Source organism: Bufo bufo, chromosome 2 (assembly GCF_905171765.1).
Source record: "Bufo bufo chromosome 2, aBufBuf1.1, whole genome shotgun sequence".
NCBI classification, from domain to species: Eukaryota; Metazoa; Chordata; class Amphibia; order Anura; family Bufonidae; genus Bufo; species Bufo bufo.
The window spans coordinates 143,764,116-143,908,294 of NC_053390.1; the positions used below are offsets into that span (position 1 = coordinate 143,764,116).

At 44.3% G+C, this 144,179-nt stretch overlaps 2 protein-coding genes across 3 annotated transcripts; one reads left to right on the forward strand and one right to left on the reverse strand.

The window, feature by feature from the left end:
• The first annotated feature begins 2,483 nt into the window (after positions 1 to 2,483).
• Positions 2,484 to 112,630, forward strand: RHOBTB3 (Rho related BTB domain containing 3). The gene is made up of 12 exons (XM_040421554.1): positions 2,484 to 2,663; positions 18,298 to 18,505; positions 38,858 to 39,044; positions 42,942 to 43,102; positions 47,878 to 47,983; positions 51,758 to 52,096; positions 60,680 to 60,786; positions 63,356 to 63,449; positions 88,657 to 88,830; positions 95,243 to 95,409; positions 108,703 to 108,799; positions 112,219 to 112,630. Coding segments are annotated over exons 1-12 (1,758 nt in total). The 5' UTR covers positions 2,484 to 2,661; the 3' UTR covers positions 112,335 to 112,630.
• Positions 112,631 to 136,012: 23,382 nt separating this feature from the next.
• GLRX (glutaredoxin) lies at positions 136,013 to 141,607 on the reverse strand. Of its 2 annotated transcripts, none has more exons than XM_040421557.1 (4): positions 140,834 to 140,867; positions 139,659 to 139,867; positions 136,528 to 136,648; positions 136,013 to 136,238 (listed from the first exon to the last, which is right to left on the reverse strand). In XM_040421557.1, exons 1-3 carry the CDS (start codon positions 140,850 to 140,852, stop codon positions 136,535 to 136,537), a joined length of 342 nt encoding a protein of 113 aa, XP_040277491.1. In that variant the 5' UTR covers positions 140,853 to 140,867; the 3' UTR covers positions 136,013 to 136,238; positions 136,528 to 136,534. The 2 variants fall into 2 exon arrangements, with proteins under 2 accessions (XP_040277491.1, XP_040277493.1); XM_040421559.1 differs by lacking the exon at positions 140,834 to 140,867 and adding an exon at positions 141,479 to 141,607 and having other exon boundaries at positions 136,015 to 136,238.
• Between the last annotated feature and the right edge of the window lie 2,572 nt (positions 141,608 to 144,179).

A 144,179-nucleotide genomic window follows, 5' to 3' on the forward strand; every position in this document is an offset into this window, starting at 1 on the left:
GAAAACGTAGAATGGTCTCAAATCGTGTCCTGGACATAGCAGCAGAGAACATGGGCATGTGATGAATTGGGTGCGTTGACCAATATGACCGCAATTCAGGCTTTTTTGTCAGGCCCATGTTGAGGAGAAGGCCCAAAAAAATTTTAAGTTCGGAAACTTGGACTGGTTTCCACCGGAAAGGCTGGGCATAATAGCTTCCCGGGTTAGCGGTTATAAATTGTGTGGCATACTGGTTGGTCTCTGCCACGACTAAGTCCAAGAGCTCCGCAGTCAAGAACAGCTCAAAAAATCCCAGGGCCGAACCGATTTGAGCCGTCTCAACCCGAACTCCAGACTGGGCGGTGAAAGGGGGAACTACTGGTGCGGCTGAAGTTGGTGACTGCCAATCAGGATTTGCCAGCACCTCAGGGACTCTAGGGGCTCTACGGGCCCGTCTTTGCGGTGGCTGCGACGGGGTAACTATTGCACGTGCCACCGTACCAGCTTCAACTGCCCTTCTGGTGCTCGCTACTTCACCATGTTGTACGGCAGTGCTGGTACTAGGTCCAGGAAGGGCTGCGCTGCTGGTGTATGCCTCACCACGTGATCCGGCAGCGACAGCCCCACTCTGCTGCTCTTGAAGCGGATCCTGCGTAACCTGTGGTCTAGCGACATGGGGCCGGGTACGCCTGGTGCTGCCAGGGACCTCAACCTCCTCGTCCGAACTTTGGGTCAGAGAGCCACTGCTTTCTACAGGTTCATATTCTGACCCGCTAGATTCGTCAGATGAGGGTTCCCACTCCTCATCCGACTGGGTCAGAATCCTGTAGGCCTCTTCAGAAGAATACCCCCTGTTTGACATTTTGGACTACTAAATTTAGGGGTATTCCCTGAGACTACCCAAGAAAAAAAGCAAACCTGTCTTACAAAGGGGAGGCTAGCGAAGTACCGGAGGCTGCTGCGGTTGATAAAAAATATCAAAACTGATTTTTTTATCGCCGCAGTGCGTGTAAAATGAATGTGCAGTGATCAAAAAATATATATTTTTTGTCACTGCGGTGGGGCGGGCGTGGGTGAACGCACGTGTGGGCGACCGATCAGGCCTGATCGGGCAAACACTGCGTTTTGGGTGGAGGGCGAGTTAAGGTGACACTAATACTATTATAGATCTGACCGTGATCAGTTTTGATCACTTACAGATACTATAAAAGTACAAATGCTGATTAGCGATACGCTAAACAGCGAATAAAAGTGACTGCGGTGCGGTGGGGTGGGCGCTAACTGACGCTAACTACCTAACCAAGGGGCCTAAACTATCCCTAAAACCTAACAGCCAATACCAGTGAAAAAAAAAAAGTGACAGTTTACACTGATCACTTTTTTTCCTTTCACTAGTGATTGACAGGGGCGATCAAAGGGGTGATCAAAGGGTTAATTGGGGTGCAGGTGGGTGATCTGGGGCTAAGGTGTAGTGTTGGTGTACTCACAGTTCAGTCTGCTCCTGTGCTGGATCCAACCGACGAAAAGGACCAGCACAGGAGCAGAGAAGCCATATAACAGATCATATTTACTAATATGATCTGTTATATGGCCAGTGATTGGATTTTTTAAAAATCGCCAGCCTGCCAGCCAATGATCGTTGCTGGCAGGCTGGTGACGAAATACTTCTTTTAATTTTGCTGGCCCGCGATGCGCATGCGCGGGCCGGCTTTGAGCGAAATCTCGCGTCTCGCGAGATGACGCGTATATGCGTGACTCTGCGCAGCGCTGCCACCTCCGGAACGCAATCCTGCGTTAGGCGGTCCGGAGGTGGTTAAACTGATGATCTATCCTCTGTATAGATCATCAGCATCTGATCGGCGGGGGTCCGACACCTGGGACCCCCGCCGATCAGCTGTTTGAGAAGGCAGCGGCGCTATAGCAGCGCCGCGGCCTTCTCACTGTTTACCGCTGGCCCGGTGACGTCACCACCAGTGATGGCCAATTCGCAGTGTTCGCCAGCGAACACATGCGGGCTGCCATCTTGACTCACAAGTCCGGCGATGCACAGGTAAGCCCTTTCCAGAGGATATCCAGAGGATAGATCATCAGTTTAAACAAACTGCAGAACCCCTTTAAGTGCAGGGAAAACGTTTTACTTTGCTGTAAAAAAAAAAAAGGAGCTACTGTCCCTCCAAAAAAATGACACTAGGGAGGTAGGGTTATGTAGGTCTTTCTAAATGCACTGAAAAAGAAGTTCTGCAACTGTGTCAAAGGCTTGTAACATATAAGCAAGCAGCGTATATATACCACAGTGGCACCATGGAAATATTCCTACTGATCAGGGGGCAATCTCTATGGCTGCAAAAACCGGGATCTGCATCTAAAAAGGGAATGTTTGGCTGCTTTTTCCTTGAGTGAACAGAATATCAGCTGACTGTGTGGGGCTTGGCGTTGCTCCCGCCTACAGCTCTACATGCTGCTTGTAGTGTATTGTTTACAGGCATTCATGCCCTGGACTCCAGTGCATCCTGGAAATGAGTCAGTGCTGAGCTCATAGGCACTGCATGGCTGCATCCTGGGCTGGTGCACACAGCAAGCTGAACATTAACCCACTCCTGACCTCTGCCCGCCTCTCCATACATGACAGCCTGCTGGTTGTTCCCACTGAGTGATGTGACAAGCTGCAGCTGATCTACAGCAATGTAGGTGATCACTGACACATCTGCATTTGGGGGTTACTTCTGCTGTTTGGCATTCGCTCCAATACAAAGGGGATTGTGCTGGGAGAAATGCTGGCTCTGTGCTATGTATTGTAATAATATGGTCTGGGGAGGGGCTGTTGTCTCTTAGAGGGACCTCTCAATTTGCAAAGGGTTTAATGTGATGAATCTCAGTCGGAGTTTTGTAATTCTGCGCTTCGGTTATCTTTTATGGCTATACCCTTTAGATAGTTTGTATATACTGTAATTGTGCTACATTTAGTCAGGTAGACGGCTATTAAAACTTTTTAGTGTGCGATTACTCATTGTGATTATAGCCAACGTGACCGGTTGTAGCCAAATGTCATAACTGGCAAATGTACTTGAAAAAAAAAAAAAGCAATCACTTCTATCTTCTGATTGAGTGGTTTATGGAAAGATCGAGATCACAGTGATTACTGTACGTACATGATGATCCCAGGAAGAAGATCCCATTATAAGGAATAGCAGCGTCCTATTTTGCAACAAAGACACACATTATAGTGAAAGGATTGTCGCATAATTGTTTAATATGTCTGCACGTAAAATAAGTACGGGTGTGGTTCACATCTTTTATGACTTCCGTTGCAGATTCGGACAAAATTTCTGGGCAAAGTAGAGCAGTATGACATAACCTCATGATGGCAATCTGATTGATGCATTGTGGTTAATAGGGTCCATCAGGTGCCACTATGGTCCGCTATGTGACAGATCCGACACTGCCATAAATATCAATGGAAATGAATAGTACGCATTTAAAAAAAAGATCTTAAAAGGGATATTCTGATTTTGTGATATTGATGACTAATTCTCAAGCTAGGGCATCAATTTCAGATTAGTGGACTCTCGGCACTCCCGCTGATCAGCCGTTTAAAGGGGCTGCAGCGCTAGTGCAAGAACTGCGGTATCTTCGATGTTTACGTCCACGCTGTCTACATTGTAGTGTTGGTGCAGTGTAATCACAGCATTCTCTTGAATGGGACGAGCAGTTGTAGTGACACTGCACCACCACTACAATATAGACAACGTGCAGGTAAGCATTGAAAAGGACAAAGCTTTCTCACTAGCGCCGCAGCCACTTCAAACAACTGATCAGAGCGATGCCAAGAGTCGGATCTGAAATTGACAATCTATCCTGTTTTAGTAAATAATTGCATCCCTTTAACATGCCAGTTCTAGAGCATATTTTCTAAGAAATCCTCTGATATTCCTACTAGAAATGTATTAAGACAGCGTCAGATCCAACTAGTAATACCATTATTTACTAAAATAGGCATGTCAGGGTTGCTGAAAGGTCTTTTTTTCAATACAGGTCTAACAATAAATGAAACAGACCTTGTTTAGTCTTACAGGAGACATTTCGGCACAGTTCAGCTGTCTCAACAGATACATTTTTTTCTCGGATTCCATTCGTTTAGGCTACTTTTACACCTATGTTTTTGCCTGATCTGCTTCTGATAATACAACCATCTGCATCCGTTATGAACGGATCCGGTTGTATTATCTTTAAAATAGCAATGACGGATCCGGCATGAACTGAAAGTCAATGGGTGCCAGATCCGTTTTCTATTGTGCGTCATGCCGGATCCGTTTTTCTCCACATCCCATGCCGGACAGAAAGCCGCAGCTTGCAGCGTTTTTCTGTCCAGTATGGGAACGCAACCAAACGGGACGGATGCATTTTGGAGCATTCCATTCTGTTCAGTTACGTTTTGACCCCATTGACAATGATGGGTACAAAATGGAAGTGTTTTTCTTCGGTGTTGAGATTCCTTGACGAATCTCAATACCGGAAAAGTTAAACGCAAGTGTGAAAGTAGACTTAAAGGGTTTTGTTCAAGATAATTAAATATCTTGGACAACCCCTACAATTGCTTAAAGGGATTCTGTCACCTCATTTTAGCCTATAGAGCTGCGGACATACATGGCTAGATCGCCGCTAGCATATCCGCAATATACCTGTCCCATAGCACTGTGTGCTTTTATTGTGTTTAAAAAATGATTTTATAGATATGTAAAGGAGCCTGGTAAGGAGCCCAAGGAGCTGTACTAACCTTCTTGGAGCCCAGCCACGCCCCTTGTTAAGGAGCCCAGCACCGCCTGCGTCCTCCGAATCTCCTCCTTGCTCACGAAGTTAGATAGCCGTAATCTCGCGATGCGCGAACTCGCGCATGCGCAGTTCCTTCCCTCAGGCTGATGCCAGCTCAGGGAAGGAACACTATGCCGTCACTGCGCATGCGCGAGTTTGCGCATCGCGAGATTACGGCAATCTAACTGTGAGCAAGGAGGAGATTCAGAGGACTCAGGCGGTGCTGGGATCCTTCACAGGGGGCGTGGTTGGGCACCAGGAAGGTTAGTACAGCCCCTTGGGCTCCTTACCAGGCTCATTTACCTATCTATAAAATCATTTTTTTAACACAATAAAAGCACACAGCCCTATAGGACAGGTATATTGCGGACATGCTAACAGCGATCTAGCCGTACATGTCCGCAGCTATATAGGCTAAAACGAGGTGACAGAATCCCTTTAAAATAAAAAACACTATATACTCACTTTGCCAATCACTGTCCTCAGCAGTCATGTGCTATATCTAGGCATGTCACTGGCATTGGAGAAACAGGTGATTATGTCATGTTTTTTTTTATTTTTATTTTAAAGGGATTATGTCACAAAATACACTGCTCAAAAAAATAAAGGGAACACTTAAACAACACAATGTAACTCCAAGTCAATCACACTTCTGTGAAAGCAAACTGTCCACTTAGGAAGCAACACTGAGTGACAATCAATTTCACATGCTGTTGTGCAAATGGGATAGACAACAGGTGGAAATTATAGGCAATTAGCAAGACACCCCCAATAAAGGAGTGGTTCTGCAGGTGGTGATCACAGACCACTTCTCAGTTCCTATGCTTCCTGGCTGATGTTTTGGTCACTTTTGAATGCTGGCGGTGCTTTCACTCTAGTGGTAGCATGAGATGAAGTCTACAACCCATACAAGTGGCTCAGGTAGTGCAGCTTATCCAGGATGGCACATCAATGCAAGCTGTGGCAAGAAGGTTTGCTGTGTCTGTCAGCGTAGTGTCCAGAGCATGGAGGCGCTACCAGGAGACAGGCCAGTACATCAGGAGACATGGAGGAGGCCGTAGGAGGGCAACAACCCAGCAGCAGGACCGCTACCTCCGCCTTTGTGCAAGGAGGAACAGGAGGAGCACTGCCAGAGCCCTGCAAAATGACCTCCAGCAGGCCACAAATGTGCATGTGTCTGCTCAAACGGTCAGAAACAGACTCCATGAGGGTGATATGAGGGCCCGACGTCCACAGGTGGGGGTTGTGCTTACAGCCCAACACCGTGCAGGACGTTTGGCATTTGCCAGAGAACACCAAGATTGGCTAATTCGCCACTGGCGCCCTGTGCTCTTCACAGATGAAAGCAGGTTCACACTGAGCACATGTAACAGACGTGACAGAGTCTGGAGACGCCGTGGAGAACGTTCTGCTGCCTGCAACATCCTCCAGCATGACCGGTTTGGCATTGGGTCAATAATGGTGTGGGGTGGCATTTCTTTGGAGGGCCGCACAGCCCTCCATGTGCTCGCCAGAGATAGCCTGACTGCCATTAGGTACCGAGATGAGATCCTCAGACCCCTTGTGAGACCATATGCTGGTGCGGTTGGCCCTGGGTTCCTCCTAATGCAAGACAATGCTAGACCTCATGTGGCTGGAGTGTGTCAGCAGTTCCTGCAAGACGAAGGCATTGATGCTATGGACTGGCCCGCCCGTTCCCCAGACCTGAATCCAATTGAGCACATCTGGGACATCATGTCTCGCTCTATCCACCAACTTCACGTTGCACCACAGACTGTCCAGGAGTTGGCAGATGCTTTAGTCCAGGTCTGGGAGGTGATCCCTCAGGAGACCGTCCGCCACCTCATCAGGAGCATGCACAGGTGTTGTAGGGAGGTCATACAGGCACGTGGAGGCCACACACACTACTGAGCCTCATTTTGACTTGTTTTAAGGACATTACATCAAAGTTGGATCAGCCTGTAGTGTGTTTTTCCACTTTAATTTTGAGTGTGACTCCAAATCCAGACCTCCATGGGTTGAAAAATTTTATTTCCATTTTTTTATTTTTGTGTGATTTTGTTGTCAGCACATTTAACTATGTAAAGAACAAAGTATTTCAGAAGAATATTTAATTAATTCAGATCTAGGATGTGTTATTTTTGTGTTCCCTTTATTTTTTTGAGCAGTGTATATTCTACAGTTTTCAAACCAGCACCTGGATCTGAATACTTTTTGTAATTACATGTGCAACGGTCACCTTCCCCCAGGGCCCTCTATGTGACGACCCAGGTGTAGGAAATGCCAAGTGGTATGTTGCGGCCTAAAATGTCTCTTTATGTGTGTCACGGTGCTCCTACCTGGATACAGCTGGTCCCCAGGCTTTGGCTCCGAAGCAACAAATAGGGGAATAATTGAGGGATTTGAAGCAATAACTTGAGTCCAGACCTTAAAATGAAGTTCAATGGCAGATTTGCTTTGAATAAACGTTTCTCCAAACAGTTTCAGGCTTTGTCTTGGTTCCAGCAGGCTTTAGCATTAAACTGGCAGGCAAACTCAACTCTTCTATGTCTCTGTTTCTCTCTGACTCTGCTGTACTGACAGGCTGGCTGTATAACTCAGCTTCTTCTGTATGCTGCACTTCTTCTCTGTAGTCTGACTCTAGATTATGCCAGGGAACTTTCCTCCTGGCTCCTGAGGCTTTAAGCTTTGGCCTCTATGGCCAGCAGAGCTTAGGGTGCTCTGGCTGGCGTGGGCACGTCCAGCAGAGACGTGCCCCTGTACACCCTTCCCCTGTCTAGGGAAGACATAATCTGGAACTAACTGGTCCCCACCCTTCCTGCAGGAAGTAGGACAAGCCCACTTCTCTCCAGAGGGGGGTTAGAATGGAATGGAAAGTTCCATTCTCTCTAACTATAGCTCTGCTGTGATTTCTGCCACCTGCTGGTGAACCAGGCACATTACATACACATAACAGTTGCAAACAGATTAGGAATGCACAGTGTATAGGACCTGAACAAAAATACATAAGATGACATGAGGTTAGACCAATAAAGAGAGTAGTAGGGTGCAGGAGTGGTAACGCCACTCTGGAGTGTTACATTTGTAATTAAAAATTTAGTATAGCCAGTGAGCTATTCAATAAAATGTATCTGTATAGAGGGGGATACAAGATTTTAAATTATCTCTGACAACCCAACATAACTGTTCCTGTAATAAATTATTAGAATGTCAGGCAAATGCACCAAACAACTTGCAGTAGGTATACCAGATTTATTTTGGTGCTTCTGATATTGGTGTATTTGTAAAACCAGAATTTGTAAGAGTTAATAATTCTGGCCAATCTTTAGGAGTTCTGTGTGCCAGAAAATGAAATCTACGCCAGCTCTCACCAAAATAAGCGCCACTTTTCTGGCTGCCTCTTCCCCTCACTTTATGTAAAAGTACCAAGGGTGATGGAGACAGGGAAAAAGCTAGCATACGCAAATGATACTTTCCCAGAATTGAGTTATGCCAAAGTAATGAATCTTTATGACAATACTTACCTTAAAAAGATGAAACTTGTCAGGTGGACGTGAGGACGCGACGTCACGCTCTCCTCCTCCTCGGTCTGATCTGTCCCCCGTCCCCCCGACGTGGTGCTGCCTACACTATGCCTCTCTCCTGCGAGCTTGCATGCCTAGACGCCGGGACGCCGAGTTTCTGAAGCGGACCCTGCGCCATCTGTCTCCACTTGTCTCCTCTGCCTCTCACTTTATTATCGCTGGGACCCCAGTGGCGGATCCAGATCCTGGTCTCCGAAGGGGCACTTCCCCGGGCAATAGGAGATTATGGGGCCCCTGTGTCCCCGCCTACCCTCAAGCCACACCCACACACATCCCCACCCATATATATCGCGCCCATACCTCTTACATCCAGTGACGTCTCCTTTGATGTAGATGTTCTCTTTCTTCATCTTCTCCATTCAGACCAGACCACCATGATGATTTCTTTCAGCCATCTCTCATCTCTGCAGAGTTTGACAGACAGACATTTTAGTTTCCTACTTTTCCTCACACCTTCTCAACATCCCATCATGCACCCCCAATACTGAGACGCTGTGCCCCCAAAACTATACTGTAGAAACAGATAAACCCCCTAAAAATACTAGTTACACACAGATAGCGCCCCCTTCAATAATTATTGGAACACAATGCTCTAAAAAAATAACTGCACCCAGCAAATAGTGCCCCTGACACTAATAGTGTAACCATAATGTCCCCTAAAAATAACTGTGCTAGGCTGATACTGTGCCAGGGCGCCCCCACAGTAATAGCACTCCCCAAAATCCCAACAATAGTGATAATTCTGTGCCAGAGTGCACTTAGTAGTAATAGTGCTCCTACAGTGCCCCCAACAGTAATTGTGTCCCAGAAGTAATAATGCTCCCAAAGTCCCCCAGTTGTAATAAAGCCCCCTTATAATGGGCGCCAGTACAAAAAATGCTCCGTTGTGTGGCAGTAAAAAAAAAAACCTCCTCTTAGTGCCCCCAGTAGAGTCAATGTCCCCAGAGTGCCCTCATGTGATCCAATGACCCATACTGTGTGCCACTACAAAAAAACACTTAGTGCCCCCAGTTGAGCTAAGGTGCCTATAGTGCCCCTATAATTTGTGCCAGTATAAAATACTCCTATATAGTGCCCCCAGAAGATGCCCCATAGTGCTCCTCCCCATCCTATATAGTGCCCCCAGAAGATGCCCCATAGTGCTCCTCCCCCGGCCCCATAGTGCCCTTCATAATGTGGCAGTATAAAATGCCCCTATAGACTGCCCCACATAGATGCCCCCATAATGCTTCTCTCCCCCCCCCCAAAATGGGTGCCAGTATTAAATGCCCCTATATAATGCCCCCATAGTGCTCTTTTCCCTGCCCTTCTCCATAGTGCTCCCCCCCATAATGTGCCAGTATATAGGGCCCTCATTAGATGCCCCCATAGTGCTCCTTCCCCCCCTTCTCTATAGTGCTCCCCCCCATAATGTGCCAGTATATAGGTCCCCACCCCCCTTCTTGCCATACTGTACTAAAAATAATTAAAACAATAAACACTTATACTTACCTCCATGACACTGCCATGCTCCGCCTGCACCGGCCTCTGATAGGCTGCAGGCCTAGTGCCTGTATCCTATCAGAGGAGCGGGCAAGGGAGACGCCTTTCCCCTGCCCTGCACCGTTCATCAGATGAATGTAGAAATGAGCGCTTCCACAATTGCCTCGTTGCCCCCTCCCTGGATCCGTCAATGTGGGACCCTGCTGTATTTACCGCTGCTGGTCAAGTTTGTGTAATCCCCTGTGGTCCTCCTTGAATCCCCGTTGTGCTGGAGATGTACCTTGCCCCGACCGGGGTGGGGGCTTTCTGAATCGCCTGCCTCGTCCTCCTGCCCGTGACTGTGTGGCGCTTCTGCGCTGCTGCTGCTGCTGCTGTTGCTGCCGCCGACGTGTGGTTTCCCAAGTTGGCATTGCCGCTCCTGTTCCTCGTGCGTGTCACTCCTCACCTTTGCATCCTAGAGGTCTAAAGTTGTTGAAAGCCTCCTCCTGGTCCCTCTCAGGATTTCTGCAGATAGGGTGAGATCAGTCTTACTGTCTCGTTTTGTTTGTTTGTCCCTGCTTTGTCTCCCCTTCCCCTGTGTCTTTGTCGGGAGACTGACCTGGAAACTGACGCAGAGATAGGGTAGGAGGGAGTGGAGAAAGTGAAGACAGAGAAGATCGTCAGGGGACAGAACTTCACAATTTCTGCAAAGTAAAATAATAAAAAAAAAAAAGAGGAAAGAGGGGATAAAAGAAAGAAAAGAAAAAAAATAAACGGGGAAGAAAAAGATTAAAAGAAAAAAATATATATATAATAAGAGGGGCGGAAGGAGGGGAGAGGAAGCGGAAAAAGGGAAGGAAAAAAAAAAAGGACGAAAAGAAAGGGGGAATAATTAAGAATAAAAAATAAAAATGGGCCCTAAATAACACAGGCGGTCAACAGATTTGGCAACGGATAAAACTGGACAGAAATCCCTAGAACCTGTAAAAATGGATCAATTTCTGAAATCCCCGAATGTACACACAAGAACAGGACAAAAAGGGAAGCCGGATGTAAATTAGAAAAAAAATATTGCTGGATTTAGTTCAGAAGAAACAGTAGATGATTATCTCCAGGAGGGGGGCGGAGAGGGGGTGGGTGAAGTGGATATTCCCATGGCAGTCCTCCCCTTTATAAGAAATTTTAGTTACCGTCAAAAACAATGGAAAGGTGATACAAAATAATGCTTCTCAGCTTGGGACTGTTCAGTCGGATGTGTCATTAATAAGGGATAATGTGGAGTAAGTCATGTAGGTATAAGAACATGGTGGCGGGGATCAATAAATGGCTAGAAAAGTGTAGTATCTTTCAATTAATAGAAGCAGATATATTGTCAAATCAACAAGTTAACAAAATACCCCTATTCGATTTATGGAATAAATCTTGGAATATGGTAAAAGATTTATGGCCTCAAAGGGGCCTTTGCTATGGGACAATACCCATCTAAAACACTCAGACGCTTTGCTATGGGACAATACCCATCTAAAAGAACTAAAACTAATTGAACAAAAAATCTGGTGGAAGTATGGAATATTCATGGGCGTGATGGATAAAATGGTTACGTCCAAAGATCAAGAAGTAGCATCTAAATTGTTATTTTATGCTAGAAAATGTATTGTGACACACTGGGGAGACGGGAAGGTACCTACAGTTAAGGAATGGGAGAATTTGACCAGATTCTCGCTTGTTGGAGAAGAATTTCATTTGGTGTCAATTAGGAAGAAAGATATGTTTGCAAAAAAGTGGCAGAGATGGCTGGTCTAGTAAAGTGGGGCTAGTGGATTCGGAGTTGGGATGGGGGATTGGGGTGGCAGTGTGGGGACGGTCTGGAGAGTTGGGAGCACCGTGCTTTTTTTTTTTTTTTCCCCTCCTATTCCCCCACAGGAGTGAACTAAGTAGCAGAAGGGATGACGATAAGGTATTACTGTTTATGCTGTCAAGAAAAATTGTAAAGTTAAATAGAATCGTTGAATTTTTGTAAATTATAAACAGCTAATAAAGATTATTTATAAAAAATAAATAAATAAGGGACGAGGTTACTAAAATACGAGACAGAGTTTCTGTTATAGAAAAGTCCACTGGTTCCCTACAAAATGAAGTGAAAGTATTAAAATCGGAAATTTCCACCTTTACTACAAACTATAACTATCTACAAAAATACTAGTCGATCTAGAAGATAGGTTGAGACACTCCAATGTGAGATTTCTGGGGCTCCCGGAGAGTGCGAAGGGAAAAGACCCTGCTGGAATGCTATAATCGCTTATTTTTGAGAATTTTGGAAAGGAATATTTTTCCTCTATGTTTTTAGTGGGGGAAAACCAACTCCTGGAATGTATCCTTGGGCTCTTTTGGCAAAAATACTTGCCTTCGGCTACAGAGACATGATCCTGAGTAGAGCCAGGGAGTGCCCTCCCATTGTGTATGATGGTGGTAAACTGTCTTTTTTCCCAGATTTCTCCAAAGAGACACAAAAAAGAGGCGTAGTTTCCTGGCGGTTAAAAAATGGCTACAGGCCAAAGACATTAAGTATTCCTTTACGTATCCAGCCAAACTTAGGATAATCTTCAATGGAGCAACTCACTTCTTTGACACTCTTGCGTCAGTCACTGACTGGCATGATAGGAATGGTGCTCATAGGCATTTCATTCAACTTTCACCAGCCACTCCAGAGGGGTGGCGGTGTTTATTCATAAAAAGATTGATTTTGTCTGTGAGGCCTCCAATATTAATAAACAAGGGAGATATGTTTTCCTTTATGGGAAACTTTTTGGAAGATCCTTTATTTTGGCATTTATTTATATTCTTCCCCCTTTTTCTTTTTCTGTACTAAACTCGTTAATAACATGTCTTACCTTAATAAGTGGGGATTTTAACTATGTTATGAATTCTAAAATGGACCAGATTTCTATGGTTAGAGAAGCCCCTGCTCCTTTATTTAATCAGGGACCCCCCTTGGCTTGATTCTGTCAGGAGTCGGGTTTTATAGATGTTTGGGGTGTTCTGGGACGAGGGAGGAGAGCCTATTCCTGCTTCTCAAGGTCTGGGAACTGTATTTCCAGGATTGACCTGGCTTTAATAAATGAAAAATATCTGAGATACATTAGACATATGCGATATGAAGCCAGGTCACTCTCTGATCATGTTCCAGTATCCCTTGAACTTTGTATGACTGATGTCGGGGAGGGGGCAGCTCCTCCCTTTAGATTAAATCCTTATTGGTTGTCAGTAATAGACAATCACGATTGGATGATACAGGAGATGGTATACTTTTGGGCTGTTAATTATAAAACAGCTAACATTCAACTGGTTTGGGATACATTTAAGGCCTTTTTGAGGGGGGTATTTGTTAGCAACATCTCAAATTCGAGAAGGGGTTATCGATTAAAAGAGAGGGCCTTGAAAGCAGCTGCGCTTCGTGGGTCACAGAAGTTTGTTATGAGCAGGACAGAAGAGAATAGAAATCTTATGCAAAGTGCAAGTCAGGAATATTCAGATTTTCTTCTAGAAAATGCTCAACAGAGGCTCTTTTTTAAGGGTCAAAAACAATTCTGTGAGTCTGGGCGTCCAGGGAAACTTTTCACTAGAGTGATACCTAATCAGGATAAAAAAAAGGAAATACTTAGTATTCGTTAGTGATGAGCTGGAGGTGCCATATTCGATTTCGACGGAATTCGCGAATATTCGCTAGAATATTAGTCTCATATTCGTCGAAATCGAATATTTGTCATTATTCTAGTTATCGCGATTAATATGTGATTTAAATAATCGCGTATTGCGTATTGGTTTGATATCTAGAATTAGCGAAGATGACAAATATGACGAATGTATTCGTCATATTCCTCAAAACGAAGATAACGAAATATTCTCCATCTTCGTTTTAGCTCCATATTCGTCAACTGCGCTAATTCTAGCAATCAGATAGGAAAGTTGACTAGAGACAGCTAAGTTTTAAATTAATATACTATAATATAATAATATACGATAATATTACTTTGCTTTTTAAAAAAAAAAAAAATTGAATAATTATAATACTTGATAATTATTATAATTATTCTATTTATTAAAAAAAAAAGCAAAGTAATATAATCGCATAGCGAATTAAACACAGCTGTCTCCATAGTCAACTTTCCTATTTGATTGCTAGAATTAGCGAAGTTGACGAATATGGAGCTAAAACGAAGATGGAGAATATTTTGTTATCTTCGTTTTGAGGAATATGATGAATACATTCGTCATATTCGTCATCTTCGTTAATTCTACCAAGCCAACCATAGTAAACCAGGTCTATTTCAATGCGATTAATATAACTTGAAGTAATCGCATTGAGATTTCAACTTAGCACTGCTATATTCCATATTTGTTAATTTCGTTAATTCTAGCAAGCTGACCCATTAGAAACCCAGCTCTAAGTTGAAATCGCAATGCGATTACTTCAAGTTATATTAATCACATTGCGATTTCAACTTAATTCTCACATCCGACAGTACATTCTAGTATAGAGGCGTTCCCATGGTGATGGGGACGCTCCATGAGCACGGAAGTCGGCAGAAGTGGCAACGGGCACTGACTGGAGCAGCCAGGAAGCCAGGAATCCTCAGAACAGGTAAGAACTACTTTTGGGAAATGGGAAAGAAAAAAATAAAACAATAAAAAATAAAAAATAAACAAATATTCGAAATAACGAATTTATAGCGCTATATTCGAAATATTCGTGAATTAGCGAAGCGACGATATTCGCTTAAAAAAATCGCTATTCGAATATTCGCGCTCAACACTAGTATTCGTTTATCAGATGATACAATTACTGGAAGTCAGGAGACAATAAAAATAGCTTTTGTAGAATATTTTTCAGAAATATATTAAACTAGTGAGGTAAAACAAAACATGCAATGCAACAGCTCTCTGCAAACCAAATAAAGTAAAAAAAAATGCATAATAATTGCTAGTGCTATACTTATAAATTAGAGAGGCTTGGCAAATTATTTTGTACAAAATTATTTGAGCCCGTCTGCCGCAAGTCAAGGCAATCTCTGTAACACTAAATTCTACCTGTTATGTGCCATGACGGCTACCATACAATTCAGGGAGTGTAGGTTCCACATGCATGCTTCAATTTATGTCATCTTTGGTGCCAAAATGGCCTCCATTATATCCAAGGAATGCCAAATGGCCACCAAAGAATGCAATGAGAGTCCACAACTATATCTCTCCTGGTGCCAAATGGCGTTTGATAGGGTGGAGTGGAAATTCCTATGGAACGTTTTGGAAAGGATGGGTTTTGGTACAAGGTTCATTAGCATGGTTAGGCTTTTATATAGATCCACCATTGCTAGATTGAATATAAATGTTAGTTTGACATCTAGGATTGAGGATAGGTTTTTCAAGCTTATTGAAAGGATGATTAATGATTTAAGCCTCATGCAGACGTCCGTTAAACACGGTCCGTGAGATACCGGACTGGACTGGCATTGCAGGAGCCCACGGCGTCATTGGTTGCTATGACGCCGTGCGCTCCTGCAATGCCAATCTTTCAGAAAAGCTTCTCCTGGGATTCGAACTCACAACCTTTCAGATCAGAGGCAAGGCATTTACCCACACAGCTATGTAAGCTGTATAGCCAGTTGCTTAAAAAAAACACATGACATACACATGACAGCTACCCCAACACACCCAGCTCTGCTACATCCATACACAGTGTACTGGGGCAGCTGTCATGTGTATGGATGTACACTATCAAAGTTATCTACAGTAGAAGTCTCATATTATTATTTTTTAAGCAACTGGCTATACAGCTGTCATAGCTGTGTGGGTAAATGCCTTGCCTCTGATGTGAAAGGTTGTGAGTTCCAATCCCAGGAGAAACTTTTCTGAAAGTGTTTTTTTTATTTTTAAATACCGGACTGTTACTTTACTGCCACGGGGAGGGGGGCTATTGGCACATGGAGGGGGGAGGAGAGAGGCACTTGATACTGGCACATTAGGGGACAGTAGGAGGAGAGGATGGCACTATGATATTAGCACATGGGGGGGCAAGAAATGGACATGAATCATGAGGGGCAGAAATGTGAAATGATGGGGGGGGGGCAATAAATGGACATGAATCAAAAGGGGCAGAAATGTGAAATGATGGGGGGGCGCCAAAATGTAGATTCGCTTGTGTTGACAAAAATCCTTGCACCGGCCCTGATTTCGGGCGCGCAATCCCGCGAGACCAGTGACCTCCAGAGGTGGGTCTCGCAGGATCACGCGCCGAAGACACATGATCTTGGCAAGAGCCAAGGCAATGTGGACCTGGAGCACAGCGAGGAGCAGAACCTGATGAGCACCCCTGGCAACCGCACTCTGACAACCTGCACTAGGGTGTCAGAGGCTGCAGGACAGTGACTGGCAGCAGGGTGGCACACACTTGTGTACAGGGGTCAGGGCACACCTGCTGCTTGACTAGGGGCCATAGATTCTGACTGGCACAGGGTGCCCAGCAGTGGCACATGGAGCATAATAGGTGGCACAGACTTAAAGGGCTATGAATGGTACAGGGTGCAGGACAGTGCCAGAGGGCACAAGGCAGCATACTGTTTTATGTTGCCCTGGTGGCACAGGATTTCAGACAGTGGATGAATGGCGCCTGGCAGTGAATAGGTGGCACTGCTTGTGTTTGGTGTGCCAACCTGCTGAACAGCGTAAAGTGATTGGCATCACTGGGATGGTACTAGGTGGCCGACAATGGCTGGATATTATATATACATGACCATAGTCAGACTGGCACAGGGTACGCGACCATAGTCAGACTGGCACAGGGTACATGACCATAGACTGGCACAGGGTACACGACCATAGTTAAATGTTGCATGCAATAGGTGGCTGAAAAAGGGGCGGGTAAAAGGGTGTGTTCAATGGGCGGAGTCAAGGGGCGGCAAAATTAGCTTTTGCCTAGAGTGGCAAAAATCCTTGCACCAGCCCTGCTTCAAGGGATATTTTATTGCTAAGCAGTTGTGGCTATACTGTGACTGGGAGAAAAGTGCCCTTTGTAGGACGCTGGTAGATCGATCCCCATTTGAGAATATATTCACCTTGCTGAATTCCGGGTGTTTAATAAACGTTGAACAAGAATATAGAGTCACGGGGAAGTTATTTTCTAGATCCTGGACCACCATTAGAAGGTGGCTGGGGATAAAGGGTTCCCTTGTATGTACCCCTCTTTGGCATAACTTTTTTTTAAAGGGTTTGGATAAACTAGCTGGGGATAAGTTTTGGCAAACAAGCAATATTATTTATGTTTCACAGGTGGTAAGGAATGGGGAGGTTCTCTCCATTTCCTCCTTAACACAAAGGAGCAACTTTACTTGGTTTAGGTACTTTCGGATATACTCAGCTCTTTCTAGTTTAAAAAAATCTTCACTTTTGGAAATTGACACTTCTTCACCCTTAAACACTGTAATAGGGACTTCTGGTCACAAGGCTAAGATTTCTCAATTATATAAACTATTACTTAAAGCACTATTTAATAAGGTGGTCTCTCCGGGTCAAAGCGCTTGGGGAATTGATTGTCCAATGGTTACGCGGGAAGATTGAGGTAATATACTTGGCTCACTAAGAACAGTTTCACAAAATTTTTATCATATATTGGTTCAGTTTAATATTTTTCATAGAATTTATATTATGCCGATTTAGCTTAAAAATTGGGGTCTGTGACAGTCTTCTAACTGTCCACATTGTGATTCACAACTGGGGGACTTTTTGCATATGATTTGGTTGTGTCCAGAGTTAAAAACCTACTGGGGTTTGATTTATAATTTCATTACCCATAAGATGAAGGTAACGATCCCGTTCACATCTCAATGTTGGATAATGAGCGACCTTTCTAGGGTTAATTGTAACAAATATAAAAGATTCTTTTGGTAAGAATTATGTTTTAAGCTAAACTGCTCATTACTCGAGTTTGGATCTCACATAATATTCCAAAGTTTAATGAATGGCTATCCTTGGTGAAGAAGGTGAAGAGATATGAGAATGTTTTATACTACCAAAGAAATGCTGGGTAAAAATGGTATGGAGAGGTTGGAATTGGTAGGTTTCCCTTTTTTTTGGGACGCATCGCACGGATTCGGAGGGTATGGGGGGTTGATTCGGGAGGTATTGTAAAAGAAAGAGGGACAAGAATGTAATGATGGTATTGATTATTTATGTATTTGCTTTTAAGCTCTTTGTTCCTTAATAAAAAATAAAAGAAAGAAAAATAAATAAACTATGGTACTTGGCGGTTGCGGGTTCTGGGGCAGTAGTCTGTGAACATGCCTATGACATTTAGTTTTAAAAAAGTTGCCTTTTATTTACCAAGTTTTCCAAAGTACATTGTGATTGTTTAATCAACCTTATAAAGTGTTTAATATTTAGACTGAATGAGTAACTAGTGTATTTGTTTAAGGTCAATTCAGATTGTGTCAATCGGGAAAGACTACAATGGATTATATGAGGATGGAACGGATTTTAGTGTGCTCTCTTTATATCTTAAACATCCATATTTTTATGGGGACTTGCACATAGAAGAAAGCCACTCAGTGTTCAAGGTCTATAAAACCACAGCTCGGTCAAGGGACAATGTGGAAATTGTGGTGCATGAGTGTCCGGACTGGGTAAGTTCTGAATATGAAATAAATAAAATCAAATAATAAATAATTCCTAATTGCCCACAGTTTCTACGGCAGTCATTCAATGCATTCGGAGTCTTAAGACCTTTTTACTCTTTTGCATTTTGTTATGTTGAGGACACGTTTTCCCCATCTATCTGCACTGAATAATGACAAGGTGAAAACAGAATTTTGGAAATGTTAGAAATTTTTGCAAATATATTAAAAAGGAAAAACTAAAATTTTGCGTGGACATTCAGACCATTTGCTATGACACTTCAAATTTAGCTCTGGGGGTTTCCCATTTCTCTTGATCATCTTTGTTTCTACACCTTGATAGGAGTCTAGCTGTAGTAAAATCAGTTAGGCTACTTTCACACCTCCAGTGTGAAACTCCTGAATGGCTGTTTCGGCAGATAAGCAGAGAATCGTCCGGACACAAAACGCAGCAGCGTTATACTTAACCCTTAGGATACCGGAGGTTTTTTCGTTTTTTCGTTTTCATTTTTCTTCCCCATTTTTCTTGAGCCATAACTTTTTTATATTTCTGGTCACATAGCTGTATGAGGGCTTTTTTTTGTGGGACGGGTTATACTTTCTGATGCCACCATTAATTATGGCATAAAATGTAGTGGGAAGCGTTAAAAAAAATCAAAATGGGGTGGGATTGGAAAAAAACAACGCAATTCCTCCACCGTTTTACGGGTTTTGTTCCCACGGAGTTTCGTTTACAGCAAAAATGACCAATGCTCTTCATTCTTTGGATCAGTACGATTACAACAATGGCCCATATGTATAGGTTCTTTATGTCTAAATAGTGTAAAAATAAATTTAAACTTTGATATATATATTTTTTTACATCACCATATTCTGACCCCCCCATTACTTTTTTATACTTATGTCTACTGAGCTGTTTAGGGGCTCATTTTTTATGGAACAATCTGTAGTTTTTATTGATGCCATTTTGGAGTGTGTGTGACTTTTTGATCACATTTTATTATATTTTTTTAAGCAAGAGAAGCAATGAAAAAATGGCAAATCCGACATTTTGACCATTTTTTCCGTTACACCATTTTTTTCTATTTTAATAGCATGGGCGTTTTCAGTCGTGGTGATACCCATGATGTTTATATTTATTGTTATTTAGGCATTTATTTTTTAAATATACGGAAAGGGGGGTGATTTAAACTTTTATTTTTTTTTAGTTTTTATATATATATATATATATTTTTTTTTTTTTCTACTTTTTTTTGTGATGATTTTGTAGCTCATATATGTGCCTTTAAATTATGTTTTTAAATTTTTTTCATTTTGGTCTATCTGGGATTTTTAAAATGCCATTGAAACTCAATTTTGCTCATTTCTTATCCTGGCCTGCCATCTGGTGGCCAAAATTAGAATTGCAGCATGAACACTTTCAGCATCATCAGCGAGGCTGAAAGTGTTCAGCGCAAGTACCTTACCGATGCCCCAATTGGCCACACAGGGCATTAGTAGGATGCGCATTTAGATTCCATGACCTCACTTGGTCACGGCATCTAAAGCATTTAATTACCGCAATTAGCATTATTGCCAGTCACGGTAATTAGTCGCAGGTCTCTGCTGTTTGAAACAGAGATCTGCCGGCCATGGCGCCCGCTGCACGTGCGAGTGGGCGCCATATTTACACATCGGTCCAGAGCGGTACATGTACGGCGCTGGTATCGAACGGGTTAGTAGGGCAGGCTGAGGTTCTGTCTGCATCCGGCAGTGCTGGATCTGGTGAATTCCGGCAAGCCGTTCTCTGTTGGAATTCACACCGGAGATGTGAAAGTAGCCTTAACTGGACATGATTTAGAAAGACACAGCCCTGTTTATATAAGGTCCACAACTGACAATGCAAATCGGACCAAAAACAAAAATATGAGGCGAATAGAACTGCCTGTAGAGATCGGAGACAGGAATGTGTGGAGGCACAGATCTGGAGACGGGTATTTCTGCTGCACTGAAATTTATCAAGAGAATGGTGGCCTCCATAATTCTTAAATGGAAGAAGTTTGGAACAAGCAGAACTTTCCCTAGAGGTGGGCACGCCACCAAACTAAGTAATTGGGGGACAAGGACCTTGGTAGCAGAGCACAAACAAGGTAGTAGAGCAGCACAACCGGACCCCTTGACCAAACCGGAATGCAACAGCCACGATGGGACCGCAGATCCACAGCAGTCCAGAAACAGCAATGAAAGGTAGAGATCACAGCAGCATATCCAGTGCGTCTTTTATTGGAAGCCTTGAGTGCACACACAAACAGAGTACGACATTTCGGCTACGCAGTAGCCTTTGTAGCAGAGGTGACCAAGAACCCAATGGTCACTCTGGCTGAGCTCCAAAGATCCTGTGTGCAGATGGGAGAAACTTCCAGAAGGTTGACCATCACTGCAGCACCCCACCAATCTGGGCTTTTTGGCACAGTGGCCCGAAATAGGCCGTTCCTCACTAAAATACACATGAAAGCCCATCTGGAATTAGCAAAAAAAAAGCTACTAACAGACTTTGACTGTGAGAAACAAAATTCTCTGGTCTGATGAAACTAAGGTTAAAGCATGTCAGCCTTCATGGTGTGGGGGTGTTTTTCAGTAGCTGGGACAAGTAGACTGTTCAGGGTTGAGGGAAAGCTGAATGGAACAACGTACAGAGATATATTCTTTTTAAAAACCTGATTCACAGTACTTTGGACCTCAGACTGGGCCAAAGGTTCACCTTCCAACAAGGCAATGACCCTAAGCACACAGCTAAGACAACACAGGAGTGGCTTAGGGACAACTCTGTGAAGGTCCTTGAGTGGTCTAGCCAGAGCCTTGACTTGAAACTAATCGAACATCTCTAGAGAGACCTGAAAATGGCTGTCCACTGACGGCCCCCATCCAACCTGACAGAGAAGAATGGCAGAAAATCTCCAAATCCAGGTGTGTAAACCTTGTGGCATCATACTCAAGAATGAATGAGGTAACTGCTGCCAAAGGTGCTTCAAGTACTGAGAAAAAGGTCTGAGTACTTGTGTCAATGCAATATTTTAGTTTTTCCTTTTTCAATAAATTATCGAAAATTTTGAACACTCTGTATTGACTTTCACATTATAAGGTATTGAGAGCAGAATAATGAGGAAAAACTGCCAGTGCTATATTTATTTTATATTTTTTCCAACTTAGAAGATTGTGGGTGAGGTGGAGGGTGACTTTTTATTACAATTTTTTTATTAATAATTCTTTTACTTAAAGGCATCAACAGTATTACCCAGTACCCCCGACGGTCAGCTGTAGCAGCCCTCACAGTAACACCGTTGTCATTTCCAACTGTGCCTAGGCCATGTGACATCAAATTCATTGGTCACATGGGCTAGGCGTAGCTCTGCCCAAATTAAGTGAATGTGGCTGAGCTGCGATGCCAAGCACAACCACTGTACAATGTAGGGTGCTGTGCTTGGTGAGCTGATAGAAGGCTGTAGGGCTACTGCACACATCAGTGCCTTGTCAAACAACTGATCAGCAGGGGTCCCATGTGTCAGACTCCCACGATCAGATACTGATGACCTATCCAGAGGATAGTTCATCAGTAAAAACTCTTGGAAAACTCATTTAATAAAAAAAAATGGTAAATTCTTCAGAAATCTGAGGAGTCACACTTTGCAATCTGTGTTGTCTAGAAGTGTTTGACGGTGTTTTGGTATGGGACTCTATGAGGTCTGTGTACACAACACAAACCATATCTGATCTTGGGCTTTGTTAGATAATTATTGTCAGTGTATTGGATAAGCAGTCTGGTTGTCTGGAGTTTCCCATGAGTCGCCCCTAACACTTTAGGGCTCTTTCACACCTGCGTTATTGTCTTCCGGCATAGAGTTCCGTCGTCGGGGCTCTATGCCGGAAGAATCCTGATCAGGATTATCCTAATGCATTCTGAATGGAGAGAAATCCGTTCAGGATGCATCAGGATGTCTTCAGTTCCGGAACGGAACGTTTTTTGGCCGGAGAAAATACCGCAGCATGCTGCGCTTTTTGCTCCGGCCAAAAATCCGGAACACTTGCCGCAAGGCCGGATCCGGAATTAATGCCCATTGGAAGGCATTGATCCGGATCCGGCCTTAAGCTAAACGTCGTTTCGGCGCATTGCCGGAGCCGACATTTAGCTTTTTCTGAATGGTTACCATGGCTGCCGGGACGCTAAAGTCCTGGCAGCCATGGTAAAGTGCAGTGGGGAGCGGGGGAGCAGTATACTTACCGTCCGTGCGGCTCCCCGGGCGCTCCAGAGTGACGTCAGGGCGCCCCAAGCGCATGGATCACATGATCACATGGATCACGTCATCCATGCGCATGGGGCGCTCTGACGTCATTCTGGAGCGCCCCGGGAGCTGCACGGACTGTAAGTATACCGCTCCCCCGCTCCCCACTACTACTATGGCAACCAGGACTTTAATAGCGTCCTGGGTGCCATAGTAACACTGAAAGCATTTGGAAGACGGTTCCGTCTTCAAATGCTTTCAGTACACTTGCGTTTTTCCGGATCCGGCGGGCACCTCCGGCAACGGAAGTGCATGCCGGATCCCAACAACGCAAGTGTGAAAAAGCCCTTAGCCTGGCAGGGGGGAGAATTCACTATCTTTATATCTAAGTTTCTTGTTGCCTTTTCATATATGTCTGTAATGTTGTCCGTGACCTGATAATAAAAGTGTATGGGCACATTGTCCTTGTCCTTCACAGAAATGTCCTGTAGCATACTTGATAATTGTAATACACAGCTAAACCCATGCCTACTTCTTTAACCACATTTTCATATAAAGGTTTCATTGTACACTTTCTAAGTACATAGCCAACTCTTCATTTCAACAGTCAGCCTGTAATGACAGCAGAAAAAAGCTAGGCACTGAGTACATATTTGCAGAAAATGTTTTCTACAGAGTGGAGCAGTGAGAAGAATGCTGCAATTCACGTCAGGGGGAGGGTGAACTTCAAGTAGCCTACACTTGCCTCCTAACAAAGTTGCTCTGCAAAATTTTGCCATATAAATCACTGTTACCATGTTAATGTGTCTGTTATATGAAATTGTGATAATGTGTAATACTGTATTGTATGGGTTTTTTTTGCAATGGTTGTCTCATTGGTGTCACCACTTTCTGGATTACAGTAGTTGATGATACCAGAAAAGTTCAATATTGGTTTTATCAGACCATTGAATCTTGTTTCTCACAGTCCTAGAGCCCCTTAGGTGATTTTTTTGCAAGCCACAGGTGGGCTTTCATGTGTCTTTTACTGAGGAGAGGCTTCTTTCTGACCACTCTGTCATAAAGCCCGGATTGATGGAGTACTGCAGTAATGGTTGACCTGGAATATTCTCCCGTTTGCACACAGGATATTTGGAGCTCAGGCACAACGATCATTGGGTTCTTGGACACCTCTGTTACCAAGGCCATTCTCCCCAGGTTACTTAGTTTGGTGGGGGCAGCCAGCTCCAGGAAAAGTCCTGGATGTTCCAAACTTTTTCCATTTAAGAATTGTGGAGGTCACCATTCTCTTGGGAACTTACAGTGCGGCAGAATTTTTTTTTCTACCCTTCTCCAGATCTGCTCCTTCACATAATCCTGTCTCTTAGCTCTACAGGCAGTTCTTTCCTCCTAATGGCTTAGTCAGGGGTGGACACAAACAGCAGAGGTCCCCTGTGCAAGGAATGTACCTGGGCCCCCCAAACCACACATACAAATATAAACATATATGTGCAAATAAAAAACATCTTGTTAATATGGGTCAATATGTTTACAGTATGTATGTATATTTTTTTCATACTAGATCACGCCTCTAAGGCTACTTTCACACTTGCGTTCAGAGCGGGTCCGTCTGATGTCTGCACAGACGGATCCGCTCCTATAATGCAGATGTTTGGATCCGTTCAGAACGGATCCGTCTGCATTATAGTTTAAAAAAAATTCTAAGTGTGAAAGTAGTTCAGACGGATCCGTCCAGACTTTACATTGAAAGTCAATGGGGGACGGATCCGTTTGACAATTGAGCCTTACTGTGTCAACTTCAAACGGATCCGTCCCCATTGACTTACATTGTAAGTCTGGACGGATCCGTTTGCCTCCGCACGGACAGGCGGACACCCGAACGCTGCAAGCAGCGTTCAGGTGTCCGCTTGCTGAGCGGAGCGGAGGCTGAACGCTGCCAGACTGATGCATTCTGAGCGGATCCGCATCCACTCAGAATGCATTAGGGCAGTACGGATGCGTTCGGGGCCGCTTGTGAGACCCTTCAAACGGAGCTCACAAGGGGAGCCCCGAACGCTAGTGTGAAAGTAGTAACTCTGCCCAAAGAATAACTATACACAACCAGTCCCCTTAATGCCCCCACATAGTAATTATTCCTCCTTTGTACCTGCACATAGTAGTAATGCCCACACTGTGTCCCCTTCACAGTAGCTATGCACAGATGTGCCCCCTTCACAGCACTTATGCCCAGATATGTGCCCCCTTCACAACACTTATGCCCAGATATGTGCCCCCTTCACATCACGTATGCCCAGATATGTGCCACTTCATAGCAGTTATGCCCAGATCTGTGCCCATTTCAAAGTAGTTATGCCCAGAGATGCCCCCTTCACAGCAGTTCTGCCCAGATATGTGCCCCTTTCACAGTAGCTTAGCTCAGATATGTGCCCCCTTCACAGTAGCTATGCCCAAATATGTGCCCTCATCACAGTAGTTATGCCCAGATATGTGCCCCCTTCACAGTAGCTATGTCCGAATATGTGCCCCATTCACAGTAGTTATGTCAAGATTTGTGCCTCTTACAGTAGTTATGTCCAGATATGTGCCCCCTTCACAGTAGCTATGCCCAGATATTGCCCCCCCCCCCCCCCCCCCCCCCCCCTCCTTTACAGTAGCAGTGTGATGTCTGACACTACATTTTTCTGCTGCTGTGGAGCCAGGGCCATATTTAGATTTTATGCTGTCCTATGCACTTTAGTGCCGGCTTCCTCCCTCCACTGAAGTCCATAATTTTTAGATATCTGACAGTAAAATGCTCCCTAGGCCTTCAGCTATCCCTCAGGACTCCCTCATACGCTTGCACAATTAAAGGGCTGGCCTGTTCAATGTGTGCTTGGCAGCTGAATGCATCTGTGTTGGTCCCATGTTCATATATGCCCGCATTGCTGAGAAAAATTATGTTTTATTATATGCAAACGGGGCGTTTTAAATACTCCTAGAGGCTCTGCTCTCTTTGTACCGTGCCCTCTGCACTTTGACCCATGGCCAGTTGTGATGACATGTTCACTGCTAGACCCTGTCAAAGTAGACAGGGAGCGGAAGTTGCAAAGAAACCGGACCCTCTAGGTGTTGCTCCTAGAGGCTCATTTGCATAAATTAAAACATCATTTTTCTCAGCAATGCAGACACATATGGACATGGGACCAACACAGATGTTTTCAGCTGCCAAGTGCACATGTAACAGGTCAGCCAGTTTCATAGGTTCAAAACTGCTGACAGATGCCCTTTAACCTCTTAAGGACACAGGGCGTACAGGTACGCCCTGATGTCCTGGTACTTAAGGCGGCAGTGATCGGAGGTGCCATCGGGTCCCCGTGCGGCTGTAATGGGGACCCGATGGCATGGAAGGAAGCACGATGCCTTCCTTAGGCATCGGCGCTGCCTTCAGGTGACCAGCCTGTGAGATCCAGCCACCTGGATCTCACAGGCAGGAAGCTGTATGAGTAATACACACTGTATTACTCATACAGCCAATGCATTCCAATACAGAAGTATTGGAATGCATTGTAAAGGGGATCAGACCCCCAAAAGTTGAAGTCCCAAAGTGGGACAAAAAATAAAGCGAAAAAAAAGTTGAAAAAATAATGTTTTCCCCCCAAAAAATTAAAAGTTTCAAGTAAAAACAAAACAGAAACGTCATTTCCCCCAAATAAAGTAAAAAAAAAAATTGGTAGGAAATAGGGAAAAAAAAAGTTGACAAATTAAGTATCGCCGCGTCCGTATCGACCGGCTTTATAAACATATCACATGACCTAACCCCTCAGATGAACACCGTAAAAAATAAAAACTGTGCTAAATAAACCATGATCACCTTACATCACTAAAAGTACAACAGCAAGCGATCAAAAAGGTGTATGCCCACCAAAATAGTACCAATCTAACCGTCACCTCATCCCACAAAAAATGAGCCCCTACCTGAGACAATCACCCAAAAAATAAAAATAAATATGGCTCAGAATATGGAGAACCTAAAACATAATTTTTTTTGCTTTGAAAAAGCTGTTATTGTGTAAAACTTGAGTAAATTAAAAAAAAGTATACATATTAGGTATCGGCGCATCCGTAATAACATGCTCTATAAAAATATAACATGACCTAACCCCTCAGGTGAACACCGTAAAAAAAAAATAATGTAAAAAATGCAATTTTTTGTCACCATACATCACAAAAAAAGTGCAATGGCAAGCGATCAAAAAGTCATATGCACCCTTAAATATTGCCAATCAAACCGTCATCTCATCCCGCAAAAAATGAGGCCCTACCTAAGATAATCGCCCAAAAACTGAAAAAAAATATGGCTCTCGGACTATGGAGACATTAAAACATGATTTTTTTTGTTTCAAAAATGAAATCATTGTGTAAAACTTACATAAATAAATAAAAAGTTGACATATTAGGTATCGCCGTGTCCGTAATAACTTGATCTATAAAAATACCACATGATCTAACCTGTCAGATGAATGTTGTAAATAACAAAAAATAAAAATGGTGCCAAAACAGCTATTTCTTGTTACCTTGCCTCACAAAAAGTGTAATATAGAGCAACCAAAAATCATATGTACCCTAAAATAGTACCAACAAAACTGCCACCCTATCCCGTAGTTTCTAAAATGGGGTCACTTTTTGGGAGTTTCTACTCTAGTGGTGCATCAGGGGGGCTTCAAATGGGACATGGTGTCAAGAAAACAGTTCAGCAAAATCTGCCTTCCGAAAACCATATGGCATTCGTTTCCTTCTGCACCCTGTCGTGTGCCTGTACAGCATTTTACGACCACATATGGGGTGTTTCTGTAAACTACAGAATCAGAGCCATAAATATTGAGTTTTGATTGGCTGTTAACCCTTGCTTTGTAACTGGAAAAAAAATTATAAAATGGAAAATCTGCCAAAAAAGTAAATTTTTTAAAAATGTTATCTCTATTTTCCATCAATTCTTGTGGAACACCTAAGGGGTTAACACAGTTTGTAAAATCAGTTTTGAATACCTTGAGGGGTGTAGTTTCTAAAATGGGGTCACGTTTTGGAGTTTCTACTCTAGGGGTGCATCAGGGGGGCTTCAAATGGGACATAGTTATCTCTATTTTCCATTAATTCTTGTGGAACACCTAAAGGGTAAACAAAGTTTGTAAAGTCAGTTTTGAATACCTTGAGGGGTGTAGTTTCTAGAATGGGGTCATTTTTGGGTGGTTTCTATTATGTAAGCCTCACAAAGTGACTTCAGACCTGAACTAGTCCTTAAAAAGTGGTTTTTTGAATTTCTGGAAAATTTCAAGATTTGCTTCTAAACTTCTAAGCCATGTAATTCCCCAAATGATCCAAACATGAAGTAGACATATGGGGAATGTAAAGTAATAACTATTTTTGTAGGTATTACTATGTATTATAGAAGTAGAGAAATTGAAACTTGGAAATTTGCAAATTTTTCAAAAGTTTTGGTAAATTTGGTATTTATAAATAAAAATGAAATTTTTTGACTCCATTTTATCAGTGTCATGAAGTACAATATGTGACGAAAAAACAATCTCAGAATGGCCTGGATAAGTCAAAGCGTTTTAAAGTTATTACCACATAAAGTGACACTGGTCAGATTTGCAAAAAATGGCCTGGTCCTTAAGGTGAAATATGGCCATCCCCTTAAGGGGTTAAAGCAGTTGTCCGGGTTCAGAACTGAACCCATAAATATCCCCTTCTTCCCCCAATCAGCCCCTTTGACATTTCATACTCCGATGCACTTCCTTGGCTTGCGCTGTAAAACATAGGGCAAAAGCTGTTTTGTTTACAGCCCTAGCAGTGTTTCCGGTGACGTCACTGGCACTGATGGGTGGCTTTACAGGCTAAGGCAGCGCTAAAACCCGTCCATTAGTGCTGGTGATGTCACCGGGCTCACTGCTAAGTGGAAGCCCCCACCACCACCACCATAGTATCACTACAGTACCCTCAGTACTAAGGCACCCCTAATAGAAATAAGGCGAACCTATAAGGCATTACTATGGAGCCCTCAGTAGTAATGCCCGCCACCACTGCCCACAGTATGTATAATGTTCCCTGCAGTGCCCCCTATAATTATAACGCCTCCTGCCATACCCCCTGGAGTTATAATCTTCTCTGTAGTGCCCCTATAAATTATAATGCCTGTCCTCTCCCTACAGTCTTCTATATAATACAGTCCCATTTAAATAACATCACTCCTCTCCCTACAGTCTTCTATACCATGCAGTCCCATGTAAATAACACCAGTCCTCTCCCACCAGTCTTCTATTTGATACAGTCCCATGTGAATAACATCTCTTCCTTACAGTCTTCTGTAACATACAGTCCCATGTAAATAGCTTAAATCCTCTCCTTCAGCCCCTCCAACACATAGCCCCATGTAAATAACATTACTCCTTAACACCTCAGCTGGCACTGGAAAGGGCCCCCTCCCTCTTTGGGCCCCTGTGCAGCTGAATCACCCCTGGGCTTAGTTTTTGCTCTGTCTTGCACCGTCAACTGTGAGGCCTTATATACCATAGACAGAGGTGTATCTTTCCAAATCATGTACAATCAACTGAATTTACTACAGTTGAACTCTAATCAAGGTGTTGAAACATCTTAAAAATGAGCAAGAGAAATGGGAGGCCCCAGAGTCTAAATACTGCACAAATACTGCACAAATTTCAAAAGCTCTGTTTTCCCTTTATTATGGGGTATTGAATGCAGAATGGGGGGGGGGGGGGGGGGGGTGATTTTTTTTTTGTTACTTTTAGTACAAGGCAGCAACATACCAAAATGTGAAAAAAGTGAAATGGTCTGAAAAGTTTCCGAATGCATTTTAAAGGGGTTTTCCAGGCTTTTAATAATGATGACCTATCCTCAGGATAGGTCATCAATATCATATTGGTGGGGGTCCGACACCCGGCAGCCCCGCCGGTCAGCTGTATGAAGAGAAGGCACAAATCATACGCGTGTGCCGTCACCTTTCTCTCTTCCTACTCGCTGCTGCACGTGTGCATGGAGCGTGCCTTCTCTTCATGCAGCTGGTATGGCACCCCTGCCGATCAGATATTGATGACCTATCATGAGGATAGATCATCAATATTAAAAGCCTGGAAAAACCCTTTAAGTGGGGAGAGTTGCCCTTCCGTAACAAAAGGAGCATGTGCAAGTATGAATATCTGATTTTATGCTAAGCTTTCCTCAATTGACATGATATTAGTAGAGGAACTTAAGAAACCTTTTAGAAGGAGTGTTTTGATGGGCAGCAACCTAATGGATTTATTTATTATTTAAAGTGCCTCTCTAGTTCATCTCTAAAGAAATTTAGTGTGTTTTATTAAGACCTGTGACTGCTGGTCCATTAACAGAATCCTACTGATGCTATGTACATTATTATAGAAAAAATTATGAAAATTAAATGGAAATACCCATCTGGTCATTTATGGCATATCTCTACAGGATATATCCCACCTCTGGTACCCCCTGCTATCTCAAGAACTGGACTCTATTGCAGGTTGCAGTGAATGGAGATCAGGTGGTGCATGTGGAGCTCTCTCCATTCACTGCTATGGTACTTCCAAAAATAGCTGAGCACACTTGCTTGGCTACTTTCAGAAGCCGGTCGATACTTAGGTGTGTAATAGGTTTAGCATCAGCATTATATTTTCAAAAAAGTGAAATAAAGGATGTAGGGAAGTGTATAGAGATATCGATGTGTAGGATAAAAATATATATATCGATGTGTAGGATAAAAAAATATATATACACATATATAAAATCTGCATAAAAGATCAAAAAGATTGTACACATACATAAAATCTGCAAAAAACATTAAAAGATTGTACACATGGATAGGATCACTGCATATCATCTCGAGTGCCTGAGAGACCGTGTTCTGCAGTGTCGTACATGATATAGTGTGGTACAGTTGGGCAAATCAATAAGTAAAATCTGTATAAAAGGATACCAATACATATATTTAAATAAAGTGGTATCGTGGGTTCATTTACTCACTTCACGAGGGGGGCGGTTTACCAGGATAAGCATAATACACCTGTAAACCGAACACCCCCCCAGCCTGGATCGCTTCTAGAGTTTTAACGGATGAAGGCAGCCAATCACACGGGTGCTTCTCTTCAAAGGTCTTTATTGCATGTACATATAAATCCGGCTCAACGCGTTTCGGGACAGGCACGTCCCTTCATCAGGAGCATTTGCTTATTGATTTGCCCAACTGTACCCCACTATATCGTGTACGACACTGCAGAACACAGTCTCTCAGGCACTCGAGACGATATGCAGTGATCCTATCCATGTGTACAATCTTTTAATCTTTTTTGCAGATTTTATATTTTATATACCGTACAGACCAAAAGTTTGGACACACTTTCTCATTCAAAGAGTTTTCTTTATTTTCATCACTATGAAGGCATCAAAACTATGAATTAACACATGTGGAATTATATACATAACAAACAAGTGTGAAACAACTGAAAATATGTCATATTCTAGGTTCTTCAAAGTAGCCACCTTTTGCTTTGATTACTGCTTTGCACACTCTTGGCATTCTCTTGATGAGCTTCAAGAGGTAGTCCCCTGAAATGGTCTTCCAACAGTCTTGAAGGAGTTCCCAGAGATGCTTAGCACTTGTTGGCCCTTTTGCCTTCACTCTGCGGTCCAGCTCACCCCAAACCATCTCGATTGGGTTCAGGTCCGGTGACTGTGGAGGCCAGGTCATCTGGCGCAGCACCCCATCACTCCCCTTCATGGTCAAATAGTCCTTACTTTCAAAGTTTTCCCAATTTTTCGGCTGACTGACTGACCTTCATTTCTTAAAGTAATGATGGCCACTCGTTTTTCTTTACTTAGCTGCTTTTTTCTTGCCATAATACAAATTCTAACAGTCTATTTAGTAGGACTATCAGCTGTGTATCCACCTGACTTCTCCTCAACGCAACTAATGGTCTCAACCCCATTTTAAGGCAAGAAATCCCACTTATTAAACCTGACAGGGCACAACTGTGAAGTGAAAACCATTTCAGGTGACTACCTCTTGAAGCTCATCAAGAGAATGCCAAGAGTGTGCAAAGCAGTAATCAAAGCAAAAGGTGGCTACTTTGAAGAACCTAGAATATGATATATTTTCAGTTGTTTCACACTTGTTTGTTATGTATATAATTCCACATGTGTTAATTCATAGTTTTGATGCCTTCAGTGTGAATCTACAATTTTCATAGTCATGAAAATAAAGAAAACTCTTTGAATGAGAAGGTGTGTCCAAACTTTTGGTCTGTACTGTATGTGTACAATCTTTTTGATCTTTTATGCAGATTTTATATATGTGTATATATATATATATATATATATATATTTACCCTAGAAGCATCGACCGACTACTATTGGCGCCCAAAAGGGTTTATTCAAGAATAGGTGAGACCTGGAGGGTATTATCACCCACCAGTCCCCCTATTTTGGCACACTACCATATCCTTTACAGGCAGACACCCTTGTCGACCTGACTAAACCCAGAGCAGCCTCTAGTATCTAGCACCCTACCTCCTTTCCACCCCACTCCTACAAACCCGAGGCGCCTCAAGTCTTTCAGACCTAGTGGAATCCTTTCCAATAGATCCGTCTGACCCTCATACTTTCTCTCTCTCTCTCTCTTATACCTACTTTCAGAAGCCCCATAGCAGTGAGTGGAGAGAGCTGCTTATGTGCATCCTGGTTCCATTCAGTACAGCACACAACGTGGTCCTGTTCTTGAGTTATGAGCATGCCCTATCCTCAGGGGACAATCCCTTTAACTAATCAGAAGCATAACTAGGATTTTTCCACCTAGGCCAAAAGATTCAGTACCCTACACTAATCCTGTATTTAAAGACCTTGGCTAAGGTGTGTGTGTGTGTGGGGGGGGGGGGGGGCTTGTTTATGCTTCCTCTGCTCCAACATATGCCTACCCTGCACCAAACTATACACCTGACTATAATGTTTCACCAGTGTTGCTTTTGAGCAAAACTAGTGGGAGGCAAAGGTGGATGATGGACCTCAAATCATACCCCCATATCAGACCTCAAATTAGACCCATATCAGATCTTCAGATCACAACCCTATATAAAATCAGACTATCATATCAGGCTTCAAATCAGACCCCCATATCAGATCAAACCTCAGATGAGACCCCCATGAGACCTTCATATTAGACCCCCCATATCAGACCTCAGATCAGACCCCCATTAGACCTCCATGTCAGACCTCAATATCAGACCTCAGGTCAGAGCCCAGTATCAGACCTCAGATCAGACCCCCATTAAATCTCCATGTCAGACCCCCCATATCAGACCCCCTTTAGACCTCCATGTCAGACGCCCACATCAGACCTCAGATTTGGCCTCCATGTGAGACCCCCTTCCATATCAGACTTCAAATCAGACCCCCATATCAGATCAAACCTCAGATGAGACACCCATGAGACCTTCATATTAGACCCCCCATATCAGACCTCAGATCAGACCCCATTAGACCTCCATGTCAGACCTCAATATCAGACCTCAGATCAGAGCCCAGTATCAGACCTCAGATCTGACCCCCATTAGATCTCCATGTCAGACCCCCCATATCAGACCCCCTTTAGACCTACATGTCAGACCCCTCACATATCAAACCTCAGATCACACGCTCTTTAGACCTCCATGTCAGATCCCTGCCTCAGACCTCAGATCAGGACTCCATGTCAGACCCCCCCTCCATATCAGATCTCAGACCAGACCTCCATGTCAGACCCCCATCACACCTCCACATCGGACCCCCATCAGACCTCAGATTAGACCTTAATTTAAATAAATTAACTTATCTCTTCTGCTCCGCCGCCATTCTCCAGGTCTGGCGTCCTTTCCTGCAGTCCTGCTCCCTGATCTTCTCTGGGCCCCCGCTATGCTGTCACCTGTCGCTGTATGCTTCAGGACAGTGCAACGCTGGACCAGGGAAGATAGGTGAGTACAGCACTTCACTCACCATCCCCTGCCTTTTGCAGACTAGTGGCAGTGCACTACTGGCCCCCTGTGGGCCCCCTTGGATTAGGGGCACAGTTGCAATTGCGACCGCTGCAACCACTATAGATACGGAACTGGATACTGATAACCTATTCTCAGGATAGTTCATCAATATCAGATTGAGACGGAGGAGCTGTAGTTACACTTGTTTGCCGCTGCAATGCCGACAGCAATTAGGTTATCAGTATCAGAAACCGGACAACCTCTTTAAAGACCAAGCATTGGTTATTTTCTGGTTTTATTTTTCTATCAGTGGAGCTGTTTGAGGGCATGTTTTTAGCAGGATGGGTTAAAGAGGACCTTTCATCACTCTTGACATACCTGTTTTAATAGCTTCATGCATTCCCCATGTAATAACAATTCTGGAACATTTAGTCTTATGGGTCTATGTTGTACCATTGCTTTATTATTTGTACTCAAAGTTATGACTGAAGTGCTAGCAGTCTGAAGTAAGGGTACAGAGGCTTTTGATACTGTCCCTCATAGACGCTTAATAAGTGAAGTAAGGTTATTGGCTTGGAAAGTATAGTTTTCAATTGGATTGAAAACTGGCTGAAGGACCGTGTCCAGAGAGTTGTGGTCAATGATTCCTAATCAGAATGGTCCCAGGTTATAAGTGGTGTACCCCAAGGTTCAGGGCTGGGCCCTTTATTATTTAGTTTATTTATTAATGATTTTGAGGATGGGATTAGTAGCACCATATCTATTTTTGCAGATGACACTAAGCTATGTAGAACTGTACAGTCTATGGAAGATGTCCACACACTACAAGCTGACTTGAACACTCTGAGTGATTGGGCATCAACTTGGCAAATGAGGTTCAATGTGGACAAATGTAAAGTTATGCATCTTGGCAATAATAATCTCCGTGCTTCATATGTCCTAGGCGATGTAGCACTGGGAGAGTCACTTATGAAGAAGGATTTCGGTGTCCTTGTGGATGGTAGATTAAATTACAGCATACAATGTCAATCAGCTTCTTCTAGGACCACCAGGATATTGTCATTCATTAAACGAGGCATGGACTCGCCGTGCAGGGATGTAATACTACCACTTTACAAAGCGCTGGTGCGGCCTCATCTGGAATATGCAGTTCAGTTCTGGGCGCCATTACATAGAAAGGACGCACTGCAGCTGGAAAAAGTACAGAGGAGAGCGACTAAAATGATAAGGGACATGGAGGGTCTTAGTTATGAAGAAAGATTAAAAGAATTGAATTTATTTAGTCTTGAGAAGAGACGTCTAAGGGGGGACATGATTAACCTATACAAGTGTATAAATGGGCCATACAAAAAATATGGTGAAAAGCTGTTCCATGTAAAATGTGCTCAAAAGACAAGGGGGCACTGCCTCAGACTGAGGAAGAAAAAGTTCAGTCTCCAGATGAGTCAAAGCTTCTTTACAGTGAGAACTGTGAATCTGTGGAATAGACTTCCTCAGGACGTGGTAACAGCAGGAACAGTGGACAGTTTCAAAAAGGGTTTAGACAAATTCTTAAAAGTAAAAAACATTAATGCTTATGAAAACGTGTAGAAATCTGAGTCTCACTTCCTTCTGGGATTCGCGTCCCCACCTATCCCTTGGTTGAACTTGATGGACGTATGTCTTTTTTCAACCGTATTAACTATGTAACTATGTAACCAGTTGGGGGTGTGTACCTGCACAGTCTGAAAATGGCAGCACTGATTGGATAGCGTGAGTCTGTGACGGTACACACCCTCAACTGGTTACCTCCCCTCTGTACCCTTACTGCAGACTGCTAGCAATTCATTCATAACTTTTAGTAGAAATAATACAGGGAGTGCAGAATTATTAGGCAAGTTGTATTTTTGAGGATTAATTTTATTATTGAACAACAACCATGTTCTCAATGAACCCAAAAAACTCATTAATATCAAAGCTGAATATTTTTGGAAGTAGTTTTTAGTTTGTTTTTAGTTTTAGCTATTTTAGGGGGATATCTGTGTGTGCAGGTGACTATTACTGTGCATAATTATTAGGCAACTTAACAAAAAACAAATATATACCCATTTCAATTATTTATTTTTACCAGTGAAACCAATATAACATCTCAACATTCACAAATATACTTTTCTGACATTCAAAAACAAAACAAAAACAAATCAGTGACCAATATAGCCACCTTTCTTTGCAAGGACACTCAAAAGCCTGCCATCCATGGATTCTGTCAGTGTTTTGATCTGTTCACCATCAACATTGCGTGCAGCAGCAACCACAGCCTCCCAGACACTGTTCAGAGAGGTGTACTGTTTTCCCTCCTTGTGAATCTCACATTTGATGATGGACCACAGGTTCTCAATGGGGTTCAGATCAGGTGAACAAGGAGGCCATGTCATTAGATTTTCTTCTTTTATACCCTTTCTTGCCAGCCACGCTGTGGAGTACTTGGACGCGTGTGATGGAGCATTGTCCTGCATGAAAATCATGTTTTTCTTGAAGGATGCAGACTTCTTCCTGTACCACTGCTTGAAGAAGGTGTCTTCCAGAAACTGGCAGTAGGACTGGGAGTTGAGCTTGACTCCATCCTCAACCCGAAAAGGCCCCACAAGCTCATCTTTGATGATACCAGCCCAAACCAGTACTCCACCTCCACCTTGCTGGCGTCTGAGTCGGACTGGAGCTCTCTGCCCTTTACCAATCCAGCCACGGGCCCATCCATCTGGCCCATCAAGACTCACTCTCATTTCATCAGTCCATAAAACCTTAGAAAAATCAGTCTTGAGATATTTCTTGGCCCAGTCTTGACGTTTCAGCTTGTGTGTCTTGTTCAGTGGTGGTCGTCTTTCAGCCTTTCTTACCTTGGCCATGTCTCTGAGTATTGCACACCTTGTGCTTTTGGGCACTCTAGTGATGTTGCAGCTCTGAAATATGGCCAAACTGGTGGCAAGTGGCATCTTGGCAGCTGCACGCTTGACTTTTCTCAGTTCATGGGCAGTTATTTTGCTCCTTGGTTTTTCCACACGCTTCTTGCGACCCTGTTGACTATTTGGAATGAAACGCTTGATTGCTCGATGATCACGCTTCAGAAGCTTTGCAATTTTAAGAGTGCTGCATCCCTCTGCAAGATATCTCACTATTTTTGACTTTTCTGAGCCTGTCAAGTCCTTCTTTTGACCCATTTAGCCAAAGGAAAGGAAGTTGCCTAATAATTATGCACACCTGATATAGGGTGTTGATGTCATTAGACCACACCCCTTCTCATTACAGAGATGCACATCACCTAATATGCTTAATTGGTAGTAGGCTTTCGAGCCTATACAGCTTGGAGTAAGACAACATGCATAAAGAGGATGATGTGGTCAAAATACTCATTTGCCTAATAATTCTGCACGCAGTGTACAGGAAATGCACAACATAGAGCCATAAGAATAGATATTCCAGAGTTGTTATTACATGGGGAATACATGAAGCTATTAAAACAGGCATGTCAGGAGTGTTGAAAGGTCCTCTTTAAGTACAATTTTTTACAACCATTTGATTGCTTTTTATCAACTTTTTGGATGCTAGATGAACATAAAAGAGCAATTCTTGTTATATATCTGTTGTTTTTTAGCTAAATCCACCACTCGGGATAAATAATGTGATAATTTTATAGTTCAGGACAACGGATGTGGTGATACCAGTTGTCACAAAATCGGCTCATAACCGATGAAGATAGACACTGAGCAATAGACACCCATGAGCAGTTTATTGGAGTTCACACATGAAGTTGCAGGTAAAGTTACAGATATTCCAAGTTCCCATATTCAGGCAAATCCAGGAGGAGAGAACGTCTCAGTTTGTTGTCACATCTCCCAACAACCAACTACTACCCCCAGTCTCAGAGGTATCCAGAAACACATTCCCCCTCCCCTGTCTGTATTTTCACTAGCAGGGGCCGGTGTTCACTACCCCTGCAGAGAGGAATGCTTTGAAGCACGGTCAGACCCCTGAGACCCCTTTAAAAGTGTTGACATCCCAAACCTAACATTTCCCGAGGGTCACAGAGGTCATCAGCACACCTAATCTCTGGTAACAGGGAAATGTGAAGACCATCACTACAACCTCCAATATCTAAGACAGCACACACTGCCTAATAGAAGCACATTGACCAGATATATACAGGGTCACAGGAACATGACACAGTTCACTGTGACACCAGTTATGTGCACTTTTTTCTATTTTTCTTTTTTTCACATAAATCATTTTATGGGGAAAAGATTGGTATGTTTTCTTTTCAGGGCGGCTCAGTGGTTAGCACTGGTGCTTTGCAGCACTGGGGTGCTGGGACTGAATCTGACCAGGGACAACAACGTTCTGCACATGTTTGCATGGGTTTCCTCCGGGTACTCCGGTTTCCAAACACACAAAAAAAATATACTAATAGGTAAAACTGGCTTTCTAAAAAATTGTATAATGATTTGGGAGTTGGGATCGAGCGCTTTTATGGCAGCCACTGAATTCCCAGAGAATTGCCCTAGCCACACAACAATCCCTGCCCTTTTTTATTGCAAACTTTCTATTTTAGTCTCACTTGGGGACTTAAACATCTATGAGCTTGATTGCTTATAAAATACACTGCCATACACACAATGTGTAACCACATAGTTGCCTTGGTATCTATTCACCCCAAGGCTGAGACATGTTCCCCCTGCCAGCCCCCTCTTTGCCTCTAACAGTATTTTTTGCTCCTGATCTGTCTATACAGGACTTACAGGACTTAGCCGTCAGCCAGAAGCAAAACATGAAATGTCTGGATCTCAATGCAAAACCTGTAACAGGACCACCACCTACCATGAGCCATTAATAAAACTGATATCTTCTAATGTGGCAAATTGGCATTAAGTTCTGCAACTGGGCCTTGTGCAATTGCTACCTCTGCACCCCTGTACAAAAGTTCATTGTGTTATCTGTAATAATTATAGGTTTTCTGAATGTACTACATTATAGAGTAAACTTTTTACCATGTAAGGACACAAGAATTATACATATAGGAAGCATTTTAATAATTTTATAAACTATATGCTCTTTTCTAGGATACGTTTGCCAGTGATTTGCAGAGCTCTCTGGCCACGGTTGCAGGAGGAGATATCATATTATTAAAGTTTGCAATCGAGAACAAACCTTTATTTCTGGATATTAAGAACAATTTTCCTCCTTTGTTGAAACAGATATTCAGTCCCCGATGTGTACCAGTAATCGTATTAGCATTTGGTTTCAGAGGTGAGTATAAGTATTACTATTGCTGTACTTTAATGAGGGGACATCCTCTGCGTCTGGAGGAAAGAATGTTTGTACACAAACATAGAAGAGGATTCTTTACGGTAATAGCAGTGAGACTATGGAACTCTCTGCCTGAGGAGGTGGTGATGGTGAGTTCACTAAAAGAGTTCAAGAGGGGCCTGGATGTATTTCTGGAGCGTAATAATATTACAGGATATAGCTACTAGAGAGGGGTCGTTGATCCAGGGAGTTATTCTGATTGCCTGATTGGAGTCGGGAAGGAATTTTTCCCCCCTTAAGTGGGGAAAATTGGCTTCTACCTCACAGTTGTTTTTTTTTGCCTTCCTCTGGATCAACTTGCAGGATAACAGGCCGAACTGGATGGACAGATGTCTTTTTTTTCAGCCTTATAAACTATATTACTATGTTACTTACTGAAATTGTTTGAGCTGGCAGATCAATACAAAGCCCATAACCACTTCTGGCATAAGGGACAGCCTATAATGCTACAACCTGAAGCTGCTGTATGTAAGTAATGGAATAACACAACAGGGGAGAATTTCTTATGTGTAGAGCACCACAATTGTGCCAAAAATCACCAATTTCAGGGTCGTGCTGCAGTGTTCCTCACAGTTGTTCCATTTTGTCATACTTAATCAATAGGCACTTCAGTGTACCATTGTGAGGTCACGTTCACGTAGCTGAAACATGTCAGAAAAATCCAAGGTGTATTTTTGCTGTGGAACCTGCGACAGAAATCCTTGGATTTCTGCTGCAGGAATTGATTTCTGCTCATGATAAAAAAAATGACCACAATCTGGGTAAAAAAAAATAAACTGTGTGAACGTGTCCTTAATGATCCTGTAAATTGTCTGATCAACAGTGGCAACAGTATCTTGTGCTTCCAAAATGTCTCATAAAGTGTGTATTAGGAAATTTTTCTATAAGGGCTTCTTATATTTCATTATCGTCTTTCACACAGAGACATTCCTATGTGTCTAGCTCCATCCAACAAAGAATGTCTCTTAATAAACACCTTCCAGGATATCCCTGTCAAAAACAGTGTTAGTAAAGTTATATGTATTGTCTTTCATAATCTCTTATCACATATTTAGAAGGCAGCATAAATACCTGAAGGTCTTTGGGCCAAAGTGTATGTGAAGTTAATCTTTACCAAGCCTCATAGCTAACTTGCAGTTTTCTCAGCTGTAAATCATAACATCGAACATGAGTATAGACTTTGTATATATGCTTCTTTTTGGTTGAGAATCTAAGTTTTTTAAAATCTATCTGTCTATCTATCTATCTGCAACGGGCGCCTTTCCCTAGGGCCCTCTATATAACACGTCCCAGGTGTAGGAATGCCGAGGGGTGTAGTGCGACTTAAAATGTCTCTTTATGTGTCATGGTGCTCCCCCTGGATACTGCTGGACCACAGGCTTTAGCTCTGAAGCAATAAATAGGGGGAATAATTGAGGGATTCGAAAGAAAGATTGAGTCCAGACCTTGTATGTAGTTAAACAGCAGCTTTACTTTGCATAAACTTTCTCCAAATCTGTTTACAGACTTTGTCTTGGTCCCAGCAGGCTTTATCATTAAAACTGGCAGGCAAACTCCACTCTGCTACATCTGTCTCTCTCTGGCTCTGCTGTAGTGACAGGCTGACTGTATGACTTTGCTTCTTCTTGTATGGTGCACTTCTCTTTGTATGGTCTGTCTCTAAATTAGGCCAGGGAACTTTCCTCCTGGCTCCTGAGGCTCTAAGCTTCGGTCTCCATGGCCAGCAGAGCTTAGGGTGCTCTGGCTGGCTTGGGCACGTCCAGCAGAGACGTGCCCCTGCACACCTGTCCCCTAGAGACTAACTGGACTTCTGCCCCACCCTTCCTGCAGGAAGTAGGACTCGCCCACTTCTCTCCAGAGGGGGGTTAGACTGGAATGGAAGGTTCCAGTCTATCTAAGATAGCTCTGCCATATTTGCTGCCACCTGCTGGTGAAAAAGGCACATTAGACGTGAACATAACAGTTGCAAACAATATTATAGATGCACATTGTGGAGGACCTGGAATAAATGCCTAAAATGACATGAGGTTAGACCAATAGAGATAGTCGCAAGGTGCAGAAGTGGTAACACCAATCTGGGGTGTTACATATCTATTTAACTATCTAATATCTATCTATCTATCTAAGGCTTGACAAAGACCTCATTGTGCTGGGCTGAAACGTTGCGACTAATAAACAGGTCTAACACCCTTCACAGACACTGGAGTGCTGCCTCATAATTTACTATTGGATATTGTCTATGGATTTTTGCCTGAAGTTCAGGAGGGATTGCACCCACTCTCACTATTGACTGTGCTGCTGCCATTCTTTGTTTGTTCTATCTATCTATCTATCTATCTATCTATCTATTATTCATGTTCTATCTATCTATCTATCTATCTGTCTATCTATCTAATATCTATGTCCTATCTATCTATCTATCTATCTATCTATCTATCTATCTATCTATCTTTATATCTTCTATCTATATATCTAATTATTCTCACCTTCTCAAACCCCCTCCGTTTTGGCACCACTGCTCCTATCCTCCCCTCCATTGTTGCCATTACATAATGTTTTGGTTTTAGTGATGACATGCCCATCACCATACCCGTCTAATTCTATGTGGAAAAACTGTGTGTAGTGATTGTACAAATATGAAAAAACAGGTGGGCTTGTCGATTGTGTAACTTGAGGTTGTGGTCACCTCTCCTCACGTCAATTTATTAACTACTTGTATTCCTCATGCAAAACCAATTCTAGAGCCTCTATTATGGCTCTATGCTGTGCCTTTCCTGTATAATTCCTGCTAGAAGTTTTCTAATAAATTGCCAGCAGTCAGCAGTAAAGGTACTGCTGGGCGTTACCAGTGGCGGGCGTGTCTGACTCTGTGTCTTTCCAATCAGTGGTGCTGGTGACAGATTGTGCAGGGACACCCCTCCAACTGGTAACACCCATCAGTACCTTTACGACAATCTGCTAGCAATTCATAACGTCTACTACAAATAATAGAGGAATGTCACAACATAGAGTCATAAGAATAGATGCTCCAAAATGGTTATTTCATGGGGTATGTAAGTAGTTACTAAAACTGACATAGAAGAGGTGATAGGTCCTCTTTAGAGGGAATACATCAGGTCCTAATGCTGCCCTCACTGCGCAGTTCATGGCTAGCACTACAGCAAGGAGTCTGCAGCCACTGTGGGCAGCATTAGGAACCTGACAGGTTCCCTTTGAAGGGAACCTGTCTTATAAATTTAGGCCCCACACCCCAACGACCTGTTATCCAAGGAGGTGGCAGGATCATAATGATGTCTTGAAGAAATCAAACTTTAAACCCTGGTTTTCCAAGTCTGTATAATGTCACTGGGTGGAGCAGCTCTTTGAAAAGTCGGTGATACAGCTACTCCTCCTGGCTTGATGGATGTCCTACAGGCAAAGTACAGTACATCATCACAAGCATCAATGTCCTTCACTTCATCTGAACATTTCACAGATCCCACATGCCTTTGGAGGTATCATGTGATGACATACCCGGGGTGCTGAATGTCAATCAAGGCTGGAGTGGGACCAGCCTGTATGACTTTTCGAACAGCAGCTCCACCCTCATGACTTTATACAGACACCGGAATCCAGGGCTTGAATTTTATTTTCCTCAAAACTGCCAAAAAGTAGAAAGACATAATTAGGAACTTTTCACCCCAGTGGAAAGCGGGCTGCTGGAGGTTTGAGGAGCTAATTTCTCATGTCAGGTTCAGTTTAAGAAAACAGGAAGGTAATTAGCTGTCTGCACTTCAATGATATGATAGAAAATGTGAGACAGTCATCATTCATGGATTAATGTTCTTCATTCTTTAGATCGACCATCCTGCATCTGCCCCATGTGTACCTCAGATAGAGAGGTATGTGTTTCTCCCTTAGAAGGTCTTCAACTTGCCAAAGACATAGGACTCGGCGCGACATACTTAGAACTGCCTAACCTGTATCCTAGAAATGTTGCTAAATACTTTGGAGGAGTGGTAAGTGGTAGAGTTTTCTAACGTATTTCCTTTTGTGACAGATGGCTGCAGTGGGAAACATCTTTGACATTTTGTATCTGGACAAAATAACCCTATTTCCAACAGTCATATTGAGAAAGGCCTAATGTAATATGGCAGAAACGTTCCATATAAACATACATAAAGTATTTGTTTTATTCCTCAAGTCAGATGTGCTGCCATTTTTTTATTTGCTAAAAAGAGTCATCCAGTTGTCAACAAGGTGGTAGGGTCCCTGCAATCGGACCCTTTGAAGAGTTTCGCCCCTGGGTCACATAGAGTCACACGTAATTGATATATACCGCTTGATAATTTGTTCTTTATAGTCCTATGTCCTATTATCTACTCCACACTGAACTGTGCTTTGGGGCTGTAACAAAAACCACAGACAAACTAGATGTGCTGTATCTTTCTAGATTGCAGATATATTATATTGGAGACTGATAGTCCACCTACTGTACAAGCCATCTTAAAACATGCAATTTCTGAACACGATTTGTGGGTACCGTAAATTGTTAGTAAAAAAATTGCATGATTTGCAAAGAGAAAATATGATTCATTCTTCAAACTCTACACTTGAATCCATTACTTATGGAGAACATAAAGTACAAGCTTGCAAGAAATCAGTACACAGAAAGGCAGCCAAGCAGTCACCACACTGGGGTGTATACAGCTATCTGTAGTGCTAGGCAGTGCACAGCATGACTTTCTATGGAACACAATGACTCTCAACAATTAATTCCAAGAAAAAAATGCCGACTGACGGTGCTGTCTAGCCTGGGACAGAACTTTTGTGATAATGAGATTGTGAAACCACAATATTCTTTTTTCAAGGCATGTTTGTGTTATTGGATCCATCCATCCATTATCCATACTGGATAAAGTTAAGGGCTCATGCACACGACCGTATGTATTTTGTAGTTAGCAAAAAATACAGATAACGTATGTGTGCATAGTGTATTTTGTGGAACAGAACAGCTGGCCCCTAATAGAACAGTCCTATCCTTGTCCACTATGCGGACAATAATAGGACATGTTTTATTTTTTTGCTGAACGGACATGCGGAAACGGAATACACACTGAGTAACTACCGTTTTTTTGCGGACTCATTGAAATGAATGGTTTCGCATACGGTCCGCAAAAGAAACGGAATGGACACGGAAAGAAAATATGTGCATGAGCCCTTACACTGATTTATTTTATTGCTTCCTAAATGCAAAATTAAGCAACTTTCCAGATAGAACATGTTTAATGAAGACTACCATTTTGCTTCAGTAGAGTGTGTGCAAAGGTCCCCATACACATTCTAGTATTGCTGGCTGACCCTTAGTTTTCTTTGGGAATTGCCAACAATCTATGTGTATGGGGAGCGCCCAACTCTCCCCTGACAGATGATCAGATTCATTAAATTTTATTTGTACTCCCAGGAGAAGGCCACTGCCAAAGAAAAGCATCCTTTCCCCTACTCAAGTCATTTAAAAAATGTAAAAAAAAAAAATAAAATAGACATATATGGTATTTTTTTCAAAAATGCTCTTATTGTGTAACACTGAAAAAAATAGACATATTTGGTATTGCTGTGTCTGTAACGACTGGCTTGCAATATCACATGATCTACCCTACCCCATCAGTCTAAAGCCGTAAAAAAAAAAAAAGAAAATGATGCCAAAACAGCAATTTTTTGGTCACTTCACCTCATATATATATAAAAGAATCAATCAAATCAAAGTTTTATGAACCATAAAATGGTCTAATGAAAACCTCTCCTCATCCCGCAAAGAAAGTGGTGACACAAAACTGAAAAAAATATATACATATTTGGTATCGCCAGGTCTTCAATGACTGGCTCTATAAAAGTATCACATGATCTACCCCATCAGGTGAACGTTCTAAAAAAAAATAATAATACGCCAAAACAGGCACCTCACCTCCCAAAAAACCCAATATCAGGTCATAAAAGAGTCTGGCAGAAAAATATAAATGTTCTGGATGTTAGTATATGGCGATAACAGATTTTTATTTTTAGATTTTATTATGCAAAAATAGCAAAACATAAAAAATATATATAAATTTGGTATTACCATTATCTCAACATTCAGAATAAAGTGATCATGTCATATATACCACATGGTGAACCTCATAAAGAATAAAAATAAAAAAACACTGACAGAATTTAAATTTTTGCCCACCTCACCTCCCATAAAATGAGATAAAAAGCAATCAGAAAGCCAAATGTACCCCAAAATGGTGCTAATAAAAACTATAGCTTGTCTTGCAAACAATAAGCCCCCACACGGCTCAGTCAACAAAAACAAAAAAGTTATGGCTCTTAAAAAAAATTCAGCAAATTCTATGTTAGAAAATCCAGATGCTGCACCTTCCCTTCTGAGCCCTGACATATGCCCAAAGAGCAGTTTATGACCACAAGTGGGGTACTTCTGTACTCAAGAGAAAATGAGTAGCAAATTGTGTGATGATATTCTCCTGTTATCCTTTGTGAAAAAGAAAGTTTGGGCCTTGTAAAAAAAATAAAAAATTTTTTTTTCATTTTCACAACCAATTTGTTATAAAGGTTATACATTCTATGAAATGCCTGTTAGGTCAAAGTGCTCACTACAGCCCTTAAAAAATAAATCCTTAGGTGGTGTTGTTTCCAAAATGTGGTCACTTTTTAGGTGTTTTCACTGTAAAGGTTCCTTAGGATCTCTTCAAATGCAACATGGCGCCCAAAGACTATTCCAGCAAAATCTGCCCTCCAAAAACATATGGTTCTCCTTGCCTTGCCCATACAGCGGTACACGATCACATGTGGGGTGTTCCTGTAAACTGCAGAATCAGGGTAATACATATTGAGGGGTTTAAATAAATAAATAATCTCAGAACGGCTTGGATAAGTAAAAGCATTCCAAAGTTATTGCCACATAAAGTGACACGTCAGATTCACAAAATGAGGCTTGGTCGGGGGGGGGGGGGGGTAAATGGTTAAAGGGGTTCTCTGGGAATTAAGAAAATAAAAATACTTAAATATTTATTTATTATACGATAAATATATTCCTAAATTCCTTTCATTTGATATAATGGATTGTTTTGCCTAGGGAGCAATCATTAGGAGAAATAAAATGGCCACCATCCTATTAGTACACACAAAACTTGACCTAATCAGACAGCAAGACAAGTTACAAAGAAAAAGGGGGTCAGTCAGCACATCCCAATGCGCAGGGGCACGTTGCTATGGCTGAAAACAACACTGTAAAACAAAACATGCAATGCAACACCTCTCTGCAAACCAAATAAAGTGCAAAAATGCATAATAATTGCTAGTGCTATACTTATAAATTAGAGATGCTTGGCAAATCATTTTGTACAAAATTATTTGAGCCCGTCTGCCGCACGTCAAGGCGATCTCTGTAAGACGGGTTCCTAACACTAAATTCTACCTGTTATGTGCCATGACGGCTACCATACAATTCAGGGAGTGTAGGTTCCACATGCATGCTGGGCCTGCTTTAATTTCTGTCATTTTTGGTGCCACAATGGCCTCCATTATATCCAAGGAATGCAGGTACCAACATGCATGCCGGGCCCACTCCACACCACTCCTGGTGCCAAAAAGCCAACAAAGAATGCAATGAGAGTCCACACTATATCTCTCCTGGTGCCAAATGGCTTCCAGTGAATGAAGGAGAGCAGGCCAGGCTATATACTCACACTAATTAAAATCAGCCTATGGGGCAGACGAGCTGGTCAGGAGTGCACGACTGAGATGTCAGCCGAACCTCCAGTACAAACTGCAAAGAAAAAGGGGGTCAGTCAGCACATCCCAATGCGCATGTGGAACCTACAATCCCTGAATTGTATGGTAGCCGACATGGCACATAACAGGTAGAATTTAGTGTTAGGAACTCATCTTACAGAGATCGCCTTGACGTGCGGCAGACGGGCTCAAATAATTTTTTACAAAATGATTTGCCAAGCATCTCTAATTTATAAGTATAGCACTAGCAATTATTATACATTTTTGTACTTTATTTGGTTTGCAGAGAGCTGTTGCATTGCATGTTTTGTTTTAAAGCAAGACAAGTTACTTCACAACACTGAGTGCTGCCTCATCCTCTTCTCTGCTTGTCAGGGATTATGCCCTACTTTTTTGCGGTGCGGAGACACGGACAGAAAACCCATGAAAGCACTCCATAGTGCTTCCATCGGCTTCTGATCCGTGCCTCTGTTTCGCACCGCACCGTATGTTCTGGATTGCGGACCCATTCCAGTGCCCGTATATTGCGGGCCTCAATACGGGCACGGACCTGCTACGGTAATGTGCATGAGGCCTTGTTCTGAGCTAAGGAGCCATGTGGGCATTCCTACTGAGTGATGAGTTTTACCTGTGTGATTGTGTATGCACAGATTGCCAGCCACTGATTAGCATCACCCACATAACTACTGAGCTCAGAAACAGGAGAGAGTTAGATGAATAAAATACTAATTATAGTAAATCTTTTCCCACAAAACTCCAGTACATATCAATCTGCTTAGCGCCTCCTGCTCCATAACCTGCTGCCTACAGATCAGACTGCATTTTCCTTTACACATAAAAGGGCAAATAATTTTCTAATTACTGCTTTCAGACTTTTACAGAAGCAAAAATTAATATGCCAATCTGAGGGATTTGAACTGGGTGGCTTGCACATGTCTAGAAGAAAGGGCATCACCAGACACAGTCCACAAATGTCACCATTGTGCTGTATTTTCATTTCTAGATGGAATACTACATACTGCAGACTATGAAACAAAAGTCAGCTGCTACTAAATCAAGAAAGAGGAGTCAAGCACTCAAGGTTAACCCTCCCAAACTGGGACAACCTGGTAAAGTATCTCTTTATTTTAGCCACATTTTCTATTAAACTGTGTATGTTATATAGGAATCATCAATGTAGTTAAATATTGTCATCGTTAAAGGGCATCTGTCAGCAGATTTGTACCTATGACACTGTCTGACCTGTTACATGTGCGCTTGGCAGCTGAAGGCATCTGTGTCAGTCCCATGGTCATATGTGCCCGCATTGCTGAGGAAAATGATGTTTTAATATATGCAAAGGAGCCTCTAGGAGCAATGGAGGCGTTGCCGTTACACCTAGAGACAAACCCTGTGCTTGGGACTTTTTAAATGCCACTGCTTCAAAATTTTGTCACGTGTCTTTTCTATGCCGCAGTCTGCACTTTCCAAAAAGGCGGCGTGACGAGGGAAGGGAGGGAGTAGGACCACTATATATACAGTGTGAGGGTGAGTTTTTCGTTACCCACTGTAAAGCCTCATTCACACGTCTGTGTTCCATGTAGGTGTTCCCCGCAGATAGCACACGTCCCCATTCATTTTAATGTGTGTATTCACACATCAGTTTTTTTACCATGGTCTGTGGGTCAGCGTTTTTAGCACGGATGCACGCTCTATTTTGTCCATGTTCACGGATCCATCACGTCTATTATAGTCTATGGGTCCATGAAAATCACGTATGCCATCCATGTTTCATGAATTATTAGGAAGAGATGCTTTGAAAATTATTATTCAGCTGTGCAGGGTCAGTGAAACACGGATGACACACGGACAGCAAAAAACGGATGCACGGACCAAACACGGATCCTTCATGGACATCTTTATGGAGGCATCACTGACCACTTTTTCACGGATTTAAGCACGGACACAGACATGTGAATGAGGCTTAAGAAAGCACTAGACCTCATAGACGTATAAGAACCAGCCTCCTCCACCTTGACTCTGAATTAGGCCTCATGCACACGACCGTTTTTTTTTTTTTTGCGGTTCGCAAAACGGATTTCCGTTGTTCCGTGACCGTTTTTTTCTTCCGTGGGTCTTCCTTGATTTTTGGAGGATCCACGGAGCCAAACGGATCCGTCCTGACTTACAATGCAAGTCAATGGGGACGGATCCGTTTGACGTTGACACAATATGGTGCAATTGCAAACGGATCCGTCCCCCATTGACTTTCAATGTAAAGTCAGGAGTCCCTTTTATACCATCGGATTGGAGTTTTCTCCAATCCGATGGTATATTTTAACTTGAAGCGTCCCCATCACCATGGGAACGCCTCTATGTTAGAATATACCATCAGATTTGAGTTAGATCGTGAAACTCAGATCCGACAGTATATTCTAACACAGAGGCGTTCCCATGGTGATGGGGACGCTTCAGGTTAGAATATACTAAAAGAACTGTGTACATGACTGCCCCCTGCTGCCTGGCAGGTGCTGCCAGGCAGCAGGGGGCAGACCCATCCCCCCCTCCCCCCCTGTATTTAACTCATTGGTGGCCAGTGCGGCCCCCCCCCTCCCTCCCCTGTATTTAACTCATTGGTGGCCAGTGCAGCCGGCCCCCCCTCCCTCCCTTGTATTTAACACATTGGTGGCCAGTGCGGCCGGCCCCCCCCTCCCTCCCTTGTATTTAACACATTGGTGGCCAGTGCGGCCGGCCCCCCCTCCCTCCCTTGTATTTAATACATTGGTGGCCAGTGCGGCTGGCCCCCCCCTCCCTCCCCCCCTAATTAAAATAACCGACCCCCCATCATTGGTGGCAGCGGAGAGTTCCGATCGGAGTCCCAGTTTAATCGATGGGACTCCGATCAGTAACCATGGCAACCAGGACGCTACTGCAGTACTGGCTGCCATGGTTACTTAGCAATTTTAGAAGCATTATACTTACCTGCGATGTCTGTGACCGGCCGGCGCTCCTCCTACTGGTAAGTGACAGGTCTGTGCTATAAGCAATGCGCCGCACAGACCTTTCACTTACCAGTAGGAGGAGCGCCCGGCCTGTCACAGACATCGCAGGTAAGTATAATGCTTCTAAAATTGCTAAGTAACCATGGCAACCAGGACTGCAGTAGCGTCTTGGCTGCCATGGTAACCGATCAGAGCCCCTGCGATTAAACTGGCACTCCGATCGGAACTCTCTGCTGCCACAAATGATGGGGGGTCGGTCATTTTAATTAGGGGGGGAGGGAGGGGGGGGCCGGCCGCACTGGCCACCAATGTGTTAAATACAAGGGAGGGAGGGGGGCCGGCCGCACTGGCCACCAATGTGTTAAATACAAGGGAGGGAGGGGGGGCCGCACTGGCCACCAATGAGTTAAATACAGGGGGGGAGGGGGGGTCTGCCCCCTGCTGCCTGGCAGCACCTGCCAGGCAGCAGGGGGCAGTCATGTACACAGTTCTTTTAGTATATTCTAACCTGAAGCGTCCCCATCACCATGGGAACGCCTCTGTGTTAGAATATACTGTCGGATCTGAGTTTTCACGAAGTGCAAAATCCGATCTAAAAAGCTTTTATGCAGACGGATCAGCGGATCCGTCTGTGTGAAAGTAGCCTACGGACAAGGATGACGGACGCGGATGGCAATCTTGTGTGCATCCGTGTTTTTTCACGGACCCATTGACTTGAATAGGTCCGTGAACCGCTGTCCGTCAAAAAAATAGGACAGGTCATATTTTTTTGACGGACAGGAAACACGGATCACGGATGCGGCTGCAAAACAGTGCATTTTCCGGTTTTTCCACGGACCCATTGAAAGTCAATGGGTCCGCGAAAAAAAACAGAAAGCGGAACAACGGCTGCGGACCGTTGTGGTCGTGTGCATGAGGCCTTACTCTGTGTTAAGCTGTTCTAGCTACTGTAGTTCTCAAGCTCACAATTTACTCAAGAGACTGAGTATGTGTGTATGTATATTTTATGTTTTTTTTCCATAGAACATGTATAAAAATCTTTTTTTCGATTGTCATTGTTGTTATATTACTGCTCATATTGCTGACTAATATAGTTATCCACACCTGGTTTGTGTTTTGTCTACCAGCACCATTTTTCTGTCACCTGAAAAATGGGTATTAAGCTGGCTGACATTATCGATGTGCTAATGTCAGCTGAACATAACTATATTAGCGCCATCTCGCTGCCTGCCGCCGTTATTGAGAAAAACAAACTTTTATAATATGCTAATTAGCCTCTAGGAGCAGGGAGGGAGTTGCCCATGCTCCTAGAGGCTCCGTTCTCCCACCTCTGGCCAGGAGGCGTTGGTCTCCTACCTCCGGCCCTGTCTGCAGTGTAAATCTTGCGCCTGTGCTGTTCTGTTCAATATACGGCGCAGGCGCAATGAATGAAGGGCGCTCGCCGGTTGCCAGCTTCCTCACTGCGCCTGCGCCGAATACTGAATAGCGCGAGATCTCCCCAGCACACAGGGCCGGCAGTTGGAGGTTACCGCTGCCTAGCTCTGTCAATCTAGTGTAGCAGGGCGTGGCCAGAGGTGGGAGAACGGAGCCTCTAGGAGCTGGGGCAACGTGGCAGGTGGCAGGCAGATGGCACTAATAGTTATGTTCAGTTGACATTAGCACATCGCTAATGTTAGTCAGCTTAATACCCATTTTTCAGGTGACAGAAACCCTTTAAAGGGACACGTTTCAGAGAAAATATGACCCTTTTTTGTAATCGTGGATAACCCTTATAATGGCCTGCATATGAGTTAATTTACACTCAAAAAAGATAGTGCCCTGTAAAAAATACATATCAAAGGAAATACTTGGTTATTGACATGATTAATGTTACTTATAAGCTCTTTGTATTATTTTACACAGAAAAGATGCCTGACTTGAGGGATGAGCCTTCACGGTATATTTCAGATTTCAAAAACTTGCTGGATCACGGCCAGTGTGTGGATGTGGTCTTCTGCACGGCTGACATGAATCCGACGTCCGCAGCTCACAGAGTGGTGCTATGTAGTGTGAGCTCTGTATTTATGCTGCTGTTTGGGGTGATATCTGCTAAAGACTCATGCACACAAAAGACAGCCAAGTCCCTCTTCTCTGTGCACCAGGAGCCTGAAGTCTCCACTAGAAATTCTCCAGTAAGAGTCATTGTTAAAGATGTCCTCTTCCATAAATGTTTACCTGACATCCTTCACTTCATATACTCAGGTATCACTCTTCTACATTTACATCTCTACCGTTCATAGACACTTCTTTCTGTGGTTTTCTTGCTACTAGTAGATAAGGATGATTTTAGACTTCTATAAAAGGATATGGGGGAAGGGTGTCCTATGAATGACCCCTAAGACTGAATAAACACACAGAAATGTAGAGGGGTATTGCCATCATAAATATTTATGGACTATGCACAGGATATGTCATAAATGCTTCATAGGTGCAGGTCCCTTCTCTGGGTCTGTCAACCACTGGGAGACCATGAACCCTGTTTGCCAAATTGGAGAATGGGTGTCATGACGCATTCATCCTTCCAATGGGTGAGGGGCCCAAATGAGGAGCTCATAATTAATAATGAGGACCTATCACCAATCCTGACATGTCTGTCTAGCAAATAATCATATACCCTATGCAATAACATTTCTGGAGCATTTATTCTTTTGACTTTATATTATGCTATTCTTCTGTTATTCTTGCTAGAAGTTTATAAATGAAGGTCTATCAGGGTATTACCTGTGTGAGGGTGCCTGAATGTTAGGTTTTAGTTTGCAATTTTCCCACAAAGTGTGCCATTTATTTGCTTGCATTTTCCGTGTACCAACTTCTGCCTGATTTCTGTATTTAACCCTTGCCTGATCTCCGTCCTTACCCTGAGCTCAGACTGTTTATACTCTGCCTGTCCCGGACTTTGTCTTTGCCTGACCATCAGTGCTCCGCACCCGTGTCTCTTGGCCCCTGTGGGTCAGCTGTCACTTGAACAGAGACTTCTCCAAGAGGAAGTGGTCTGATGGTTCTTCTGCAGCGGAGTCCCGATCCCTGTAAAGGAGTTAAAGGGAGGACACCCTTAGGAGTAGCCCCAAGTCAAAACTGCTCAAGTGACACAGCTGATCCACATCCTCCCCGTTATAACTTTGTACCATAACTTTTGTCTCTTTCATATACTGTTTGTCCCAATTAATTTGCACAGTGCTGTAGTTGTTTCCTTTTGGCCCATATGAAAATAAGACTTCCTAAACATACAATGCATTTTAGAAAGTGCCTTTCTTTTGTGTATGTTTACGAACCCAGTGGCATTTTTTCTTTTTCGCCTATGACAGCACCCCTGGAGAGACCACCTTCTCCTTTGGACAGGAAACAGGAACCAGAACGCCATTTTAAAAGAGGGATCCTCCCCTCTACCTCCAGTTCTGTTTCCTGTCCTAAGAGGCAGGAGGGAATCGGATCGCCAATACAATCCTAGAGCTGCGGGGGCCCCGGCAATGAATGCGGTGAGGAGGGTTACCCCGAGCGGCGTAAGTCTCCATGGGGAGCCACTGCTGAAGTCTGGGCTGCAGTCTCTGTCCTTCACCTTCCGTCCCCTTCCCTGGACCTGGGGAGGTTTTTACCTCTCTGAGTCTCCTGCGAACCTCTGCGGCCGTGTTCGCATGTTCGACCTCCGGCCCGCATGTGTCTACAGTCTACATGCGGGTTTAGCGGTGGGAGGAATCCTACGCTGCAGACCAGAAGGGGAGGGAGCTGGCAGCGCGCGCTGAGGAGAAAAGGCACAGCCAGCTCACTGCCAAGACGATTGAAGAGCTGGGAGTTTCCCATTCCGGCTGATTGTGCTTCTAAAGGAATGGTGCAGGTTCAGCGCACTGAGACCACCAATGATACATCGGTCCCAGTAAGGGGTAAGAGGGGTCATTCCCCAGCAGATTTTAGATTTTAGTATTGCTCATAGGGTCATGTTTGTTTATGCCTAGGTGTCTAAGGAGTCTTCCAGGAAGACATCCAGAGCTAAAGAAAGGGGGTGTACGGTCTGTAAAAAGAAGCTACCCTCAGCATGGGCAAAACCCCTTTGTCAAGGATGTGTCAGCAAGTTAATGGAGGCGGAAGCTCCATCCTTGATAAGCAGTATTAAGCAGATGATCAGGGATGAGGTCAAAGAGTCAGTTAGCGGTTTGATTAAATGCCGCCCCAGTACTTCTTCTGCTGCCGCATCTAAAGATTCCCCCTCCAGTGACAACGATTTACTTTCGGGTTTGGAGGAAGAAGGAAAGTGTTTGTCTTCTGACGATTCTTCTGAGGACGAGGCCGCAGGAAAACCGCTGTTTCATACTGAGAACACTAACTATGGGGTTGGATGATCAAAGACCTCAGCAATCAGTGCAAGACTATGTTTGAGGGCCTAGGTCCTAGAAAGAAGAAGGTTTTTGATGTACATAAAAACCTTCAGGCGGTAATTGCCAGGGAATGGAAAAGACCAGATAGGAAGTTTTTCGTTCCTTCCTCTGTTAAGCGGAAATATCCGTTTGATGAAGAAGTCTCCGCCCCCTGCGAAAGGTCCCCATAGCTGGATGCTCCGGTGGCTAAGATGTCCAGAAAAAATTCTCTCCCCTTTGACGATATGGGTTCCCTTAAGAACCCAATGGACAGAAGGGCAGAGGTTTATTTAAATAAGAAATGGGAAGCCTCTGCAGCAGCCTTTAAACCTGCTATTGCTGCTACATTTGTCGCTAGGTCCTTAAAGGTATGGATGGGGGAGTTAGAGTCCCACATAAAAGGGGGTACCCCTAGGGAGCAGTTGCTCACCTCCTTTCCCATTATAAATAATGCCCTAGATTTCTTGGCTGATGCCTCTGCGGATTCCTTAAGATTCTCCGCTAGGGCTTCGGCCTTATCTAATTCTGCCCGTAGGGCTATTTGGTTAAAGGGCTGGAACGGGGACGCTTCCTCTAAGGCAAAGCTTTGCGCTATCCCTTGTCAGGGTGAATTTTTGGTTGGCCCCGTCCTTGACGACCTTCTAGAAAAAGCTTCAGACGGGAAAAAAGACTTTCCCTCCGCTAGTCAACCCCCTAGCAGGTCTTTCCGTCCTAGATTTAATAAAGAAAGATTTAAGGGGAAGAAGAGAGCAAAGCAGTTTTCTGGTCCCACTAAGAAAAATAAGCGGTTTCTTCTTTCCAGGTCAGATGCCTCAAAAAAACTGTCCCAATGACGCCAGGCCCCCTGTCGGAGGTAGTCTGTCTCTTTTTGCACATCAGTGGCAGGAGATCTCAGACAGCACCTGGACAAACTCGGTGATAAGTGAAGGTCTAAAATTAAACTTTCAGAGCATTCCAGAGGGGAGGTTTGTGGTCACAGATTACCGGTCAGATCCCACAAAGCAGTCAGCTATCATTACAGAGGTCTTTTCCCTAATAGAGAAAAGAGTGTTGATAAAGGTCCCAGAGCAGGAAGTGACAAAAGGATTTTACTCTCCCCTATTCCTTGTCAAAAAACTAAATGGTTCATTCCGGACCATAATAAACTTAAAATGCTTAAATCAGTATCTGGTGTACGAGAGGTTTCGTATGGAGTCCATCAGGTCAGCAGTGAGCAATCTTTTTCCGGACTGCTTTATGGCCACAGTAGACCTGAGGGATGCTTATTACCATGTCCCTATCTATCCCAGCCATCAAAACTTTCTGAGGGTAGCAGTCCAATCAGGGCAGGAAGTTCTTCATCTTCAGTTTCAGGCCCTACCCTTTCGGCTTACACAGGCTCCGAGGGTGTTCACAAAGATCGTTTCAGAGATGATGGCTCACATGAGAGAGAAAAAGATAGTCATTATACCTTACCTGGATGACTTTCTTCTCGTGTCTCAATCGTATCAGGCTCTTCAGAGGCAGATTGCCTGGTTGAAGGAGGTTCTAAAAAAACTAGGTTGGGAGATAAATCTAGAAAAGTCCAGTTTACGTCCAAGCCAGAGCTGCAGCTTCCTAGGGATGATTCTAGACTCCAGAGCCCAGAAATGTCTATTGCCCCTTCAGAAGGTCTTACTAATCAAGTCCAGAGTCCATCAGATTCACTCGCGCCCATCTGTCACCCTAAGAGAAGCCATGTCTGTTTTGGGTCTCATGACGGCTGCGATTCCCGGAGTGGAATCGGCCCAATATCCTTCAAGAACTCTACAGCTTCAGATTCTGCAAGAATGGGACAGATATATACTCTCTCTAGACTCCGAGATCTCTCTATCCCCTCAGACTCCGAGCTCCTTGAGGTGGTAAAAGGATTTACAAAATCCGTGGATCAGAGAAGCGGTTCTTCCTTTGACTACAGATGCCAGTCCATCCGGTTGGGGAGCCCATGTGGAGTCCCTTCTGTTGCAAGGGAGCTGGGACAGCAGAGTTTTATCCCAGTCTCACAATTTCAGGGAGTTAAATGCGATCAGGCTAGCTCTGAAACAGAGCCTTCCCGTTATCAGGGGGAAGAAATGTAAAGATCTACTTGGACAACACGACAGCTGTAGCCTATATCAATCGGCAGGAAGGTACGAGGTCTCAGGGCCTCATGTCTCTCACCCATCAGATATTCAATCTGGCAGTAGCTTCTCTATCTTCTCATTCTGCGGTGCATCTAAAAGGCTCGGACAATGTGAAAGCAGACTTCCTCAGTCGTCATCATCTAAGCCAGGGAGAGTGGTCCCTAGATCAGAGGGTTTCAACCAGGTCACAGCATTATGGGGGATTCCGGAGAATGATCTCTTTGCCACCAGATCAAACAGAAAGGTAGAAGTTTTCTATTCCCTATCTCCAGGAGAACATCCAAAAGCAGTGGACACATTGACTTAATCTTGGAGGCAGGGCCTTCTTTATGCCTTTCTCCCCCTAAAGATGTTACCGAGGGTGCTCAAAAAGATCAGAGAGGAGGAAGCCATGGTAATAGTTTATAGCCTACTTCTGGCCGAGAAGAGTCTGGTTCTTCTGGCTCAGCTCAATGTCAATTGCAACCCCATGGGTGCTTCCGGAGTCTCAGGAGCTTCTCTCTCAGGGTCTAGTCTTTCACCCAGAAGTAAGAAATCTACACCTGACTGCTTGGCTCTTGAAAGGGAGATTTTAAAAAGAAGAGGTCTTTTTGATGAGGTAGTTAACACTCTGTTGGCCAGTCGAAAGAGGGTTACTTCTGAAATCTATCTTAGAGTCTGGAAGACCTTTTTAAGATTCGCCAATAGACCTGTGGATGTGTTAGAGGTTCCTGACATTCCGCTAGTGCTAGAATTCTTAAAGGAAGGTTGGAAGAGAAAGCTCAGGCCTAGTACTTTTAAAGGTCCAAATATCTGCTTTGAGTGCATTGTTTGAGTTTAGACTAGCAGAGCATCCCTGGATCAAGAGATTTGTTACAGCTGTGTCCAAGTTATCCCCTGTCTCTAAGGTCAGAACCCCTCCTTGGGATTTAAACTTGGTCCTTTCTACTCTCTCTTCTGAACCCTTTGAGCCGATTGATGGTATCTCCCCAAAGATGCTCTCCCTAAAGCTTGCTTTCCTGCTTGCCATTACCTCGGCTAGTAGAGTTAGTGAGATCAGTGCACTCTCTGCTGTCCCCCCCCCCTCCCATTTGGTAATCTTGATCGGGTAGTGATTTCTCCTGATCCTTCTTTTTTACCAAAGGTCTCTTCTCATTTTCTCTGCTCTCAGGATATAGTGCCTCCCCTAAGAATGAGAAAGAATCAGAATTCCATTGCCTAGACGTTAGGAGGTGTATTTTACAATATCTGAAGGTTACTGTCACGGCCTTTGGTTTGCGCTGTGACACTGTTGCCACACTTGCGGTTGCCCGCTGCAAAGTGTTGCTGTGAGAGCATGCGGTGGCAGTGTCTCGGCCCTCTGAGTGATTGCCGTGACATGGTTGCCACGCATGCTGTCGCCGGTGGTAAACGTATGGTTTTGTATGCTTGTGTATGCACTTCACCTTTAAGTTGTAGCCTCCCTCTGTCTGGTGCTGTAAGGGTTAACTCCCTGACTGGGTGTGGTCACTTGTGCTTCTTATACCTGTGGCTTTAGGCTAGGAGTCAGTGGTACTCCAGCCTTGGTGTGTGCTGGAGTTATGCTCTGTCTGGTTGTTCCATCTTCCAGTGAGAGCCACCCTTGTGGTCATCAATGGCATCCCAGTGTCTCCTTCCCTTCCTGTCCCTATTTGTATGGAGTGGGTTATGTTCCGGGTGTTGAATGTCTTGTGTTGTGTTACATGGCTGGTGATGTTTGGTGTCTAGCATGTTTGCTAGACATTCCTCTGTCTCGTGTTATTGCAGCTATGGGTGTCCTGGGTTCCTGTGTGGTTTGTGGTGTGTGCTGTATCCTTTAATGTTGGTGTGGACAGCAGCACTAGTGCACGGGTTCCAGTCAGTGTGTCTGTGGCAGGTAAGTGTGTTATTGATTTTGCTTGTTCCCCTCTCCTTGCAGCCTGGCCTCAGATAGAGACTCCTGTTCCTCCATGACTGGGATGAACAGGTCGTCTCTTCCCTGCTGCTTGATGAGGGATTACCAGGGCGACTTAGGGTCTTTAGGAATCCTGAGTATGAGTTGTCCTACCATCGGGGTCCGCTCATACGGTGAGGAGTGAGGGAGAGGATTAGGGACGCTGTAGGAGGTGACCGGCTCCCGTTTTACTCCTTTTGGCCAGGCTGATCCCCTTTTTACCCTTTGACACCGCACGGTGGGGGGTTTCCCCCACTCCCCACCGTGACAGTATGACCACAAGGGTGGCCCTCACTGGACAGATGGAACACCCTGGACTGGAGCAGAGCTCCAGCACCAACCAAGGCTGGAGTACCACTGACTCCTGGCCTAAAGCCACAGGTATAAGAAGCACAAGTGACCACACCCAGTCAGGGAGTTAACCCTTAGAGCACCAGACAGAGGGAGGCTACAACTTAAAGGTGAAGTGCATACACACGCATACAAAACCATACGTTTACCACCGGCAACAGCATGCGTGGCAACCATGTCACGGCAATCACCCAGAAGGCCGAGACACTCGCAACGCATGCTCTCACAGCAACACATTGCCGCGGGCAACCGCAAGTGTGGCAACAGTGTCACAGCGCAAACCAAAGGCCGTGACAGTTACTCAGCCTTGGATGGCCTGCTCTCGTCTGTTGCTTTTATTTCAGGGAGCTAGGAAGGGTTCCGCTGCCTCTTCTCAGTCTATTGCTAGGTGGATCAGACAGGCCATTTCCTTAGCTTACTCTTCTAAGGGAATAGTTTTGCCCTCAGTGTTTGGGGCTCACTCTACAAGATCAGTCTCCACGTCATGGGCAGAGAGAGCTTCAGCTTCAATTGAGCAGATTTGTAGAGCAGCTACCTGGAGTTCTCCTCATACTTTTTTTAGGCACTATAGGCTACAGCTACCCTCCAATGAAGGTCTTTCCTTTGGCCGTAAGGTGCTGCAGGCTGTGGTCCTGCCCTAGATAGAATTCTTGCCTATTCTCCAGGTGCTGTCATAGGCGAAAGAGAAATATTGGATTACACTTACCGATAATCGTTTTTCTTTGAGCCTATGACAGCACCCGGTTAATTCCCATTCCAAAAAAAAGAAAAAAAAGGGAGGAAGCATTTACAAAAAAAAAAAAATTATATATAAAATTATATATATATAAAAAAAAGAAGGTGTTATGTTTCTTAGTTCTTGAGAAAGGACTGGAGGTAAAGGGGAGGACCCCTCTTTTAAAAAGGCGTTCTGGTTCCTGTTTCCTATCCAGAGGAGGAGTCGGTCTCTCCAGGGGTGCTGTCATAGGCTCAAAGAAAAACGTTCACCGGTAGGTGTAATCCAATATTTCCAAAAAGCGGGAAATACTTGGTGTGAAATTAGTTTTGAGACATAAACTGCACTAAACCTGCAGCTGCCTGTGTGATTTTAAGCTGTCATTTCTTTGGGGCAGTACTTTTTTTTTTTTTTTTAAAAGGGGTTGGCTCATCTCATACATCAATGGCATAGTGTTAGGTTATGCCATTAATGTCGGCTAGGGGACCGGGGTGAGTTCCACCTCCGTGACACGCTCCTCTCCCCAAAGTAAAGGAGAGCACACCGCAGATGGAGAGCGCCCTGCGCAAGCTTGGCCAGGGCTCAGTTCACCGCTATGGGAATACTGGAAATAGCTATACTGGTGCTCGGCAATTTTCAGAACTCCCAGAGCGGTGAATGGTGATAGGTTCTGGAGAGTGAAGCAGGAGTGGAGGTTCTGGAGAAGCTGGAGGTAATCTGCAGATAGGAGTGGGCCCCAGAGGTGTGACCCACACCTTTCTGACATTGATGGCATATTCTTGCAATATGCCATGAAAATGTGAGATGAGAGAAACCCTTTAAGTATTGTATATTTTGTGTTGTTTAAAACATAGACAGTATGTAGAGAACATAAAGTCAGTAAAGCCTGTCCTGAGTCGTTTTCGAATGGCATTATGCTTTTATTTCAGAAAACAATAAATGACAAATAAGTTTTTAAATAATTTAAGTGCTTTGTAACATCAGTGCAAATTACTTCCTTATGAGTGGGTGTTGTTGCTTAACAACTGTTATAAAATGATCTATTTCTTCATATTAAGTGCAGGATCTCAGAAACACAAACATGTCTTTTAAAAAGATTTTGCCTATTTTTAACCTCTTGCTTACGTACATGTAAATTATGACAGTATGACCTTTGTCCCCACGGATATAAGCAGCTGCAAGAGGGCCCTGACAGCAATTTGTCTCCCTCCCCCAATAAAAAAAAGCGTATAGCATGCATGCTGTATATAATACTTTTTATCATATTTTATTTATCCATGTCTGTTGTGGTGGCTATAGGTGCGTCAGAGTGGCAGCTGCTGGAACGTCAGCTTAAAGAGAAAATGAACGATGCTAAAGAAGTAGCACATGTGTCCCACATAGTACAAAGTTTGTTAAACAAACCAGTAAGTGTTTATTTCGTTTTCTTCTTCGCTTCCTCATACTTTCCATGATCTCACATTTAATCCACATCTTTTTATAGCTACCCTGGAATTTAAATGACAGTGTAAAATGTCATAAAGACAGTTCATGTGTTTATGTTTTATGGGAGAAAAAATCACTATGAGAAATGGACAACCTTTCTCCTAATTTTTATGATCTGTGTATGTATTTACATCTATGTCATGTGACTCTATATATTTTCCTGCCATTCTGTAAGGTTGTCTGTATGATGCCATTCAGTCTGGACTGGTAGGAACTAATAAACACTCACCTTTGATGGGATTCAAATTAGCATCCTCCTGCTAACAAAAGTAGTGGTAACGAGGTTTCCTGGACCGGACACTGGAGCCTCATGAAATGCATACACCCAGACTGAAGAGTACCAGAAGATGAAGAAAATATCTCATGAGCAATAACTCATCTCTAGTACAACTCACATATTAATTATTGCAATAATTGCATTCCATATAATGTGGGCATCGTAGGGAGTCCAAACATTACCCCCCGTTACAGCCAGCCTTCCCGCATAATGAGAATCTCTCATATTTGGTATCAGAGCGATACGCTGATGAAATATGCGTTATTAAAACATGTTAGGCCCGAATATCCATTAGTGTGGACGGGAAGACATGTTTTATGCCTGCCAGCTGAGGGATAGAGGTGGAGCACGCACCCATAATGATGGGGGGAGACTCCTCTCAGCTCCACCCTCTGCCAAAGTGGGATAAAAATGTGGGATTTGGAACCTTTCATTGACCAATTTGGGGATCCAATCAACATTGGGTTCTGTTCCACATCCTCCTGTCCCCGGAACCAGAACGGACTCTGATCACACAATGTTTTGTGCACATTTATATATGTCTCATTTCTTTTAATTTGTAAGTACTGTACCTTTTTAGTACATTACAGCACATCTTTAATGGTTTTGCCTTCTGCCCTGAATGAGCCCAGTAACCTCAATTTTTAAGTGTATGAGTGCAGCTTGTCTTATCGTGTATTTGCTGTAAGTGTGGCCTGTGCTAATGTGTGAGCCTGCTTGTGAGTGGGGTGCTGTGGGGTTTTCTATGAGTCCCTAATTAATTGGTGTATTCATTTAAATGTCATAGATGGTGGCAGTGTGTTGGGGTGCATGAAAGGCTGTGTTGGGGTTGTGATCTAGGTTCAATCTGAGGCCTGTGTGCCAAGGGCGCCTCCCCCTAGGACCCTCTATATAAATCGTGTCCCAGGTGTAGGAAATGCCGAGTGGTATAGTGCGATCCAAAATATCCCTTTATATGTGTCACAATGCTCCTACCTGGATATGGCTGGACCCCAGGCTTTGGCTCCGAAGCAATAAATAGGGGGAATAATTGAGGAATTTGAAAGAAAGATTGAGTCCATCCAGACCTTGTATGTAGTTGAACAGCAGCTTTACTTGAATAAACGTTCATCAGAAACAGTCTTCAAGCTTTGTCTCGGTCCCAGCAGGCTTTAGCATTAAACTGGCAGGTTTGCCCAATAACTGTGCTTGCTTTCTCTTTTTCTGCTGTACTGACAGGCTTGCTTAATACTCTGCTTCTTCTGTATGCTGCACTACACTTTGTAGTCTGACTCTTACATTATGCCAGGGAACTTTCCTCCTGGCTCCTGAGGCTTTAAGCTTTGGCCTCTATGGCCAGCAGAGCTTAGGGTGCTCTGGCTGGTGTCCAGCAGAGACGTGCCCCTGCACACCTGTCCCCTAGCAGGGGGTAAGCTAGAGTAACTTGAACTGGTCCCCACCCTTCCTGCAGGAAGTAGGACTCGCCCACTTCTCCACAGAGGGGGGTTAGAATGGAAGGTTCCATTCTATCTACATACAGCTGTGCCATGTTTGCTGCACCTGCTGGTGAACCAGGCACATTACATGTAAACAGTTACATAACAAAGTAGGAATGCACATTGTGGAGGACCTGGAATAAGTACATAAGATGACATTATATTAGCCCATTAGAGATAGTAGCAAGGTGCAGAATGGTAACACCACTCTGGGGCGTTACATGTGTGTAGGGGCGTGAGAGATTGACTGCATGGAATAGATCGACCCTTGGCAGTCGCACCCGGATCACGTAAGCAGCTGGTTCCCGTATGTGACAAACACATTGTGTGATCAGTTGATTTCCAACTCTTGGGACCTCCAATGATCAACAAAACAAGTAATCACTTGAATGGGACTGAGTTGCAGACGCAGTACTTGTACAGCCACATGTATGTGCTGCTGTGCCTGGATGAGCCCCAATCAGTCACTCATCTAAGAGTAGGCCATCAATGTGATTTTGCTGTGTTATGTGTAATTGAAGGGCTATTTCCATCTCATAATCTAATGGCATACTGCCAGGATATGCCATCACTTTATGATGAGTCAGAATCTGACCTGTGGGAACATCAGCAATCCCCACACAGAGGCACTCCCATCAGGACCTAAGGTGTCTGTACAGCATATGTATGTATACTGTATATCTTACACTGTATGTGCATGTGTTCACCTCTGTAATGGAATTTCTTTGTGTTCTTTAGGATACAGGTTCCGGAAAACAACTGCCATTATGGGAATCTCTTGGATTCTTTTTTAACAACACTTCACTGTCAGATGTGATCTTCCAGGTACAAGGTACAGTGATGAGTTTGCACTTTCTGTTACGTATATTGTATCTTTAAAAGGGCTTTTTACTCACAGATGAAGCCAATGTTATATTGACTGGCTTTTTGTGTTAACACTACAAAATAAAACCACACTAATGCAACAAATCACATTGAATTGACCATCCTGGCCTGCCTGGGAGTTAAGATAACATTGATTACATCTGTTAAGACATTGATGGTAAATCACTAGGACTGTGTCTGTGTGTTCACATGAAATGCATATCCTGTAAGTATCTTCCAGCACATTCCACAGATGGCTAATGGGACTGAGATCTGGAGAATTTGAGGTCAACATCTTGAGCTCTTTGTTATTGTCCTCCACCATTCCTGAACATTTTTTCCAGTATGGCAGCATTATTAAAATAGGCCACTGCCCCTGGGAAATCCCTTTGCCATGATTTGGTACACTTAGCTTACAATAATTTTTATGTAGGTGTATGTGTCAAAGTAACATTCGCTTGAATGCCAGGACCCAAGGACCCATTCTCAGGAGAACATTGCTAGAGCATCACACATTGTGATCGTAGTGCATCCTGGTGCCATCTCTTCCACATGTAAGCGACACACACTCAGCTGTTCTTCCTTACTATTTTGGTAAGTAGTAATTAGAAACACCATACAAGACCTGCCATTTTGGAGATGCTCTGACCTGGTTGTCTACCTATCATAGTTTGGCCCTTGTCAGAGTTGCTCAGATACTTACTGTTCACACGGGCGAGAATTCCGCATGGGTGCAATGCGTGAGGTGAACGCATTGCACCTGCACTGAATCCGGACCCATTCACTTCAATGGGGCTGTTCACATGAGCGGTGACTTTCACGCATCACTTGTGCATTGCGTCAAAATCGCAGCATGTTCTATATTCTGCGTTTTTCATGCAACGCAGGCGCCATAGAAATGAATGGGTCTGCATGAAAATCGCAAGCATCCGCAAGCAAGTGCGGGTGCGGTGCGATTTTCACGCATGGTTACTAGGAGATGATAGGGATGAAAGCAACCCCGGACCCCATTAAAGTGTATTCACTGTATTATTTTCGCTTATAACATGGTTATAAGGGAAAATAATAGCATTCTTAATATAGAATGCTTACTAAAAATGTGGATTGAGGGGTTAAAAAAAAATAATAATTAACTCACCTTATCCATTTGATCGCGCAGCTGGCATTGTCTTCTTGCTTCTTCTTTCAGGACCTGCAAAAGGACCTTTGATGACGTAATCGCGCTCACCACGTGGTGAGCGTGGTGACATCAGCGCAGGTCCTGCTGAATAAAGATAGAAGATTTCTATTTTCATTCAGCAAGACCTGCGCTGACGTCACCACGCTCACCACGTGGTGAGAGCGATTACGTCATCAAAGGTCCTTTTGCAGGTCCTGAAAGAAGAAGCAAGAAGACGATGCCAGCTGCGCAATCAATTGGATAAGGTGAGTTAATTATTTTTTTTTAACCCCTCAATCCACTTTTAGTAAGCATTCTGTATTAAGAATGCTATTATTTTCTGTTATAACCCTGTTATAAGGGAAAATAATAAAATTAATAGAACACCTAACCCAAACTCGAACTTCAGTGAAGAAGTCCGGGTTCGGGTCTGGGTACCACATTCAGTTTTTTCTCACGCGCGTGCAAAACGCATTGCACTCGCGCGGAAAAAACTGAACATCGGAACGCAATCGCAGTCAAAACTGACTGCAATTGCATGCCTACTCGCACAGTATCCGGGACGCCCGTGTGAAAGAGGCCTAACTCATTAATTTCCAGACCTCCATGTTTATTTGCTGACTAGTACATCCCATCCCTTGACAGGCGGCATTGTAATGAGATAATCAATGTTATTCACTTCAGCCATCAGTGGTTTCAATTTTATGGCTGATCAGTGTAAAGCTTCATTCACACATCCGTGGAACATGGTCCGTAAGATACCGCACTGGCATCCTGCTTAGTGCAGGAGCGCACTGCGTCATTTTTTGCTATGATGCCGTGCCCTTTGTGCCGCTGCCACAGTACAGCAATACACTCGTATTTTACCACTTTTTTCCATTTATAGAGCTGACTAATATATTTATTACTAACTTTGTAACTTGTCTATGCATTGTCTGTTTTCCACCTCTTAACCTGTTACAGACACAGGGTGTAGAGGTACGCCCTGATATCCTGGCAACGGTCCTCAAGCCCGATTGTATCGTTGACTACAATCGGTATATGGGAGGAGTTGATCTCTCTGATCAAGTCCTCAAGCCATATAATGCCATGCGCAAAACCTGGGCATGGTACAAAAAAGTTGTGGTCTACTTGATACAGTTTGCTCTTTCGTGCTGTCCTGGAGTGCTGGCAACACAGGGAAATTCCTGCAGTTCTATGAGACAGTCCTCAAGGCCCTGATCTTTTCTGACCGGGAAAGAGCAGGCCGGAGTACCTCGGGAACTTGTGGCGCCGGGTCGTCCCTGGCCAACACGTTCCAGGTGTGGTCCCCTATACTGGAAAAAAGGGACGGTCCCGAAAAAAAATGCAGAGTGTGTCACAGGAGGGGGATACGGAAGGACACCACTACTCAGTGTGACACGTGCCCCGATCATCCGGGCCTCTGCATTGACGGTTGCTTCAGGGAGTACCACACTTCCATGGAGTACTAAATTTATAATACCCTTCCCCAATTTTAATTCAATTTAGCCACTAAAAATCGGAAAAAACTATGGTTCTGACACTTGAAACACTAAAACAAACAAAAAAAAATTCTAAAATATTATTTTGTAAAACTAAAATAAAATAAAAAAGTAGACATATTTGGTATCGCCACATCCGTAAGAATCTGCTCTATAAATATGCCCGATGACCTAACCCCTCAGATGAACATAAAAAAATTAAATAAAAACGGTGCCAAAACAGCTATTTTTTTGCCAATTTTCCATTTTAAACCGATTTTTCCAGTAACAAAGCAAGGGTTAACAGCCAAACAAAATGTCATATTTATTACCCTGATTCTGCAGTTTACAGAAACACCCCATATGTGGTCGTAAACTGCTGTATGACCAAACGGCAGGCCGCAGAAGGGAAGGAACGCCGTATGGTTTCCGGAAGACAGATTTTGATGGCCTTTTTTTTGGGCACCATGTCCCATTTGAAGAACCCCTGATGCACCCCTAGAGTAGAAACTCCATAATAGAAACCCCATCTAAGAAACTACACCCCTCAAGGTATTTAAAACTGATTTTACAAACTTTATTAACCCTTTAGGTGTTCCTCAACAGTTTATGGCAAATGGAGATGAAATTTCCGAATTTCTATTTTTGGTAACCTTGCCTCACAAAAATGTAATATAGAGCAACCAAAAATCATATGTACTCTAAAAATACTCCCAACAAAACTGCCACCTTATCCAATAGTTTCCAAAATGGGGTCACTTTTATGGAGTTTCTACTCTAGGGGTGCATCAGGGGGGCTTCAAATGGGACATGGTGTAAATAAACCAGTCCAGCAAAATCTGCCTTCCAAAAACCACACAGCGCACCTTTCCCTCTACGCCCTACCGTGTGCCCGTACAGTAGTTTACGGCCACATATGGGGGTGTTTCTGCAAACTACAGAATCCGGGCAATAAATATTGATTTTTGTTTGGCTGATAACCCTTGCTTTGTTACTGGAAAAAATGGATTAAAATGGAAAATTTGCCCAAAAATTGAAATTCTGAAATTTCATCTCCATTTGCCAATAAATCTTGTGGAACACCTAAAGGGTTAACGACATTTGTAAAATCAGTTTTGAATACCTTGAGGGGTTTAGTTTCTTAGATGGGATCACTTTTATGAAGTTTCTACTCTAGGGGTGCATCAGGGATTATTCAAATGGGTCATGGTGTAAATAAACCAGTCCAGCAAAATCTGCCTTCCAAAAACCACACGGAGCACCTTTCCCTCTACGCCCTACCGTGTGCCCGTACAGTAGTTTACGGCCACATATGGGGTGTTTCTGAAAACTACAGAATCAGAGCAATAAATATTGAGTTTTATTTGGCTGTTAACCCTTGCTTTGTTACTGGAAACAATGGATTAAAATGGAAAATTTGCCCAAAAATGTAAATTCATAAATTTAATCTCCATTTGCCATTAACTTTTGTGGAACACCTAAAGGGTTAACGATATTTGTAAAATCAGTTTTGAATACCTTGAGGGGTGTAGTTTATAGAATGGGGTAATTTTTTGGTGGTTTCTATTATGTAAGCCTCACAAAGTGACTTCAGACCTGAACTGGTCCTTAAAAAGTGGGTTTTTGAAAATATCTGAAAAATTTCAAGATTTGCTTCTAAACTTCTAAGCCTTCTAACGTACCCAAAAAATAAAATGTCATTCCCAAAATGATCCAAACATGAAGTAGACATATGGGGAATGTAAAGTAATAACTATTTTTGTAGGTATTACTATGTATTATAGAAGTAGAGAAATTGAAACTTGGAAATTTGCTAATTTATTAAAAATTTTGATAAATTAGGTATTTTTTTTATTTAAAAAAAATATTTTTTTTACTCCATTTTACCAGTGTCATGAAGTACAATATGTGACGAAAAAACTATCTCAGAATAGCCTGAATAAGTCAAAGCGTTTTAAAGTTATCACCACATAAAGTGAAACTGGTCAGATTTACAAAAAATGGCCTGGTCCTTAAGGTGAAAATGAGCCCGGTCCTTAAGGAGTTAAAGGGGTTTTCCCATCTTCTGGGACCCGCACCTATGTTGTAAACCTAGCCGGCAAAGTGAAGGAGGGTGAGTCATTTCTTTGGGGCCGCCGAAAATAGCCAAGCACTGGCTCAGCTTTTTCCATCGGCCCCAAATAAGTGAATAGAAGCGGTGGCCACGCAAAAGTCGTCCGCTCCCATTTATTTCTATGGGGATTCCGAAAATAGACAAGCAGGCCGCTCTGCCATTTTCGGCGGGCCAATAGGAATGATTGTTGATGGCTGGACCCTGCACTGCCGGCCACCACTTTGCTGGCTTCGTTTTAGAGATAGGTATGGGTCCCAGATATGCCCCCCTGTCTAGCGATTTGCCCCTTGTCTGAGGAAATCTGTACATGAAATGGCATCTACTTTGTGGGTTGTTGGGGTGATTTATCAAACGGGTGTAAAATAGAACAGTCTTAGTTGCCCATAGCAACCAGAATCCACTATTAATTTTTGCCAGTTCCTTTGGAAAATAAAAGGTTGAATCTGATTGGTTGCTGTGGGCAAATAAGCCAGTTCTACTTTACACCAGTTTGATAAATGACACCATTTGTGTCTTACAAGATATATGTATTTTAATATTTTATTTATTTTGGTATTGGTATTCTTAGCTTTTGATTCACACCAAGAGTTAGTTGGTTTAACATGCCCAATGTGAATAGGGGTAATAACTTTTCCTGGATGGAAGTGAGCCACAAACTATGCTATCAGGATGTCAAAGAGCAATGGGAAGAAAAGCAATGGAGTGGGGCGAGCATCGGTAGCGAAACGCGGCTTGACTTTGGTGGAAGGTAGTGGCTTATACTGTAGGTTTAATTTTAGTGTTGGTGAGGAGTAGGGCAGGAGAGGAGTAAGGGGTGGAGCGGCATTTTCGCATCTGGGATTGACTTTGGTGGAAGGTAGTGGCTTATACTGTAGGGTTAATTTTAGTGTTGGTGAGGAAGGAGTAAGGGGTGGAGCGGCATTTTTGTGCCTGGGATTTAAGGCAGGGCAGGGAGGGGCTTATTGAGTGTGAGGAACGTGGTGCAGACCGCCCACCCACCTGTGTTTTTAATTTCAGTGGTGTCGTTTTTCTTTTCTGTTGCTTCTATCGTAGCGGGCAGGTAAAAGGGGGATCCTGGGAGGAAATACTTGGAATAGGTGCATAGCTCTCTCTCTTTTGCCGTGCATCTAGGAGGTTTGTGGTGAATGGAAAACTGGGGGATCCTGTTTGGGCTAATAGCCCTGCAGGGGTATAATTGCGAGGAGTTGGTGCCCTTGGGTGGAAGAGTGCGGCCGAGAGTAAAGTTGGATTACATAACCTGGATCATATGTGGAGGTTCGCGAGTGGCGAATACAGTTTACTTGGATTGCCTTCTAGGAACCCTTTGCATCATGTAGGAGTATGCTGGGACAGGAAGTGAGGGAAAAAGTTTACATGTTGGATTAATGTTAGCAATGGTTACAAGGTATATGTACAATTCTTGGTAATAATTGCGATGTTAATAAAGCGATCATCTGAGCATGGAGCGGTCATCTGAGCATAGGGCGGTCATCTGAGCATGGGGCGGTCATCTGAGCATGGGGCGGTCATCTGAGCATGGGGCGGTCATCTGAGCATGGGGCGGTCATCTGAACATGGGGCGGTCATCTGAACATGGGGCGGTCATCTGAGCATGGGGCGGTCATCTGAGCATGGGGCGGTCATCTGAGCATAGGGCGGTCATCTGAGCATGGGGCGGTCATCTGAGCATGGGGCGGTCATCTGAGCATGGGGCGGTCATCTGAGCATGGAGCGATCATCTGAGCATGGAGCGATCATCTGAGCATAGGGCGGTCATCTGAGAAATATTAAAACACAATGTGAAAAACAAAGATTGCCAGAAGTCTCACTAAAGCTGTCTACACTACAGGTAGGAAAGGTGGTTTAAATACACTTTTAAATTATTGAAAACTCAATTGCAGTAATACTGTCGTGTGCACGCATATTTGTGTAAATGTATAGTTTGTGGCTTCTGGCAGTCATACGTTATTTTTTTTTCTGGCTCTTTGTGTTAGTAAGGTTGGCCTCCCCTGCCTTAAAGAATCATCTTATGATTGTCTGCCAAGAAATTTAAAGCCAGATGTAATCGACCCATTCAATGTTAGGGTCCAATACCCAAGGGGTTTGGTGCTGCTGTTTAGCTGATGTCCTGTTTTAAGTTACAAGATTTCCAATGTTAGGGCTTGTTCACACAACCGTGCCGTGTTTTGCGGTCCGCAAATTGCAGATCCGCAAAACACAGATGTCGCCCGTGTGCCTTCTTCAATTTGCGGAATGGACAGCCCTTTATAGAAATGCCTATTCTTATGTGCAAAATAAACAAGAATAGGACATGACTTATAATTTTTCGGAGCCACAGAACAGAGCAGCGGATGCGGACAGCACACTGAGTGCTGTCCGCATCTTTTGCGGCCACAATGAAGTGAATGGGTCTGCATCCAAGCTGAAAAAAATGCGGCTCGGATGCGGAACCAAACCTCGGTCGTGTGAATGAGCCCTTAGTCAACGGAAATTAACAAAATCTCCAAATTCAGTTTTTCTCCTTTAGCTTTTATGCCTGTTCCCTATTGAATTCAGTAGGGAAAACAGAAAAAATAGTAACACGTTTAGGAACAGCACATTTTCATGCAGTAGTTTTCTATAAAGCAGTTCTACAGACATTTCTTACAGCTGTTTGCTTAACCAGTTAAAGGGGCATCCCTCAGCAGATTTGTGAAACTGGCTGACCTGTTACATGTGTACTTGGCAGCTGAAGACATCTGTGTAGGTCCCATGTTCATATGTGCCCTTATTGCTGAGAAAAATGATGTTTTATTATATGCAAATAAGCCTCTAGGAGCAACAGGGGCGTTGTCGTTACACCTAGAGGCTCTGCTCTTTCTGCTACTGCCGCACACCCTCTGCACTTTGATTGACAGGGCCAGACAGTGTAATCACGCCTGGCCCTGACTTCTCCTAAAATCTGGCTCTCCGCCGTGTGCTTCAGTATCCAGAACAATCACTGTACAGGAAGGAAGCCCGCAGTACAGAAGAGAGGCCCCTGTTACTCCTAGAGACTCATTTGCATATACCACAAGCTCCCCTGACCCGGACTGACTGCATCATAGTGATTTATGATACATAGTTACATATTTAATACGGTTGAAAAAAGACAAAAGTCCATCAAGTTCAACCAAGGGATAGATGGGGAAGCAAATCCCAGTTCCTGTCAGATTGCAGGTTTATTGTACTGTACTCACAACATCAGAAGTTCTTTCATACATTTTTTTTTTTTTCTGGCATTTTTATTGTTCTTGGTTTTTGCACCAGTATTTTGGTAGCATTTTTGTCTGTAAAAACGCCAGCTCAAGATGTTAGCTGAAGGTCTATGGGAAATATGAAAATCAAGCCACACAAGCAATTTTTGGCTATGCCATTTTTCTTGCCTTATGGTGGCAATTTTTTTATTTATTTTTTGCTGCTACTGCAGCCTTTGGTGTTTCCCCAGGTCTTTTGACATTACCTTCTCTATAGGGGAAAAACACAATGAAGTAAATGCCAGTGGTACACTGTGTTCAAAAAGACACCAGAAAAACACCACAAAAAAACACAGGTGGCTATCCTTACTCCAAAACTCCCTGGGACCATGCAGCAGTCAGAAGGCGCACCATTTTCTTCCCTCAAAGCACACCATTGACTTTGTGGGGGCCCTTGTCTGGTCTTAGGTGGGGTGCCCTTGATGGTGGATGGTTGGTGGGGTGAGAGGCAGACGAGTAGGTGTAATGGTCTAGTATGGTGGTGGAGGAATGCACATGCAGTAAAGTCTTTGTGCCGTAAATGAGATGTACCTTACTGTCTGTCCAAAGCACCACCTTGTGATTCACAACCATCAATGGAATCTGGTCTTTTTCTCTTAGGGGTATCTTCTCTGTGTTCAGTATCTTCACTGGCGGTACAGTCTTAGGGCTCGTTCACACGAACGTGTGATACCCGTTGCCGTATTTGCGGATCCGCAATACATGGGCACCATTCCGTGGCCATTCTGCATCATGGATGCGGACCCATTCATTTCAATGGGTTCGCAAATCTGGAGATGCGGAACGGTGCAGAACTGAAGAATGGAACGGAACACTACGGAAGCACTGCGGAGTGCTTTCTGGGGTTCCGTTCCGTGCTTCCGCACCGCAAAATGATAGAACTTGATCTATCTTTTTGCCTCACGGCAGAATCGCGGACCCATTCAAATGAATGGGTCTACGATCCCCATGCGCCTGCCCCACGGATGGTGCCCGTGCATTGCGGACCACAATTTGTGCTATTTCCACCCCTTGGAATTCCACCCTCCATATGTTGGACCTACTATATGAACAGAGAAAGGCCATAAACGATTTCTTGATGATCCAAGCGGACAGGAGTACTCCCCTGTGTAACTTCGATGTCAGCCAGTGGCAGCTCATGAGTGACACCTGCCATTTGCTCAGGCACTTTGAGGAGGCCACATTATTTGTCAGTCACTAGGACTACGGGATCAACAACGTCATTCCACTGCTTCATGTCCTGGAACAGATGCTGGTAAATCTGGCTGGTCGGGAGACTGGAGACATCTAAATCTCACGTCTAGATCTCACTGGCGCCTAGATCTCACGGCCACATGAGCCCTGTCGGGGCTGAACTGGAGGAGGAGGAGGAGGACATTGGAGCACAAGCAATGTGTAGTGAAATGGGTGGTTTTTCTACACAGGTGACCGGAGAGGAGGAGCAGGATCAGCCACAGGAGCTACAGGGGGATGAAGAAGACAGGGCAGAGGACCCAGACACACCGTGGCAGTATGCAGTGGAGATGGAGGCAGGGAGTCCCTCCGAGTCACTTGCACAAATGGCCCGATGCATGCTCACTTGCTTGAGTAGTGAAAGCCAAATTGTCACCATTCGGCAGAGGGATGACTTCTGGCTCTCTACCTTGTTGGACCCTCGCTACCGGTCCAAAATGGGGGCCTTTTTTACACCAGCTGAGAGGGAGGGCAAACTGAACTACTATAGAGACATCCTATGTAGTCAGTTGGCTGCTGCCTATCTGCGCCATCATCCATCCTCTCGCAGGTCTGACTGGGGGGGCCCTCTGCACTCATGTTCCTCTGCCATGGCTGCTGTGGCTGGGTGAAAACATTACCAGCTCCATCAGAAGCAGCTTGAGTCTAGAGTCAGTGATGAGCAGCTTTCTTCACCCGCCTACTGAAGAAACTACTTGCCAGCAGCAGCAGCAGGTACACCTGGAGCAGGACCTGAACCAACAGGTGGTGGCATACTTGGACAGCACCCTGCCACCCCACATTGAAGATCTTCTGGACTACTGGGCAGTCAAACTGGATTTCTTGCTACAACTGGCAGAGTTTGCCCTGGAAAAGCTGTCCTGCCTGGCCAGTACTGTGGCATCAGAGCGAGTGTTTAGTGCGCCGGGGGCCATAGTTGCCCCAAGAAGAACTCTCCTGTCCACCCAAAATGTGAAGAGACTGACCTTTTTCAAGATGAATCAGGCATGGATCAGCCAGGATTTCCACCCACCAATTCCTGATGCATCAGACTAGATCATCCACGGTGCCACACCAACACTGACAAAAGAAGCCGGTTTCTTCTGGCTACCTGCCTCAGCTACTATTCTGATGCTGCCACCCGCCTGATGCCACACATCTGATGCCAAGTGCTCCTTCTTTCACCCACCATCTTCAGCTGGTACTGGTATTGCCACCCACCTCTCCACCGGGTCACTCTGAGGTCTCCTGATGCTACTGCCACCTCCACACTATGTCACCTTGCCACTCTCTGGTCTCCTGATGCTGCTGCCACCTCCACACTATGTCACCTTGCCACTCTGTGGTCTCCTGATGCTGCTGCCACCTCCACACTATGTCACCTTGCCACTCTGTGGTCTCCTGATGCTGCTGCCGCCACCTCCGCACTTTGTCATTGTGCCACTCTGTGGCCTCTGATGCTGCCACCACCTCCACACTGTCATTGTGCCACTCTGTGGCCTCCTCTTAATGCTGCTGCCACCTCCAAACTCTGTCATTGGGCCACTATGTGGCCTCATGCTGCTTCCACCTCACCACTATGTCATAGGGCCAGTCTGTGGACTTCTCATGCTGTTCCCACCCTCCCCACTTCATGACTGGGCCACTATCTTTCCCTTCGGCCTGGCTGACATCATAATTTATTTGACCCTTCTTTTGATCTGTCAGAAGGAAGGAAAAATGAGACGCACAACGGATCCTGTCTGTGTAGCAGCTGTAAGGCCTGTATGGTCCCATCAGAATTGGCTTATGATTTGGTAGCCAAAAGCAGGAGGGGGTACAAAACATTGCGCAAATATTCTATTCACGTGTCATCTCTGTTTTGGATCCACTCCTGTTTTTTTGGGCATTAGCAATACTGATTGATTACTGACCAAATGCTGACCAAGTGAAGGCGGATGCTCAACAGACAGGATCCTTTTTTTTGAGGGTTAATGTTCTGATGGATCAAAGGAAGGGCAAAATAATCAGTGACATCAACACAAACTTACTGCTGACACCAACTCCACTCTTTTGGGGGGGGGGGGCTCTGCTTGTATAAGCGTTTAATAGAACAGGTTCTGTAGACATCTATGTGGAATCAGCTGACAACGGTGTAAAAGAAGTGCACTTCTACTTAATGCTAACATCGACCTGTAAGGCTGAGTTCATACTTGAGTTATTTGGTCAGTTTTGGCCCCATGACTGCCCAAATAAGTGAAGTGTGCAGTGATTCTAAGAGCGACGCCTGTCATTTGCATGTCATACTGACTCACAGTATTATTTCACCACCACAGCAGACTCCCTATACGTGTTACAGCAAGGCACTATAAAGGCTTTCTGCAGTCAGGAAATAGCCATTTTTTTAACGCTATTCGCAGCAAATAAATTCGCAGCGAACCGGCCGAATTGAATTTTTGAAAAATTCACTCATCTCTAATTCTTATTATTATTTTTTACCTTTTTTTATATATATTTCTGCCACAGTTTAACACAGGACCCCCAGTTACAGTGGAAAGCAGCCTCCTTTGGGGGCTTTGTTTCAAGGCAGAGCTAATAAGGGTCAGTAGACCCTGCAGTTCTTCTCCGCTCTGCCCTCGAGACACCTGGCGATCACATGATCGCCGGGTGCAATGCCGCTTCCTCTTTTCACTGACAGCCAGTGACCCAACCTGTTCCTGCTAGAATGCGGGCTGTGGGTTGTGTACCCCTGGTCTGAAGTGTATGGTTACCTATATGTTTTTGTGCTCTTGCCCTAAATCTTGAATTAGCATTGCCTTTATGACTCATTTCATACGGTAAGTAAAATATACAGGAATGTATCTTCATATCAGAACAAGCCATCTTTAACCCCTTCACCTCTGGAGGAGTTTTTGTTTTTGCGTTTTCGTTTTTTCATTCCCTGCCTTTCCGGGACCATAACTTTTTATTTTTCCGTTCACATAGCCATATGAGGGTTTGTTTTTTGCAGGACAATTTGTACTTTCTAATGACATTATTTAATATTGCATAGAATGTAGTGGTAAGCTAGAAAAAAATCCAAGTGGGATGGAATTGGGAGTAAAAAATGCAATTCAGTCACATTCCCTATGCGGTAAAACTGACCAGTTGCGTTCATTCTCCAGGTCAGTACGATCATGGCCATACCACATTTGTATAATCTTTCTTGTGTTTTAATACAAAAAAAATAAAAACCTTGAAAAAAAATTTTTTTTTCTTTTCATTGCCATATTCTGACCTATATAGCTTTTTTGTAGTTATACAGAGTTGTGTGAGGGCTCATTTTTTGCGGGGAGATCTTAGCTTTTCATTGGTACCATTTTGATGTGTATGAATTTTTGATCAATTTTTCTAGAAAATTTTTTGAGGGAAGGGAAGCAACCATAAAACTGCGAATCATCCATTTTGATTTTTTTTTCCGCTTCGCCATATAGAATAAATATTTTTATATTTTAATAGTATGGGCATTTTTGTACACGGTGATGCTCATGATATTTATCTTTTATTGTTTATCTATTTTTATTTCAATTTTGGAGAAAAGGAGTAATTTAAATATTTCATTTTTTATTTTATTTTTTCATTTTTAAAAACTTTTTTTTTACACTTTTAAAAAGTTCCCATAGGGAACTTGAACAAGCAATCATTAGAATACTTCTCTCATAAACTCCAAGCCTTGGAGTCTATGATAAATCCACTATGTTCCTATTGAGCCTTGCCACAGAGTCTCCATAGGAACCTATCTGTGGCAGCCTTGGATCATTCAGGAGGACCGAGGCTGCCGCACAGACTATCCGGCTATCCCAATCCCCGCTAAGGGAAGCCTTTGCAGGCCCGGGAGCATGTGCTCCTGGGTTTTTTAGCTCCCAGATACACCGGTCACATTTGACCACTGCATAGAGGGGTTAACTGAGTGTGATCAAAGTTATCGTTGAATGCATACATTAGCCCCGGGTGTCTGCTCGCAAGTGGGTGCCAAAGACTGCCCAGTGCCGTACATGTATGACGCTAGGGGGGAAGGGGATAATGGGCTTTTCCAGGACGTTGTCACTTTATAATTAAAGGGGTTTTGTCACTTAAGCAAATAGTATTTATTATGTAGAGAAAGTTAACACAAGGCACTTACTAATGTATTGTGATTGTCCATATTGCCTCCTTTGTTGGCTGGATTAATTTTTCCATCACATTATACACTACTTTTTTCAATGGTTACGACCACTGTGCAATCCATCAGTGTGGCTGTGCTTGCAGACTATAAAACAAGCACCACCTCTCCACTGCACGCACATGCATACCTAAAACATAAATCACAAGAGCAATATAATAATAGATTTCATCATCTCTCTCATGAATATTTCCTATCATTATTATTATTTTTACTATATTTTTTTTACTAATATACAAAATGCACACAAAAATGGCACAGATAACGCAGCTGGTATCTATCGAAACTATTACCAAATTTGTATGCAATACATACACATATATTTATATATCTTATCATATATATATATATTTGTGGTCCTGGCTACGGCGCGGAGCCTGATGAGTGTGACTGAACCTAACCTAGCTAAAGTGGCTGGTGGTGTGCCTGTTGCCACGTGATGAGGGTAGGCCAAATAAAGGGGGCATACCCTGGGAGATGTAAGGAGAAGGGCCGGGAGGGAGGGGCGAGAGAGGACGTGCACCAGGAGAGCTGGGCGGCGGAGCTTAAGAAGCCCCCTACGCCCCTCCCACAAAAGCAGGCTGGATTCAGCCTGCTGAATTTGTGGTCCTGGCTACGGCGCGGAGCCTGATGAGTGTGACTGAACCTAACCTAGCTAAAGTGGCTGGTGGTGTGCCTGTTGCCACGTGATGAGGGTAGGCCAAATAAAGGGGGCAAAAATACAAGTAGGAAAGGTTTAGGAAACAACTCTTTATTGTAGAAGATGAGATTACAGAACTAGGTCAGAGAAAGCTGCGGCGATTTCGGCTTTTGGATGCGGGATGTATTGTGAGAAACAAGAGGACTTCCAGCGACCCATTTTGCGTATGATGTGGGCCGGTACCCCATGTTTGGATGCGGCGGAGGCGGCTCCGATCCTGAAAGAATGGCCCGTGATGGCCTGGGGGTTGAACCCTAGCCCTGACGCGAGGCTGCGGATGTGTTTTACGAACTGCGAGGACGTGAGTGGCCGTGACGGGAAAGGAAGGAGAGGGCTGGCGGGAGCCCGGTTGCCCAGGGTGATTAGTAACCTGTTGAGGACGGCCACGGGACACCAGGAGTTGGAGGTAGGGAAGTATTCTATGCGCGCTGGGGGCCCGATTTGTGAAGTTTTGGAGACTGGCAAGGTGAAAGTGAAATGCTCGTGACTACGGGTGAGTTGGTTTAGGGCGGGACCTGTGTTGTGAGGAGAGGTGCCGCTGAATTCCCCGGGCCGGAGAAAGCCGTAAAAGCTTAAGTAGAGGGCGGCTTTGAGAATGCAGCTTCTGAAAGGGCCAAAAGGACTGCCGTCTAGGGATGATGAGAGTTTCCTGAACAGGCCCCCTGAGACGGGTTGCCTGGAGGGAATGGGTTTGTGAGAGCTTTTTTGAATACCCCGCAGTGTGGCTTTGATGGAGTGGGAAGAAAAGATTGGGTTGCTGTCTGGATGACGGATCATGAGGTGATGTTGGACCCCTGACAGATACGATCTGATGGTGCTGAAAGAGAGGTGCAGATCCTTGTGGCAGTATGCCAGGAAGGCCATGATGAAAGTGGTTTCGCTTACGTTGCCCCTGGGGTGAAGGTGACGAAAAACCTGGAAAGCTTTCCAACCTGACTGGTAATTTCTGGTGGAGTTTTCGGACAGGGACTTGCGGATGAGATTATGAGCCATGGATAGGTGTCTGTCTAGTCCAGGATCAGGGAGCCGAAGTCCGGGGGGGGAATCCCGATTCTCTCGGCTTGTGGCATGACCTGGAAAAAAAGAGTAAGATTTAGGCGGGACAAGGCATCCGCTGCGACGTTCCTGATGCCCTGGATGTGGGTGCAAGAAACATGAAAATTGTGTTGTGCGTAGGAAGCGCATGACTTTGGGTGAGCTGGATCTGCCTTTAGTGATGATGTCGACGACCGTATGGTTGTCGGTGATGAAACGAACTGGCATGTTACTCCATTCTTCGCCCCAGACTTGTGCGGCTGCCACGATGGGGTACAACTCAAGGAGAGGAGAGGACTGAATGGCTTGAGGGTCTGAGTGAATTTGAGAGGGCCAGGAATCGGCGAACCACTGGTGGCCGAATAAGGCGCCGAACCCGACGGACGCGGCCGCATCGGAGTATACGGTCGGACAGGTGGGACTCCAGCGAGGGACAAACATGGAGATGCCATTCCATGCCGCCAGAAAGACCCTCCACATGTCTAGGTCGGCCAGGGCTTCACGGTCCAGTTGAATCAGTGAGTCCTGGGTTGTGGCTGTCGGTAACAATTGGAGGAGTCTTGCTGTGAAGGATCGTCCCTGTGGCATGATGCGGGTTGCGAAGTTGAGAGATCCCAGTAGTGACTGCAGGTCGCCCTTGGTCATGGTTCTGGATCCTATGTGAGCGGAAATGGATGATTGAAGTCTGACTAGTTTGTCCTCTGGGAGTCTGGCTTCCATTCTGCAGGTATCCAGCGTGATACCCAGGAAGGTGAGGGCCGTATTAGGGCCATCGACCTTTGATGGCGCCACTGGGACTTGTAAGGCGGAGAAAATGCTGAGGAGACTTTCCAGTCTGTCGGGCACGTGGTTGGGGTGCTCTATCAGCAAGAAATCGTCCAGGTAGTGTATGACTCTGGGACAATTGCCGTGGTTTACCAGGATCCAATGGAGGGCCTGGGCGAACTGATCAAAGAGCCAGGGGCTGCTCTTTGACCCGAACGTGAGGCGGGTGGCGAAGAAGTACTGGTCCCTCCATTTGATCCCGTGAAACCCCCAGAGGTGTGGTTGGATTGGCAGGAGCTTGAAAGCGTCCGAAATGTCCGCTTTTGAGAGCCAAGCGCCCACCCCAACCTGTAGGATGAGTTGGATGGCTTCATCCAGGGAAGAGTAGTGCATGGAGTATTCTTCTGATGGTATCAGGGAGTTGAGGCTCGGGACGCTGGATGCATGAGGCGCAGACAAGTCGTAGATTAAGCGTTTTTTATTGGTATTCTTCTTGCAGACCAGCCCGATAGGGCTCACCCTGTAGACCTGGAAGGGAGGGGTGGGAAAAGGGCCTATGATGAAACCCTTCTGCAGCTCGACCTGCAGAAGAGAATGCACCGAGGCCGGGTCCTCTGTGGCCGACATGAGATTGGGGGTCTCCCAGGAATCCCGGGGTAGAGTGACAAGACCGGTGTGGAAACCTGTTGAAAAACCGGAACGCAGGAAATCAACGAAGGCGGGATCGTGGTGGGTATTGAGGAGGGAGACGAGAAGGGGGACATTAATGTCGGCTAGTCAGCTTTTGGCCGAGCGCTGGGAGCAGGAGGACTGGGGGTGGGCCCGGAAGCAGGTGGAACAAATGTGGAGCGCCTTACATTTGCTGTAGTTGCAGAAACTGGAATTAAAGTTGTTGCACAACTGGTTTTTACCCAGGAACACAATTGGGCGACCTAATTTGTCCAGGAGCGGACCCGGTTTCTGGGGGGCAGAAGTGCTGGGCAACTGTTTGGGCTGGGATGAGGCGTGGGCGTTTGGGCACCAGTCGGATGCATGCAGAACTGACTGGCAGTTGGAGCAAAAAGGTGACCTGAGACCTGCAAAGTGTCTGCAGAATAGCTCCATGTCCAGAGAGGCCCAATTGGTGATATGCCGGAACTGGGCGAGGGCTGCGGCTGCCTTCGCCGAAAACGACCGGTGATAGTCGTAGAAAGCGCAACCTCCGTATTTGTGTCCGAGCTCCGTGACCCGGTATAAGTAAGCGTCCAGCTCCTCTCTCCTGGCGGGATGTGCCGAGCAGATGATGTCGCGGTAGAGGCTGAACGCGAGCACGAACTCCGGGATGGAGAGTTTTTTATTCAGGCGGGAGTCCTTGGCCTTCAGAACTACGGACACATCCCCGCATGCGATGGTCCGATTTTCCACCGTGTCGTGCGTGGAGATGAGGACCGCTGCCAGGTTCACGTCCTTGCCTGCGAGTATGTCTCTGCGCAGGTTTTCGGGGACGAAAAAGGAAGGAGCTATTTCGGGAGCCCCGGACGACCTACCTGGGGAAGACGGCTGAGAAGTGGAAGGACCAGGGGCGGGACTGGAGGGAGCAGCAGGCGAAGCGTCCCTGCTTTCGACTGCCTGGAGCCTGGTGTTGAAGTCGCCCATGGCGCTGGACATGTTATTGATCGCGGCGTGTAGTTGTGTCAGTGACAACTGTATGGTTGACATGGACACCTGCTCCGTGGACTCTGTGGATGGCTCAGGAAACAATAGTCGATATAATTCGGCCTTTCGGGCTGTGGCCGAATGGCGGATTCCTCGCTTGTTGAGCTCGGCGATCATCTTGGGAATGGTCCATATTCGATAAGAAGAGCGACTTGCTCGCTCCGATACCGCGGACTCTACGGTTGATAGAGCGTCCTCGAGATCGGAAACGTGGGACATGTTTAGAGCTGAAAAACGAAGAGGGAGAAGACTATAAAAGCTGGAGGGGAAGCGAGAGCGTCTGGAGGCGGCCGTAGGACGCGTGATCCCCTTGACGGGCGTGATTTATCAACTTACCTTAAGTCACAGGAGCCGTCTATGCCGCGAAAAAACGGGGACAGGAAAACAGGGGAAGCCGAAAATGTCACTGCTTCGCCTACAAAGAACGGTATATGATGCAACGATTGGCTATGCCGGGCGGCCAGAATAGCGAATCGTGTCCGCTACTTACCTGGAAGATCGAAATAGATTTTTAAGGGAGCACTTCGCGGAGTAGCTTAGCCACCTGAAAGAACAAAACCGGACGTGTTGATTTTTGGGAAACCATGGCTGGTGCGCGACCAGCGGTTTCCCTGGGATATGACCGGGCCGGTGCCGGGAATGCCGCGTGTGACTGCTGCAGCGGCAAGCGAAGGGGTGGGAAGCGCGCCATGGTTGGGAATGCATCCCGGCGAAACTGATGGAGAATGCAACAAGGGGTCAGAGGGTGAAATGTGTGCCAGGGCGATCCTGGGTGGACGAGGTTAAGGAGCGGTTCAGGGCGTACCTTTGGAGAAGAGGGACAAGGTAGGGCCTGGGCGTACCAGGCCCAGGGGAGGTGTGTGAAAGCGAGGTGGGCACACCACCTTGAAGACACATGGGTTGCGTGACCCGAGCGAAAAAACAAAGAGAGAGATGGACACAGACAGGTGATGCCGGATGGAAACAGGTGTGGACAAGTGACCAGAGAGAGAGGAAAGAAAAGAGAAGAGAGCAGGGCGTTCCTGCGGACAGAAAGTAGTGGGTGTGCGAACCGGGTTTTTGGCGGGGGGGGGGGGGGCCAAAAGCGGGAGGGACAGATGCCGGGCGAAGACCGTACTGTCCCTCCCCTGATGCAAGGGGTGTTTTTTTTTTTTTTGTTTTTTTTTTTCACTAAGCAAAAAAAGAGACCAGGAGGCGCACGGTCCCTGTGCTCAGAAGAAGAAGGTCAGCTGGAGATACATTCTCTGCATTGGAGTCAGTGGGGGATGCGTATGTGCCTAATCAGCTGCTTGAGTATCCCCTGATCCCTGTGAGACTAGAGACCCCATGCACATCTAAGGACATGTTGGCGACAGGAGGAAGAGGGGGGGGGGGCAGCATGGCGGGGGAAAGATAGTTTACTATGCCCGGAAGGGAGAAGTAGCGCCACGGATTTCCGGTGGAAAGTAAACTGCGATACCATAGTTGGAATGTGTGAAATAGTGAGAATACCGTGCAGTAGATATATTGTGAACAAATAGACACATGCATTGCCGGGAGCTGGGCAGGGGCAAAAGCACTGAAGGCACCTCAGCACGCACGGAGACCGACGCGATTATGGGCGTTCCCTCAGTACCGAGCCATGCATGCTGATGTGACCGGGGTGATCAGGAATGTGATCAGTCTGAGCGGCTGCGTGGGAAACCGGCAATAGATATGTCTATGGCGTTTATTGGGGAATCAAGTGCGGTTATGTGGGGGCGCTGCACAGATGCCCCTTGCATCCAACCTGTCCCCATATGCCCAATGTATACAGTGGTGGTGGGCCGCGCGGTTGACAGCGGTCAGACCGATAGCAGGAGTTAATGCTGGAGCCGGGCCCCACCCCGCCGACCCCTGACCCGCCGCGGCGCGATGCGTTCCACGCTGGGACGCACGGCGGGCGGAAGGGGCGGGAGTGGGGGACCAGACGCAGGCCGCAGCGATGGACCCGAAGGACGGAGCTGGCCGAGCGGTGCGTGGTCCTGCGGGGAGAGGTGGCACGGTGAGAGGGGGATCTGTGGGGACCCTGGGGACTGGATATGCCAATTCCGGGTGCGGGTGGCAGGATGGATCGAGCCGGCGGCCCCCGCCGACTTCCGCCCTGCGGTCACGTGATGCGCTCCACGCTGGAGCGCATGGAGGCAGGGCGGGAGCGGCAGGCGGAGGAGCGGACCGGCGGGGGATGAGGTGGTGGCTGCGGGGTGGTGCGGACGCAGGAGGGGAATGAAAGGAAGCTGGAGGTAACAACTTACCAGGGTAGCGGCGGGTTCTGTCGCGCAGAAACGCAGCACGTGCGGGCAGCTTGGCCGGAAGTAATGGACTGACGGGTGCAACTCCTCCTACCAAACGTAAAGGCGAGAGAGGACGTGCACCAGGAGAGCTGGGCGGCGGAGCTTAAGAAGCCCCCTACGCCCCTCCCACAAAAGCAGGCTGGATTCAGCCTGCTGAATATATATTCATATATTTATTGTGTGCCATAATTATATTTTTATGTTTTTATTATATTTTTTTATGTTTTATCTTTTTATTTTTATTTATTGTAATATATCTATACCTCCACTCTATATGTTTATATTCCGATATATATTTGAAATAAGAGAGTTTATACCAGGTGATTTGAATAGGAATGCTCGGTCCACAAACTAGATAAAGTCCGGTCCAGTGTTTCATTATATCCATTATGGACCAATAACTTCCAGACCCATACCTTTATATACATCCACCAAACAAGATGGCTATCAATACCCACTGAGGAAAGAGCACGTATGCTCCGAAACGCGTTTGGGGGACTACAATTGCCAGCACGCCATATGTGATGAACAGAGACTGAAAGTATGCAACACATGTATTAACTATCAGCCGAACAGCGATCTGAGATATTCAAAAAGTACTTCTCACCACCTATTGCATAATCAACTAGAGGGAAAGCCGAACTCCTATACAAGCCCGGAGCAACCTTGAACAATGCACCACATGGGACGCCACGTGGGACGCCGAGAGCAGCGGGACTCGCGATCAAGCCGGACTGCTAACAGGAGAAAGAACATCACAGAGGGGAGCAAGCATCTACAGATTAGCGAGTGGTAATGTATGAAACATAGTAAGAGACAATAAATGATGAGGGGCACTCCAAAATTCGGGAAATGACAGCCAGCGCTATATCAATCAAATATTTAATATGGTGAGTCAGTTAATACCAACAATAAAAGTATACATGAAGTAAAACAATGTGCCAGATATCTGGACCTTGAGTCCCAATAAACTTCTGATCTCAAACGATCGCAAGGGATATCGGCAATCTGTAGATGGCAGTCCTTGTCTATAGCTCAACAATGGGCTTCAATAGAACGAGATGAAAGGACAAACTCTTGCCGGCAATGTAATGTAGGCACTGCGCAATATCCCAAGTCTCCAGGATATGTCCCGCTTCTCCTGCAGGATGACCAGGTAGTGATAGTAGTGAAGGATATACCTTACCACCTTCCGTCACACGCTGGATCCTCAGCTCTGTTCTCCTGCCGTTCTTACCCAACGCAGCGTCCCACGTGGTACGGAGTCTCTAACGTGACGTCTCACGTGACTCCTCAGCTTCACAGCGGTGTGATGTCAGACGCTCCCTGCAGTCCTACCCCCTCTCACAGTTCAAGACAATTTAGATAGTCCATGAGGGAGTAATCGTCTCAAACATAGGTAAATCCTGTAGATAAATCCTGGCAAATGGACAAAGGCTCACTGTCGCAACAGAACCAGATGCGTTTCAGGGTATACACCCCTTCCTCAGTGGTGGTAGCAGTGAGCACTTGACAACCTTTTATACCTCTCCAGAGGCAGACTGTGGGTGGGACTGGGCTACTTGAAGCCCTGGAAAGTCAGATCCAGAATCTTGTTCTCATTCTGATCCACATCGGAAAAGACTAGAATTGTGCCTCACATATTTATATTAGTCCTTCAATCCTTAGGTAAGATAATCCTCCCATAAAAATCGATATCCATGGAATGAATATCATAATGAAAATAAAAACAAACTATGCAATATATAACTCTATATAAAAAAAAGCATAAGAACATCTAAAACATAAAAAACGCACACAGAAAACGCATATGCGGTATAAGTGCGACTTCACTGCGTTTCCAATGCGTTTTCCATTGTAATTCTCCAGACAGCACCTGGGAAGCATGAATATCGAGTCCAAAGTTGGCCCCCATCAAAAGTATTACGCCACATAAGAACTTTACTCAGAATGTTAGGGGAGGAGAACCGGGCAGGGAGGAAGGAACAGAGTGCTTAAAAACAGCCAGACTCTGGTCCTGCATCACAACCCGGCTCTCCCCCCACCCCTCAAAGAAATCCAAATAGCTTTAATTCGGCATTTAGGCCCCTTGGAATCAGGGACTCAAACTCAAAAATACGAGACTCCTGTCTAGACATAGAGGCTATATGATTACCACCTCTCCAAGGTCTCTTGACCCTCTCCAATGCAATAAATGTCAGGGAGGAGGGATCACAATTGTGTACCTCTTTAAAATGTTTAGAGAGAGAGTGTAGCATATAGCCCTTCCTAATGTTCGCCATATGCTCCGCCACCCTCCTTTTCAGCGTTCTCTTTTTCCTCCCTATATATTGCTTTCGACAATCACACTGTAACATATCCTTCACTACTATTACTACCTGGTCATCCTGCAGGGGAAGCGGGACATATCCTGGAGACTTGGGATATTGCGCAGTGCCTACATTACATTGCCGGCAAGAGTTTGTCCTTTCATCTGGTTCTATTGAAGCCCATTGTTGAGCTATAGACAAGGACTGACGATATCCCTTGCAATCGTTTGAGATCAGAAGTGTATTGGGACTCAAGGTCCAGATATCTGACACATTGTTTTACTGCATGTATACTTTTATTGTTGGTATTAACTGGCTCACCATATTAAATATTTGATTGATATAGCACTGGCTGTCATTTCCCGAATTTTGGAGTGCCCCTCATCATTTATTGTCACTTACTACTTTTTCCAGACAGTCTGGGTGGACCGGGAGGTGAGCACCCTGATCCATTCGGCATATAGGTGGAGTCGCTGTATTCCATTTAATGTATGAAACATAGTATCACAACATGTTTCAACATTGAATGTTACCCCATAAGCAATATGTGCCAATACTGAATGTTAGATTCTGTGACTATATGACCGTGGCTTATATACCAAAGGAGTGACTTTAACTGAGGATCGAACACAGGATAAAATCCGATAGCTCACTGAACATTATTCATTTCCAAGAACTCCTCCATAACTCAATAGGATATTTACATATATGAACTTAAATATTAATTTATCAATTTAATTTATATACAGTGACTGAGCTCTTGAGGTGGATTGAATATAGACATTTTTCCAAATTTTTTCAATTTTTCCATTTTTTCACCTTTTCGTGTTTTTTTTTCTATTTTTATTAGAAATATATCTATTTATTTGCATTCTCACACTCAAAAGACATACTAATAGGGAACTTAGATTGTGAGCCCCGTTGGGGACAGTGTGATGCTAATGTCTGTAAAGCGCTGTGGAATATAGTAGCGCTATAGAAGTTCATAAAATAAATAAATTCTCTTGGTTCAGACCAATTTTAGAGAATTGAATGATTTGTTACACCCATTGAATCATTATTGTTATTGTGAATTGCTGCCATCTAGAGACGGCTATGTTTATTGCTATGCTTATTGCCATCTTTGTGAATTAATATAGGAGGTGCAGAGATTGCTGCTATTATCAATACCACTCATGTCTATTCTCAGAATTTATATTAGTATTACCAACACTGTGGTTCCAGTAACGCTATTATTCACGTAGGAGTCTATACTATTATTATTTCTTGTGGGACAGAATTTATATATAATTGATAACAATTTTCTCTTTTTATGTAATTTTGTGTACTAATAAATTATTTAGCTACTTTTAATTCTTGCAACACCAGATATTAGTGTGCCCTCCATCTTTTCTATTTTTATTGTTCATACATAATATACTGGCGACGGGTACGCCTAGGATTGAGCACCTAAATCCAAAGGGTCAGAATGAGGTGAGCCGCTGACATTTTATCTGATTTACTATAAAACAAGCACCAGCCTATGTGCACTGCCATGATCCCAGTCACCAGAGAGGTTGTGATTTTTTTTTCCCCTATAGTGTGCAAGCATGGCCACTGATTCTGGATTACAGGGTGGTCGTAACCATGGAAACGAGCAGTGTATAAATGGGGAAAAATGGGAAAATGAATCCAGGGTAGGGTGGCCACTGGCTTCACCCCAGAAAGCCGGACCTCGCTGACCACGCCCCCAAACTGCTAAACCATGCCCCATTCTTTCCTGTGTTTCATTAAGCCACGCCCCATTGCCGGCAAATAATGTGGGGGGGGGGGGGGGGAACTTTCAGACCGGAAGGTGAGATGGGGGTAGCCCGGCATACGGCATACTTCTCTCCCCCTCAGTCAACCACAGGGAGCCATGTCTGCGGGCTCTAGTGACTGACGCCTCAGTTAATATGTTGCTGCAGCTCAGGCTCAGATAGCACAATGCTGAAAAGAAGGACATCCCTATGTCTCCAGGCTCTGTGCTGGACGGAGGACAGGGAGCCAGAAAACCGGAGTGTCCGACCTAAAACCGGATGTCTGGCTACCCTAGGATAGGGTCATATGTGGAACTGCAGTCAATGAGTGGCCTCAGCAGTAATGTGTCCCCAAGAGTCATTTGCTACAGCAGCACACATGATCCCATCTGTACCCCAGCCAGAAGTCAGAGACCAAAAGATTGCAGTACATAGTCAGGGGGCCACACTGAAGCAATGAGGAGCAGGTGAGTAGGATTCTTTTCCTAGGTACTACATGCTATGGGTACTAATTAAATAGAACCAAAACCTGGAAAACCCTCTTTTAAATTCTCCAGAAAACCATAATCGTGGTTATTTTCCCCACAAGGTTATGTGTATAATGACATCATTTCCTGTTTAATCACATCCTGCAGGATATGTTTTTACACTGTGAGGGACCGGGTAAATGATGAATCTTTATATTCACTGATTACCAGCAGAGATCTTGAAGCCTGTAAGGAACTGAAACAAAATGGGGGTCATTTATGAATATATATTCGCCAATTTTTGGTGTATATCTGTCGCAGATTTGGTCACAAAGGGGATTTGCAGCCAAATCTGCAACTTGTTTCCCATCCACTCCACGTGCGCCAGTTCTAAAAAAGTAAGCGGGGAAGGGAGCGGGTTGGCTGCCCCGTCTCATTTATTATTTTCTATGCCTGTTTTAGGCGTAGAAAATTATCTAAATCTACACCAGCAAGGGAGCTGGCGTAGAATTAAGCCGGCGGTGGATGCGCCTAAGTTATGTAGAGGCCGGCACTAACTCCATTATAACAAAGTAGATCACAGCAATCATTTTTCCAAAGTTTGTCTAAAAACTAAAGTAAAACTCTCTTAGCTAGAACGAATATTCATAAAATAAAATATTATTGTGTCTATCTTTTATGTTTTTGACTACAGATACTAAAATTCCAGCTCATCGGGCCGTGTTGGTGGCTCGCTGTGAAGTAATGGCTGCCATGCTTAGTGGAAGTTACATGGAAGCAAATCGTGCTCTTGTTCCAGTGTACGGCATATCAAAGGACACTTTCCTTGCTTTCCTGGAGTACATGTATACAGATACCTGCTGCCCTGGTAAGCCATAATAATAACCTAATAATACACAATATATATTAAGCCAATATACATTTCTCTGGAAAGTATGTGTGCTCTAGTTACAGTATAATGTCTATTAGCTGAGACTTTCCTGTTAGGCCTCCTGCACACGAACGTGTGCTTCCCGTTGCCGTATTGCGGACCGCATTTGCGAATCCGCAATACACGGGTGCTGTTCCTTGGGCATTCCGCATCACGGATGCGAACCCATTCACTTCAATGGGTCCGCAAATCCGGAGATGCGGAATGGTGCACTACGGAGTGCTTCCGCGGGGTTTCGTCCCGTACTTCCGTTCCGCAAAAAGATAGAACATGTCCTATCTTTTTGCGGAACGGCCGGATCGTGGATCCATTAAAGTGAATGGGTCCGCGATCCGCTGCGGCTGCCCCACGGACGGTGTTCATGCATTGCGGCCTGCAAACAGCACGACCACGGGGCGCACACGAACGTTCGTGTGCAGGAGGCCTTGAGAGGACCACCCAATACAAATAATAGAAATGATTTGTTACGGGTTAGGGCACATGGAGAAACTACTGTCCAATTTTTGCCAGTATTACTGCAGTATTACCCACAAAGCCTTGTGGCTATTAACATTTAGAAGAATAGCTGCGTGGGTTAAAATTCCTGTATTGCAAGCAAAATGTGTGCAGACGAGTGACAAGTTATTATTGACAGCAGAATTATAATAACTCATCCGACAAAGGGAAAGGCTTAGAGAGAAAGGGGAGTGATGCATTGGAAAGGGAGATGGATTAAAGGGGCTTTCCGGTAATTATTATTTTTATCAAGTGCCCGCAGCCTGCCACCTGAAACAGGAGATTCATACTTACCTGCTCCACGCCGCTCCTGTCCTCTGAGCTGCCTCCATCTTCCAGTCCCTGCTGTTAACATTCAGCTGGTCATGGTCATGGTTAACTGCACTGCTGCAGCCAATAACTGACTTCAGTGAGCTTTACAAACAGCACGTGACTGCTGAAGCCAGTGATCGGCCGAAGCCGAGCATGCAACCATGGCCATGGCCAAGCAGAAATAAACAGCTTGGAAACCAGAAGGTGGAGACAGTGGAGGCAGCCGGGAGGACTGGAGAGGTGTGGAACAGGTAAATATAAATCTTCTGTTTCAGGGGCATGCTGCAGGCACTTGATAAAAAATAATTCTAATTATTATTGAACGCTTCACTCGTTCATCAGGTGATCTGCTGCACCTTTAGACAGACAGATTGTCGGCAGGAACATTATCTGGCCATCCAAATCCAGGTGAAACTGTCATTTGTGCAGGCACCTAACTTATTGTTTCTGTGTAGCAGATTGTGCTGTCTAAACGGCGATCTGCTGCCCAGAAACAATGCAGGTGTGCGAGGACGAGCGATCGCAATAGGGACTGCTCATCATACTGTGGAGGTGATCGCTGCATGTAAATATAGCAGTCACCTTCACTGAACGAGCAGCCGACTGTCCTTCCCGACAATCTGTTGCTCATCTCCCCATCTAAATCCACCTTTAGGTGACAGTATTCGTAAATCTCCCCATAGTGTTTTTGTCTTAGGCTACTTTCACACTTGCGGCAGAGAGATCCGGCAAGCAGTTCCAAACGTATGCCAACTGATGGCATTTGTAAGACTGATCAGGATCATGATCAGTCTTAAAAATGCCTGATCAGTCAAAAAAATACATTGAAATACCGGAGTCATCCTGCAAAACGGATCTGGCATTTATTTATTTTTCACCCTTTTTTCAGTCTGCGCATGCCCAGACCTTAAGGACGGATCCGGAATTCCGGTATTTTAAATGCCGGATCCGGCACTAATACATTCCTATGGGAAAAAATGCCGGCATTCAGGCAAGTCTTCTGTTTTTTTCGCCGGAGATAAAACCGTAGCATGCTACGGTTTTCTCTTTTGCCTGATCAGTCAAAATGACTGAACTGAAGACATCCTGATGCATCCTGAACGGATTACTCTCCATTCAGAATGCATGGGGATATACCTGATCAGTTCTTTTCCGGTATTGAGCCCCTGTGACGGAACTCTATGCCGGAAAAGAAAAACGCTAGTGTGAAAGTACCCTTAGGTAACAGTATTATTAAATCTCCCCATAGTGTTTTTGTCTTAGGTGACCGTATTAGTAAATCTGCCCCATAGTGTTTTGGGGATTTGTGGCTTTCTCGAAAGGCAGCATGCTTACTGTATTGTATTTTTCTCTAGTGTTTGTTTCTTATTTGCTTTTCTATAGGCCTTGAAAATGCATGTAAGAAAAAAGGGCTTGTAAAAAAAGATTGAAAACACTTGAAATTCTTGACATTTCTTTTTACACGTATTTAAAAACGAGTATTTGTGTAGGAGGCCTTAGAAGCAGGTCTGACAAAGAGTGGATTCACTGTTTTGACTCGCCAGCATTGCTTGAAGATTAGTTTAGCAAATACAGTACATTTATTCCTCATGAAATAAATTCTGGAGAGCTCTATTCTGTGATGTTCCTCTGCTATTCTTCCTAGAAATGCATACAAACAGAAAATTGGATGTTACGATTTCCTTTGTCAAAAGGATGTGTCCCTACAATCAGTGCCAACAGTGTCGCATCATGTATGAACACAGCCTATTAACAAGGGGAACAACACCCAGCTGTCAATGTATTCATTCATTTTCAGGAGGAGTAACAGAGGAGCTGCACAAGTTCTTTTCCAGCATTACTTTACAGGGAAGATAAACATTAAAAGATTTCACAATATAAACTGCATACCTGTTAAATACGGTGGATCTCTTAGATGTAATGCAGCTGGTGTTTTTGGTGTACAGGCGGGGAAACTTTCAAAAAGGATTATACAGCCATTCTTATATGAATTTTCAAAGTATGTTAGCCAGCTTCATCAGGGATCATTCACACGAGCAATTCTCCTATCCTGGTGCTGTTGAGTTTATAAATGCAAGTACTTGAACTAAAAACTGACACATTAGTCATTGTGAAGAGTCACCTACTAAAGACTGGTGTCTCACATGCCGAGACTTAGGGTGCATTCACACGTCCATATGTATTTTGCGGTCCATAAATTTGCAGATCCACAAAAAATACAGATGACATCCGTGTGACGTCTGTGTTGCATCTGTTTTTGTGGATCCATAGTAATAATGCCTATTCTTGTCTGCAAAACGGACAAGAATAGGACATGTTCTATCTACAAGAACGGACATACGGATGTGGACAGCACACGATGTGCTGTCTACATTTTCTAAGGACCTATTGAAATGAATGGATCCACATCCAATCCGCAAAAAAAAACGGAACGAATACAGACAAAAATACGGTGATTGGGGCCTTAGTAAAAAGGCTGCCATAGAAAGATGGGGCCAATTTATTAAGAGAAACAGGCTTCTTCATATATATGTTACATCTGTGATGTCGATGTACCAGAAATTGTAAATTTGCACCAGCTAGGAACTAGTATGGTTCTGCAGTGATGACCCCACCCCTTCAGCTAAGCTCTGCCCACTTTTTAAGAAAGTGGCGAGAGCGGTGTAGAAATGCAAAAAGTCACACATTTTTGCTCAAAATGTCGTTTGTGCAAAAATTGTCAACTTATGTTCATTCTGGAGTACATTTTGTAAATGACAACCAGTGGGGTAAGGCCTCATGCACACAACAGTGTTTTTTCACTGTCAGTGATTTGGCTTCAGTGGTCCGTGTCCGATTTTGCTTCAGTTGTGTTTCCTTGTGTCTTCCTTTTTTTTTGTCTGACAGGGGAAAAAAAAGGAATAATGAAAAGTGTAATTTTATTGCACCAAGGTCTTGTAGAAAAAAACGGACGCGGACACGGATGACATAACAGTTGTGCATCCGTTTTTTTGATAGACCCATTGACTTGAATGGGTCTGTCCTCCGTTTTCCACTGACATGGATAGGACAGGTTATATTTTTTTGACGGACTGAAATCACGAAACACGGACTCAGAAGGAGGACTATCACGGAGGACTATCAGTTTTTTTTTACAGCTCCATAGAAATGAATGGGACCTCCGCTAAACTGTGAAAAATGACGGAACGGACACACACAACGGCCTTAGGCCTCGTGCACACGACCGTTGTTTTATTCCGTGTCCGTTGTTCTGTTTTTCGTGATTTTCTGCGGACCCATTGACTTTCAATGGGTCCGTTGAAAACTCAGCTAATGCACTGTTTGTCATCCGCGTCCGTGATCCGTGGTTCCAGTCTGTCAAAAAAATATAACCGGTCCTATTTTTTTTGCGGAAAACGGTTCGCGGACCCATTGAAGTCAATGGGACCGCTAAAAAACACGGAGGCACACAAGATTGTCGTCCGCGTCCGTTTTTTTCCTATCATTTGCATGACAAACCTGTCTTAGATTTTTTTTTACTTTTCTTCATGTCTGGTGATCCTCCAAAAATAAAGGAAGACACACGGAAACAAAAATGGAAACGGATCACGGAACAACGGAACCCCATTTTGCGGAACGGAACACAACAACGGTTGTGTGCATGAGGCCTTAGGCCTCATGCACACTACCGTTGTGTGCATCCGTGTCCGTTGTTCCGTTTTCCGTGATTTTCTGCGGACCCATTGACTTTCAATGGGTCCATAGAAAACTCGGAAAATGCACAGTTGTTCATCCGTGTCCGTGATCCGTTTTTCCTGTCCGTCAAAAAAATAAGACCTGTCCTATTTTTTTGATGGACAAAGGTTCAAGTCAATGGGTCCGTGAAAAAACACGGAGGCACACAAGCTTGTCTTCCGCGTCCGTGCCCGTAGGCTACTTTCACACAGACGAATCCGCAGATCCATCTGCATAAAAGTTCTTTCAGATCTGAGTTTTCACTTCGTGAAAACTCAGATCCGACAGTATATTCTAACACAGAGGCGTTCCCATAGTGATGGGGACGCTTCAAGTTAGAATATACTAAGAACTGAGGGGTTAATTGTGCGTATCATAGCCCCCTGTAAGAGATCAGGTGCTGCGAGGCAGGAGGGGGCAGACCCCCCTCCCTCCCCAATTTTAAATTCATTGGTGGGATTTTAATTAGGAGGGGGGAGAGGGGAGGCCGCACTGGCCACCAATGAATTAAATACTGGGGAGGGAGGGGGGGCCGCACTGGCCACCAATGAATTAAATACAGGGGAGGGAGGGGGGGCCGCACTGGCCACCAATGAATTAAATACAGGGGAGGGAGGGAGGGGGGGCCGCACTGGCCACCAATGAATGTAATACAGGGGAGGGAGGGGGGCCGCACTGGCCACCAATGAATGTAATACAGGGGAGGGAGGGGCGCCGCACTGGCCACCAATGAATTTAAAACTGGGGAGGGAGGGGGGTCTGCCCCCTCCTGCCTGGCAGCACCTGATCTCTTACAGGGGGCTATGATATGCACAATTAACCCCTCAGGTACGGCACCTGAGGGGTTAATTGTGCTGATCACAGCCCCCTGTAAGAGATCGGGTGCTGCCAGGCAGCAGGGGGCAGTCATGTACACAGTTCTTAGTAAATTCTAACTTGAAGCGTCCCCATCACTATGGGAACGCCTCTGTGTTAGAATATACTGTTGGATCTGAGTTTTCACGATATAACTCAAATCCGATGGTATATTTTAACATAGAGGTGTTCCCATGGTGACGGGGACGCTTCAAGTTAAAATATACCATCGGATTGGAGAAAACTCCGATCCAATGGTATAATAGGGACTCCTGACTTTACATTGAAAGTCAATGGGGGACGGATCCGTTTGCAATTGCACCATATTGTGTCAACGTCAAACGGATCCGTCCCCATTGACTTGCAGGACGGATCCGTTTGGCTCCACACGGCCAGGCGGACACCAAAACGACTTTTTTTTTACTTTCCTTCATGTCCGTGGATCCTCCAAAAATCAAGGAAGGATCACGGAACTACGGAACCCGTTTTTGCGGACCACAAAAAAAAACGGTCGTGTGCATGAGGCCTTAGTCATAGGTCAGTGTTTTTCACTGAAAATCCATGAATTCCGGTCAAAATTGCAGCATGTTCTGTCATCAGTTTTTTGTGTGGCACTTGCCAATTCAAGTCAATGGGTTAGGGAAAAATCTGATGTACATTGCCGGATGGTCTGTTTTTCACTAATGGTTGCTAGGAGATGCTGGGTGTTATTGTTCAGTTTTTTTTTTCACGGACATGGAAAACTGATGAAAGTGATGGCACATTGGTGGAAGAAACTGACAAACTAAATGCAATTGTAGAAGAAACTGAAACAAAAGTGATGGAAAACTCATCAGTTTTTCAGTGACAGAAATTGAATGAGTGTTCATGAGCTTTTAGGGATCTATTGAATAATGTATGTAGTTTGTATGGAGGAATCTGGAAAGAGATCCTCTTAAATATGAGTCTCCTAATTGTCCATATTTACTTACAGCTAGTGTTCTACAAGCCATGGCTCTTCTGATTTACTCTGAGATGTATCAAGTATCTAGACTGCAACATATCTGTGAACGTTGTATCACCACCCAACTCCAGAGTGTGCCTAGCAGAGAGCTGGCATTGACCAGCCTCAATGTGGTCAGTCTGCTCAGAAAGGCTAAGGTAATGCATGTTCCATCTTGTGGTAAACAATATGAAATACAGTCACTTCCAAAAAAAAAAAATGCACCGAGAAGGCGTTGTTGGAATCGAATGACTCTTTCTATGTGTTAAAGTAATGATGTAAGTGATTACAATATTAGAGCGAAAGGAAAACTGTACAATTGAAAGGAGGATCTAGTACCCTGTTAGGCCACCTTTAGCCTTAATACAAGATGGCATACGGTTGGGCTTGGAGGCACACAGGTTCCTTATGGTATTCTGTGGCACATTTGCCCACAGATATTGCAGCTGGGCCTGTATATCTTGCACACTCGTAGAGTGTCATAGCTAGTCCCATAAATGCTCAATTGGTGATAAATCTGGTGACCGGGCAGGCCAAGAAAGTGTTGCAGTCCTGTGTGAGTGAGCATTATCCTGCTGAAAAATGCTAGTTGGAAGAACTGCCATGAGAGACAACATATGTGGCCAGGCTCAGACTGGCCCACAGGGGAACAGGTGAATCCCCCGTGGGCCCCTAGTCCTCCACCTCCTGCACAAGTCGCACATGCCACAGTACACTGAACGACCTACAGCCTATGTAAGTATAAAAAATTGGGTAGGTTAGCAGACTACTTATTTTATTATTATAGAAGCATCGGTTGGCTGAGATGACTTCTGGGTACAGAGGTATACCAGACATTATCCTCTTTCCATAGTGATCTGTGTAATCTTGTAGCGTCTTGTTGCTGTGTGAACAGGTAATATTTGAATGTAGCTGTACATTGGGCCCCAGGCACCCCAGTCCGACAATGTATGTGGCTGTCGGATATCCTGCACATATCACATGAATCTGACCATCGTGGGATCCCAAACAGACAGGACACGTAATTGGTGCCGTGACACCAAATTTCCTTTGGATAAGCACCTGGAAATGGTCCAGACAGAGACAGGGGTGTGTAGTGAAGGTGCCACCTGTGTCTGGATGGTGGACAACAAAACTGTGTGAGCTGCATGTGCTTGTTAGTGGATCAAACAATCCTCTCTACCAGTCGTCTGTCTGGGTCATCCAGAGACTGTTCACCATATGTGCATGCCCTGATGTAACCACTGACCCCAAAACCTCCTAACAGCCAGGTCAGAATGGCCTAGATGGCAGGCAGTTAGTTGAAATAATCATCCTGCTTCTCTCAGTGCAATGTGCGCTTCCCCCCTAGGGCCCTCTATATCGCGTCCCAGGTTTAGGGTACTTTCACACATGCATTGCGTCGTCACCGGCACTACCTGCCGGATCTGGAAATCTGTATGCAAACGGATATCATTTGTAAACGGATCCGGATGTGGATCTGTCTGACAAATGCATTGAAATACCGGATCCATCTCTCCGGTGTCATCCGGAAAAACGGATCCGGTATTTATTATTTTCACATTTTTAAAGATCTGCGCATGCGCAGACCGGAAGACCGGATCCGTCAATGAGACACTAATACATTTAAATGGAAATTAATGCCGGATCCGGCATTCAGGCAAGTGTTCCAAAATTTTGGACGGAGAAAATACTGCAGCATGCTGCAGTATTTTCTCTGGCCAAATACCGTAAGAGGGACTGAACTGATGAATCCTGATGCATACTGAACGGAATGCTCTCCATTCAGATTGCATTAGGATTAAACTGATCATTTTTTTTCCGGTATTGAGCCCCTAGGATGGAACTCAATACCGGAAAAGAATAACGCTAGTGTGAAAGTACCCTTAGTAGGAAGGCAGAGTGGTATAGTGCGGCTTAAATGTCTCTTACTGTGTCCATGTCACACAGCCCCCTCTCAAGGATAAAACATTAAAAGGGTTAGGGTACTTTCACACTTGCGGCAGGACGGATCCGTCCTTCCGCTATTTCGCCGTGCCACCGGACCGCCGCTCCGTCCCCATTGACTATAATGGGGACAGGGCGGAGGTCCGGCGCAGTACGGCAGTTTGCGGTGAGGGGCCGCCGGACCAAAAAGTCAGACATGCAGGACTTTTAGTCCGGGGGCCTTTTGCCGTGCACTGCTGTGCTGCACCGGAGCTCCGCCCCAGTCTCCATTATAGTCAATGGGGAGGGAGCAGCGGTCCGGCGGCACGGCGAAATAGCGGAAGGACGGATCCGACAGGGTGAACAGCCTGTCGGATCCGTCCTGCCGCAAGTGTGAAAGTAGCCTTATCCAATACCTATAATGCCCTCCAAAATTCCTGGGCACCTCATACAGGTTATACTTAGGGACCCAGTCGCTCCTGATGCTCACGCGGCCGCCGCTGCATCTCCTCGTTTGCAAATAAAAACATCCGACGACAGGTGGGAAGGGGGCAGCCAATAGCAGTCTGCGACGGGGATGAGCCTCCCTAGCATCGCAATACTGCTTTGTTGGCATTCATTGTTTGGCATAAATAACATGATATCTTTATTCTCTGGGTCAGCATGATTATAGCAATACCAAATACATATGGTGTTTTTTTTTTTTTTGTTTTTACGTAAAAGAAAATCTTTTGGCATTGCCGCATCCCAAGACCCATAACTTTTTTAGTTTTCTTTCTATTGACATGTGTGAGGGCTTGATTTTTGCAGGACGACCTGTAGTTTTCATTGGAATCATTTTAGGGCAAATAACACTTTTTGATTGCTTATTATTATTATTTTTTTATAACTTTCTTTATTTGGATGTAAAAGGCATATAACATACATTTTAGAAATGACATTGTATGCAGTATACAATTATGTCACCGGCATATCACATTATGTACATCCTTTTTATAGAACCTAAACCATATTTGCATGTGATTACATTTAAAAATGATATTTATGTCAGTTCTTATATCCCTCCCCCCAACTTTCACCCCCCAACATATGTTGCTCATGTTGATCCAAAACATCACCTCTGAAACCTTCTAACCTCATGATTCTATATGTGACTTCTCTCCTATATCTCAAGCAGTCCTAGTGTGCCCTTGACTTTTGCTTCCAGATACCACTTGGTTTGCACAAAGGGGGACATCAGTTCTTTGATTTAACCTTTGTTAAAACGTGTTCAACGAGTTTCCTCCATTTTTTTATGAATTTTGCCACCGCCTTCTCCCTACTTTTACCAGCTTCCAGCCTTTCCATATAAAGTATCTTTCTCACCAGACCTATAACTTCTTCCTTTGTAGGAGATGTATTAGTCAGCCAATGACGTAATAGACACTTTTTTACCGCCATGAGGACAATATGCACCCCCGGTTCGGCAACTCCTTTCCCCTGGGATTCATCTTGTCCCACTGGGATATATTGAAATATACACTGCTGGGGTTCTACCTTTATCTCTACATCCCAAACCTCCCTGATAAAGGAAATGATCTCTTCCCAAAGTGGTTTAATATGTGCACAACTCCACAAACCGTGTAAAAGATCTGCTTTTGGTTGTGTGAGCATTTAGGGCATTTTGTAAGGTAGTGTGCTGGGGCATTAGAGTATGAAAGGTTGAAAGCATAAGTTGCTTTATGTAAGATTCTCAGTTGTGATTCTCGCCACTGTTCGCTTTGGATTGCCTTTCTAATATATTCTAAACCCTCTCTCATTTTGAGGGCTAGGTCTGTAACCTTGATGTCTTTTTCCCAATGTGCAAACACATTTTTTACCAAGCCTATAGAACTCGTGTTGTGAATACGTCTATACAAGTCTGCAAGTGAAGTCATACCCTCACCTCCCCCCAGAAGGGCTGCAAACCAGATCATTGTGTCGATATCCTCTAAAGAACTCGACTGGGCTTTGCAATAAGCTGTAAGCTGATAGAATGGTAATGAATGCGAAGCGACAAGCTGGTACTTGTTTACTAATTGCTCCAATGTCATCAGTTTATGATCTGAGGCTACCATTATGTCATTCAGTGTGCGGATACTTTTCTCCCTCCATTTTTTGTACATCTTATTCTCCCTTCCCTGTGGGAAGGCAGGAAGGGACCACAGGGGCATCTGGGGCGACACGTATATTGGGAGCTTATACAATTTCCTAATCGCTTTCCACGCCATTATGGTGTCTCTGAGTAGAATGGATTGCTTAATTTTCACTGGAAGATCTTTAAGCCTAGTGTGTATAAGGGCTACTAAATCCCACGGGTGTGCCAATTCTTGCTCAACCCTACCAGCTGAGAAATAAGTAGTGTTCCAAACCCAATCTTTTACATGTCGGAATAAGGCCGCCAGATTATATAGCCTAATGTCGGGCATATTCAGGCCTCCCTCCCACTTCAATAAACAAAGCTTCTTATAGGCTATGCGAGGCCTTTTCCTTTTCCAAAGAAAGGCCACAAATGCTGACTGTAGTTTCCTCACATCAACATGTTTTAGAAGCATTGGGATCGTCTGTAACGGGTACAGCATTTTAGGAAAGCTGATCATTTTTATTAGACATGCTCTCCCCATCAGAGACAATGGTAACTCTTTCCATTTATCAAGTTCTTTGACAATCTTATTAATAAGCCGTGGATAATTTAAAGAGTAAATTAAGGACGCGGTCCTACCTATTTTAATCCCCAGGTATGTGATGTATTCCCTACGTATCTCTACCCCAAATTGGGATATGGATGGTATGTTATTGTCCCCCAGAAATAAGAGCTGACTTTTAGACACGTTTATTTTGTAGCCTGTTACTCTGCTATAAGTATGGAATACTTCGAGAATCGCCTTTAGATGTAAGCTCGGCGATCTCATGTAAATCAACAGGTCGTCAGCAAAGCATGTGAGTTTCAATACTTCTTTTCCAACCTTAATCCCCTCGTATACATTGGACCGTAAAAGGTACAAGGCCAGTGGTTCCAGAGCTAGTGTCACGGGGTAGCGTCACAGGTATAAAGATAGAGCGGAGGTGCACCCCCTGAGCTGCCACCCGGTCCCCTGTCCCTGCCTACTTGCACCACCCACCCTAGGTGATGGGGCGCAACTGGTCGACAGTCCCTGACCTGAGTAAGTGCAAGCAGAGAGATAGAGACAGCAGGGAAGCGGACAGCCAATGAGAGGTAGCACTCGAGCGGACAGAGAGGTGGAACAAGCAAGGTACCACCAAAAACGGAAGGGCAAGGAAGGTCAACTAGCCGGGGTCAGTCCAGGAGGTCACGTCAGTACGAGGGAAAAGGCAAAGACAAAATCCAAGAGCAAGCCGAGGTCAAAATCCGAAAGTTAGCATCAAGGTTCAGGGAGCAGGCAGAAGAGGTGTCAGGAAGCAGATCAAGGGTCAAATCCAAAGGTAAGCTAAATAACAATAATAATACATAGCCTAAGGGACCAAAATCACAGGCAACCTGTAGCCATCAGGTTGCCTGTATTTATAGTGGGGAGTGAGGGTCATGAGACGTGGCCAGCGTCACATGACCGACAGACAGACAAGTTGAGCACCGAGTGATCAGCTCGGTGCTCAAGGCAGACCTAGGAGCAGGGAGCCTCCCAGCTAGCAAAGCCGCCCTGGGAACGAGGCCGAACACAGATCCTCGCTCCCAAAGCTAAGCAGCAGGTCTGCGGCTGATGGGAGACCGAGTGCGCCTTCGGCGCCCCGTTACAGCTAGGTAATAATAAGGGCGACAAGGGACACCCTTGCCTTGTTCCTTTATGGAGCCTTATGGTATCAGACACAAAGCCCGGGACGTGTATCCTCGCTTGAGGGTCTGTATATAAAGCTGTGAGATAGTTCCGAAAGGTACCTCTCAGAGCCATCGCGTTCAGCACATCATTCAGCCATTGCCAGCTAACATTGTCGAATGCCTTTTCAGCATCGACTGCCAGGAGGGCCTGCATGACATTCGACTTCCTTCCCTTCAGACTGTCTTTAGATTCAGGTTATTTGATACCTGGTCATCATTGGGGTTTGCTTTTATTTTCGCTTATGCTGCACTCGCATGCAAACCCTGTTTTGCCATGTAGGTTTTCCTTTGATTGCTGACTCAACTGTTACCCATACTATATTTTTGGTCAATGGCTGGTCACTGTACCATATATAATTAATTTCATTGATCATTACCTTTTATATTTGACACGTATGCTATCCCAGGGTGGCGTTCTTTTTCTGCTTCTTTTCACTTTTTAACAGAATATTACTTATTGCTTTATATTTTAATCATGTTACAATAAAATCATATTTTTATACAGTACTACGAGCTCCGTTTCCTTGTTTTTTCGCTTGTTTCACTCGGGAGCTAGTACCGAGTTACAACTACGGGTGTCCTTTTGGTTGCACCGGGTGGCACGGTTTTCCATTTTTTGCCTTTGATCTTTATTGTTTTTTCTAATATTTGTTACTGCAGAGCGGCCTTTAATGAATCCCACCTGGTGTTCCCCGATCAAGTCTGACATAAATGCCGCTAGTCTATTGGCTAATATTTTAGATGCCAGTTTGAGATCTTGATTAATGAAAGAGATTGGTCTAAATGATTCCGGGCTTGTCAAATCTTTCCCCATTTTTGGGATTAGTTTAATATATGCCACATTACTGGAGAGCTGTATCCTTTTCCCCTGGATCACCCCATTAAACAAAGCGACCAGCGTGGACACTATCTCAGGTCCCAGGGACTTGTAAAATTCTGCCGGGAACCCATCAGGGCCCGGCGATTTCCCATTTTCTAGGGATTTGATCGTCTGTTGCATCTCTGCCTCCATTATCTCCGCGTTAAGACTATCTAATGCCTCATCTGACAAAGTTGGGAATCTTACTTTTGCTAAAAGTTCATGAGGAATATATGGAGGTGAGGTAGTTTTTCATTATTTCTAACATCTTCCTAGGGTGGGAGTGCAGAATACTCTTAGGGGATATAATTGCAAACGTCGAGTATGCGGGCGTGTAAGATTCACCAGCAATTTGCCCGCCTTGTTACCATGTTTGAATAAAGCGGCCTGTTTACAGTCCGCAAACCATTTAACTTTTCCTTCTTAAAAGTAATCATAGTTATGTTTGGCGGTGACCCATTTCACTTTATTTTTGTCTGACGGGTCATCAAGATATTCCGTATATGCAAGTCGAACTTGCTGTATGGCCTGTTCATATTTCCTCTGCATTTCCCTTTTCTGCCCTATTGTGTATGACGACATTATACGCCCTCTCAACACCGCTTTAGCGGTTTCCCAGAATAGCTTGGGGTTTTGCCTATGGGATTCGTTATCTTGGGAGTACTCCCACCACCACCCCTTTAATCTGTCAATAAAGTCCTCATCTGTCAGCAGGTGATTTGGCATTCTCCATACATGATCCGAACCCTTTGGAAGAGTTTCCGCCATCTCAATCCATAGCGGAGCATGGTCCGATATCAATAAATCTGCTAGTTCGGTTTTTTGAGTTCTCGGAACCAGGTCCGGAGACACCAATATATAGTCTATTCTTGACCACGACCGCTGAGAGTGAGAGTAGTGGGAGTACTCCCTGTCTGCTGGGTGATGATGCCTCCATATATCTACTAAATCAGTTGCTTCTAGCAATGGAGTCAGTGTATGGGATCCCTCCGGGTTTTGCAAAAGTTTACTTTGTCCCACCTGCTTTCTGTCTTCTACACTGTTTCGTACCCTGTTAAAGTTGCCTGCCACCATCATAGGAGGGCCCTTATTTTGCAGAACTGAAGTTTCCAGTGCCTGGTAAAAACCTGATTGGGCCGCATTAGGGGAATATATATTATATAGGAGCAGTTGTCCGCCCATCAAGTTTAGCTCCACTTTCAGCATTCTGCCCTCCCTGTCAGCTTCACTATTTTCCAAGGTGTACTGTAGGCTCTTATGAAGGAGCAGCATTATCTCTGCCTTCCTACTGTACCTACTGACGGCGATCCAAGTACCTGGCCTACCCACTGTTTGTGCATTCTCCAGAAGTCTTGATCCTCCAGGTGTGTCTCCTGCAGCAGGGCTATATCCGCTTTCAGTTTTTTAAGATGTCGTAGTACCATATTGCGTTTGGTCTGTGAACGCAGACCTTTTACGTTCCATGTCACAATTCTCATATAGGCACTTGACTTGGAGCTATCCCTGGAGACACACCTAGAGAAGGTCCAGACCGTCTATCTCTGATTAGTGAAAGAGAGTACATGACAGCAATGAGCAATATAAGAACAATTCCCAACTTAGAACCCCCCCCTCCCTTCCCCTCCCCTCCCCAACAATGAACATATGAAACGTTCACAAACGATATCAGTCTCATAGTGTTGACTTCTCTTTTTTCGGGCAACATCCGGAACTATCGCAATTCCATATCTCACTCAGATATCTTGTCAGAAGAATAAATTCGTTCACCCAAAGCCCTCCACAACTCTTTTGTGCATATTCATAATAGTGAACCACTCAATTCCCCTCCATATAGATTCAACAATGAAATTGTTAATTTTTTTTTTTCTTCTTCCGCCCCTCTTCTTTTTCCTCACTCTCATTGCTAATGTGACCAATCTCCCCCTCCAGCCCCCACATACAATGAACCAGACGAAACCTGATAATGTTACTCTCCATCATAAGGAAGGTGTCCAGTGTTGTCTATCAGCCACCAATTGGACAACCCTAGTAAACACAAGTCCTCAGGACCTCTGTCCTTTTAGTCCTGAGAGTCATCCGTGGCCTCCACGATCGTTGGGGATCTCTGATGGTGTTGAGAGTCCGGGAATCTCTCCCTTCTGCGGCGGTGCATAGATCCTGACGGTCTCCTGTCTCTCACTTGGCTTGATTCCCCTTCCATGTCTTCTAGGAGAAAGGTAGGTATCGATGCAGCCACCTTGGCGAAAAACCCTCAATGTGGCAGGGAACAGCAAAGCGAATTTAATTTTCTTCTTGACTAGGGTGGAGCAAATTTGTGAGAAGGCTCTTCGGTGCTTAGTAACTTCCACAAAGTAGTCACTGAAGAGGAACACTTTTGAACCCCTCAACATGAGCGGGTGTTGAGTTCCTTTATATTTCTTCAAGATCGCCTCCTTGGCGGCATAATTTAGGTATTTCGCAATGGCCGGTCTTGGCCTAGGTCGGCCCCATTCTGCGTCAGGGGACCTGACTGGTCCCAATCTATGAGCCCTTTCAACTGTGTATTCGCCTTGGAGCCCTAGGGCTTGAGGAAGTTCCACCGCAAAAATTTGGGTTAGTTGTGATGGTGGGATATCCTCCGGTAATCCCACCACACGAAGATTACTTCTTCTGGATCGGTTCTCCTGATCTTCTAACTTATCTTTAAGTGCCTGGTTGTTAGACAGCATCTCTCGTACCTGTACTTGGGTTTTTTTCCAGCTCCTCTTCTATCAGAGCTACTCTTTGCTCCAACTCAGTTGGGTGGAGTGTTGGGAAACCTCCGTTTGAATCTGGAGGAGTGCTGCCGAGACCGTGGCTTCCAGCGTGGACTTAAAGAGGACCTTTCACCAGAATAAAACATCTAAACTAACTATACAGACATGTAGAGTGGCGCCCAGGGATCCCCCTGCACTTACGGTTATCCCTGGGCGCCGCTCAGTTCTCCCGGTATAGCCTCCGGTATTTTCATAGTTATGCTCCACCAGGGGAACCTGACAGCGTCTCTTTCTCCTATGCTGTAGCGCTGGCCAATCGCAGCGCTCAGCTCATAGCCTGAGAGGTTTTTTTTCTCTCAGGCTATGAGCTGAGCGCTGCGATTGGCCAGCGCTAAAGCATGGGAGAATGAGACGCCGTCAGGTTCCCCTGGGTGGAGCCTAACTATGAAGATACCGGAGGCTATACCGGGAGAACGGAGCGGCACCTAGGTATAACAGTAAGTGCAGGGGGATCCCTGGGCGCCACTCTACATGTCTGTATAGTTAGTTTAGATGTTTTATTCTGGTGAAAGGTCCTCTTTAATGTCCGGCGCTAGTAGTTGCGCCACTTCAATCGCCATGGTTCGGCAAGTAATAGTAATGTTTGGGGTTAGACTGACCTCCGTGTCCACTGGTTCCGTCTCTGAGTGCTTGGCAGATGGCTGCGCCGCTGACCGGGTGAGTCGCTGTGTTTTCTCTGCCGCCGCCATCTTGCCTCGAGGCTGGCGTTCGTCACCCTGAGAAAGTCGCGCTGGGGTGTTCACTATGCCGTCTTTCCTCAGAAATTTCTCCATCCACCTTGTCTGTAGCCAGTGCGGAGGCCAAAGTTGGACTAAAGCGCCTTCAAAGGGTTTTTTGATTTGATTTGCGGGCTTCGGGTGTCGGAGCACCGATCTTCCTCACCTTCTCATGCGCGCGCCGGAACCGGAAGTCTTGATTGCTTAAGTTATTTCGGTGGCAACTAAGAATAAATTAGCAATTCTGTTTTTTGTTTTTTTTATGGTGTTCACCGTAGGGACTACTTTAAATATTTTTGTAGTGCGGGTTGTTCTGGATGTGATGATACCAAACATGTGGGGGAAATTTTATATTTGCTATTTTTTCATTGAAAAGTGTATTTTCAATGGGAAAAAGCGTTTCTTAGTGGAATTTTTTTAATACATTTATAAGAGCTGAGGACATGGGTTGCTAGATGGCCGCTAGCACATCCGCAATACCCAGGCCCCATAGCTCTGTGTGCTTTTATTGTGTAAAAAAACCGAGATGACCTGAGATGAGTCCTGTCCCTGACTCATCTCACATACAGGACACATCTAAGGTTAATCTGCATATGTATTAAATAGTTTTTTTTACACAATAAAAGCACACAGAGCTATGGGGACTGGGTATTGCGGATGTGCTAGCGGCCATCTAGCAACCCATGTCCTCAGCTCTATACACAAAATCCCGGTGACAGGTTTCCTTTAAACCTTCTGCTGATCTTTCCCCTTCTAAGGGATAGTACATAAACTGCTTGTAGTCTGTAGGGGAATAGGATCTCCTTACAGGAGCTACTCCTTGCTGCTCTGAGGTGTTCGCTCCTCAGCAGGCAGCCATAGACTCCACAATCTCCCTCCTAGAGATGAAAGGTGGAGCCAGCACTGACTAGCCTCATGGGACCTCCCACTCCCTATACAACCTTAAGGGATGTGTAGTATATGCATATAATACATGAAATACAGTGACTAACACTTTCAGTGATTTTCAGGACGCTGCATCATCAGTAAACAAAAATACAGTAGTCTCAGCTCCAGTTTTTAGGATGTTCAAAATTAGCCAGTGTGCTTTCCCAGCATTTATTTCTTCCATTTAGATAATGGCTGTGTTTGTGTTATTATATCATTACCATGTTATGTAATGCTGCCACCCTGTGGTCATTCTTGTTATAAGTTTCCTAATTGTATTATGTATTATGTAAATTCCATTACTCTTTGTTCTACTCCTCCCTTTCTGTGACATCACATCCTGTGCTCTGTTTCTGTGTCTTCCTTTCCTGCAGCAGACTCAGAGCTGGTGAGAGCATTTCGTTTTGACCTCTAATGTACTCTAGTATCCTCTAATTTCCTCTGTGTTTTACTCAAGGTAAACTCAATAAATTGCCAAAGCATTTCCATCGTATCCTCCTCACTGGACTTTCACATACAAATGGTACCACGACCTAGGGATATTAGTGAGTTCAGCTGTCTACCATTGCTTGTACAGAGATTACCACTGACAACCAGTCAGAGACTTCTCTAACGTACATCTGTGGCAGAATAGCTAGCTATACTTGTTTACTGTAGACTGCTGGTTAAATACGTCATCATAATTGTTTTCTGCAAACCACACATAAAGAGAAATTATGCATCAAGGGATATAGCTGGATTATATACTACTGACATATTCTACAGGTCCTGACAAGACTGGGCATTTTTTTTCTAATGCCAAAATGCATAGTCTATGTAAATCTTGGAAATACAGCTTCTAGCACTACCTTCCTTTTTCTATGTTTTTACACGTACTATGATCTTGTAAAAGAATGTTTTTTCCCCATCTCCCTTGGGCCAATATTCAGTAACAGATATATAGGACAAAATGTCTTCTGTGTGTAATTAATAAACAGGAATTTGTGTAAAGCCACTCTTACATATACAAATACCACAATACATGTCACACAAGCAGCTGAAAATGAAGTTATTATTTGAACCAAGGACTTTGCGTGAAAAACACCATCAAAACACCACAAAACGGTGTATGGAGAAGTTAATTCTCCTACTGACTACCCGCAAACGCTTTTTTGCTGATAATTCATACTTCCCAAATAAATCAAATCAACAGCCATGTGCATAGGAATTTTTTTTAGATACTGATGATCTATCCTGAGGATAGGTCATCAGTAGTAAAATCCTGGAAAAAACCTTTAAATGGTTATGTGAGGTAATCGAAAATAAAACAGGCATTCTGCCATTGTGCCGTTCATTGTGGAGCATGATTAACATTTTACTTTTTTTTCTATGGGTTAGTATGTTTTCATCTATACCAAATATGTACAGTATTTTATGTTTTACTACTTTTACACATTAATAGCCTCTTTATCTTTGCCGTCCATGTGCCATAACATTTTTATTTTATGTAGACATATGAGGGCTTGCTTTTTGCAGGACCAACTGTATTTTTAGTGACACCATTTTGGAGTATATATATCTTGTTGGTTGATTTTTATTCATCTTTTTGGTGTGTGGAAATGCAAAACAAGTTTTGCTTTTTAATCCATGCACCATCATAGAATGTTAATTTTATTCGATGGATCAACTAGTTTTAGTTGCCTTTTTACCACTTCTGCACAATAATAGTTTTACTTTGTTTAACTTATAGTTTAGCTACATTTTTCTGTTGATGTAGCTGTATGTGGCCTAGTTTTCGGTGGGGCTTCTTGTCTGCGGAGTAGCGTGTGGAGAGAAGTTGGTGAGAGAGGAAGCAAGCTGAGGAAAAGCAGAGACATATTGGATAACAGCAGGGGTGTAGCTAAAGGCTCATGGTTCCTGGTGCAAGAGTTCAGCCTGGGCCCCCCACTACCCTCAGTGCTTTGTGGCCAGGGGCAGGGAAGCCCACAGCCTTCGTGGTGCCTGAAGCAAAATTGAAATGCCCCCCCCCCTCCCTGCCAAATTCTTGACCTAACCGCTTCATTCCAGCCAGAGGTGTAACGTGACCCGCATGCACTTTCTACAATACCGGTATCTTCTTATGCAGCACAAGGGTCTTTGGGTACCCTAAGGCCTAATGCACATGGCAGAACCATATGCAGGAGGCTATATGGGGATATGTTGTGCTATAAATCACAGTAAAAAAAACTCTGTATTAAATCGGAGACATATGGAGATACAGTAGGCTACCAAACAGACCCTACGAGCTATATTGTATCTTTGCATAAATGTTTGCTCTATGTGCAGATTGTCTTTCAGTGTAAGTACTGTATTTGCCATTTATAGCTCATTTCTTTATATTCTGTTTTGTTTGCCAGTTTCATAACTTTGAAAACCTCTACACTTGGCTACTGCACTTTGTTGCCACGCACTACCTGATCTTCAGTCAAAAGCAAGAGTTCCAAGATCTTTCAGGTAAAACTTGGCTTTAGAATATGCACAGGAATTATTTGTAATGGTGAAAGCCTAAATCAAACAATCAGATTTGAAATTGTGCTACATGAGTAAGAATGCATTCACACACAGCAGAACTTTTGCAGAAATGCTGCATTTGTCCCATTAATCCAAATGCACCTTGCAGAAATCCATGCTCATTCTGCAGGAACAACCTCACCCAGATATATAGAAATGATTTTCAACCACAGAAATTTCTGCATCAAATTTTTCCTGTTTGACTTTAAAGGTGCTTATACACATGACATTCATTGTCAACCAGAAAACACAGTGATACATATACAGGTATAATGCAGAATCGATTGGTTCCAAAACTGTACCATCACACATGCCTTGAGTTCAAAAATAGTACAATAAAACCCATTTGAGATAAACATTCAATATTGCATGGAAAATATATATGATGGAACTGAAATTATCACAAAAATTCTGGTCTACATAAAAGGTGGTCCTTTGGTTTCACTTGTGTGGAGAAATGTCTGGGTTCCCTGTGATCTTAGTTTTCTCTTTGATAACCTTAAATATATGACATGGTACCTACTGTACACATCTATCTATTATGGCATGGAATTTACATATCTGCAAACCTATCAGCATACAGTAGATAAATGAAAAATGTTGGCATATTTTTCTTTAAACCCCCTATGGGGGTTTAAACCCCTCTCTGCACAACATGCCTCCATTCAGTATCCTAACTATCTTCACAGTCTCAGGTTTGTAAAACAGTTGTGCTAGATACGGCAGAAGTAAAACCCACACACGTCTTTTGTTAACCCATTTTAGTATGTTCATTATGTTTCCGGAGTAAATGTAATTGTGGAAATTCTTTCATTTTCAGAAGATCATTAATCATGGCTCTCTATATTTTCAAATATGGACTGGAAATGTCACAGAATGTTTATAGAGTGCAATATATAAGTCACTTGTATACAGAGCATTCAGTATAGACGTGATTGATAGTAAATGAAATAATAATGTAAATCAATTTTATATCTTAAAGCGGTTGTATAACGGTAAACTTTTTTTTAACAGACCTAGCAATGTGGCTGGACCCACGGTGGTGATTATACTTACCCATTCTCTGCCACTGTTCCAGCTCCAACTCTCCACAGCCTCCTCTGTAGGTCCCAGGTCTCTCTGGAATGAACATCATGTGACTGCTGCAACCAATTACTGACTGCAGCGGTCACATGACCTCCGCCAACAGGAAATTAATTCGAGAGACCTGGGACCTGCAGAGGTGGACGTGGAGTGATGGAGCCGGAACCAAGTGACAGGGTCCAGGTAAATATAATCGCCACCGTGGATCCGGCCACTCTGTGAGGTCTGTTAAAAAGGTTAAACAGCCCCTTTAAGTTTTTAGGAAGTAGTCAGTACTTGGTTATTTTAGGCCTGGTTACAGCATCATAGCATTCAATGAATGTGTTGTATGCAACAGATGCAGTGGCAGCACCACTGGGCCTATTGGTCTTAGTGATCAGCTGTCAGTCCCAGATACAGGGGAAACATGCAGTCTAAGGGTGCCATGACACGTGGCAATTTTGTTGCAGAAAATATAAGTTCCATTCATCTGAATGGGGTTGTTTTAGTGGGAAGCACATGCATTTCTGCAAACCTCATTGAGATGGATGTGATTTTCGATCTCAGAAATTTTCTGCTGCTTGTGAAAGCACTCTAAAAAAGTGGGAAAATACAGAATTTTTTGTCTTATAAGACGCACCTAGGTTTTAGAGAAGGAAAATAAGAAAAATAATATATTTCATTAGACCTCAGATCAGTCCACCAATGTTAATAAGACCGCAATCAGACCTCAGCTCAGACCCCCAATATGAAAAAGACCACCATTCAGACCTCAGATCAGAGTCCCAATGTGAATAAGACCCCATTCAGACCTCAGATCAGGCCTCCAATGTGATTGATCCCCCAATCAGACCTTAGATCAGAGCCCCAATGTGAATAAGACCCTCCATTCAGACCTCAGTTCAGACCCCTATGCTCAGAGCAGACAAAAAAAAAATCAACTTATCTCTCCCACTCCAGATGGCGCCGCCGGTCCTGAGTTCCAGCGCACTTCCTGGTCTTCCTGCTGCACTGTGCTGTTACCCAACATTGCACAGCATGAAGACCCAAAGCGGACCTACGTCCTCACGCTGTGCGCAGGTCACAGTGCAGCGTGAGGAGCCTGCAGGAGAAGACCAGGAAGTGGGTACAGTTTTTGTATTAGGGTTGTCCCTTGCTGCAGCGCTGGCCAATCGTAGCGCACAGCTCATAGCCTGGGACTCCCAGGCTATGAGCTGTGCGCTACGATTGGCCAGCGCTGCAGCAAGGGACAACCCTAATACAAAAACTCCGCCCAGTGCAACAGAGGGAGCTGCAGACACCGGAGCCTATACCGGGCGAACGGAGCGGCGCCCAGACATACTAGTAAGTGCAGGGGGACCCCTGGGCGCCGCTCTGCCCACTGATATAGTTAGTTTTTAAACTAGTGAAAGGTCCTCTTTAAGCCACTGAAAATCAGTTCTATTCATATGAGTAAGGCCTCATGCACACGACCGTCTGCCGGCCATGCCTGTGCTGCGGATCGCAATGCATGGGCACAGACCACGTGCCCGTCGTCTGCAGACACTTGAATCTGATGGTGCACATCACAAAAAGTAGTGCATACACTACTTTTTTGTGGTGCGGAGGCACGGACAGAAAACCCATAGAAGCACTCCATGGGCTTCTGATGTGTTCCGCACCGCACTTTGTCTCCCAGATTGCGGACCCATTCAAGTGAATGGGTCTGCATCAGTGATATGGTGCGCACACGGCTGGTGCCTGTATACATTGTGGGCCGCAGTACGGGCACAGGCCACCTATGGTCGTGTGCTTGAGGCCTAAGGCCTGTCTCAGGTGAGTTTGTTCACTGTGTGAAACATGCTCCATGTGGTAGCGTAAAATCCTGTAGTGAGCTCTGCTCCTTTGACTGGATTGCAAAGCATTTTAACGATTGATAACGAGGTGTATCTCTGCCTGACCTCAACTGTAATTATTTGTACTGATGGCATTATGTCAGAAATTTCTGCAACAAAATATGGTTACTTGTGAAGGCACTTTTACTCTTGGTCAAACCCTAAAATCCTAATAATTATTTAAAAAAAATCCCAAATACTATGTATGTTAAATTGATTTAAAAAAGCCATATCAGTCGGGGGGGGGGGGAAGCAGAAAAATGTACTTCAATAGCTTACCTGACTATCTTACAAGTTACCTGACTACTTGTTTAACCATTATGAGTGCAATATAGCTCACGTGGCCTGGACATGCGATCTTATGGGGTTCAGATATCCTATGTAATCTTTTATTTTTCACACCATCCATTTTATCGTTTTATGCAGCAGAGGAACAGAATTTCGTGGAATCACACAAGTGGCCTTCAGACAGTTACCTGGCTCAGCTTGCAGAATATAGAAGATACATTTATTCTCCAAGATGCAGGTGTGCAGTAATGTGACCAGCACACATATTATCTACTAATTATCAATGCATAACAATATTGTACCAATACACATGGAGCACTGTACTGCCACCTTCCAGGTACTTTCCAAAATACAGTATATTAAAAAGTGCTTGACATTTTAGAAGAATCTGGGGAGAATCCCTGAACCGTCGCCCCTTTTGATGGCCGGAACAGTACCTACCAATGCTCTGATCTGACATGTTAGTACCTTGTTATAACCTGAATTACTCCAGCTATACTGTTACCATCTCCACCCTTATTTCTATGGCTAACAAATCATTCCATAAATCTGAATGGGGTTGTCACACAGCATCAGGTCATAGTGCATGCCTACGTGCTGATCCTATACGCAGTCAGGACACGGCTCAGCGGCCTCCGGGAAGAAGACCAGGGAGCATGAGTACAGCCAGCACTACCAGCGCTACACTCACCGCTCCCTGCACCTCCTGTGTACTAATGAGTGCTTCCACAATGAAAGTGCTCATTAGTATTTGCTTTATAAGACGCACTGCCATTTTCCCCGCACTTTTGGGGGGGAAAAAGACGGTCTTATTAAATAAAAAATATGTTTTTTGTTTTTTTTGTAATGCTCTGGGATCGATCGATTGTGCCATTCATTCGACTGGATCTTGCAAAAATTCATGTGCGTGCCATCAAAACAACCCCATTCAGATGCATGGAAATAATTTTCCATGACAGAAAATTCTGCACCAAAATCTACTTTAAAATAAAAATGAAACAAAGGGGATCAAGAAGAAATCCTGCCCAAAGTATACAACCAATATAGACAATTAAAATACAGTACAGACCAAAAGTTTGGACACACCTTCTCATTCAAAGAGTTTTCTTTATTTGACTATGAAGGCATCAAAACTATGAATTAACACATGTGGAATTATATACCGAACAAACAAGTGTGAAACAACTGAAAATATGTCATATTCTAGGTTCTTCAAAGTAGCCACCTTTTGCTTTGATTACTGCTTTGCACACTCTTGGCATTCTCTTGATGAGCTTCAAGAGATAGTCCCCTGAAATGGTCTTCCAACAGTCTTGAAGGAGTTCCCAGAGATGCTTAGCACTTGGCCCTTTTGCCTTCACTCTGCGGTCCAGCTCACCCCAAACCATCTCGATTGGGTTCAGGTCCGGTGACTGTGGAGGCCAGGTCATCTGCCACAGCACCCCATCACTCTCCTTCATGGTCAAATAGCCCTTACTTTCAAAGTTTTCCCAATTTTTGGGCTGACTGACTGACCTTCATTTCTTAAAGTAATGATGGCCACTCGTTTTTCTTTACTTAGCTGCTTTTTTCTTGCCATAATACAAATTCTAACAGTCTATTCAGTAGGACTATAAGCTGTGTATCCACCTGACTTCTCCTCAACACCACTGATGGTCCCAACCCCATTTATAAGGCAAGAAATCCCACTTATTAAACCTGACAGGGCACACCTGTGAAGTGAAAACCATTTCAGGGGACTACCTCTTGAAGCTCATCAAGAGAATGCCAGGAGTGTGCAAAGCAGTAATCAAAGCAAAAGGTGGCTACTTTGAAGAACCTAGAATATGACATATTTTCAGTTGTTTCACACTTGTTTGTTATGTATATAATTCCACATGTGTTAATTCATAGTTTTGATGCCTTCAGTGTGAATCTACAATTTTCATAGTCATGAAAATAAAGAAAACTCTTTGAATGAGAAGGTGTGTCCAAACTTTTGGTCTGTACTGTATGTCTAGAAAATAGAAGCCTATGGGTGTATTAAAGTTAAGCCTGACATAGGACAATAATATTGTGCAAACCAAATAAATGAATGCGCTAGGTTTAGTGACCACACTTGGGCAGGTCACAGAAGTTGCCAGTAGTCAATATGTATGTACAGTATATGAAAGCGGTGAAGAAAATTCTTAAACTGGCCAAAAGACAAGGATAACGTAATCCTGCAGCGCTATTATAACCACTAAAAATAGTGGGACCTGACAGATATCAGAGAAACGTCAGAGGGATCCGTGACGATCCACTGCCTTCTGTTTGAAAACAAATCTAAGATAGCGGTAGCCAAGTTCACAGCTATCTCCTATAAACATGGATTCTTGGAACTGCTCAGCATAATATCTGCCATGGCTTATCTGCCAGGGGAACAAGGATAGTGTTCATTCCTTACATGCTACAAACTCAAGCCCGTTGATCCTAGTGCCTGCAGTAAGACTTGATGCCTTCATGTTACAATTTTTTAAAGTCACAAAAATGTATTGGTGTCATTTATCAAGACCAGTGTTTTTCCACTACAAACAACAATCATACTGATAGGATATGCTGGCACTGTTTGATTGGTTAGGATCTGAACGCTGTGCCCCTACTCCCCATGATGTAGCACAGATTCCAGTTCCACCCTCGGCAATCAGATTTTGATGACATATGCAGTGTATGAGAGAAAAACCAAGGATACATTCTCTCTGTGCTGACTTTGGCTAGACCGCCCCCCTTGTCCAAACATTAAACCACTAACCAACAGAAATGAAAATCTTAGTTTCAATCGTGGCTTAGAAAATCATGAATTCTTCAGGTAAGAGCTTCATGCTTGATGCTGTTAAAGCAAACCTGTCACATTTTACACACAGTCCTATCTATGATATATAGAGCAGGAAGAGCTGAGCAGATTGATATATAGTTTTGTGGGAAAAGATTCATATGTTGTCTACTTTCACATATGCAATGAAGCTATCCGGCAGCCTGTTCCGACACAGGAACCATACCAGCCAGATACTGCCGTTCACCACCGGAGCCCTTTTGACTGTAATGGGATCTGGCTGGTTTTCGGCATGAGTGCAAGAGTCCGACCAGACAAAAACTAGTGCAAACACAGTTTTTTGTCTGGCTGAATACTGGCATTAATGGCAGAAACAGGCCCGATCCCCGCCAGGCCCCATATAGTCAATGCGGCCTGTCGGTGCTCCGGCCCTATCCAGCTATGGCTTGGTTGAACTTGATGGACTTATGTCATTTTTCAGCCATATTAACTTTGTAACTTCGGCAGACTGTCCCTCTGCCAGAACAGTCTGGCAGAATGTTTTAATGTGTCACGAGCCAGCAGGTGTGAACCCACTATGCCACGTGCCCTACCTCCTCTAAGTGTGTTGTCTAAGTGAACCCCTCTTCACAGTACCCCTGATGGTGGGTATAGCCTTTCCCGAGGGGACAACCAGGTCGCTACCTCTTGAGGAGGATTGGCACACAAGGCAGCTGGACCAGGAGGTACCACAGCAAGGTACCAGAAGTACAGACTTAGGCCCCTTTCACACGGGCGAGTTTTCCGCGTGGGTGCAATGCTTGAGTTGAACGCATTGCACCCGCTCTGAATCTGGACCCATTCATTTCTATGGGGCTGTGCACATGAGCGGTGATTTTCATGCATCACTTGTGCGTTGCGTGAAAATCGCAGCAAGCTCTGTTGGGGCTGCATGAAAATCGCAAGCATCCGCAAGCAAGTGAGGATGCGGTGTGATTTTCACGCACAGTTGCTAGGAGACAATTGGGATGGGGACCCGATCTTTATTATTTTCCCTTATAACATGGTTATAAGGGAAAATAATAGCATTCTGAATACAGAATGCATAGTACAATAGGGCTGGAGGGGTTAAAAATCCACTTGTTCGCGCAGCCGGCATCTCTTCTGTCTTGTTCTGTGAGGAATAGGACCTTTGATGACGTCACTACGTTCATCACATGATCCATCACCATGGTAAAAGATCATGTGACGGACCATGTGATGAACACAGTGACGTCATCAAAGGTCCTATTCCTCACAGAACGAGACAGAAGAGATGCCGGCTGCTCGAACAAGTGGATTAAGGTGAGTTAAATTATTATTATTATTTTAACCCCTCCAGCCCTATTGTACTATGCATTCTGTATTCAGAATGCTATTATTTTCCCTTATAACCATGTTATAAGGGAAAATAATACAATCTACACAACCTTGAACCCAAACCTGAACTTCTGTGAAGACGTTCGGGTCTGGATACCACATTCAGTTTTTTATCACGCGCGTGCAAAACGCATTGCACCCGTGCAATTGGGTACCTACTCGCGCGGGTTTGCCGCAACGCATCCGGACCTTATCCGGACACGCTCGTGTGAAAGAGGCCTTAGTCAGCAGGCCGAGTCATAACCATGGGAAACAGTGCAGGACTGAAGAATGAGGAAGAGGCGAAGTCAAACAAGCAATAGGTCAGGGCACACGACACAGGGACAGGTCAGGCAATCCAGTTTGGCAACAGGAGAGTCAAGGCAAGCAGGCAGGGATCAAGCAGGTAGTGGAGTCCAGAAACACAAGCACATGTCAGGTAAATAGGAACACACGCAGAGATAACAGTAACCTTTGCAGGACACAAGGACCTTGACACTCAGGCACCTGAGAAGGGGGCCGAGCCACTTATATATATGCAGAAAGGCTAGGATTGGTCGGCACGGTCATATGTGCTAAACACATAAATCACAGGAAGTGAGGTGCGCCGGCCCTTAAGGAAGTGGGCTGGAAGGAAACCATGGAGCAGGTTCCAGGACAGACAATGCCTGCAAGGACTGCAGTGGTGAATGGGAAAAACAGGTGCAAATCACCAGTGAACACGGAGCCCGGGACCGTGGTGGTAAGCAAGGGAACATCGATGGACAGCATCCACTGTTACATAATGCTTATGTGAAAGTAACCTAACTTGTATGTTGTTTATTTAAATCCCTGCCTTTCTTGGTTTAAAAATGAGCAGTCCTATGTAGTGATTGACAGCTATCTCTGTATGCACACTCAGAGTTGTCAGTCACTGATTAGGACCGCACACTTGACTCCTAAGCATAGAAAGAGCAAGGATAAGTTATAATGCATCTTTTCCCATGCAACTATATATCAATCTGCTCAGAGCCTACTGCTTTATAACATACTGGTGGCAAATCAGACACCATGTTCAATGTGACATCTTCCCTTGATGCCATGAAGAGCATTTCTGTGGCTGCCTCAGATTTTTTATGCTGCCATTTTTGTATTACATACGTGATACGATATCCACTTTAATGTAAGCATGGTGTTTGCTTGGAATGAAGCAGGTTCTTTGGCTGTGCTACATGAGCTTTTTTTACATTAATAAAATTAAAACTTTTGAACTATAATTTCTTGTGTCAGTTTTCTTAGCATTTGTCTGTCCAGTCATTAGAGATATCAGTTTTCATCTTTCTTTTTAGGATAAACACAAAAACACTTTGCTTTTGCTTTATTTTCCGTATAGACTCTGCTGCTACAATCCATTTCTTTTGTAATATTCCTGCTCCTGCTAAATGTAGGCAGAGAACGGTGGGATTGCTTTAAGTCCTCTCGCCCACGACCGAGAAGGCAAGAAGGGGGAGGGGTGGCCCTGTATGTGAAAGATAGCATAAAATCTAATTTGATACAAGTTAGCGAGAACAATTTAGAGTCCGTTTGGGTTACCTTGCAGCTTGATAATCATAAGGTAACTCATGTAGGTGTGATATATGGACCACCTAGCCAAGTCAAAGAATTAGATGATCTACTAGTTGAGGAAATAACTTCCCCCTTCAATGTCATTTTAGCTATCATTATGGGAGACTTCAATCTTCCTGATGTAAACTGGAAAAACAAAATAGCTAGTTCTGCCAGGAGTACAGATATTCTAAATTCCCTACTGGGATTATCTCTACAGCAAGTAGTGGAGGAGCCAACTCGGAAGGAGGCCATTTTAGATTTAGTATTCACAAATGGGAATTTGGTATCTGATATTACTGTAGGGGAAAGCTTGGGATCTAGTGATCACCAGTCAGTGTGGTTTACTATAAGTACAGTGACTGAGTCACACCACAGAAAAACAAAAGTTTTAGATTTTAGAAAAACTGACTTTTCTAAAATTAGATTATTGGTATACGAGTCCCTATCAGATTGGAACAGTTTCAATGGAGTCCAGGAGAAATGGGACTACTTAAAAGTGGCACTATTGAAGGCAACAGAAAATTGCATTAGGCTTGTCAGTAAAAGCAAAAAAAGGAAGAGACCACTGTGGTACTCAGCAGAAGTGACCAAAATCATTAAAAACAAAAAGATAGCATTTACAAATTATAAAAAAAAAAAAAAAAAACACGAGGATGACAGGCAAATTTATAAGATTAGGCAGAGAGAGGCCAAACAAGTTATAAGAGCTTCTAAAGCACAGGCAGAAGAGAAATTAGCTCAGTCAGGGAAAAAAAGGTGATGAGGCATTCTTCAGATACATAAATGAAAAAAGGAAACTAAAACAAGGAATTATAAAATTCTAAACAAAAGAAGGAAGGTATATGGAAGAAGATAAAGAACTAGCTGACTGCCTCAATGAATACTTCTGTTCAGTTTTTATGAAGGAAAAGGACCTCAGTTAGGAAAGAAGACTAATGAATCTTTTGATGCATGTGTCTTTAAAGAGGAAGAGGTTCAAAGTCAGCTGTCTAAAATTAATACAAATAAATCACAGGGGCCTGATGGGATACACCCAAAGCTATTAAAAGAGCTCAGCGGTGAACTAGCAAAACCATTAACAGATTTATTTAACCAATCACTGGCAACAGGAGTCGTCCCAGAAGATTGGAAATTAGCAAATGTTGTACCCATTCACAAGAAAGGTAGTAGGGAGGAATCGGGCAACTATAGGCCAGTAAGCCTGACATCAATAGTGGGGAAATTAATGGAAAGATGAAAAACAGCATGGGTTTACTTCAGGGAGATCATGTCAAACTAATCTTATTGATTTTTTTGATTGGGTGACTAAAATAATAGATGGCGGAGGTGCTGTAGACGTTGCTTATCTAGACTTTAGTAAGGCTTTTGATGCTGTCCCACATAGAAGGCTCATCAATAAATTGCAGTCTTTGGGCTTGGACTCCCATATTGTTGAATGGATTAGGCAGTGGCTGAGGGACAGACAACAGAGGGTTGTAGTCAATGGAGTATATTCAGACCATGGTCTTGTTACCAGTGTGGTACCTCAGGGATCTGTTCTGGGACCCATATTGTTTAATATCTTTATCAGCGAAATTGCAGAAGGCCTCGATGGTAAGGTGTCTTTTTGCTGATGACACAAATATTTGTAACACGGTTGATGTTCCTGGAGGGATACACCAAATGGAAAAGGATTTAGGAAAACTAGAGGAATGGTCAAAAATCTGGCAACTAAAATTTAAAATGTTGATAAGTGCAAGATAATGCACCTGGGGCGTAAAAACCCAAGAGCAGAATATAAAATCAGTGATACAGTCCTAACCTCAGTATCTGAGGAAAGGGATTTAGGGGTCATTATTTCAGAAGACTTAAAGGTAGGTAGACAATGTCATAGAGCAGCAGGAAATGCTAGCAGAATGCTTGGGTGTATAGGGAGAGGCATTACCAGTAGAAAGAGGGAGGTGCTCATGCCACTCTACAGAGCACTAGTGAGACCTCATTTGGAGTATTGTGCTCAGTACTGGAGACCATATCTCCAGAAGGATATTGATACTTTGGAGAGAGTTCAGAGAAGAGCTACTAAACTGGTACATGGATTGCAGGATAAAACTTACCAGGAAGGATTAAAGGAGCTTAACATGTATAGCTTGGAAGAAAGACGAGACAGAGGGGATATGATAGAAACTTTTAAATACATAAAGGGAATCAACAAGGTAAAAGAGGAGAAAATATTTAAAATAAGAAAAACTGCTACAAGAGGACATAGTTTTAAATTAGAGGGGCAAAGGTTTAAAAGTGATATCAGGAAGTATTACTTTACTGAGAGAGTAGTGGATGCATGGAATAGCCTTCCTGCAGAAGTGGTAGCTGCAAATACAGTGAAGGAGTTTAAGCATGCATGGGATAGGCATAAGGCCATCCTTCATATAAGATAGGGCCAGGGGCTATTCATAGTATTCAGTATATTGGGCAGACTAGATGGGCCAAATGGTTCTTATCTGCCGACACATTCTATGTTTCTATGTATGCCCCCGAGATTACGTTCAGTGACCGGGCCATATGTCCCGGAGCGGCATTGATCGTGCACATGGGAGCGCACAGCATCATAGATTACAATGATGCTGTGCACGTCGGTCCTCCCACAAGGCTATTGTCCTGCACTCATATGATCATATGAGTGTGGGACAATAGTCCCCCGGGCGGCCCGACGTGCACGGCATCATTGTAATCTATGATGCTGTGCTCTCCTGTACGCACGATTAATGCCGCTCCGGGACATATGGCTCACTCACCGACCGTATATCTCGGAGGGCATACGGTCGTGGGCAAGAGGCCTAAAACTGGGTTAAAATGAGACAAAGCTGGAGTCTATATTGCTTAAAATTAAATGGTCCGAGGTATAAAAAGCACTCTATATGAATAACAAAATGCATTATGAAGGGACAGACAGAGGTACAGTAAAGCACCAGAATTGATATCACAAATCCGGCAGCGTAGCTGGCAGTGATTTGGCACCATATAGATTTTTCATCGGCAAAGGCAATTATCTTTTTTTTTTTCTTTAAATAAAATTGTGTATGTGCATTGTACTTGGTTGTTTGCACCAACTTCTTCTGTAGTATAAATCAGCCACCCAGCCTGCGGTCTCCTCTTCCTCATCCTCCAGCACTTCCGCTACGACCTCTCTCTTCACATCACCACAAGGGAGGTTTGCTGTGTCTACAGAGAGAGGAAGTAACCACTCACATACTGCAGCTGTGGACAAACATCAGCCCTAGCATAGTGCTTCAGTGTGTCATTTTTTTTTTTTAACAAGATTATGTTGGGATTTGTAGTACCTCAGATCTAATTAATGTTCCCTTTATGCAGTGGCGTTCCTAAGGTGTGTGCCTCCCCCCTGTACTTTAAAACATTGCGCCCCATCACAGCAGTTATGCCCCAATTGTGCCTCCCCCTTTACAGTAGTTATGTCCCCATTGTGGGCCTTCACAGTAGTAATGCCCTCATTGCGCCCCTTCACTATAGTTATGCCCACATTGTGCCCCCTCACAGAAGTAATGCCCTCATTGCACACATTCACAGCAGGTATGCCCACATTGTGCCCCTTCACAGTAGTTGTGCCCTTAATGTACTCCTCCACAGCAATTATGACCATATTGTGCCCCCTCACAGTAGTAATGCCCTCTGTGCCCCTTCACAGTAGTTATACCCTCATTGTGCCCTCCTCACAGTAGTAATGCCCTCTATGTGCCCATTCACAGTACTTATGCCCTCATTGTGCCTCCATCATAGTAGATATGGCCTCTCTATGCCCCCATAACAATTGTTCTGCCCCTTCACAGTAGTAATGCCCTCTCTGTGCCCCCATAACAATAGCAATGCCCTCTCTGTGCCCCCTTCACAGTAGCAAAATTAAAAAAAATAAACAGTAACTACTCACCTTGTAGTGTTCCTGATGATCAGATCCCCACAGGCAGCAAAGTACAGATCATGCTACAGCACTGTGTGGGAGGAAGGCATGGACAGATTCCTGGGCTCTTCCCACACAGGTCAGGAGCTCAATCTGTGCCTGCAGGGCTGAATGGGGAATCTGAGAGCAGACGGCTCTCTCCTTCACCATTCAGTGCGCGAGTCTAGAGGTGGAAAGGAGCACGGGGAGCTGAGCGGTCAGTAAGTGAAACGACCGCAGCTCCCTGATGTTTTAGCTCATATTTGGTATCACTGTTATTGTACTAACCTAGAGAATATCACAATATTTATTCCATGTTGTGGTGGAAGGGGGTCCATTCAAAGTTTGCTTTTCTAGTTCCACCGTGTGTGTGTGTATATATATTTATTACACATACAGTCAGGTCCATAAAGATTGGGACATTGACACAATTCTAACATTTTTGGCTCTATACACCACCACCACAATGGATTTGAAATGAAACAAACAAGATGTGCTTTAACTGCAGACTGTCAGCTTTAATTTGAGGGTATTTACATCCAAATAAGGTGAACGGTGTAGGAATTACAACAGTGTGCATATGTGCCTCCCACTTGTTAAGGGACCAAAAGTAATGGGACAATTGGCTGCTCAACTGTTCCATGGCCAGGTGTGTGTTATTCCCACATTATCCCAATTACAATGAGCAGATAAAAGGTCCAGAGTTCATTTCAAGTGTGCTATTTGCATTTGGAATCTGTTGATGTCAACTCTCAAGATGAGATCCAAAGAGCTGTCACTATCAGTGAAGCAAGCCATCATTAGGCTGAAAAAAACAAAACAAACCCATCAGAGAGAAAGCAAAAACATTAGGCGTGGCCAAAACAACTGTTTGGAACATTCTTAAAAAGAAGGAACGCCCCGGTGAGCTCAGCAACACCAAAAGACCAGGAAGACCATGGAGAACTGTGGTGGATGACCGAAGAATTCTTTCCCTGGTGAAGAAAGACTTACATTACTCTTACCGGTAATCGTTTTTTCCCTTTAGCCTCCACAACGGCAGTAAACATGGAGAGATTATCCCGCCTTCTCAGGGACAGGAAACAGCTTTGTGGATCAGCCCATATAAGGCCCCCTCCCTCTTACCTCTCCAGTTAGTAACCTAGTACTCAGAGATAAATGCAAGGAAGGTTTAATAAAGAACAAAGTAACAAATATCAGAGCCAGTCTGCTCTAACTTAGAAGAACATATATTTCATCAATAGAATATACACATAAGTATTTATACGTATTAAATAATGTATATCTATATATAGTAGATTTTTTTTTTTTTTTTGGGGGGGAATTCCTCCTGCCGTTGTGGAGGCTAAAGGGAAAAAACGATTACCGGTAAGAGTAATGTAAGTCTTTTCCCTACGCCTCCACAACGGCAGTAAACATGGAGGAAGTAACATAGGATAACAGCCTAGGGTGGGACAACTGCAGATAGGACCCTCCGCCCAAAGGCTAAATCCCTATTTGCAGAAACATCTAATCTGTAATGTCTAAAAAATGTACATGGATTGGACCATGTGGCTGCACGGCAAATGTCCTCTAAGGAAGCTGAAGCACCCTCGGCCCAGGATGTGGCTAGGGCCCTGGTAGAGTGAGCTTTGAGAAACGGTGGAGGAGGAACACCCTCTGTCTGGTAGGCTAGATAGATACAGGACTTGATCCATCTTGATATTGAAGTCTTGCTGGCCGCTTTTCCCTTCAACATGCCCAGGTATTGAATTAGAAGTTGATTAGTCTTCCTAATCTCCTTAGTGGCTTCCAGGTATTGGAGGACACATCTCCTGACGTCCAGGTTATGAAGAAGTCTCTCTTTTTCGTTCTTTGCCTGAGAACAAAAGGAGGGAAGGATAATTTCCTGTTGGCAGTGAAATTTTGAGACTACCTTCGGAAGGAATTCTGGAGCATGTTTTAGCGTGATCCTGTCGTCTGAAATGGAAAGGTATGGAGGCAGGATAGAAAAGGCTTGTATTTCGCCTACTCTTCTGGCCGTAGTGATGGCTAGCAGGAATGATGTCTTAAGAGTAAGAATTCTTAAGGGTATATCTGTGATTGGCTCAAATGGAGGGTACATAAGCTTGGACAGTACCAAGCTTAAGTCCCAAGGAGGCACTAGGGATCTTAACCTAGGGCGAATCCTGACGGCCGCCTTAAAAAACCTTTTTATTATTTCCATGTTAGCCAGTTTACAGTCCATAAATACACTCAAGGCTGCTATCTGAACTTTTAGTGTACTTACTGCGAGGCCTTTATCCAACCCTGCTTGGAGAAAGTCCAGTATGAGGGACATCTGAGGTTCTCCTGACGGGTCGTATTTATCCTTCCCGAAGAGCAGAAAGGATTTCCAGGCCCTTAGATATATTTTCGAGGTGACCGGTTTCCTACTAAGAAGTAAGGTGGAGATCACTTTCCCGGAGAAACCTTTTTTCCTCAGGATGTTTCTTTCAGCCTCCAGGCCGTCAGACGGAGTTGGGTGACTTGAGGATGAGAAACCGGACCCTGAAGTAGAAGGTCTGGGCGAGGAGGGAGGATCCAGAATTCTTCTCCTGCTAGAATCTTCAGGATCGGAAACCATGATCTGCGGGGCCAAAATGGAGTGATCAGGATGATTCGTACTCTTTCTTCCAAAATCTTTGCTATGACCCGCTGTATGAGGGAGAATGGTGGGAATGCATATAACAGGACTGGTGGCCAGGGTACCGAGAGCGCATCCACCTTTAAGGGTTGATCTTCCACTGCCAGAGAGTAGAAATTCGGAACATGTTTGTTTTTTCTTCTGGCGAACAGGTCGATCTTCGGCGTTCCCCACCTGGAACAGATCTGCTTGAATACCTGAGGGTTTAGTATCCACTCTCCTGCGTTTAGCTGGTCCCGGCTGAGGAAATCCGCCACCTGATTCTCTTTCCCTCTCACATGGGCTGCTGAAAGGGACTGAATATTCTTTTCTGCCCAACTGAAGATTTTTCTCACCACCAGGGCTAGCGATAGCTTTCTTGTGCCGCCCTGTTTGTTCAGGTACTCCACTGTTGTAGAGTTGCCCGACAAGATCTTTACATTCCTCTGCAGGAGGGAGGGTGTAGTTTGTTGGCTTATCTCCCCCGGACGAGGGTTCTCCATATATCTGTCTGGTGGGCAGGTTTTTAACTCTAGACTGTACCCCTTTTTTATGACTGACAGAACCCATGGAGAGGCCTGGATATTTACCCAGGCAGGATAGAATTGGGACAGTCTTCCTCCCACTACGCTTTGGGCGTCATTGAGTAGAGGTGTGGGCCGATTTGTCAGGGTTAAACAGGAACCCTCTGCCTTTACCCCTATTGGACTGCCAGGCTGGTCTAGTGTCCCTTCTGTTTTGGTCCGGCCTACCCCGGTTCTGGGACCGAAAGGACCGCCTTTGTTGAAAAAATTTTGATTCTGTAGGAAAGCCCTTTTTTCTATCTGAAGCTTTCTCTAGAATGTCGTCCAAGGCCGTACCGAACACCCTATCTCCCTCACATGGCAGAGTGCACAGCTTGTTCTTGGAGGCTGTGTCACCGGACCAGGTGCGTAACCATACTGCTCTTCTAGCAGAGTTAGAGAGGGCAGCAGATCTGGCTGAAAGCTTCACTATGTCTGCTGACGCGTCTGCCATAAAATTAGCGGCCTGTTTTAGCATAGGTATAGAAGCTAGGATTTCTTCTCGTGGAGTGCCTGACTCTAGATGTTCCTCCAACTGTCCCAACCAAAGGCCCAGGGTTCTCGCCGTATAAGTTGCAGATATCCCTGGTCTTAGAGTGGCCGTAGAGGATTCCCACATCTTTTTAAGGAGGTTTTCACATCTTTTGTCCATCGGATCTTTCAGAAGGCCGAGGTCTTCAAATGGAAGGGCAGTTTTTTTGGAGATTCCTGCTACTGGGGCATCTACTTTAGGGGTCTTATCCCAGGCCACAGAATCTTCTTCCGCGAAAGGGTATTTTCTCTTTAACCACTTAGAGGCGGATTGTTTTTTCTCAGGGTCTCTCCATTCTGAGTGTATTAAAGCCCGGATGTTAGGGTGGACGGGAAAGACTCGTTTTTTCTTGTCCCCTAATCCAGCAAACAATTGGTCCTGTACTGAAAGGGGTTCTCTGGGCTCTTCCAGGCTTATTGTAGCCCTAATGGTTTTCAGTAGGGAATTCGTCTCCTCAACTGAACAGAGAGGTTTACCGCCTGCTTGATCTGAAATATCCGAGTCAGACCCAGAGGAAATTTCACCTTCATCCAGGTCAGAGTCCTGCACATTAGAGACTATGGCTCCTGAGGTAGATGGTCTGGGAGACAATGTAGATAACTTAGCTTCTACAGCTGCACCCACTTCTTCTCTGATTATGGTTTTCAGACTTTCAATTAAAGATGGGGTCTCCTCTGACACAACCTTGTCACAACACTTTTGGCACATAGATTTCTTGTATGTACCAGATAGCGATTTCTTGCACATTACGCATTTTTTCTTCAAGGGTGGATCCTTTTTTGAGGATTCTTTACCCTGAGAGACACAAAATTGGAGAGGAAAGTTTTATCCTTAGTCTCTAAAGAGAAGGGTAAAGAACCACCACCAAGGAGACCCCCATACAGGATAAGGCACCCTGTTATTTAGTAATGGGAGGAGGCTTACCGGGCTAGAGGGCCTGGAGGAATCTGTGGGCCGCCTGGGCGAATCGTCAGCTTGCTGGGACATTCTCGGGAGAAGAGCGCAGGAGCTGCCTGGAACGCCGGCAGCCGCGCTCCTTTACTTCCTGGTTCCCACTGATGACGACATTATGCTCCGCCCCCCCTCGCGTCACGCGCCGGCCTCCGACGTCACATAGAATTCAACTGCCGGCGCGCGCGCATAGGGGAAATGTGTGGGGAGCGCTCCCAGGCCCAGGAACGCTCCCCCGGCTCGCAGAAACAGGGCCGGTCCGCACTGGACGCGGGTCCAAAGCCCGGGGTGGCCAGCAACGCTGGGCTTAAACCACAGGGAAGGAGGAACTTCTTGCAGAGTTCCGCGACCCTATCCCCTGCCTCAGCCCTCCGGCCAGAGCCGGGATAACAAACCGAAAAGGCTGGGCGCGTGACTGATCCGGCAAGTCCTGACCTTCTGAGGGACAGGAAAACAACTGGAGAGGTAAGAGGGAGGGGGCCTTATATGGGCTGATCCACAAAGCTGTTTCCTGTCCCTGAGAAGGCGGGATAATCTCTCCATGTTTACTGCCGTTGTGGAGGCGTAGGGAAAAACACCCTTCACAACAGTTGGCCAGATCAAGAACACTCTCCAGGAGGTAGGTGTATGTGTGTCAAAGTCAACAATCAAGAGAAGACTTCACCAGAGTGAATACAGAGGATTCACCACAAGATGTAAACCATTGGTGAGCCTCAAAAACAGGAAGGCCAGATTAGAGTTTGCCAAACAACATCTAAAAAAGCCTTCACAGTTCTGGAACAACAGCCTATGGACAGATGAGACAAAGATCATCTTGTACCAGAGTGATGGGAAGAGAAGAGTATGGAGAAGGAAAGGAACTGCTCATGATCCTAAGCATACCACCTCATCAGTGAAGCATGGTGGTGGTAGTGTCATGGCGTGGGCATGTATGGCTGCCAATGGAACTGGTTCTCTTGTATTTATTGATGTGACTGCTGACAAAAGCAGCAGGATGAATTCTGAAGTGTTTCGGGCAATATTATCTGCTCATATTCAGCCAAATGCTTCAGAACTCATTGGACTGCGCTTCACAGTTCAGATGGACAATGACCCAAAGCATACTGCAAAAACAACCAAAGAGTTTTTTAAGGGAAAGAAGTGAAAAAGTGAAAGTTTGATTTATGATTATTATTCTGTCCCATTACTTTTAGTCCCTTAACAAGTGGGAGGCACATATGCAAACTGTTGTAATTTCTACACCGTTCACCTGACATGGATGTAAATACCCTCAAATTAAAGCTGACAGTCTGCAGTTAAAGCACATCTTGTTAGTTTCATTTTAAATCCATTGTGGTGGTGTATAGAGCCAAAAATGTTAGAATTGCGTAGATGTCCCAATATTTATGGACCTGACTGTATATATATATATATATATATATATATATATTATATATATACACACACACACAGGGCGGAACTATAACAGAAAACTTTGAATGGATCCCCTTCCCCCACAACATGGAATAAATATTGTGATATTCTCTAGGTTAGTACAATAACAGCGATACCAAATATGAGTAGTTTATGTTTTATGACTTTTGTAGAATAACAGCACATTTCCAGGAAAAAAGAACAGGATGTGATCTGCAGGTATTACTTGTAGATCTCAATCTGGTTTCTAAAAGATCTACCTCTGGCTATATGGTGGCTATCACCGCTATCGAACTGATGGAGATAGCAGAGTACAGGTTTTTCGAGCAGGTACCATAAGGAAGAATCAAGCAGCAGTGTGCATGTCTGACCTGCCACGCCATTCATTTCAGGGGGTACTGCGGTGTAAAGGGTCCCTGTTGTCATGATCGGTGGGAATCTCATTCTGTATGTAACTTGAAATAATTGGAATACCCCATCCCTGGTTGCATGTATTGGGGGCTGGCTGGATAGATCAAATTAAATTACTACAGGCAAAATCAAAATGGTGATTAAGCTGTTCTTCATATCTAGGAAAGAATTCCTGAATTGCTGGATTTCCAATAGGCCACCTTATGTGGTAGCTTGGAGGCAGAGGGTAACCTCAAATTTGGCTCTGGAGAGAATGTGGGCCAAATTAAGAGGGCGATTTATCCCAATTTTATAGTTGTTGGTAGCCTTGGTTATAGAGGAACAATCAGGTAGTTAAAACACCATCAGTTTCCTTAGGTTTTCTTTTGCTTCATCTCTATTTCTGGAGGGAGATAAATATTGGGCTACATGCACACGACTGTGCTGTTTTTTTGCGGTCCACAAACCGCGGATCCGCAAAAAACAGAAGCTGCCCGTGTACCTTCCGCAATTTGCGGAACGGAACGGGCGGCCCATGGTAGACATGCCTATTCTTGTCCGCAAAACGCACAAGAATAGGACATGCTATATTTCTTTTGCAGGGCCACGGAACGGAGCAACGGATGTGGACAACACACGGAGTGCTGCAAATAGTGATTTAGAAGCAGCACTGTACGGTCTCACGATAATGCGTATATTCAATGCAACAGCCTCACCGTAGGCCCTTGATCCATCAGGCCATGAGATGAACATGAAAAAGAAAAGATGGCTCCGGCAGCATTCCGCAATATCCAATATTCTTTAATTATAACCTCAAGACACCAAACAGCAACGTTTCGACTGAAGAACAGTCTTTGTCAAGCCTAATGACATCAATAACCATAGGCATATATATACCCCCCACATAAAATGCACGCCCCATTACATCATCAATACAAATCAATGTATAATAGAATGCATATGTCCACAAACTACCTTATACCTGGTGATAAGTCCGCCAAAGCCGTGTTGTTCAAGTCGGCGTTCTCACATGTGTAGTGCGCAGCCGCGCATCAATACACTTGCGTGACCGGATGTGTCACTCGTCACCATGGTGACCGACGGCGCTCGTGTCTTAGGCCAATCGGCTATCACAAACAGCCGCTGTCGTCATTGGTCGTGCGTCCACGCTACAGACTTCATTAAAATGCGCACATCTGTGCGTCACCTACATGGATCACGTGGGTATCCGCAGCCAATATCAACACAGCGCAAGCGCCGGTGACATGGTAACGATGACACATCCGTAGGAATAACTTCCTATACTAATAGGTGATCAAATTTGTATCCATATAAGGCAAATATACATGCGATACTTCCGACCGGTCATACTGTGAGATACACGTCCCCCAGCACGATCTCATAATCTGCAAAAGGCATTATAGTGCATCGCATATAGCAACACATATGGCAATGGTGGAGATCGTGTATGGCACACCAGGTCTGGTGAACATCAATCATATATATCCAAGATGTGGATAGTATGACATACAAACATTTCATATAAATACATAGATAAACATACTAAACGGTTACCATATAAATGGGGGATAAATCCCACAGGGATGTGCTACATATATGTTAAAAACATGATGTCCCTATACCTAGCTGACATATCAGTTACTCATATTAGTCAATGGATGTGACATTGAATTCTATATTAAGGCCAAAGGGTTGTAGGGACCTAAGGGTATGGATCCACTTAAGCTCCTTTTTCCTCAGGATTCCCTTTCTGTCACCCCCCCCCCCCCCCCCCCGTCTCAAATATCCTACGCTATCGATAGCACGGAATCTCAATTGATTAATGGAGTGTTTGCATTCAATAAAATGTTTTGCAACCGATTTGTCGAGTGCACCTGTTCTTATTGTGCTTTTATGTTTATTAATTCTTTCCCTCAATTCCAACGTGGTCTCCCCCACGTATATCAAACTACATGGGCACTGTATCATGTACACCACATCAGTGGATTTACATGTATAATGTCCTTTGTTTTTGAACAGTTTGCCACTGTATGGGTGTGTAAAACCGTCACCTTTCATGATGCAACCACAGTTGCAACAAGAAAGGCAAGGGAAATTACCACTCCTCAGTGGTGCCAACCTTTTCTGTCTCTCAATATCCTTCTTCCCCCTATGTCAGCCTTAACTATTCTGTCACGCAGATTAGGACTCCGTTTATAAGCCATCATTGGGGGAACTGTAAATTCAGTGACCGTGGGCAATCCTTTCTGCAGGATCTGCCATTCCTGTCTGAGGATGGTGGCAATGTTACCGCTGTCACTCCCAAAGATGGAGACAAAAGGAATCCGAGGGGTATCCTGCTTCTGTGGTTTCCCTGTAAAGGTGGAACTGCGTTCAATAGATACAATCTTTTGTTTGGTACGATTAATCAATTTTTTGGGGTACCCCCTCTTGCTGAACTTATTACACATTTCATCAACTCTAAATCCAAAAAGGGTGTCATCGGATACGATACGTCGTACCCTAAGTAATTGACTCCATGGTAGGGAGTTTACCATATTTTGAGGATGGCTGCTGTCATACATTAACAAGGTATTCCTATCCGTAGGTTTTTGGAAAAGATCAGTAAGGATCTCTCCATCCTGCACCCGAATTCGGACGTCAAGGAACTGCAGCTCACAGACAGAATGCGTCACGGTGAACTGCAGGTCCTGGACCCCAGAATTCAGGTGTACATGAAATTCATTTAAATATGATGCAGTACCCGTCCAGACTAAGAAAATGTCGTCGATGTAGCGCCACCAGCACAGAACTCTCTCAGAAAATTTGGAGCGATACACCAGCCGATCCTCGACCTCCGCCATGAAGAGGTTTGCGTAGGTGGGGGCCATATTGGACCCCATCGCCACACCACGCTTTTGCTGGTAGAAGGTGTCCCCGAAGAGGAAGTAATTCCTCCTCAGGACCACCTCCAGGAGGGCGAGGATCAGCCGGCGCGCCCCAGGTGAGAGGTCTGTGCTGGCCAGGGCCACATCGACGACATTAAGACCATACGAGTGATCAATAGATGTATAAAGGGATACAACATCAAAACTGACCAACAGAAAATCTGCCGGTAAATCAAGTGATCTCAACTTGGTCAGGAAATGGCCAGTATCCCTGACGTAGGAGGGGGCCGTGGTCGCGTGGATCCACAATACCTTATCTAAAAAGATGGATACAGTATTAAAGATGGAGCCCCTGCCCGACACAATGGGTCGGCCAGGGGGATCCACCAGACTCTTGTGGATCTTTGGTAACACGTATATCACAGGGGTGATCGGATGGCTCACACGCAAAAAGCTATTTAGCTCATCATCAATGATTCCTTGACTCAGAGCCTCATCCAATATCACCCCTATGATATCCGCTATGTCCCATTTGGGATCCTTGGTCAACATCTCATAAACATTACCATCTCCTACCTGTCTTTTGATCTCATCAACGTATTTGCAGGTATCCATCACGACCACGGCACCCCCCTTGTCAGCTGGCTTGATCGTCAATTGTTTATTATGTTCCAGCTCAAAGACAGCCCGTCTTTCATCTTGAGACAGATTGTGTTTGAACTTGTGGGTTCCCTTGGCCCTCAATTGATCAATGCGTTTCCTGACAAAACCAATATAGGTTTCAACCACATGATTGTTCTGCGGCGGAACAAAATGACTTTTGTTACGTAATTCCAGGTTTTTACAGGATAAGGTATTAGTGGGCACATCAGATTGTGTGACAGATACATCATTATTCCTAACTGAAAAAAAGGCTTTCAATCTCAAGCGCCTGAAAAACCTCTGGAGGTCAAGCTCAAATTCAAACCAGTCCCGTGATGTTGTGGGGCAAAAAGTCGGCTCAAAACGTTAACCTGTGCAGTGTCAAGCTGGGAGGAGGAAATATTCACCACAAGGTTCATCATTTCCACTGTCCGCGTCTCGTTATTCTTCCCTGTGTATGAGCAGGAGCCTCCGTTTGTATTGGGGGGAGGGTTTTTGTTGGATCGGTGGTGTTTCCTACCACCCCTTCTATATCGCTTTCCCCTCTTCTCCTGCTTTGGCCTAAAAAATTGGACGCACCAGACTCATCAGCAGAATCAGATTCACCGGTGCTGAAGCCAAACTTGCCTTGGTCAAATCGTTTGCCACGCCTGCGTCTGTTGAACCTTTGGGGTTGTAATGACTGCCAGTTGTATATTTTGCCCGACTGGTAGTCATCTAAATCCCTATGCCACTTATCTCTCTTGATGCGTTACACTTCCATCTTATGCCGCAGAATATGTTGAGTGGTCTTTTCTTTGTATACCGTATAATCCTCGACACTCAGAAGCTCCTGGATCTGGATTTCCAACTCGGCTGTAGTCTTCTTCAGGTTGTCAACCTCTTTCTGTAAGAAGTCTATGTTTAATAACATTAGCTCAAAGGAATATTGGTTATTAATCGCTTCAAAGGCTTTACAAAAATCACCATTAGTTGGAAATAAATTTGGGCGAAGATTGGATCTAAGGCCCCTTGGTATCCTTTGATGCTTATAATATTCTCTTAGAGTAATAAGATGCAGTTCCATAGTATTTAATCTTTTAAAATCTTGCTCTACCTTGCGTTTTAAGATGTCCACGGAAGGAGAACTCAAAAAGGCCACATCGCATCCATCGACATTAATAAGTCGCTGTATGTCCTCATCGGTATATACATACATATGTCTTGTCGAGGTCTCAATGTTCTTACTTGGACCTGGGGGACCCTCCATGATGATGATCACCACTGCGTCCAACTCCCTAGTGCACGCCTCTCGGATCCAATATCGATGCAAATAGTGATTTAGAAGCAGCACTGTACGGTCTCACGATAATGCGTATATTCAATGCAACAGCCTCACCGTAGGCCCTTGATCCATCAGGCCACGAGATGAACATGAAAAAGAAAAGATGGCTCCGGCAGCATTCCGCAATATCCAATATTCTTTAATTATAACCTCAAGACACCAAACAGCAACGTTTCGACTGAAGAACAGTCTTTGTCAAGCCTAATGACATCAATAACCATAGGCATATATATACAGTCATGTGAAAAAATTAGGACACCCTTTGAAAGCATGTGGTTTTTTGTAACATTTTTAATAAATGGTTATTTCATCTCCGTTTCAACAATACAGAGAGATTAAAGTAATCCGACTAAACAAATAAAACTGAAGAAAAGTCTTTTCAAGATCTTCTGTAAATGTCATTCTACAAAAATGCCTATTCTAACTGAGGAAAAAGATAGGACACCCTTGCCCCTAATAGCGAGTGTTACCTCCTTTGGCTGAAATAACTGCAGTGAGACGGTTCTTGTAGCCATCTACCAGTCTTCGACATCGGTCTGAGGAAATTTTACCCCACTCCTCAATGCAGAACTTTTTCAGCTGTGAGATGTTTGAGGGGTTTCTTGCACGTACAGCCCTTTTCAAGTCACCCCACAGCATCTCAATGGGATTCAAATCTGGACTTTGACTTGGCCATTCCAGGACTCTCCATTTCTTCTTTTTCAGCCAATCTTTGGTTGATTTACTAGTATGTTTTGGGTCATTGTCATGTTGCATGGTCCAGTTCCGCTTCAGCTTTAATTTTCTAACTGATGGTCTCACATGTTCTTCAAGCACCTTCTGATACACAGTAGAATTCATCGTTGATTCTATGATGGTGAGCTGACCAGGTCCTGCTGCAGCAAAGCAGCCCCAAACCATGACACTTCCACCTCCATGCTTCACAGTTGGTATGAGGTTCTTTTCTTGGAATGCTGTGTTTGGTTTACGCCAAACATGTCCTCTGCTGTTGTGTCCAAATAATTCAATTTTGGACTCATCTGTCCAAAGAACATTATTCCAGAAGTCCTGGTCTTTGTCAACTTTATCGCTGGCAAATGTCAGTCTGGCCTCGATGTTTCTCTTGGAAAGCAAAGGTTTCCTCCTTGCACACCTCCCATGCAAGTTAAACTTGTACAGTCTCTTTCTGATTGTAGAGGCATGTACTTCTACATCAACAGTAGCCAGAGCCTGCTGTAGTTCTCGAGATGACACTTTAGGGTTTTTGGATACCTCTTTTAGCATCTTGCGGTCTGCTCTTGGGGTGAACTTGCTGGGGCGACCAGTCCTGGGCATGTTGGCAGTTGTTTTGAAAGCCCTCCACTTGTAGACTATCTTCCGGACAGTGGAATGGCTGATTTCAAAATCTTTTGAGATCTTTTTAAATCCCTTCCCAGACTCATAGGCTGCTACAATCTTTTTTCTGAAGTCCTCTGACAGCTCTTTTGCTCTCACCATGGTGCTCACTCTCACTTCAACAGTCAGGAGCACACCAAACTAAATGTCTGAGGTTTAAATAGGGCAAGCCTCATTCAACATGCAGAGTAACGATCTACTAATTATGTGCACCTGGTGTGATATACCTGTGTGAGATCTGAGCCAATTTAAGAGGGAATACATGTGAGGGTGTCCTATCTTTTTCCTCAGTTAGAATAGGCATTTTTGTAGAATGACATTTACAGAAGATCTTGAAAAGACTTTTCTTCAGTTTTCTTTGTTTAGTTGGATTACTTTAATCTCTCTGTATTGTTGAAACGGAGATGAAATAACCATTTATTAAAAATGTTACAAAAAACCACATGCTTTCAAAGGGTGTCCTAATTTTTTCACATGACTGTACCCCCCACATAAAATGCACGCCCCATTACATCATCAACACAAATCAATGTATAATAGAATGCATATGTCCACAAACTACCTTATACCTGGTGATAAGTCCGCCAAAGCCGTGTTGTTCAAGTCGGCGTTCTCACATGTGTAGTGCGCAGCCGCGCATCAATACACTTGCGTGACCGGATGTGTCACTCGTCACCATGGTGACCGACGGCGCTCGTGTCTTAGGCCAATCGGCTATCACAAACAGCCGCTGTCGTCATTGGTCGTGCGTCCACGCTACAGACTTCATTAAAATGCGCACATCTGTGCGTCACCTACATGGATCACGTGGGTATCCGCAGCCAATATCAACACAGCGCAAGCACCGGTGACATGGTAACGATGACGCATCCGTAGGAATAACTTCCTATACTAATAGGTGATCAAATTTGTATCCATATAAGGCAAATATACATGCGATACTTCCGACCGGTCATACTGTGAGATACACGTCCCCCAGCACGATCTCAATCTGCAAAAGGCATTATAGTGGGGGTATATATATGCCTATGGTTATTGATGTCATTAGGCTTGACAAAGACTGTTCTTCAGTCGAAACGTTGCTGTTTGGTGTCTTGAGGTTATAATTAAAGAATATTGGATATTGCGGAATGCTGCCGGAGCCATCTTTTCTTTTTCAAGCACACGGAGTGCTGTCCGCATCTTTTGCGGCCCCATTGAAGTGAATGTGTGCATGAGGCCTTAACATGTGTCCTAATTATTAGCTTTAGGGCCACATAGCATCCAGGCGAAACAACATCCTGGTCTAACAGTGTAAAGTTTAATGTCTACATCCATGGCGGTCTAGGGCAGAGAAGGTGGTTTAGAGCACTGAAGTAGTTATGGTGGTCTAGGGTAGCGAGGCTGTAAATTACTTCACAGACTGGTCACTAGGGTACCATTACAAGTATGAAGCAGCAATATCTGGACACAGGGGCTTTTTTTAAAATGATTTCAATTATACTTATGTTTTACAAGATCTAACAGAGAAATGTACCGTAATATGTAATTGTGGGACAGCCCCTTTAAGTTTAGCGCTAAATATCACAAATTTGGCCTTAGTGCGCTACTGCCCATAAAGGAGTTAACAGGACATATTTTTATTTTGGTTCAAACAATTGAAGGCACATATTCATTTTAAGATCACCTTTATTGGCAAAAAAATGATAAATATTTTGAATGGTAATATTAGTTACTCAAGACCCAGAATCTGCTCTGGATCCAACCACAGGCTTCTGAAATAAAAAGAGAAGAGCTGGTGAAAATTGTGTTATGAAATTTTTTTTAAATAATTTTATATTACATAGAAAGTAAAAATTGATAAGCCAACTTCCATCTGGTTAAATATCCTACATTAAGTAACGTGGCAGGGAAAATGAGGTGGATATGTGATTTAATCAGTGTATTTATCTAAAAGAATATTGTATAAAACATATAATTAAGATAAAGCAATGAGAAAACTTTGTCTTACAGGTTTCAAATAACAGAATATAACAGCTTAATGAGTCACAGAATTGTAATTACCATGTCATTACTGCAGGGCTCCAAGTGATATCAGCATTTTCTCTAGCTCTCCACTGCCATCTAGGGGTACCAGATCAGAACAGCCTCCAATACACTTCTCTCCAATGAAAATACGAGGTACCTTGAGAGGAAAAATAAAGTCTTGAACTCTTTAGGTATGGGGTATTATACAGTATCTTTGTTTGTTTCATCTGACTTTCAAACGGATGCAACACCTGGACCTTCTGTGGTTCATCAGAACCAGAGCTACATACAGCACTGTAAGTTTCTGGTGATCAGACCCACGGGCTGGGATTTGTGGCCATAATAAAGGTGCAGAAATGTTTCCGTATTATGGCCAGGTCACACTGTGGAATATTATGGCCAGGTCACACTGTGGAATATTATGGCCAGGTCACACTGTGGAATATTATGGCCAGGTCACACTGTGGAATATTATGGCCATGTCACACTGTGGAATATTATGGCCATGTCTTTATATTGTGGAATATGTTATTTTGAAAAAGCATTGATTCATCAAAATATTGAAAAGTAAAGCTGATATTTGGCCAGGTTCACATATCTATGTGCAATCAACCATCAAGCATATGGGCAGGAGCGGTAAATGAGAAAATCTCTTTACATGAATAAGGCCAGTTTCACACGAGCTCTTTGGATCCGGCATTGCTGGATATTACTGCAATGCTCGCCGGCCCCATGGTCTGTAATCTGCTACTCGACAGATATGCCAGGGTTCGATGCATGCAACAGTTTATATCCAGCAGTGTTGGATTTTTTTGCAATTCTGGGGTGGCGGCGCCGGTCATTCATTTCTATGCTTGCACCACTACACTGTGGAGCCCCGTGCAGGAAGGGAGCAGCGGTCCTGGAACAGCAGGACTGTGGACAAGTCAGTGCATTTTATTATTTATTTTATTCAGCACATATTACATGCAGGGGTTAAATCAATTTCTAGGCTGAAAAACCATGTTAAGTTATCCATGCATTAAATAATACATTTACTGGGGAGAGGGCCCCTGCAAACATGATCTGCCCTGTATTGGTCGCACAGGATAGCAGGTAACTAACTGATCGATGGGGGTCTGACGGTAGGGACCCTCACCAATCCCAAGAACATTCTGATGGAGCGGCTGGATAAGCTTGTACCTGGCTGCTCCATTCATTCTCTATGGGAGTACAGTGGTTGGCCCCCTACCGATCAGTTAGTTATCCTCTATCCTGTGGACAGGGGATTACTTGAAAACGCAGTACAACTTTTAGCAATTTCTCTGCGTGAGTTTATCAAAAACTAGTTCAAATTGAAATCCCAAACCTTTTCCCTAAAAACCCTGATTGTTTTCACCGTGGTGGGTTCCTTGTATTAAACATCTGGCAGTGAGGCAGTTGTGAACATGGCTGACCGCTCAATACAAACTTCTGGGGTCAACTATCAAACTGGTGTCAATTAGAACTGGCTTAGTTGCCCATAGCAACCGAACAGATTCCACCTTTCATTTTCCAAAGGAGCTGTCAAAAATGAAAGGTGGAATCTGATTGGTTGCTATGGGCAACTAAGCCAGTTCTGCTTTCCACCAGTTTGATAAATGACCCCATTCGAGTCGTACAGAGACATAACACAGCACTATGCAGATGCATGGGCCTTACTCTACCTACATATGCCTCCGATTTCATTTTGTAGATGGTTTTATTGTTTAAGCAACAGACAAAAAGACTAAACTGTAAGCATTTATTTCACGGCTTACTTGATGCTTTGCTGTGGTGTCACCTCCGTACATTCATTGCATTATTCATGTATGAGTAACCAGGGAAACAGGTGTATAGCTGAGCGCCTTCCCACTTTCGGAAACTGAAAATATTATTGAATTATGGCTCCTGAGCTTATTAAAGGGGTTCTCCGGGACCGATTTAAAACGGCTATCAGCAACCTGCCCTAGAATAGACTGATTGCCTCCACTTGCAGAGCTGCCCAGGGGGAAGAGGGGGCAGGTCCTCACTACACATTACACTCTGGCACTTGCATATACTACATATCGGTGAGTGTTCCTGTCAGGCTGCTCAGCCATGATGGCATATTATAGGCAGGATCACATCATTACCATCTATGGTAGACCCGTGTAGTGAGGCACCAATCCCTTACCTTACCCTCACCTCAAACCCCCATCATTTTGTGGTGGCAAACGGTTCTTACTTTCTAGGGCAGGTTGCGGGCAGCCATTTTAAATCATACTATGATAAAAAAAAAATTAAAAAACGGCGAGAATATCACAGCATTCTTAAAAGTGTCCTGGTGAAATGAAATTAATTTGCAACCCACTGACCTTTGTGGAAGAAAATGCAACGTGTGAATGCAACTTCATAAAGTTCCATTCAGTATTGTGTGTCTGCTGCGCTAAAACCGTGGTATACTCGCAACTTGTGAAGACTAGTGTTGAGCGAACTTGTGTTTTGGGTTCGGCGTCTAAAGTTCGGGTTCTCGAAGAATCGCGTTCTGGATTCTGCTACCACGGACTATAACGGGCTTTAGAATCTATAACGCGATTCTTTGATAACCCGAACTTTAGATGCCGAACTTAAAACTTATATATTTAATAATACAGGAATATATTTAATAATATAGGAATATTATCCTTGATCTGTGTTTCTGTGCTGAAAGAACACCACATCTTGCTTTAGGCCTCATGCACACAAACGTGTTTTCTTTCTGTGTCCGTTTTGTTTTTTTGCGGACCGTATACGCATCCATTTTAACGGAAGTTACTCCATGTGCATTCCGTTTCCGTATTTCCGTTCCGCCAAAAAATAGAACATTTCCTATTATTGTCCGCATTACGGACAAGGATAGTACTGTTCTATTAGGGGCCAGCTGTTCCGTTCCGCAAAATACGGAATGCACATGGACGTCATCCGTTTTTTGGGCGGACCGCAAACTACATACGGTCGTGTGCATGAGACCTTAGGCAAACATTTGCTGCTATCCACATGCAGGCACACACCCTTCCTTATAACTGCCTGGACATAAATGACACTGCAAATGATTACATGCAGACTTTCGTTAGGACTGGCCCAGTCCAGAACTTAAATCATGAATATTAAACAGGGATAATTCATTCTGTGCATCACAGTGAACTCACCGTCCTCTCCCCAGTGATCTGTAAGAAGTAATCCTGCACACTGTTCAGTATATCCAGATTGGCAATATTAATGATTTCCAGGTGACCCTCCTTGAACTTGTATTTCTGCAGAATTCCTTTTGCTCTGACACAAAAAGGACATGAGATCTTCTCGAACATGGTTACTTTGGAGGCAGAGAGTTTACTCTGGACATAATTCTGAGCCATGGCTGGAGAAGTAAAACTCCTTTGTTAAAAAGTGATAGGAGGTGAAGCAGAAGTCTTCTGAGTGAGGGGTATGCTGGTTGTGTAACTGATCTGACACCAGAAGGAGGAGTGAGCTCTGGGGGTGGATGTGGGGCTGCTCAGGTCTTGATTGAGTGTTTTAACACTGTCCTTCCCACTTCCAGCTCAGCCTGTTACACCAGGTTAGTAACACTATAAATCGAAGCCCTACTAATGCTAAGTCACTTCCTGCTACAAGAGAGGCATATCTACTCAATGAGTAACGTTACACACAGTTTTTCCTAAGGTAACAGGATCATTTAACCCCTTTCATTTTTCTTGCCAAAGCCATAACTTTTTTTTTCCATTCACATAGCCATATGAGGGCTTTTATTTTTATTTTTTTTGTGAGATAAGTTGTACTTTTTAATGCCATCATTTAATATGGGATCCAATCAGGGGAATAGCTAGAGGCTCATGGGCCCTGGTGCAAGAGTTCAGCTTGGGGGCCCCCTCATCCCCAACTTCCCTCAGTGCTTTATGGCAAGGGGCAGGGGTGCATCTAGCCTTTCTGCTGCCTGAGGCAAAAATTTAAACATCCCCCCCCCCCCCCCCCATGCCAAATTCTCAACCTAACCCATTCCCTCCAGTCCTGCTGTTAAAGGGGTTGTCCTCTTTTTACTAGTGATGACCTATCCTCAAGATAGGTCATCAATATCAAACTGGCGGGCATCTCCCGGCACCCCCACCGATCAGCTGTTTGAAGAGAGGGCAGCGCTCATATGAGAGCTGCTTTCTCTGCTCTGTTAACCTGCTTGCCACTACAATTAGAGTGGTGAGCAGGTTAACAGAGCAGAGAAGGCAGCGCTCATACGGAAAAAAAAAGCGGACAACCCCTTTAAAGACATACTTGGAAAACATTACATACAGCGATACAGAACATACAGGGTAATACAGTGCCACATATGTACCTCTTAGATCCAGTGACATCTCCTCTGATGTAGATATTCTCTTTCCTCATCTTCTCCTTCCAGACCTCCATGTTAGTCCCTGCTCCAATATAAGACCTCAGATAAGACCCCCATTAAACCTCCAGACCTCCATATAAGACCCCCATTAGACCTCCAGGTCTCCCTATTAGACCTCCAGACCCCCATTAGACCTCCAGACACCCAATCGGACCCCCATTAGACCTCCAGACCCCCATTAAACCTCTCTAGACCCCCAGTCAGACCCTTTAGACCCCCAGTCAGACCCTTTAGACCCTCAGTCAGACCCTTTAGACCCTCAGTCAGACCCTTAAGGCCCCCGATCAGACCCTTTAGGCCCCCGATCAGACCCTTTAAGGCCCCCGATCAGACCCTTTAAGGCCCCCGATCAGACCCTTTAAGGCCCCCGATCAGACCCTTTAAGGCCCCCGATCAGACCCTTTAAGGCCCCCGATCAGACCCTTTAAGGCCCCCGATCAGACCCTTTAAGGCCCCCGATCAGACCCTTCAGGCCCCAAATCAGACCGTTCAGACCCTTCAGATCCGTAATCAAACCCCCAATCAGGCCCCTAATCAGACCCCCAATCAGACCTCAGATCAGACTATAGAATAAATAAACAAACTTACCTCTCCCGCTCTGCCGCTCCTCTCCCGGTCAGGCTGTCTTCCCAGCTCTCATCTCTTCCTAGGGCCCACGCTGCTGTCACCTGACCTCCTGCAACGTTAGGTCAGAGTACGCTGTGTATGGCCTGACGCTGCAGGCGGCCAGGGCACAGCAGCACAGGCCCCGGGAAGAGCGAGCAGGAGGAGGGGTAAGTACTATTCAGCGCTTACAGTGCTTTTCTCCCCCTCCTCCTGCAGACTAGTGAGCACTTCCATAATGGAAGTGCTCGCTAGTATTCCCTTTATAAGATGCACTGGATCTTATTAAGGGAAATATACAGCACCACTGGCAAGGGTGGACTTCTGGGCCCCCCTGGCTTAGGGGCCCAGTCGCAACTGCGACCCCTATAGTTACCCCAGTGGATACAATTTAGTGCGAAGCGGGGAAAAAATTACTCAATTAATCCACAGTTTTATGGGTTTTGTCCCTACAGCGTTCTCTATGTGGAAAAACTGACCTGGGCCCTTCATTCTCTGGGTCAGTTCGATTACAACGATACCACCTATGTCCAGTTTTTATTTTGCATTTTAATACTGAAAAATTATAAAACATTTTTATTTATTTTTTTACATTGCCATATTCTGAACCCCATAACTTTTTTATAGTTATGTTTACTGAGCTGTTTGGAGGCTCATTTTTTGCGGGACGATCTGTAGTTTGATCACATTTTATTGTTTGTTTTTTTTTTAGATAAGAGAAGAAATGAAAAACCGGTTAATTGGCCATTTTTATACTTTTTTTCCGTTATGTAATTCACCGTATGGGATAAATATTTTTATATTTTAATAGGGCATTTTTGAAGGTGGCAAAGCCCATGATGTTTATGTATTTATTTTCTTATTCTAGGAAAAGAAAGGGTGAATTTTTATATTTTATTAACATTTTTTTAAAAACTTTTTTATAGCCCCTCTAGGAGGCTACAAGATACAGTACTCAGATTGATGACAACGTATACAATATCCCCATTTAATGACAGTGTTCGGTGGCTCAGTGGTTAGCACTGGTGCCTTGTAGCGCTGGGGTCCTAGGTTCGAATCAGACCAAGGACACCATCTGCATGGAGTTTGTATGTTTTCCCCTTGTTTGTGTGGGTTTTCCTCCGGGTACTTCGGTTTCCACCCACACTCTAAAGACATACTGGGAACTTAGATTGTGAGCCCCATTGGGGACAGTGTGATGCTAATGTCTGTAAAGCGCTGTGGAATATAGTAGCGCTATATAAGTGCATAAAATAAATAAATTTGATTTTGCAGATATCCTATGTTGGCCTGCCATCTGCTGGCCAACATAGGAACTGTAGTTCTAATACGTACAGATGCTGGTTTTAACCTGGTAGCACACGCTTCCTTTTTTTTGCTTTTTGTGGACATTACCCACGAGCCTCTGCTGTTTGATACAGCAGAGACCTGCCGTCTAAGGCTGCGTTCACACGGGCGAGTATTCCGCGCGGGTGCAATGCGGTAGGTGAACGAATTGCACCCGCACTGAATCCTGACCCATTCATTTCTATGGGGCTGTTCAGATGAGCGGTGATTTTCACGCGTCACTTGTGCGTTGCGTGAAAATCGCAGCATGCTCTATATTCTGCGTTTTTCACGCAACGCAGGCCCCATAGAAGTGAATGGGGTTGCGTGAAAATCGCAAGCATCCGCAAGCAAGTGCGGATGCTGTGCGATTTTTCACGCATGGTTGCTAGGTGACAGTCTATTCACTGTATTATTTTCCCTTATAACATGGTTATAAGGGAAAATAATAGCATTCTGAAAACAGAATGCATAGTAAGTGATCAGTTGAGGGTTAAAAAAAATTAAAAAAATTAACTCACCTTCTCCGTTTGTTCGCGTAAGTCCCGGTCTCTTCTTTACTTCTCAAAAGATGAACTATGGGCTAAAGGACCTTTGGTGACGTAAGATCACATGCTCCAATCACATGGTCCATCACCGCAATGATGGACCATGTGATTGGAGCATGTGATCTGACGTCACCAAAGGTCCTTTAGCCCATAGTTTATCTTTTAAAGAACTAAAGACCGGGAGAACTACGCGAACAACAGGAGAAGGTGAGTTAATTTTTTTTATTTTTTTTAACCCTCAACTGATCACCTAATAAGCATTCTGTTTTCAGAATGCTATTATTTTCCCTTATAACCATGTTATAAGGGAAAATAATTAACATCTACACAACACCGAACCCAAACCTGAACTTCTGTGAAGAAGTTCGGGTCTGGGTACCACAGTCGGTTTTTTATCACGCGCGTGCAAAACACATTGCACACGCACGAGAAAAAACTGAACATCGGAACGCAATCGCAGTCAAAACTGACTGCAATTGCATTCCTACTCGCGCGGGTTTGCCGCAACACACCGGGACGCATCCGGAACTAATCCGGACACGCTCGTGTGAACCCAGCCTAAGGCGCTAGCTACACGCGTGAGCAGGCACCATGTTTAAAGACTCTTCCAGCCCAATCCATGTACGGCACTGGGAGCCTAAGGCCCCTTTCACACGGGCGAGATTTCCGCGCGGGTGCAATGCGTGATGTGAACGCATAGCACCCGCACTGAATCCTGACCTATTCATTTCAATGAGTCTGTGTACATGAGCATTTTTTTTCACTCATCAGTTCTGCGTTGCGTGAAAAACGCAGCATGTTCTATATTCTGC

Coding starts and splice junctions, on each gene's coding strand:
- GLRX (XM_040421557.1), bottom strand. Junction 136,649..139,658: donor AGATCACTGGGGAGAGGACG/GTGAGTTCACTG, acceptor TTTCCTCTCAAG/GTACCTCGTATTTTCATTGG.
- RHOBTB3 (XM_040421554.1), top strand. Junction 63,450..88,656: donor TGTGATCTTCCAGGTACAAG/GTACAGTGATGA, acceptor TTTTGACTACAG/ATACTAAAATTCCAGCTCAT. Junction 108,800..112,218: donor AGAGTTCCAAGATCTTTCAG/GTAAAACTTGGC, acceptor CGTTTTATGCAG/CAGAGGAACAGAATTTCGTG.